Raw genomic sequence first — 144179 nt, 5'->3', positions numbered from 1 at the left:
AGATATAGGATCTTAATTTGATCACCCTGTTGCAGGAGAATGCAGATTTCAGGAAATGTAAAATGTATTTTATATGTAAAAAAGTGTATTTGAGGTTTAAAATGGCTTCTGAAGTTTGTAATTTCCACCTTATGAAAAATGTATCAACCCATACAAAAACACATTTCCTGTTGCTGCAGGATTTACCTGGTGTAGCAAACTGGCTCAAATGAATATCCTACATTAAGAGTCCCCATCTGTATCCACACACAACCACACCACACGAACCGGTTGACCCCACATCAATGTCACATAGTCTATTCTGGGAGTGCTGTGGAAAGGGAAGGAGTACTGGGAGAGGGTGAAAGGGGAAAGAGGGTGAAATGAAGGCCTATATACAATTATTTTAATTCATTTAAAAAACTGTCCGAAATTAAATGAACGTGTTGGAAATTAGAAAATATCGAAGGATAAACTGAATGTATTCATTATAGAACTGTATTACCAATCACAAAGGGATGAAAAATAACCTTGATGAAATATTGGATCAAAGAGTATTTTGTAATTCTAGCTTTTTTTCTAATCAAAGGGAGATTAATGCTAATGAAGAGGCAGGGTTTATTTATTTCTCAATACTGTAAACCGATTACTAAAAATCTTACAAACATCACATGGATCATCATCACCGTGCTGCAGAACGTTCACTTCACTGCAGGCTCTACTCATGGGGGGGTTTCTTTCTGATGTGACCATTCACTTCACTGCTGGCTCTACTCATGGGGGGGTTTCTTTCTGATGTGGCCATTCACTTCACTGCAGGCTCTACTCATGGGGGGGTTTCTTTCTGATGTGGCCATTCACTTCACTGCAGGCTCTACTCATGGGGGGGTTTCTTTCTGATGTGGCCATTCACTTCACTGCAGGCTCTACTCATGGGGGGGTTTCTTTCTGATGTGGCCATTCACTTCACTGCAGGCTCTACTCATGGGGGGGTTTCTTTCTGATGTGGCCATTCACTTCACTGCTGGCTCTACTCATGGGGGGGTTTCTTTCTGATGTGGCCATTCACTTCACTGCAGGCTCTACTCATGGGGGGGTTTCTTTCTGATGTGGCCATTCACTTCACTGCAGGCTCTACTCATGGGGGGGTTTCTTTCTGATGTGGCCATTCACTTCACTGCAGGCTCTACTCATGGGGGGGTTTCTTTCTGATGTGGCCATTCACTTCACTGCAGGCTCTACTCATGGGGGGGTTTCTTTCTGATGTGGCCATTCACTTCACTGCAGGCTCTACTCATGGGGGGTTTCTTTCTGATGTGGCCATTCACTTCACTGCAGGCTCTACTCATGGGGGGGTTTCTTTCTGATGTGGCCATTCACTTCACTGCAGGCTCTACTCATGGGGGGGTTTCTTTCTGATGTGGCCATTCACTTCACTGCAGGCTCTACTCATGGGGGGGTTTCTTTCTGATGTGGCCATTCACTTCACTGCTGGCTCTACTCATGGGGGGGTTTCTTTCTGATGTGGCCATTCACTTCACTGCAGGCTCTACTCATGGGGGGGTTTCTTTCTGATGTGGCCATTCACTTCACTGCAGGCTCTACTCATGGGGGGGTTTCTTTCTGATGTGGCCATTCACTTCACTGCAGGCTCTACTCATGGGGGGGTTTCTTTCTGATGTGGCCATTGTCCTTATGAATTAACATCTCAATTGATGGCCGACACATCACAGGTGGAACATAAATGAATAACAAGGCTTGACACCAAAACAAAGCATAAATATTAATTTGTTGAAGTTTCAAGTTTCACGTTTTTAATGTCACATGCACAAGTACAGTGAAATGTCTTTCTTGTAAACTCAAAACCCAACAATGCAATAATCCGGTTTATGTAAATTAACACACCAAGGAGAGTGAGAGTGAAACACATGCGTGTTGTTGACGACGCCAGACGTTTGGTGTTAGGAGTTGTTGTTACTGTTTGACTCATAAACGTTGCTAGACTAAGAGCAGACGTCTCACAAGTTTCTCTTTCTATGGCATATGACCTACTATTCATCATGAGTCATGACATGTGGCTGTGGTCGCCTTTCAAACAATAATGATTTGATGCGTTTGACATTTTTATGTTAAGGGAAGAGAAAGTGACGTTTTCCTATACTCCCTCTCCAAGGTGCATTAATTGAGGAGAAAACTGAAGTAAAGAGGAGATTGATCAACTCTTGGAGGAAAGTGGAAGTTGATGTTCAGAGGAAGCAGACAGGTGTGGATATCATGGTTGATGTGCAGTGTCCTTTGTTGATTTTGGCGGTAAGGCGCGTTGCAAACTCCTGTGGTTTAGGAAGAGAAGTAGCCTAGGCTAAATCCATGACTTTGTGTGCTAATGGTAGCACCCGAGACAGTATTTATTGGAGCCGTGAGATGGAGAACTTATCACAGGAAACAGTAAATCTCTCTCAAGACAGAAAAGGTTATACGGGATTCACAGATGTCTCAAATATTTACAAAAGGTGCGTTCTGACGTTCAATCTCCCTTCGCTTTCTCTCTCGCGCTTTTTCTTTCCCCTGTAAAATAGTCTACATCCTTCCTCTATTGGAAAACACTTGGGAAACATTAGAAACACTTTTAATAGATATATCAGAGGAAGCCAAATATTTATGCGAGGGAAGGGCGAGAGTAGGCTAAGTCTCCTGTATGGGGAGAGATAGAGCCCCGACCCAAACCCAAAAAAGAAACGCTTTCCTGTCATGAAACTCTTTTTCACAATGGTTCGCTGTCTCTCTCCCTGCATCTCTGTCATACTCTTTCTCTGTAGCCCTACAAACAGAGGCAGGCAGGGAATGGGGTGGCAGGGTAGCCTAGTGGTTAGAGTGTTGGACTAGTAACCAAAAGGTTGCAAGTTCAAATCCCTGAGCCAACAAGGTAAAAAATCTGTCATTCTGCCCCTGAACAGGCAGTTAACCCACTGTTCCTAGGCCATCATTAAGAATTTGTTCTTAACTGACTTGCCTCGCTAAATAAAGGTTTTTAAAAAATGGCGGTAGGCCTATCCTAGATGGGAGACACCATCGGGACACTGCTGACTCTTAACCAAACCCTTAAAGGGAAAATCCTTTAACTCTGACCCTAACCTTAACCTAATTTGAACCAATTCAGAAATAAAATATCAGAATATTGGTCCATCCATATCTTCACAAGTGGAGAAATGGAAAAAAGATAAAACACATCAATAGGAAAACTATCATCAGCAGCAGTAGGCCCTAAGTAAGCAAAGGTTTCCAAGAATGCTGTCGTTTCCTCGATCACACAGCTGCTATGTGCTGATCGTCTCCTGTTTCCTCTCTTTTAACCTCATTAAAGTTTCCATACTACAAAACTGTAAGCAGTGTGAATGACCATTCTACACAATAGGCCCTTACTTTTAGACATAATAAGATGGTAAAGTGGTCTAATGGCTGCACTATCATCTGCTGCACCTCTGTAATAATTAGATTTACATGGTGAATTACTCCTCTGTGGACCTTTCATATTATTTATTCATCAGGTAATTTATTGTCACTTAACACTTACAACCTTTCCTTCGATCGGCTCAGAAGCACACTGAGGAATGATTTGGATCAGGGATACCGGCGTTAAGGTCAGGCTGTGTTGTGTGTTGGCTGGCTGGCTGACTGGTGTTTGGTGTTGCCCATGCCGTGTCTGCACCCCTGCTGGTGTGTATTGATATGGGCAGGGTGGATGGAGGTGGTCTGGTGATAGGCAGGGTGGCTGGAGGTGGTCTGGTGATGGGCGGGGAGGGGTTGGTTTGGCCTGCCTGTGATCTCCACACATTGACCACCGTGACCTTGTGTCTGAGGGCCTTGAAAAGGAAAATCCATCACTCCAGCAGAAATAGCTGCTGACTTCATGTTTGGTTGCAAGGGAGAGAGCATACAGGCACGCACACACACACACACACACACACACACACACACACACACACAGTCTTGCTGCATAAACACACAAACACGAAACAATCTATTTTGTCTTTGATAGCTCTCTCTGTAAAAGATAAAACTTACAGTATATGCATTATTATTTTATAACAGACCTAATCAGAGAAAATTATAATGCAGAGAAAAGTGTTCCTAAGGGATTGATAGATCTGTGCTCATTCTCTATATCTTAACATCTGTCTGTATTTCTTCCCTCAGGGCCTCTAGGTTTTTATCTGTGTGGTGTGTTGGGCTATTATCTATGCTTTTATCAACCCCTGTCATTCTCTGTATCTGCTCTACTGTTGCAGCGGAGGAGTCTTTGGGTGCAGTGGCCTAGAGTAACATTCCTTTTTTACTCCTTCATTGGCCAGTCTGAGGCAGCTAATGACATCATCACCAGGGATATTGTGACCCGGTTTCACTGCAGACTATAACTATAGTACCGGAAACCAGCCACTAGTTTTCACATACTCTGCATAAATAAGTTATTCTATGTTTTCCATGCAGCGGCGCTATAGTGTGTGTGTGTGTGTGTGTGTGTGTGTGTGTGTGTGTGTGTGTGTGTGTGTGTGTGTGTGTGTGTGTGTGTGTGTGTGTGTGTGTGTGTGTGTGTGTGTGTGTGTGTGTGTGTGTGTGTGTGTGTGTGTGTGTGTGTGTGATCACTGAGTCTTTCAACAGCCTGAATGAGTCTCATTCAGCCAACTGTTTTGTTCCTTGGAAAACTATACTTGCATTCTGTATGAAACCCAAGACTCATGTCACCCCTACTCTCTCTCTCCTCCTGATTCCTGCATTCTTCCCTCTTTCTCCGTGTCTAAGGCTTTGATCTCGCTTCCCGCCCTGTATTGTTGATCTTTTTTATCCCCAAAGCCCACTCTGTCTCTTCCAGTAGACTAATATTTGTCTTTCCCCCTCCTCCTTCTCGCCCGTGAACATCTGGATTGGAGCTTTTTAGAAACATAAACTACCCATGATGCTGTGGGTCGATGGAGTATGAATAGTTAAAGATCCTAAACACAACCCCAAATTGTTTACTTGACTGTAAATATTTATATATGAGTACCATCATCAATGTTGCTTAGTGGAGTAGTTATTATTGCCTTCATTCATATTTGTTATGTTGGAAAGCACAAGACCAGTCATATCATTTGCACTAATGGACACACAACATCACCACCTAGATATAGTTTCTTTCATCAGACTACTGGTCGTTAGGCCCTGTGTAATCCCAGGCAGTAATCTGGTTGGTAGAGGGATAAGGAAATAGTCAAAATGAAAATAGATGGTGAAAGAGGCTTCACTTTGTCAAATCCTTCTTTTATGTCTATTTATGGTAGTCAGTGTGAGAGTGCGTGTCCAGTGTGTGTGTGTGTGAGAGAGAGAGAGAGAGAGAGAGAGAGAGAGAGAGAGAGAGAGAGAGAGAGAGGGAGAGAGAGAGAGAGAGAGAGAGAGAGAGAGAGAGAGAGAGAGAGAGAGAGAGAGAGAGAGAGAGAGAGAGAGAGAGAGAGAGAGAGAGAGAGAGAGAGAGAGAGAGAGAGAGAGAGAGAGACTGTGGGTATATGTGTGTATCCCTTTGTAACTACGGGTAATGAGTGTGTCACTGAGTGTCTCAGGGACTGAAGTTGAGTCCAATTTTGCTGGTATGATGGAAGTCATTATAGTTGTGGAGAACCTGTCTGATTGAAGTCTGTTTGTAACAATGGGCCCCTGTAAGGCCCAGCGGTGTGTGAATGAGTCAGGTTTGAGTTAACCGGATGGGTAATCAGGTGGGATTGAGACTAGAGGATCCGTGCAGGGTGTGTTCAATCAGCAGGTCGCAACACTATGCATTTAATGAGCAGCTCACACCACGGATAGGTACCTATCCCTTTTGAAAGCTTGTGGCTTATGTTGTATTCTCTCTCCTTCTCTCTCTCTCTCTCACTTTAGCTCCCTATTTCTCTCTCTCTCGTTTTATCTCCCTATTTCTCTCTCTCTCCCTTTATCTTTCTCTGTCTCTCTTTCTCTCTTTTTCTTTCTCTTTCTCTCTCCCTTTATCTTCCTCTTTCTCTCGCTTTCTCTCTCTCCCCCTCCATCCATCACACTCACATACTCAGAGAGAAAATGACTATGCTGTGACACTGGAGGAAATTGCACTAGAGCTCTGTAAATAGCAGTGTAGCACAAAAATCTGCCACAGTATACAGTCAGGCACCCTTGATAAAGACGAGCAAAAAAAGACTGTATAAAATAAAGAATTCAAATACCGAGCTATATCAATATATTATTTTATCCTAATACAATTGCTTAAAGCAAAAGATAAGTGTCAAAGTTATTGGTACCCCTAAAGATTCTTATGAATAAAACCAAAAATAATAAAATCTGCCTTAACATTCTACTTTTTTAAGTGAATCTCAGCATAAGGAACTGTATTGTGGCCTTCTATGGCTTCCTGATTCAATGGGGTATACAAATGAGGTAAAGCATGTCAAGGCCCATTAACCTCCATAACCATTAGAAAATTCAAGGAGCTCACAAACGAAAAGAGATAAATGGTTGTTGACCATTAATCAGGCAATGGGTAAAAACAATTGCTAAAAAATATAATGTATCACTTACCATTATTAGGGCAATATTAGCCTGGTTTCTCTTGTCCCACACACAGTGAGGATGAAGGTTAAGGAGGGAAAAAAATATTTTGATCGCATCTTCTGGTCATGAAGTCTCCAAATTTACAACTGGATGCCACCTCCAAGCAAATTTGTCACTTGCGCAGAATACAAAGTGACTATACATGTATGATAAACAGGGAGTAGCAGTAGCGTAAAAGAGGGGTCGGGGGGGGCACACAATGCAAATAGTCCGGGTAGCCATATGATTACTTGTTCAGGAGTCTTATGGCTTGGGGGTAAAAACTGTTGAGAAGCCTTTTTGTCCTAGACTTGGCACTCTGGTACCGCTTGCCATGTGGTAGTGGAGCGAACAGTCTATGACTGGGGTGGCTGGGGTCTTTGACAATTTTTAGGGCCTTCCTCTGGCAGGCAGCTTAGCCTCAGTGATGTACTGGGCCGTATGCACTACCCTCTGTAGTGCATTGCGGTCGGAGGCAGAGCAATTACCGTACCAGGCAGTGATGCAACCAGTCAGTCATACTCTCGATGTTGCAGCTGTAGAACCTTTTGAGGATCTGAGGACCAATGCCAAATCTTTTTAGTTTCCTGAGGGCTTTGTCATCCCCTCTTCATGACTGTCTTGGTGTGTTTGGACCATTCTAGTTGGTTGGTGATGTAGACACCAAGGAACTTGAAGCTCTCAACCTGCTCCACTAAAGTCCCGTCGATGAGAATGGGGGCGTGCTTGATTCTCCTTTTCCTATAGTCCACAATCATCTCCTTAGTCTTGGTTACGTTGAGGGATAGGTTGTTATTCTGGCACCACCCGGCCACGTCTCTGACCTCCTCCCTGTAGGCTGTCTCGTCGTTGTTGGTGATCAGGCCTACCACTGTTGTGTCGTCTGCACATTTAATGATGGTGTTGGACTCGTGCCTGGCCATGCAGTCGTGGGTGAACAGGGAGTACAGGAGGGGACTGAGCATGCACCCCTGAGGGACTCCAGTGTTGAGGATCAGCGTGGCAGATGTGTTGTTACCTACCCTCACCACATGGGGGCGGCCCGTCAGGTAGTCCAGGATCGCGTTGCAGAGGGAGGTGTTTAGTCCCAGGGTCCTTAGCTTAGTGATGAGCTTTGAGGGCACTATGGTGTTTAACGCTGAGCTGTAGTCAATGAATAGCATTCTCACGTAGGTGTTCCTTTTGTCCAGGTGGGAAAGGGCAGTGTGGAGTGCAATAGAGATTGCATCATCTGTGGATCTGTTTGGGAGGAATGCAAATTGGAGTGGGTCTAGGGTTTAGGGGATAATGGTGTTGATGTGAGCCATTTCCAGCCTTTCATAGCGGACATGAGTGCTACAGGTCTGTAGTCATTTAGGCAGGTTGCCTTTGTGTTCTTGGGCACAGGGACTATGGCACAGGGACTATGGTGGTCTGCGTGAAACATGTTTACACTCAATCAGGGACATGTTGAAAATGTCAGTGAAACCTGCCAGTTGGTCAGCACATACCCGGAGCACAAGCCCTGGTAATCCATCTGGCCCCGCAGCCTTGTGTATGTTGGCCTGTTTAAAGGTCTTACTCACATCGGCTATGGAGAGCGTGATCACACAGTCGTCCGGAACAGATGATGCTCTCATGCATGCCTCAGTGTTGCTTGCCTCGAAGCGAGCATAGAAGTGATTTAGCTCATCTGGTAGGCTCGTGTCACTGGGCAGCTCGCGGCTGTGCTTCCCTTTGTAGTCTGTAATAGTGCAAACCCTGCCACATAAGATGAGCGTCGGAGCCGGTGTAGTACGATTCAATCTTAGCCCTGTATTGACGCTTGCCTGTTTGATGGTTCTTCAGAGGGCATAGCAGGATTTCTTATAAGCTTCCAGGTTAGAGTCCTGCACCTTGAAAGCGGCAGCTCTACCCTTTAGCTCAGTGCGAATGTTGTCTGTAATCCATGACTTCTGGTTGGGGAATGTACATACAGTCACTGTGGGGACGACGTCCTTGATGCACTTATTGATAAAGCCAGTGACTGATGTGGTGTACTCCTCAATGCCATCGGAAGAATCCCGGAACATATTCCAGTCTGTGATAGCAAAACAGTCCTGTCGTTTAGCATCTGCTTCATCTAACCACTTTTTTATAGTCTGAGTCACTGGTGCTTCCTGCTTTAAGGGGGCGAGCTTGTACGCTTCTCTGTGTGTAGTACAGATGACCTAGAATTTATTTCCCTCTGGTTGCACATTTAACATGTTGATAGAAGAACTGATTTAAGTTTCCTTGCATTAAAGTCTCCGGCCACTAGGAGCGCCGCCTCTGGGTGAGCGGTTTCCTGTTTGCTTATTTCCTTATTCGGCTGACTGAGTTCGGTCTTCGTGCCAGCATCCATCTGTGGTGGTAAATAAACAGCCACGAAAGTATAGCTGAAAACTCTCTAGGCAAATAGTGTGGTCTGCATTTTATCCCACGACTTCTACTTCAGGCGAGCAAAATCTAGAGACTTCCTTAGATTTTGTGTACCAGCTGTTGTTTACAAATATGCACAGACCGCCCCGCCTTACCGGAATGTGCTGTTCTATCTTGCCGGTGCAGCGTATATCCCGCTAGCTGAATATCCATGTCATAATTCAGCCACGATTCTGTGAAACACAAGATATTATAGTTTTTGATGTCCCTTTGGTAGGATATTCGTGATCGTACCTCGTCTAATTTATTGCACGTTGGCGAGTCATATTGACGGTAACAGCTGCTTTCCCACTCGCCTTCTGCGGATCCTTATGAGGCACCCCACTCTGTGTCCTCTGTATCTGCCTCTCTTCTTCTTGCCAATAACTGGGATGTTGGCCTTGTCAGGTGTTTGGAGAATGTCCTGTGCATCCTGCTTGTTGAAGAAAAATCTTTGTCTAATCCGAGGTGAGTGATCGCTGTCCTGATATCCAGAAGCTCTTTTTTTACAGTAAGATACGGTGGCAGAAACATTATGTACAAAATAAGTTACAAATAACGCAAAAAAAACACATAATAGCACAATTGGTTGGGCGCCCGTAAAACTGCTGCCATTTCTTCCAGCGCCATTTTACTCAAAAAATGTTGTAAACGCCTGGAGTTTGCTAAACGACATTGACGCATGGATTGGAACCAATGCAATGGTCAGATGACATGAAAATAGAGCTCTTTGGCCATGCACACCAGTGTTGAGATTAGCGTCGAAAGATGGATGCAGAAAAGAACCTCATACTCATTGTCAAATATAGTGGTAGATCATTGATGTTATGAGGCGGCTTTGCTTCCACTGGTTCTAGGGCCCTTTTAAAGGTCAACAGCATCATGAACTGTAGCCTCAGTGATGTAAGTGCCAGGATATTTTAGCCAAAAACCTGGTTGCCTCTGCCAGGAAGCTGAAACTTCCAGCAAGACAATAACCACAAGGACACATCAAAATCCACAAAGAAATGGTTAACTGACCACAAAATCAACTTTTTGCAATGGCCGTCTCATTCTCCAGACTTGTAGTTTGAATGAAAGAGGGCCGTCCATAAGAGCAGACCGATGGATATTAAGGATCTGGAAAGAGTCTGTATAGACATAGAGGAATAGTCTAAGATCCCTCCCAATGTGTTCTCCAATTTCATAAAGCATTTTTGAAAAAGGCTGGGTGCCATTATCCTTGCTAGGGGAGGGTGCTGGAGTATTGAAAACATCGTTCTGAGATGTTTTTTAATACTTGTTACTTGTTTCCCCTTTTTTTGTATACAATATTTAGCTCATTTCTTTTTATCAAGGGTGCCAATCATTTTGGACCTGACTGTATGTGTGTGGAAATGTGTCTTTGTAAATACTAACGGCTGACAAGCAAGATAAATCCGTTTAGGGGAGGCATGCCATGCATTCCTAAAATAACTGTGTTTTAGCTTACAATTTAGTCTCTCTTGACGTCAACATAAACATACAAATACACACACACACGTTCATCATCTGATTAGGTTTATATATCCCCCCATGTAAATCAAACTAAATAACCAGCCTAAAGCGATTAAACGATTAAATGTTTTATGATAATGTGCGTGTGTTTGTGCATGCATGTGTGTGTGTGAGTTGGTTTGCGAGTGCGTTCATGTGGTGTGTGTGTGTATGTGAGTCTCTGATGAGGGGTGATGGAAACTGCAGATTCCTACTCATCCGCTCCATGTGCTGTCTGGGAGAACAGGCCAGCTCTGTCAGCCAGAATAAACTAAAGTCCTGAATTCATTTTCATTCATGTACATTTCTAAATGGCTTCTGCTGTGTTCCTCAAACAGAGACATCACTGTGAGGAGCTGCATGTTCCTGAGTGAGCTGGGAATAGAGGGAGATACAGGGAGGAAGATGAATGCAAATAGCATGAAGTATCTATGGAAAGGGGTAGAAATTCTAAGAGGGATATTGATGGACACAAGAAAGAGGGACAGCAAGGATAAAAGGAGAAGGGAAGAGCGAGAGAGGAAAACAGATAAGATACTGATATAGAGAGAAGAAGGTGGGTTTAAAGAGAGGACGAAGGGAGAGATAAAGTCAGAGTGAGAGGGGAAAAAGAGGGAGGGCTCTGTGTTAGTCTTGGGAGACGGATGTGACACAGCGATTAGTCATGTCCCCTGTGGGGTCCGGGGGCCAGCGGCCCCTCTCTCTCACTCTCTGGGTCTGCCGGGCGCACCGCTCCACTCTCCTCCCCTCTCCTTTCTCTCCTCCACATCTGGAGTCTGTTAAACGTCACCAGAGCCAGAGCCCACGCCATGACACCTCCCCCCAAAAATGCACAGGATCTGAGCTTTTAGAGAAAAAGTATAAACAGTCAGCATCGAATGTTCATCTCTGACAGCATCTTCATATCTCTGGAAGGAGAAAGGAGAGTGTGTGTCTGTGTGTGTTAGTCTGTGCAAGGCTTGCATATAGGCACATGTATTTCTTTCTTTTTGCATTTTGTGTAGTGAATGAGATAGGTAGATAAAATAGATAGGGTTTAGAATTGCCTGTTTTCTCTGCTTTAGAGTTTGTGCTACAGTACACACATCTCTGACTAGGTAACCATGGCCACATCACCACAGGGCAACCACTTCGAATTGGACAAGCTGAGATGTTCAACTGAATATTTATCCAAAGCTGGTTGCATAACCATCCAAATAACCATCTGAAATTCCAGGAAAAATGAATGTATATGACAGGAGGAAAATGTATTAGGCTGCCTATACAGTATGCACTTATATGTGCAGTATATGTTTATAATGTGCATGTGGCTTTACATAAATTGTTTGTTTCTGTGTGTGTGTGTTCATGTGTGTGTGTTCATGTGTGTGTCTCTGTGTCATCGGTGTCCCGGGGGATTAAGGGTTTGCAGACACCTCTGTGAAAGTGGTTAACCTCAGGAGGCGCTGATGACAGATTTACGCACTGGTCATTCACCGGCGGAGATAAACACGGCATTAATCTTGTGTTGTCAGGGAGATGACCCCAGTATCCACCCAGAGACTGTTCCCTAACGGCCCCACATTGCAATGAACCCCCACCAGGCAGGCTGCTAACCGGCTACAGGTTACAAGATCCAATACTTTGAGATGATCAGACAAAGTAGTGCATCAGCCATGGGGGACTGGGGAGATAAATGATGGGTTCTGGAGTTGTAGGTGCTGATCACTGTAAAATTGAGGCTTGTGTCGATGTGGGGCCATACTGTAAGTGTGTGCAGGGAGTGTCTGATACAATATGCATTGGGTGGGGATGTGTTTTGTATTATAATTTGTAATGGCTAGAATTTTAATGTGTGTGTGCTTTAACTTTGTCTATGTGTGTATGTGCCATGAAAGTGTCTGTGTGTGTGTGTGTGCGCGTGTATGCTTATCGCGTACGTGCATGCATGTGTGTATTGGACTCTGAGATATGTCTGTGGGGGGTCACAGGGGAGGGCGGGAGTTCCTCGGCACCAAGCCTTTAACAGTAAAACATATCAGAGGCTCTCCGTCAGAAACCTAATGACTTCAGCAGACTGAGCCTGGATTTTGGCTTTTCCTCACTGCTGACACCAACACCCATAAAACGCTGCATGTTTGGAATGCAGAACATGATTCTGTGGAAAAGAACAGCAACAGACAGATCACAGAGAAGCCTTGAACACTGACTAAAGCAGTTATATGATGATTGGGTTAGACTCTATTTCAGAACCAGATCCAGAGTAGGTTACAGTGCTGTGGTTCTGGCTTGGCTGGAGACTGAGCCCCATGTAGACTCAGAGACAAAGACAGTGAAGTGGTGATGAATTAGGGCCCTGTTTTTGTGTTTGACAGGAGGCCTAGTGGTTGGTGGGTGTCCCAGGCCCGGTGGGGCCTGGACAGGAGGCTGGATGATACATGGGACGATTACTGTCAGGGTGTTTACACCATGTCAGCACACCGAACCAGTCCCCCTGACCTATAATCCTTGACCTCCAGGTCGAAGTTAGGGTCGGTTTACCAGGCTCAGAAAAAGAGGAGAACCCAAAGCCCAAACAGCCTATCAGTGATGTCCCACAGGCCTGAAACAAGTCTGAGAAGGAGGGAAAGAGAGAGAGTGACTGAGGGACTGAGTTAGTGAGAGACTCAAGTAAAAGTGAAAGTCATCCAGTAAAATACTACATGAGTAAAAGTATTTGGTTTTAAATATACTTATCAAAAATAAAAGTATAAATAATTTTAAATGCCTTATATTAACCAAAGCAGACGTCACACTTTTCATGTTTTTTATTTTATTTAAGAACAGTCAGGGGCACACTCCAACACTCAGACATAATTTACAAACTTGGCATTGTGTTTAGTGAGTCTACCAGATCAGAGGCAGTAGAGATGACCAGGGATATTCTCTTGATAAGTGTGTGAATTGGACCATTTTCCTGTCCAGCTAAGCATTCAAAATGCAAAAATCAAATCAAATCAAATCAAATTTATTTATATAGCCCTTCGTACATCAGCTGATATCTCAAAGTGCTGTACAGAAACCCAGCCTAAAACCCCAAACAGCAAGCAATGCAGGTGGAGAAGCACCTGGCAAAAAGTACTTTTGGGTGGCAGAGAAAATGTATGGAGTAAAAAGTACATTATTTTCTTTAAGCATGTAGTGAAGTAAAAGTAAAAGTTGTCAAAAATATAAATAGTAAAGTACAGATACCCCAAAAAATGACTTAAGTAATACTTTAAAGTATTTCTGCTTAAGTACTTCGCACCACTGCAAATACGTCAAGAAAGATGCCCCAGCATTGGTACATGGATGTACACCTCCAGTTCATTAAATAGATGGGAGGGGTGGGGTTTCTTATACCTCCCACTTGGTCCCTGCAGAGGTGTGGGATTTGGCTCAGGAAGGCACTGTTTTCAGAGCCACCAGTGTCATTTCAGCCCATAGCTCATTATTAGGATCCTGTAGCAGGGGGCCTTGAGGCCCAATAACACCTGGCAAATAACACATCATTACTTCTGTCTCTATTTAGACAAGCAGCAGAGCCACAATCATGGCTATCATCATCATCCTTAGTTGTGGTATCCAGACAGCACCCTCCAAATCTTCACTCAGAAAGTTGACTAGCAGATAGACCTTGGTAATTATCCTGGCCATACCTTTAATAGGGCCATTTGATGAGATCCTGTACAGTAGGGATGATGTTAATCTCAGTAGCACCTGGCTCTGGAAGAGGAAGTTGGCAGGCTGACGGGAGGGAGGGGTGATTCAAATCAAATCACATTTTATTGGTCACATAAACATGGTTAGAAGATGTTATTGTGAGTGTAGCGAAATGCTTGTGCTCCTAGTTCTGACAGTGCAGCAATATCAACAAGTAATCTAACAATTCCACAACAACTACCTAATACACACAAATCTAAGTAAAGGGATGGAATAAGAATATGTACATATAAATATACGGATGAGTAATGACTGAGGGGCATAGGCAAGACGCAATAGATGGAATAAAATACAGTATATACTGTACATATGGTATGAGTAATGTAAAATATGTAAACATCATTATTAAAGTGGCATTAATAAAGTGACTAGTGATCCATTTGTTAGAGTGGCCAATGATTTCAAGTCTGTATGTAGGCAGCAGCCTCTCTGTGTTAGTGATGGCTGTTTAACAGTTTGATGGCCTTGAGATAGAAGCAATTTTTCAGTCTCTTGGTCCCAGCTGGGATGCACCTGTACTGACCTCGCCACTGACTGACAGAGAGGTCATTTCAAGCGGTTCCCCATCACACTCCTCGGTTCTGGGATGGGTCACCTCCTCAGGAGTCACCACAGACACCCCCTGTCTGCAGCCTGGATCCCAGATGCCGGCCCATCTCCCACCATCACCATGATATTATTGGTCTGACGTTGGTTCCTACTGTCAGCTTGTCACATGGGATGTGACTTTTGGCATGATTGAAGTTAAGACTTTTGATAATGATTCATGTCTCGTGGACAGAGTCTCGAGGACAGATGAAACGGCGAGAATCGTTCAAGGCTCACGTAGAATTATGGTGCAGTAATTTTCAAGCCTGTGTGTGGATGATAAACAGTTTCTACTAAAATCCACAGGCACAAAGTAAAAATTGGTTATATTGGAAAAATGTCCTTTTTGACCATGATAAACACAGGTGAAATTAGCGGAAGGGAGGGGTTTGGTGTAGAGCGGGTATTCCCAAACTGGGGTACACTGCAGTCAGGGGTACGCACAATAACAATGTGATTCACATTTAACCCTCCTGTCATGTTACGGGTCAATTTCACCCATTTCCACTTTTGAATTGTCTAAAATACTAGTTAACCTCTCATTTTCTCCATGAAATTAAATGACTTTTCCTCATTTAGGGTCATGAACCTAACACCAAAATGTGGACACACTGATGTGTTACGGGTCATTTTGACCCGGAGGCTTTCATGTGTATAGATATTTGCACAGGTCCAAAATAAACGTTGATTTATTTTGTTTTGACTGGTTGTGGATGCACTTTTATAATTCTGTTTGGGTGAAAAGGATCTTTCCCAAGCTTCTCTTTCTCAGAGAGAAAGCAGCAGATCTCTGACACAGACATTCAAAATGAGAACCAAACAGAAAATGCTTGTTTGTGAGAAAGGAAATATGTTTAGCAAATAGTTCTTAAATATAGAGTTTTTGGAATCATATGTTCTTGTATTTTTTTCTTTCTGAAAGGTCTGACAAGACAACATCAAGTTTAAGCTGTTTTTACTTGATTCTTTGACTGTCTAGAGTGTGTTTAAACTGCGCGGGTTAATCTGACCCATACCACAATGGATATCATTTTTTTTCAGCAAAGCACAACCCTATGCAATGAATGTAATGCATTTTAAAAGCATGTCATGCTTTTACAACATACAGAAGTGCGCTGGTTATCAAGGGGCAAAGTATTGACACATAATTTTTTTAAATTGAGAGACAAACTTAAAGTTTTCTTTACTGACCATAATTTTCACTTGTCTGACCGCTTGCATGATGATGAGTTTTTCACACGACTGGCATATCTTGGTGATGTTTTTTCTTGCCTGATTGATCTGAATCTAGGATTACAGGGACTCTCCGCAACTATATTCAATGTACGGGACAAAATTGAGGCCATGATTAAGAAGTTGGAGCTCTTCTCTGTCTGCATTAACAAGGACAACACACAGGTCGTTCTATCACTGTATGATTGTTTGTGTGCAAATGAACTCAAGCTTACGGACAATGTCAAATGTGATGTAGCGAAGCACCTGAATGAGTTGGGTGCGCAATTACGCAGGTACTTTTCCGAAAAGGATGACACAAACAACTGGATTCGTTAATCCTTTCATGCCCTGCCTCCAGTCCACTTACTGATATCTGAACAAGAGAGCCTCGTCGAAATTGCAACAAGCGGTTCTGTGATAATTGAATTTAATCAGAAGCCACTGCCAGATTTCTGGATTTGGCTGCGCTCAGAGTATCCTGCCTTGGCAAATTGCACTGTTAAGACACTGATGCCCTTTGCAACCACGTACCTATGTGAGAGTGGATTCTCGGCCCTCAGTTGCATGAAAACTAAATACAGGTACAGACTGTGTGTGGAAAATGATTTAAGACTGAGACTCTCTCCAATACAACCCAACATTGCAGAGTTATGTGCATCCTTTCAAGCACACCCTTCTCATTAACCTGTGGTGAGTTATTCACCATCATTAACCTGTGGTGAGTTATTCACCATCATTAACCTGTGGTGAGTTATTCACCATCATTAACCTGTGGTGAGTTATTCACCATCATTAACCTGTGGTGAGTTATTCACCATCATTAACCTGTGGTGAGTTATTCACCATCATTAACCTGTGGTGAGTTATTCACCATCATTAACCTGTGGTGAGTTATTCACCATCATTAACCTGTGGTGAGTTATTCACCATCATTAACCTGTGGTGAGTTATTCACCATCATTAACCTGTGGTGAGTTATTCACCATCATTAACCTGTGGTGAGTTATTCACCATCATTAACCTGTGGCGAGTTATTCACCATCATTAACCTGTGGTGAGTTATTCACCATCATTAACCTGTGGCGAGTTATTCACCATCATTAACCTGTGGAGAGTTATTCACCATCATTAACCTGTGGCGAGTTATTCACCATCATTAACCTGTGGTGAGTTATTCACCATCAATAACCTGTGGTGAGTTATTCACCATCATTAACCTGTGGTGAGTTATTCACCATCATTAACCTGTGGTGAGTTATTCACCATCATTAACCTGTGGTGAGTTATTCACCATCATTAACCTGTGGTGAGTTATTCACCATCATTAACCTGTGGTGAGTTATTCACCATCATTAACCTGTGGTGAGTTATTCACCATCATTAACCTGTGGTGAGTTATTCACCATCATTAACCTGTGGTGAGTTATTCACCATCATTAACCTGTGGTGAGTTATTCACCATCATTAACCTGTGGTGAGTTATTCACCATCATTAACCTGTGGTGAGTTATTCACCATCATTAACCTGTGGTGAGTTATTCACCATCATTAACCTGTGGTGAGTTATTCACCATCATTAACCTGTGGTGAGTTATTCACCATCATTAACCTGTGGTGAGTTATTCACCATCATTAACCTGTGGTGAGTTATTCACCATCATTAACCTGTGGTGAGTTATTCACCATCATTAACCTGTGGTGAGTTATTCACCATCATTAACCTGTGGCGAGTTATTCACCATCATTAACCTGTGGGAGTTATTCACCATCATTAACCTGTGGCGAGTTATTCACCATCATTAACCTGTGGAGAGTTATTCACCATCATTAACCTGTGGTGAGTTATTCACCATCATTAACCTGTGGTGAGTTATTCACCATCATTAACCTGTGGTGAGTTATTCACCATCATTAACCTGTGGTGAGTTATTCACCATCATTAACCTGTGGTGAGTTATTCACCATCATTAACCTGTGGTGAGTTATTCACCATCATTAACCTGTGGTGAGTTATTCACCATCATTAACCTGTGGTGAGTTATTCACCATCATTAACCTGTGGTGAGTTATTCACCATCATTAACCTGTGGTGAGTTATTCACCATCATTAACCTGTGGTGAGTTATTCACCATCATTAACCTGTGGTGAGTTATTCACCATCATTAACCTGTGGTGAGTTATTCACCATCATTAACCTGTGGTGAGTTAAGTTATTCACCATCATTAACCTGTGGTGAGTTATTCACCATCATTAACCTGTGGTGAGTTATTCACCATCATTACCCTGTGGTGAGTTATTCACCATCATTAACCTGTGGTGAGTTATTCACCATCATTAACCTGTGGTGAGTTATTCACCATCATTAACCTGTGGTGAGTTATTCACCATCATTAACCTGTGGTGAGTTATTCACCATCATTAACCTGTGGTGAGTTATTCACCATCATTAACCTGTGGTGAGTTATTCACCATCATTAACCTGTGGTGAGTTATTCACCATCAATAACCTGTGGTGAGTTATTCACCATCATTAACCTGTGGTGAGTTATTCACCATCATTAACCTGTGGTGAGTTATTCACCATCATTAACCTGTGGTGAGTTATTCACCATCATTAACCTGTGGTGAGTTATTCACCATCATTAACCTGTGGTGAGTTATTCACCATCATTAACCTGTGGTGAGTTATTCACAATTTTCGATTAACAAAAAAAGTTTTATATGTAAGATGATTAAATAAAGAGCAAAATATTTGATTATTATTATATTCTTATTTGTGTCCTGGTCCTATAAGAGCTCTTTGTCACTTCCCACGAGCCGGATTGTGACAAAAACTCACACTCATTCTTATGTTTCATAAATGTATTGTATAGTGTGTGTATGGCAGGCTTACAATAATGGCAAAAAACAACATTTGAGAGTGTTCTGACCCTGGTGCTAGAGGGGGTACGCAGCTGGAGGTTGAATGTTTGAAGGGGTACGGTCCTATAAAAAGGTTGTGAACCACTGGTCTAGAGTTTCCGTTTGCGAGGGAGAAGACTTCTCGTCATTCCTTTGCACAAATGTAATCACAATTGTTAACGGCATTTGCCCGCAGCAGTTAAACAGGAAATGACTTTCGCTGGAGAATTTTCCTTCTTGGTAACCGAGATTAGATTATGACAGATTTTTAGTTAACACACATACATTGACCATGATTGACCAAGATATACTGAAGTAGCTTACATCAATGACACTTTAATAATAACCGTTTTACACATCAATTCCACAAATCTGCATAGAGAAAGTAACTCAGTCCTTTGAGTCAAGTTATTTTGGTCCTAAAACAATACTCCCTGGCACCCTAATATCATCCCCCAACATATCGGACTGTTGTATATTGTTTAAGTTAACAAAGCAGTATTGTCTCTGCATTTATAATCAGCGGCAAATTTCCATATTTCCGCTCCACTGCGATCCTTAAATCCATTGGGGTTACAAGGGGACAAATGCTGAATAATCATTTTATCTTTGAAGACTGCTTGGCTGTTTAAATTCTATATTAATCTGTGCCTAAAATGTATTTAAACGTGTCAGTAATCGAGTGAATCAGCAAGATTATAAAATCAAACAAACCAAAAACTGTTGCGGCACTAAACTTTTGAAGAGGAAGTATGCTATATATTGAAATTGTATTAAAGAGTGTTTTGCTGACCATTGGATTAAATCTGGTTGCATCACAGGAACAAGCCCCCAGGTATCCTCTCTCACGCATTAAAGAGGCCTCATTGTCGGGTTTTTGTTGGGTTAAAGAGACATCATTGTCACGCCACAGGTAATTACTTTTCAATGGCTCTCTCTAGGAAACAATTTAACATTCCACTGAAGCACAGCAGCATAAGGCAAAAAAATCTACTCAAAACAAAACAGTGCACAACCCAGGAAAATATCCCACAAACCCGTCATAATTAGTCGTTAACAGCTAGGTGTGTCGTTTGTAGGTCAACTTTTAATGACCTACAAAGTAATGATTTATCACTGTCTGTGGTTAAAGGTTAAAATATTGTCAATGAACAAAAGCTTAGCTAGTGAAGGCTACAGAGTTGTTTACCTTCATGCTCAGATCCTGTCTCACAGAATAACGATAGAGGGCAGTGTTTCCTTTTCCAATCCAGCTTTGACTGTGGTGGTCTAAAGTCAGGTATTTTTTAACCAAATGTTTTTGCATATTATATTTTTTACTTTATAACTTGAGTGTCATAATATAATATTTGTGAAAGTGTTTATTATTTTGTTCTAACTAATAGGTCTTTATATTTCATTTGTGTGAGCCATTATAATCAGGTCCAAAGGATGTTGCAATAGATAGATTGAAACACACCAGGCTGCTTACATATAACATATTTATTACAGACGTCATTGTTTGCTTTATTTCCAATGCAATGTTTACTGGCTTGACAGGTTCACAAGGTCACACAAACAGAGCTGTCCATGTCCATGTGCTCCTCTGTGTGTGGTTACCCAGTCATTTGATTATATGTGCTCAGCCAACATGAAAAATAGCGAATGACATGTAGATGCAGATACTATATAGCACAGTTAGCAACATGCTTGACAATAAAACAATCCACTAATAATGCTCAGTGGAAGCAGATATTTTCCGATAGTGAATGAATCAAATCAGTTTGAGTTTGAGTACATCATAACACCGTAACTCTAATGGGTCTTAACCTTGTTCAGACAAGCTTGTCCCTCACTGAATGTGTATCGATCATGGCTTTTCTTTATAGCGACCCCGGACAGTCTGGTTGACAGGTATAATCAGGAGGTTGACACCAGATTGTGTTCTTACTAGGATGAGGACGTCACGACTGTCCATCTTATTTTGAAGATGGATTCTTGATATCCCCCACTCTTTTCCCCTCTTCGCATTCTGCTCATTATGACTCACTGCTTCCATCTGTGCACTGCCTCTCTGAAACAACATCATTAACTCACTATTACCTCAGTCAGAACTACTGCTTGGTGTGTTAAACACTGCCCGGAAACATAGCTGTCAACAGTACCACTTGAAAGTGAAAAATGTTAAGACTTTTATCTTCATGGTCAAGGACAAAACATGTTCCTTCTCATACAAGTGTGTGTGTGCTGCTCCTACCCCGACTGGTGGAGTTAATGAACTACTCTAACTGATTTAGTACCCTAATGGGTTTAAACCTTTCTCCTGAACTGAGGATGAGAACAATTGTTCTTTAGAACCTTATTCCAGCTGCAGGTCCTTCATATGATCCATTTTTTTATTTGATGTTTCAGTCTCTCGCTCGCTCTTCAGGGTGTGTTTTTGTCTTGAGTGTGTCTGTCTCTCTTAAGGAACTTGCTAAGAGTGCTGCAGTCTTTGTAAGCTGCCTCATTTACCAAGAGTGCCTCTGTCCCCTCCTGGCCCTCACAGCCATGAAAGACACAGTGCAGCCTGGGATTGATACAGTTATGGAACTAGAATTGTTATGAAAACAAAAAATATACCAGAAATCTGATCAAGAATCATGACTGTAATTGCTCAAACATGTCTCACACTGTTGACATTCTCTTTCAAAAGATCTTTGACAGGCCGTGATACGGCTTTGATTATGTAAAAATTGCATTATCAGACAAATGTGTATACTATACTAGCCCTCCAAAAGGGGACACAGTCAGCACATTGGATGTAGAACTTGGTCCTATCGCCTTGAAGGTAAATCAGTTATCATCTCTTCTCAACCATATTTTCAACATCTCTAATGTCTCCCATTTATGAGATGGATGGTTGTGTCAAAATATTTTACTGTAAAAGTGGTTAAATTGATAGATATTGTGACACCCCCTAAACTCAAATAGTGCAGAATAATGCCTGGCTGAAGGTGGGATAGGCCACATAAACTCATGTAACTGTCATGCCCTGGCCTTAGTTATCTTTGTTTTCTTTATTATTTTGGTTAGGCCAGGGTGTGACATGGGTGATTTATGTGTTTTTTCTTGTCTAGGGTTTTTTGTAGATTTATGGGGTTGTGTTCAGTTTAGGTGTCTAGGTAAGTCTATGGTTGCCTAGATTGGTTCTCAATCAGAGGCTGGTGTTTATCGTTGTCTCTGATTGGGAGCCATATTTAGGCAGCCATATTCTTTGGGTATTTTGTGGGTGATTGTTTCCTGTCATTGTGTTTTATGCACCAGTTAGGACTGTTACGGTTTTCACGTTTATTGTTTTGTAGTTTGTTCATGTTGAGTTTTCTTATTAAAAAACATGAACTATAACCACGCTGCGTTTTGGTCCGCCTCTCCTTCCCAGGAAGAAAGCCGTGACAGTAACACAATATTTCAAGTTCTGATATTGCTCAAATTTGTTAAACAAGTAGTCAGTTGTCTGCCCTACATACAGTACACAAACAAACATCATTAGGATATCTTTAATCATTTTGGAAATATAGACCTGTAAACACAGAGATAGTAATATCAACTAATAATATAAATATCAACTCATAACTATTGATGAACGTAAGCTTTAACAATGTGCTGACTGTGTCCCCTTTTGGTAGCTGATTAATAGACAACTTTCCATGTCTGCCTGCCAAAAATACATACAGCTACACATGTATTTTTAATGTTTTTGTTATTGTAATCGGCTCTAAGGATAACAAGTGGGCTCAGACGTCGAAATAAAAATGTTTGTTACTTTAGTTTATACTCTTGCAATTTAGTCAGGGGGGCACCACAGATTATCTTTGGTGCCTCAAATCCAATATGGCGTTCAAAATCGAATAGGGCTGCCATAATACCATTTGATGGAGGTCAAATCACATGTAAATATGAATTTTGTAGATGAGAGACATTTTTTAAGAATTGTGTACAACACTAATGCCTGTAAAGACTGTTTTGGTGTAAATAAATGTTATTCTGAATCCAATATGGCCAACATAATCACACTCAAACAACTTCTCCTGCATATAAATTGCCCTAGTTTCTTTTATATAGTGCTATTCTGTCTTTAAAAGGGTTTCATAAGGCTCTTGGTATAACTAGGGGCTCAGTTCGATCCGCATCGCAGAAGTTCAGCTTTACAACGTTTGAAATTTAAAGGCAAAGTTCCCACTTTAGCGGAGACTGCGTTCATGGTAAATGCTGCATACGTCAGCTCAATCAGAAATGACCTTAACATTCATATCGCAGAATCTGTTCCAGATTTAATAGAGCCCTGGGACTAGAGTGGCACTACCATGCCTCTGTTGTGTTTGAATAGCTGAAGCCAACTTGCTATTCAATGTGTGTTCAAATGTTTCACGACACAAGCACACATTAGTGTAACCAAGCTCCAGGAAAGCAATCTGTAGTACAACAGTCTGCTATTCTAGTAGCGTATATGTACAGCTCTATTTCCCCTCGTTTCTCCACTGAAACTAAGTCTTTGAGATGACAAGGACATGAGTGTGTCCTGACAGCGTGAGGAGACAACGTAGCCAGTAGTGGTTGTAGATCTTGGATAAAATAAAAAATAAAATACAAAGGTCAACTCAGATAGTCCGTGTAGCGATTCTGTTAGCTATTTAGCAGCCTTATGGCTTGGGGATAGAAGCTGTTACAGAGCCTGTTGTTGTCGGACTTGATGCACCGGTACAGCTTGCCGTGCGGAAGCAGAGAGAACAGTCTATGGCTTGGATGGTTGGAGACTTTAACGATTTTCCAGGCCTTCCTTTCACACCGCTTGATATAGAGGTCCTGGATGGCAGGGAGCTCAGCCCTGATGATGTACTGGGCTGTCTTCACCACCCGCTGTAGGACCATGCGATCAAGGGTGGTGCTGTTGCCATACCAAGCAGTGATGCCACCAGTCAAGATGCTGTCAATGGTGCAGTTGTAGAGGGCCCATGCCAAACCTTTAGGGGCCTCTTGTTTGCCGTAGATGGAATTATGTCCTTATAGGGATGTTGGGATTACCGAACAGTTTCCCAGACTAATACATGACCCACCACAGCATAAGAGCTGATTCTTCACACGCGAGTCACGTTCAGGTGTCACATGGGCTGGCCAGACTTGGGTGGAAGCAAAATAGATACATATGAGGGCAATGCATGCCAGCACATTCCAGATGTAACTTTGTCTGTTGAATGGCCTCCTTGCATGTGGCAGTCCAGTTCCATGGTGTCTCTATTAACTGCCAGAGGGGGGACTGATGGTGGAGTGGACCTATCAAGGACAGTTCTGGGCTATTCAGAATGGCATTGACAATGGAGAGGCATGTTGGTTCAATGTGGTGAACACCTGCCTTATAAGCTTGTCATCTATGTGGTCACCAAGTCAACATGTTCGGTAACTCCAGCACAGACTGGAAGATTCAAGATTTGATTGACATTGGATAGGCACAATTCCGATGATATGTGAAGGCCCACTAAGTTGATGGCATTCTCTTTCCTTTTGTTGGAGCCTCCAAGTTGCCTCATTGGTCCTCAAAGAGGTTTGTAACTTGGAATACTTTGTGTTGCCATGCAACACAGTCTGCTGCCTTTTCCATATCTAGACAATGGTGTTTGAGTGTCTTTATGGCAGGCCTATTGGATTTCCAACATACATTCTTAGAAAAAACCCTCCACACATGGAACCCAAAAGAGTTCTACCTGTAACCAAAAGGGGTTCTCCTATGGGGAGAGCCGAAGAACCATTTTGGAACCCTTTTTTCTAAGAGTCTAGTTGAATTACACAAACATTTTATTGAGTAGAGGTCATAAGTACAGTACACATATATGAAAGATATCTCTCATTTAAAACATGTATAGGTAATTGAACCACCATTTAACGGTATTCTGGCAGCCATATTTGATTTTGGACACCATAATGGATTGGGGGGGGGGTAAAGCAATTGCAAGAGGTTGAAAATATAAAATCAACAGGAACCTTTGAAAAGAAATGGCAGTTTTCACTGTCTCAGCCCACTTGTTTCCTTAGAGATGATTAGATTACAAAAGCCACAACATCAAAAAACATCTGTAACTGCATGTATTTTTGTCAGGCAGGACCATACAGCACTGAGTGACAGCAAATTTGACTTGAAAAGTTGTCTATTAACAAGCTACCTAAAGGTAAAGCTTACATTCATCAATAGTTAATTGTTTATATTTCCACCTATTGTATCTCTGTGTTTACAGGTTTATACAGTGCAAAGTATTCCGGCCCGTTGACTTTTTTCCACATTTTGTTACGTTACAGCCTTATTCTAAAATTGATTCAATAGTTTTTTTCCCTCATCAATCTACACACAGTACCTCATAATGACAAAACCAAAACTGAAATTTGACATTTACAGAAGTATTCAGACCCTTTACTCAATACTTTGTTGAAGCACCTTTGGCAGTGATTACAGTCTCGAGTCTTCTTGGGTATGACGCTACAAGCTTGGCACACCTGTATTTAGGGATTTTCTCCCATTCACCTCCCTGACCAAGGCCCTTCTCCCCCAATTGCCCAGTTTGGCTAGGCAGCCAGCTCTTGGAAGAGTCTTGGTGGTTACAAACTTCTTCCATTTAAGAAGGATGAAGGCCACTGAGTTCTTGGGGACTTTCAATACTGCAGACATTTTTGGTACCCTTCCCCAGATCTGTGCCTCGACACAAATCTGTCTCGGAGCTCTAAGGACAATTTCTTCTACCTCATGGCTTAGTTTTTGCTCTGACATGCACTGTCAACTTTATATAGACAGGTGGGTGCCTTTCCAAATCATGTCAAATCAATTGAATTTACCACAGGTGGACTCCAATCAAGTTGTAGAAACATCTTAAGGATGACCAATGGAAACAGGATGCACCTGAGCTTAATTTCGAGTCTCATAGCAAAAGGTCTGAATTACTTACGTAAATAAGGTATTTCAGTCTTTTTTTTTTTTTGCTCAAATTTCTAAAAACCTGTTTTCGCATTGTCATATGGGGTATTGTGTGTAGATTGATGGAGAACATATTTTATTTAATCCATTTTAGAATAAGGCTGTAACATAACAAAATGAGGAAAAAGTCAAGGGGTCTGAATACTTTCCGAAAGCACTATATTTCCAAGAGCGTTAAGATATCCCAATGCTGTTTGTTTGTGTATGCATGATAGACAACTACTTGTATTACACATTTTTGCAATATAAGAGCAATATTGTGTTACATGAGCTTATGTGGCTCACCCCCCCCCCCCCCCCCCCCCCCCCCCACCCTCCAGCCAGGCATTATTCTGCACCTTTTGAGTTTAAGGGGTGTCACAATATCTATACATTTAACTACTTTTGCAGTGAAATACTTTTCATAACCATCCATTTAATAAATGGGAGACATTAGATTAAAAACTTGGTTGTGTTTTGTTCTACCTGGGGTAGGGGTATCTAAAACAAAAAATGGAGGATTGGCCGCTAGCCTAATTCTCGTGTTTCTTGAACTCACATCGTAGTTTTGTGTGTTATTTATTTTTTATTCTGTATTTTATTACTATGTATATTATCTATATTATTATTATCACTGCATTGTTGGGAAAGAGCTCTCAAGGTAAGAATTTCATTGTAATGTTTTACACTTGTTGTATCCTGTGCATGTGGTGAATAAACATTACAACTTAAAACTAACATGATGATGACATCACTGCACAACGCTAAGCTTGCTTTGAAAAGTTTCCATCCGCTGGACCCATCGAGGCCCACATCATCATTATAGTCCGGTATCCAGTATGAGGGGGAGGTCACAGGGTAAAAGGTCAGTTCAGGATAAGGTCAGCCAACAAGGAATGGGTTTCACCTAGCCGCGACCTTTACAGGCAACCAGGAGAAACAGCATCACTCCAAGAGATTAGGAGGCAAATCCCTCTCCTCTTGGTAACTTGCCTCTCCCTCTGACTCTGACAAGACAAATGTGTGACTGTGACAGCTTGTACCTTAACAGGGTTGCTTCTCTGGTGTGTTTAGTATCAGTGTCCCCGTGCGTGTGTGTATGCTGTTTTCTTACTCTGCCTCACTTCAACATCCAGAGGAGCAGACAGGACAGACAGAAAGGACAGGATGGATGACAGGACCCAGGTTGGGGCCGTGCTCTCAGGATAGCCCCAGTCCAGACTAAACAACAAACAGACTCCTCACCAGACAGGGACAGTGTTTACACAACTGCGCAAGGCAGAGACAGACATATACAGTACAAGAAAAATATTCACGTACATATGCCTTGCACATAAACACCAACACGTCACGCTAATACATAAACAAACCTACATGCATTCATATTTGTAGGCCTACACACAAACACATACATATAGGTAGAGCAATGTTTCCTTTGCATAATCGGCATAATTGCTTCACCATTTGAAGAGTTTTCATCTGTGACTATGTGTTTCAGTCTTTGAGAGTATGTGAATTCATCTGAGTGAGCATGTCTTTGTTGCCTAGTTGGTCTATCTGCGGGGTCTGTCTGTGTAGTCTATGTGCGTGGTCTATCTGTGTCGTCTGTCTATGTGGTCTATCTGCGTGGTCTGTCTGCTTGGTCTATCTGCGTGGTGTATCTGCGTGGTCTGTCTATGTGGTCTATCTGCGTGGTCTGTCTATGTGGTCTATCTGCGTGGTCTGTCTATGTGGTCTATCTGCGTGGTCTGTCTGTGTAGTCTATGTGCGTGGTCTATCTGTGTCGTCTGTCTATGTGGTCTATCTGCGTGGTCTGTCTGCTTGGTCTATCTGCGTGGTGTATCTGCGTGGTCTGTCTGTGTGGTCTATCTGCGTGGTCTGTCTATGTAACTCTCTGTGGCTGTCTGGTGTCTGATGTACTAAAGGAGTCTCACTGTCATGGTAACTGCTCTGTGTCCTTGCACTCTGCCAGTAATCCAAAATCTTTGCTGTTGGTTTAGCCGTTGATCCCTGGAAGTGGTGCGGGAGGATCAGCGGTGCATTTGGAGGTACATAAATCAATGGATATGGTCATTTTTATTGTGGTTGCATTTTTCCTCTACCTCTGGAGTGGGTTTAGAGTGGTCCAGACTACTATTGTCTGCTGCTCTATAAATGCATTTCTGTATTTCCCCATGCTAAAAAAGGCCTCTTCTGAAAATCCTCTGTGTTTACAGCCTCTATCAACAGACCACACCACTAGCTCAAACCTCTATTTGCCATATATAAGAGATTTAGCCACAGACACACAGAAAAGCAGTGAAACTCTTTGCTTTGTCTAATGACAGCCAAGGTGTAAAAATAATAGTGGTTTGTGTGGAGAACATGTTTTAACACATGGAGAATTGAGCTACATTACTTCGTTTTTGGTGCTACCCAAGGATTCATTTATCTGTATTTTATTACTCATCATGGGTAATAAACTTTCTCTTTAGGGACAGTTACATTTTACACACAAACCCTCCTTTAACTGTGGTTTTGCTACGTTCCTGTGACTGTGGCTGCAGTGCATGCACTTTTCTAAAGCTACTGTATCTCTCTGAAAATTGGAGTTGCAGAAAAAGGCAGAAAAAATATAGCTGTTTGAAGTAAAGACCATTTACCTGATTAAGTTTCAGTTTAAAAACACCCTGAAACAACGCTGTTGGCAGCGTTCACACAGAACAGACAGAACAGAGATCTTGTTCCGCCACATCAGTACCAGCATGTGTCTTTGCCTGCAGCGCTGTCACTCTGTGTGGGGGCGTCCAATATACCCCAGATACACCCCTCCACCCCATCCTATCCCGACCCGCCTGTAATAAAAAGCGTTATGAATGTATGTGTCTTAATTCTGTTCTACTCATGTCTGTGGGTGGCAGAATTAGGCAGGGGGGTAGAGAGGGGCCATTTAAATAGAAAACCGTGTCCAGTTTAATCGAGCTGCTCTAAGCCGATTTTTTAGGGTCACATTGGCACCAATGGGGGATTAGTTTTGTTCAGATCAATGTCTGATTGAGATCTTTCTCTCCCATTGCCTCCCTCTGTCCTTGGAGAATGCTTCCAAAGTCGTGCGATTTGTACTTGGGCAAGAAGAAAGGCTCTCCCCTCCTACGGAGGACAAAGACACATTAACTCAGTTTTGCTGATTTTCTCTCCTCCAGCAGTAAAGCTCCCGGCCTAAAGGATCAAACGTATGAAGATATGACGAATGATGGCACCCCCACGCCTCCCTGTCCTGACTGGAGATCAGCTGTTAGTTCCACAGCTACTGTTGCAGAAGTGCAAAACAGGTGGCTGCAACAAGTGTGTCGGTCTCCAAGTATGCCTGTGAGTATTTTGTCTGGTGAAGGATGTGTGTAAGTATATGGTGTAAGTATATGTGTGATATGCCATTATATGTTTACATGACAGTCTGTCGACCATGTGGTGTCACATTGAGGGAAAGTTTGGCATTACTTCCCACGGGGTCGTCAGACAACTTGAAACCATACCTCTGCTGTCTAGTAATGGCAAGTAGGCACAGTCCATGACATAAACAGAACTCCATACACTGGAGGGAGCAGAATGAGATCAAAAGCCCATAGTTCATATTGTTCAATATCTAAGGTATAGGTGGCAGTATAGGCTACATCCACTGGTATGTACTGTATGTTGCCATAGTTAAAGCACCAGGGTGTGTTCATCCATACTGTATCTCAAAGCTCAACCTGTCATCATCCATAGTCAGATACAAACAAATAAACAAACTAATGTAAACTAAAGTAAACCTTAATTAACGGTGGCATTGTTGGTTTTCTGAACGACACTAATACGTTTTTCCTTCCATCTGTCCTCCGACCAAACGCTCTCTCATTACCAAAATAAAAGACTAAATCCTAAATGTGTCAGATGGATCGTCCACTCTCAGCATTGTATACACAAACACACAAGCTCCGCTCAGCAAGGATGAGATGGAAGGCATGAAAAAAATCGTTTACTCTGAAAGTTTCCCAGCAACGCAAACATCAGCAAGCTGGAATATTTGAATAAAAATGTACCGATTGTTAATCTCAGTAAATATTAAGCTGACGGGAAGATATGTTGTATAGTTTCAAAAAAATGATGACTTAGTAAATGTAAAAATATCAATTTAGTTTATATTTACGGTTGAATATAAATAGTATTTCACACTATTTCTTGTAAAATTATTTGAGCTTTAGCTCACAATGTTCAAAGCAGAGCATAGACTTAATTAAATTAAGTCACACATTTCAAAAGCTGCAGCTGTTTGGCCATTTCTGTCCTTTGACTAACATTGTTTGGTGACACTCCCAATTAACATTTGTGTCTGGAGTATCTTAATATATACTTGTGTCTTAAACTAGTAACTCAATCAATCCTTTTGAGAAAAGAGTTTGAGAAACCGAAAGCCATTGCATGTTGAGGTGAGGTGTTCGTATTTTCCAGTTAATAGCCAGTTACAGCATTTGGAAATCTGGAAATGGTTGACCACTGGCGTACTGATAGATCAGGGTCAAATGTTAGAGGTTAAATCAGGCCGGGTCTGGAGGAGATTTGGAAAACACCCCCAGGCAATCACCTGTAACCCCAAAGTCAGGCAGCGAAACAGACCTCCTGACTAACTAGAGAGCAGAAAAACAAAGACACACCCATTCTAAAGTACAGGAAAAACCTACAGGAAAGGGGTAAAAACATGGCTTCAGGTGCAAGGAACATGTACTCAAAATATATGGGGTCAAAACAAGACAAACTAAGGTGCCTCACAGGAAAACCACAACCTCAGAAAGGAACAGGAGCTAAACAACATCTCTAGAATTAGGCAACCCTTAATTAAGAGCAAGCATGGATAAATTGGCCCAAGAGGTCCTTATGGGTGCGGGGGTCATTTGCAATCTGCTCACAGCTGCAGGGTTGGGTAGAAGCCAACCCTGCGTGTGTGTGTGTGTGTGTGTGTGTGTGTGTGTGTGTGTGTGTGTGTGTGTGTGTGTGTGTGTGTGTGTGTGTGTGTGTGAAGGAGATGAGGTGGCATTCAAAGACTGAAGAGAGGACACCCTTTCTGTAATTATAGTGACACCACACCATAACTACTAAAATGTAATAAGTATTGGTATGTAACTCAGAGTCAGCAGGTTCCAGTTTACACAGAGTTCAGAGTATACACAGAAATTAGATCCTATAAAAAAGCTAGTCCAACATCCATACATGATCTCATTCACTTCAAAACTTCCCTTCCACTCACTTCAAATGTATATTATACAGTATATATACAAAAGTATGTGGACACCCCTTCAAATTAGTGGATTCTGCTATTTTAGCCACACCCATTGCTGACAGGTGCATAAAATCGAGCACACAGCCATGCAATCTCCATACACCAACATCAGCAGTAGAATGGCCTTAGTGAAGAGCTCAGTGACTCTCAATGTGGCACCATCATAGGATGTCAACTTTCCAACAAGTTTGTTTGTTAAATTTCTGCTCTGCTAGAGCTGCCCCGGTCAACTGTAAGTGCTGTTATTGAGAAGTGGAAAAGTCTAGGAGCAACAAATCAAATCAAATGTATTTATAAAACCCTTCTTACATCAGCTGATATCTCAAAGTGCTGTACAGAAACCCAGCCTAAAACCCCAAACAGTAAGCAATGCAGGTGTAGAAGCATGGTGGCTAGGAAAAACTCCCTAGAAAGGCCAGGTATTCCTGGCCTGCACAGAGCCCTGACCTCAACCCCATTGAACACCTTTGGGATGAATTGGAACGCTAACAGTGTGCCAGGTCTAGTTGTCCAACATCACTGCCCAACCTCACTAATACTCTTGTGGCTAAGTGGAGGCAAGTCCCCGCAGAAATGTTCCATCATCAAGTGAAAAGCCTTCCCAGAATACTGGAGGCTGTTATAGAAGCAAAACGGGGACCAACTCCATATTAATGCCCATGATTTTGGAATGAGAAGTTTGACGAGCAGGTGTCCACATACTTTTGGCCATGTAGTGTATTACTGTGTATAGTAGAGCCACTTATAGCATAACCACACACATCTATCTGATGGGGCAGCAAATCAGCATTTGTTTTGACTTATCTAGAGCTGGTTTTCAGTGAGAGAGAGGGGAGATGGACAGTGCACCTGTGAGCTGTCAGTGGACCAGACTCTAAGGAGAAGTGAGGAGAGAAGGGGGATGGAGTAAAGACGACTGAGGGAAGAGAGATTGGGGAGGGAGGAGAGAGGGAGGGGGAAAGAAGCAGGGAGGGAAGAGAGAAGGGGGAGGAAAGGGGAGGGAGGGAGGGAGGAGAGAGGGAGGGGGAAAGAAGCAGGGAGGGAAGAGAGAAGGGGGGAGGAAAGGGGAGGGAGGGAGGGAGGGAGGGAGGGAGGGAGGGAGGGAGGGAGGGAGGGAGGGAGGGAGGGAGGGAGGGAGGGAGGGAGGGAGGGAGGGAGGGAGGGAGGGAGGGAGGGAGGGAGGGAGGGAGGAGGAGAGAAGGGGTGCAGTGAAGGAGGCGGATGTCTAAGGGGTTCCTGGGCTCTGCAAACCACTTCATTTCTCACTTGAGTGCCTCTCTTTGGGCATTAACCCCCCCCCCCCCCCCACCTAACCGCTTCAGATTGAAATTCCTCCACTCAGCAAGACCCTGTGCCCCCCTCGTCCCCCCGCGCTCGGCACACACCAAGGGGCATTCAAAACGCATTAACACCAAATCAATGGGAAACAGTGAAAAAAGCAAAAAATCTCCTTAGCAACATAATCTAGATGGTCTGACAAGAAGAGAAATGAAAAGACAGGAATAAGAGGGGGAGGCAGTGGCGTTTAGGAAGGGAAGAAGAATTGGACACAAAAGCTGGGCACACAGACAGCAACAAAATAGAAAATTAACACAGAAGAAACTGTTCCTTTTTCACAGGAGCACAATCAATGCTATTAAATCCCAGCCCCCCTTAAACAGCCATTAGACGGAGAAGGGAACAGGAGGGGAGGAGAGGGGTGCTGGACTCTATACAGAGCTCTATAGGGAATGTAAAGTAACTGATCCCTGGAATAAACACATTTAGCTATGTGTTATGCATGCAAAGTAAATATATCAAACTAAAAACAACTACATTCATTCAGGCTTGAAAATGTTTGATAGACAAATATTTTATTTTTATAAATGTATCAATTATTTATCAATAACTTTTGGGAAATTGGAAGTGATTTAGTGAATGTATAAATTTGGTCTTGACCAAAGAGTTAATTAATTTAAATGTTTATTTATACCATTATACAATTGCCCAGCTGGAACTTAGACATAAACCATGGGAGCTTCATGGGGTGGTTCCCCGAACATGAAATCATGCAATAAAATCCCCAATTATCTTATTAACCACACACAAATGGAACATACACCTGTAAATACTTCAACTACATTAGTGAGATCCTGGAACATATCCAGTATTTATACAAACACTTTCCTCAAGTTGAAGTGCTCATTGTCTCTGGCTCTTGTCTAGCCTTTATCCAAACACACTGCCTTACTTTATGAGCTCATGGTCTGTCTCCTACAGCACAATGCACTGGTCTGAAGCATCTCTAAGGACCTAGTCTGTCTGGGAAAGATAGAGAGGGGAGAGTAGGGGAATGGAGGAGAGATGCACCTGGGATCAGAGATGGCAGAATGGAACATCCCTAGAACTGGTTCTGACACACCAAGTTTGGGCTAGTTTCGGCTGAAGAGAGGAAGAGAGACAGATGGAGCGGGAGATGGAAGGAGAAGGGGAGGGAATATTGTAGACTAAATTAATTGTGGGTTAGAACAGACCTATCTCATAATCGCGTGGGTGTGTGAATGTGTTGTTGTTATAATATGCGTTTGAATCTTGGTGTATTTCAGAGTTGTGGTTTATGCATTGGGGTTTGTGTTTCTATGTGCTTCTGCTCTCTCGTCTATCTGACAGAGTAGAGGTGGATCTACTATGCTGCTGTGCATCTAACAGGGTAATTAGCATGGAGCTGGAACACTGGCCACCAGAAGCCCTGTAAATGACCCTTGACCTCCAGACATGATCAGGCCATTAAGAGGAGGGGCAGGGCTGCTTTAATTAGGAGGTCATTAAAGAGACGCCCCAGCCCCACATGGGAGCATATAAAGCCATCTCAGCACATAGACTGAATGACACATATACATACACTCACACTCAGAGGCACTTTTGGAGCTATTTATTTACACACATTTGCACTCATACATTCAACCAGTAGGGACAAAACCACTCACCTGGACACAGATACAAAATTTGACCTCACTACACAGACTGTCTGCAATAAAAGGCCTGATTGCTTGTGAATAGCAAGTAGTGAAGGTAAATTATCATTATTTCTATGACTTTTATCCCGAGAAGGTCAAACCAAAGTGACTGTCTTCTCAGAGAGAGAATAACAAAAGAACTGTTGGACATAAGTCAGCTGTAAGAAGCCGTAGACTGCCAATACTCCCAGGAACCGCCAGTGTGGGGGGGAAGAGTAGCAAAAAGAGTGCAGAAGGGTGAAAAGGGGAGGGAGAGAGGGAGGAGAGGAACAGAGAGCAGGATAGAGGGTAGAGAGAGGTGAAACAACAATGTCAAATAAAGTATAAAGGTGGGGAAAAAATTGGTGACAAGGCGAACGAGGGAGCGAGAGAAAGAGAGAGTCCAGGGCCCTCTTTGTTCAAGTCTCTGATTTCACACTTGCACAAAGAGCTTTGGGGACGTTTCATCCTTTTCACGTTTCTTCTGCGTTTATTCAGCGTTATTCTGGAGCACAGGCAGTGTCTCTCCTGTATGAGAGAGGGTGCTGCCTGGAGAGGAGTCAGCTCCATTCACAGCTTTATAAATCACCTCAGCATGCACGGACCGTGGCCAATCGGCCAATTACACCCCCCTGACACACCGGGGCCGATAAAGAAGGCCCAGGACAATGGGATCACAGGCCAGATAAACGACCCTTTAATGAAGGCGGCCACAAAACAGGCCAAAACCGCGCGCCCCACTTACGTATTCCATCATGCTGTTGCCCTCACATTTCCTCTTGCTCAGCCGCCGCGGCAGACACAGCTGGGTGGAAGGAGAGGGAGAGAAAGAGAGGGAGAGAGAGAGAAAAAGGAGAGAAAAATGACTCTGCGCACTGACACTGCTAAGCCCCCCACCCATGGCCCCTTTCAGACTTTTGGCTGAACAAAAGCATCTGTTGCCATACTGCCCCGCTCAGACCCCCCCGTACACACACACCCGGGTCGGCCAGAGAGCTAGCGGACGGGGAAAAAGGCAGCATTGGGCCTTATGCAGCTGCGGCTGCTCACCTTGTGGCACAGGCCATTGTTCTACCATTTCCAGGAGCTTCTCCATCCATCTTCGTGTCTGGGGGACAAATGAGAGAGAAAGTGTGTGAGAGAAAGAGTTAGAGAGAGAGAGGGGCACAGAACTGCAGCTGCCGAATGAATAGAAGAGGGGATGATGAGGGGATGAGAGAGGTGGGGATGAGAGAGGTGGGATTGAGAGACGGGAGAAGAGAAGGGGGGCAGCTGCAGGGTGGTCCTGCCCTCTGCTCCCCCACCTCCAGAGTCCCAGCCCACTAACCAGGACACAAACAGCCAGGCCTCTCCTCCTCTCTCCTCTTCCAAGCTGACTGACCCACTCTGGGCATAGAACAGACACCACCTTATGACACATAAGGAGACAGAGGAGAGATGGAGGGGGAGCTATAGAGAGGGGGTGGAGTTGTGGATGCATGGAATAGTGAAAGATAGAGAAAGGAGATGAAGGGAATAAGACTATGTGTAAATAGAGAGAGAAGGAGAAGAGCGGTCTCACACATACTGTATGTACACAAACAAAGGTTCCGCTATAATAAGTTGAGCACAAAAAGTAAATTACTAGATGTTAATTACTGAGTTGTCTTAACTCTTATCTGTGTCAAAGCCAGATCTCACTAAGGCTTAAATAGTATTCTAGCCTGCTTGTCCCCAGACTCAACGATTATATTTAATGTGAGGCACAGACGAACAAACAACCTACTAATAATCGACTGAACATTTTCAAAGGAAAAACTCAAAGAGAAAAACTAGGAGTAGGAGATGGATTCAAGTGGTTATGAAGTCTCTGAAATCTCAGTTGGTTATAGTTGTAGTTATGGATATGAATATGACTTCACTGGGATAAAGGCGCTGTTCTGGAGAAACAGCAGCCCAACACAGTGCTGTCCTAATCAACCAATTTGATTGGCTGCAAATAGTTCCTTAAAAAAAATGTATTTTATGTTTTCAAGCAGTTTAACTGTTAAGATTTACTATGAAGTAAAAAGCTGGTATTTGCCTGGTATTTACAAAGAATATACGGTATGTGAAAACAATAAGTACTTATAAATTCATGTCAATTGTAACTAATTAGCACCAAATGGAATGTACTGGTACTTATATAATAAGTCTCACAGAATGTAAAAATGTATTAGGCAATTATCATATTTATTTATAGGCTGAGGCTGCGGATCCGTAGGTGACTCCGCCTGTCCCGTCCCCATCCCGCCCCCCTGGATCCCTTTTCCCCAGAGCTGAAGATCCAAATCACGTTCTTTACCTCTACTTTACACACACATTTTTGTGGTCACCCCCCTTCACATTTCTCACAATTGTGAATAATAATTCTTCAAGCTGTACAGGTGAAACGTCCATGCAGCAGCATCGGCATTCCAACCATTTGATCTCAGTCGGTTTCATGGAGATATACATTTAGATCTTCTTAGATATACAGTGTTGTTTCAAAGTAGCCTACAGTATTGTTTTGAATGATGTACAGTGAGAGAATTGTAGAGCAGATGCTGTTAGCCTACCGGTGTTTAGTTTAAATCAAAGCACATATTTTTCTTAGTGGCGCGAGTTGTGGAATTTTGGCCACATGAGCAGAATCATCATAAAATCTCATAAGAAATTAGGTGGTGTATTTGTCTTACAGTAATCTTATACTATGCTATTATATACAGTTCTGTTATGTAGAATACTGTCACGCACCTGACCATAGAGAGCTGTTTATTCTCTATGTTGGTTGGGGAGTGACAGTGACTAGGGTGGGTTACCTAGGTGATTAATTATCTATGTTGGCCTGGTATGGTTCCTAATCAGAGGCAGCTGTTTATCGTTGTCTCTGATTGGGGATCATATTTAGGCAGCCATTTCCCCATTGTGCTTTGTGGGATCTTGTCTAGGTATAGTTGCCTGCGAGCACTTCATTGAGCTTCACGTTTCGTTTCAGGCTTTATTGTTTATTCTTTGAGTTTCTTTTCCTAATAAAGAGGATGGAAAGATACCACGCTGCATCTTGGTCCACTCCTTATAACGATCAGGACAAATCATAATGTGACTATCATAATGTGATATTGCAGACATTGATTCAGCTTTGATCTAACTTTATTAAGCTGCACATGCGCAGAAGATTCAGGACCTTCAGCTGTCGGGAGGAGGGGGCCAAAAAAGTCTGATCCGAAGCCACTCCATTACTTATATTCCAGGAAAATACACTGCTCAAAAAAATAAAGGGAACACTAAAATAACACATCCTAGATCTGAATGAATGAAATATTCTTATTAAATAGTTTTTTCTTTACATAGTTGAATGTGCTGACAACAAAATCACACAAAAATTATCAATGGAAATGAAATGTATCAATCCATGGAGGTCTGGATTTGGAGTCACACTCAAAATTAAAGTGGAAAACCACACTACAGGCTGATCCAACTTTGATGTAATGTCCTTAAAACAAGTCAAAATGAGGCTCAGTAGTGTGTGTGGCCTCCACGTGCCTGTATGACCTCCCTACAACTCCTGGGCATGCTCCTGATGAGGTGGCGAATGGTCTCCTGAGGGATCTCCTCCCAGACCTGGACTAAAGCATCCGCCAACTTCCATCCTGGACAATCTGTGGTGGATGGAGCGAGACATGATGTGCTCAATTGGATTCAGGTCTGGGGAACGAGTGGGCCAGTCCATAGCATCAATGCCTTCCTCTTGCAGGAACTGCTGACATACTCCAGCCACATGAGGTCTAGCATTGTCTTGCATTAGGAGGAATCCAGGGCCAACCGCACCAGCATATGGTCTCACAAGGGGTCTGAGGATGTCATCTCGGTACCTAATGACAGTCAGGCTACCTCTGGCGAGCACATGGAGGGCTGTGCGGCCCCCCAAAGAAATGCCACCCCACACCATGACTGACCCAGCGCCAAACCAGTCATGCTGGAGGATGTTGCAGGCAGCAGAACGTTCTCCACGGCGTCTCCAGACTCTGTCACGTCTGTCACATGTGCTCAGTGTGAACCTGCTTTCATCTGTGAAGAGCACAGGGCGCCAGTGGCGAATTTGTTCTCTGGCAAATGCCAAACGTCCTGCACGGTGTTGGGCTGTAAGCACAACCCCCACCTGTGGACGTCGGGCCTCATACCACCCTCATGGAGTCTGTTTCTGACCATTTGAGCAGACACATGCACATTTGTGGCCTGCTGGAGGTCATTTTGCAGGGCTCTGGCAATGCTCCTCCTGCTCCTCCTTGCACAAAGGCGGAGGTAGCGGTCCTGCTGCTGGGTTGTTGCCCTCCTACTGCCTCCTGCACATCTCCTGATGTACTGGCCTGTCTCCTGGTAGCGCCTCCATGCTCTGGACACTACGCTGACAGACACAGCAAACCTTCTTGCCACAGCTCGCATTGATGTCCTATCCTGGATGAGCTGCACTACCTGAGCCACTTGTGTGGGTTGTAGACTCCATCTCATGCTACCACTAGAGTGAAAGCACCGGCAGCATTCAAAAGTGACCAAAACATCAGCCAGGAAGCATAAGAACTGAGAAGTGGTCTGTGGTCACCACCTGCAGAACCACTCCTTTATTGGGGGTGTCTTGCTAATTGCCTATAATTTCTACCTGTTGTTTATTCCATTTGCACAACAGCATGTGAAATGTATTGTCAATCAGTGTTGCTTCCTAAGTGGACAGTTTGATTTCACAGAAGTGTGATTGACTTGGAGTTACATTGTGTTGTTTAAGTGTTCCCTTTATTTTTTGAGCAGTGTATATATCATATCTAAGTAGAAATGCTAATAACTATGTTTACAACAAAAAAGTATCTGCAAAAGAGAGAGTGATGACAGTCCGATCAAAGGCTGAGGGAGGTGATGGTAGGATCCATACACTGCAGGTGCAGAGATGTTGTCACCAAGTTTAGCCCCCCAACCCCCTCTTATACCCCCCCCCCCCCCCCCCCCGTTAATACCCCCTCTAGAGTGGGCTAGCAGTGTGTCACCCACTCCAAGTGCATGATAACCCACATTCACCACAATAATACTAAGCGCTCCATACCATCATCTCCATACCACTTAATCTAAACTCCACAGACTACACTAATTTAACAGTGTACCTCGATGGAACTCCAGCATAGACAGCCAAAGCCACTTGTATACCCAAATGTCCTACTGAACAAAAGGCGTCATCCATTACACAAAATACTTTCGTCACTAGATGCTAGTCTTTGATAAAGTACTCTTTAACATACCCTCACTGGCTCTGAAGAAGTCCTTAAATCCCTCCCTTTGTAAATGTAAGAGTTAAAGCCCTTTTAAAAGCGCTCCACCACTGGGGTTTATTGTTTTTCTAATTACTATGCAGATAAGATCTAAGCCAAAGATCCCTATATCATAATTGTAGATGTATCTATTCTAGATGTACAGTAGGCCTAGATACATTTATCATATTCTGAAAACATTTCCTCTCCTGTGTATTGTTGGGCTTAAAAGAGAAGACTTTAAGAGTCTGTTTAACATTCCGGTTCGTTCACTCCTTCCCTCGTCTCGCCCCAAAGGTCTTTGTTTGGCCCGCTCCTCTAAAAGACCTGGAGTGTCAGGAGGGGCGGGGGGATCGATTTGATTATAATCGGACCATGAAAAGAACATGATCTAACTGCTTTCAGTCCGGAGTAAATTTAGGCCCACTCCTATCCCCCCCTCCCCCCTCTTATTTCAAACACAATGAAGCTGGCCAATTTAAAAAGCTTTGAATGTCTCGTCAATGACTTTGTGAATACATAGGAGAGAGATTTGGAGAGGGAGAGAGAGAGAGAAATAACGAGGGAGGGAGAGGAAAAAGGGGAAAAAGGGCCAGGGAGCAGAGATAAAAATTCCAAGAGTTGTTTAAGCGTGGGTGGGTTCATTTGCATGACAGCGATGTCTGAATGGGCCTGACCTCTCGGACCGCCCCAGCGCTAGGCCGAGCTGCAGCCTGACGCGCAGGCTTTGACCCAGCTCATCGACTCTGAATGGATACTCTGTCAAAGGGAAGAACCTAGCAGCTCTCAACCGGACCGACGGGACGGCATCTGCCTGACACCCAGCTACCTCACACACAGGTCTAACTCTGTACACTTCACAAATACACACAAGTCTACCTGTATACGAATATACAGGTCTACCTGAAACATACACATGCAACATATCTCCATCTCACTCAAACTTACAGCCTCAATCTCTCTCACACATTCATTCACTCACGCTTGCAAGCACACACACACACACACACACACACAAACGCGCACACACACACACACACACAAAGACAAGAATAAAAGAAACATAAATATCCATTGCAACAGCTCAACAAAATACATACATTTAACTCTCACACACATATACATACACACTGACAGGTGCAGAAAAGCGCTTGCACGTGCAGACACATTAACACGCTTCACTTGACAGCTCTATGATTCACAGCAACAGGCAGGTGAGAGGACATAGAGCGGGTGTAGGGATGCGGGGGGTATAGGCACTGTATGCAGTCTGCATACAAATGTCATCCCCCCAAACCTCCTTCATGGACACAAACACTTGGAGTTTTGACACTCTGTGCAAACACAAAGCTCAGGCGGCTTAGAAAACCCTCTCCATTTATCAGCCTGGCACAGAGCAGGGAGATGATGCAGCCTCCTGTCCCTGACCTCAGCTCTGTGCCCCTGTCTACTGAAACTAACCCCACAATAGGAGCACTCAATACTGGCACCGACTGGATACAGCTAGTGGTGAACACTATTTTTTTGTTACTTTCAAAAAAAAAAAGTTTTTGTTACTGATAAACTGGGGGAAACCTTACTAAATAAAGAATTAAAAGCAATTCAATTCAAGCAAAGTATGCTACAATATTTCCACATATCTTTAGTGTATTAGACTACTAAAATTGTATCATAGAGTGTGAGATCATTTCAGCGTGTCTGCCCTACATTCACCCTATTACTACGATAGATAATGGGTTAAAACACTAAAGAATAACTGTCCTTGCCCTCAGATGAGTGTAGACCTACTGTCCTCACTCACAGCCAGGAAAGTGGCTGAGACGGGCCCTCTAGTCGGAACCAGCTAGCCCACTAAAGGAGAGCAGCTCTTCCCCCCGGAGAATTACACCTCCCAAATGGAACGCTCCAGAGCACACAGAGCTGGAAGTGTGATGCAGCTGTGCAAAAGAAACCCAGCCAGTTCATGTGATGTACCAATCTACCTACCGCACAAATAAGCGCCTGTTGTATAATAGGCTCTGCTGGGTTTGAAACACTGTATGACTTTGTATGCCATCAACCTTGATGTACTCAATCCAACTAGCTTCTACAATACCTTCCCCTACTGTAATATTATTCTCAGGGAATGGAGGTGGGGGGAAAACATCAGGGCCTTACGACTTGTTAGTTTCAATTATAATCTGGACCGCAGTATGCTTCTTATCATTGGACATAATCTTTATGTATTAAGCATATCCTGTTGAAACACTCTAATCCACTAAATTTCCAATGAGTTCACACATTATCCTATACCACTCTGTTTACTCAAAGACTACTTAACAGAACTCAAATAAGATTCAAAGGGGAGCCTGGGAACACACAAAGAGCATGTATTAGCTGAAATTCATGTAAACATATAAAACCTCAGATGACTTTAGGAACAATAAGACCTGATGACGTACACACTAAGCCCCCCCCCCCCCCCCCCCCCCCCCCACACACACACAAGCTTCTTTAATCCACCAACTAAGGAATTAGCTTTACTGCAAGTAAATTAACTATATTATTCACATTAACTGATGATAGACAAAATAAATGTAATGTATTTTTAGGTCTGAAAACAAAATACAGTCCAAACCTCTAATAAAAAGTTGATACAGATGTAGGATCTTAATTTGATCCTACACGGCAGGAAATGCAAACTTGTAGTGTATTCAAGGTTTAAAAAGGCTTCTAAAGTTTGCAATTCCCACTTTAAAACGTCAGACTTGATTTGCCCTAACGAAAAATGTATCAACTCCTACAAAAAAATGCCTATTAATTATAATCCACATAATAATTTACATGTCTTGTTGCTGTAGCAAACTAGCTCAAATTAAGATCCTACATCTGTAGCAATTTGATTCTAATAACTGTTTGCTTAATTCGTATAAGCAAAGTATTATGACTTAGGAAGGATTCTAATCAAGCTGTTTTTTGGCAACTATCAGCAGTTAAATCTCACTTTATCTTAAAAGCAGAGAGTACTGTATCTTTTAGACCTCACATTGGGCCATAAAATTACACATTTTAAATATGCAAACAGATGTAAATGAATCATTGGAGCTGAGCTTGGCTGATAGTCATCTCTTACAAATAGAGAGAGAATAATTTCCCTCTAAGTTCTACATGGCGAAAAAGCAATTTCTAGATGTAACAGAAGAACTGAGCTTTGTTTTATAAAACAAAGACCATTTCAATTATGTCTGATTGTGCTAGCAGCTCTGTGAAATGAATACAAACAAGCAGTGAAGTGGCAACAGCTTTAAGAAAGATACAGACAAAAAAACAAATTGATGCACTCAATTGTTTAAATGAGTACAGTATGGCATAGGCCCAGTGTGGGGCTGGATCTTGACCGCTAACCCCCCTCTCTTCCTCCTATTCTGCTCAGCACATCTTGCTAAGTGTCGCATTAGAATAACACAGTGGATAATAGGTGGAAAAATGCAGACACAATCTCAATTAAGAGATGTGTGACTTTGCCCATCCAGATGGGTGAAGGGTCGTTAGGAGACTAGGGATGTATGGCCTCTCCTCTCATTTGCCTCAGATATAGTTGTGTTGCCTGCCTGTGTGAAGGCCTGGGATGTGGTTGAAGGGACATGGTAGCGGACACTAACTGGCAATGATGAACATCAGCATAACGACAAACACTTCTCTGGATGAGGCTGACATGTTATCCAATCAATAGTTCGTCTGAGGATGGGAAACTGCACTGAAAGAAAAATAAATCAGAAAGATAAATTATTTATTTAGAAAGAAATAAAACTTCCTCCTCATCAAAGCCTATTGTGTCAATTTGCTAAACATCACAAGAGCCTGAATCACCAGAGCATTCGCCTGCCCTTTAAAACATCCTCTAAATCCCAGTAATGGGCGTTCTATTCACTACGATATGCGATGAAAATCTGTGCACGGGCCACACATTGAAATATCTATAAGATTTGACATATTATCATCAATCATTTTGTGCTAATCCTTTGTCTTTTTATTTGTACAATCCCCCAGCATTAACAACTGACTGATAATTAAGGAAACCTTTGTATATGACAGGACTAAATGATTGACAGGTGTAGGATGCTATAAAAGGTGTAAGAGTGAAGGCTTCCATCAGCCGGCTATAGGCTTTTCCTGAGCCCACAGGAGCAGATTGTACCCCATGCCTATTCAGCCGAGGCCTGGTGACAAAAGACATGGCCTGGCCACACATTCCAGACTGCTTCCGCTCCAGCACACAAGCTCAATCCTAGGGATTTCCCCTTTCAGAAGCAGAAAACGGTTACAATATCACCTCTTTTATGTTCTGGGAGAGATGGGTGGGGTAACTAGATGGATAGGAGAGCCTTCACTCACTCTGGGATACATTTCCTGGTTCAAAGCCAAGCAGGAAGTCAGAATCATCCTCTTGTTGTGGGGCAGGTGCTTGACAAGAGGGTGAATGGCTGAGAACCTGTAAGGATGAAATTCAGACATGCATCTATGTTGAACTTGTGAACAACCCACTGTAGAATACTCCGAGCATGCCGAGCATCAATAATACCATCCCACTGTAGAATACTCCGAGCATGCCGAGCATCAATAATACCATCCCACTGTAGAATACTCCGAGCATGCCGAGCATCAATAATACCATCCCACTGTAGAATACTCCGAGCATGCCGAGCATCAATAATACCATCCCACTGTAGAATACTCCGAGCATGCCGAGCATCAATAATACCATCCCACTGTAGAATACTCCGAGCATGCCGAGCATCAATAATACCATCCCACTGTAGAATACTCCGAGCATGCCGAGCATCAATAATACCATCCCACTGTAGAATACTCCGAGCATGCCGAGCATCAATAATACCATCCCACTGTATAGGCCAAGAAATTGTCATGACTATAAATAATAGAGAAAATTTAACTGATCATCACTGCTATAAATTAATACACTAATTGTTCCACTATTATTTTTGCTCTCCATGGATGGAAAGACAAAGGTTGTCTCTATTACACAAATTGTGCATATTCTGTGATTGTGTGTTTTGGTGGCGGGAAATAGGGGAAACCACGATTTAAAATGAAATGTTTGGTGTATGGTGTACAGCGGCAGGCTTCAACAATGTAGCTGTTATGGGAAAAGACCACCCATTAAAAAACAGGGTCTTGATGTCCAGAGTGACCAGTAAGAGAGTGCATGTCCCCAATAATAAGTTCCCAAAGGCAAACAACAATAACCATTAACAGCAACAGTGATGACAGAACAGAGAAGCATCACAGGGCAACGTCTGAAATATCTTCTGATCAAAATGAGGATGAATATTCAGGTCTTTTCTTTAGCAACTCAAGCAAGAGGAGATTGCTATAAGGGCTATTTTATTTTCTGTAGTTCGTTTTGGCTCAGTAATGACTATTTGCTTAGTCTTTTAGAAGGAAGAGACGAGGCAGAGAGGGGGACTGGGCCCTAATAAGGGGAAGAGAGGAGGCAACCATCGGTTGGTATTTATCTCGTTTTCTAGACTCTCCTTAATTGAGCATGGTATTGAAACGCAGACATATTTCTGTGTTTGTTTGTGTGGACGTCCAGACACTTCTTGCCTGACGGACACACTTCAGTCTCGAGTGTCTCGGCTAAGCAGCTCGGTGAGAGCTAGAAACGTTGCTTTAATTAGTGGGAGCCAAGCGCATCTCTTCGGTCGACAATGAGGGCCTGTAAGTGGCTTGGTTCACAAGGCTCACCCAGTGTTGTGGGTGTCACTGTCCTGAGGAGGATTGCCTGGAATGGTGTTTTCTATTTAAACGTAGGGTAAAACAGTGAATAAAGCCAGATATCGCCTATTAGAATTGGTTTGCCAGAGTTGGCCTACTAAGTTCCAGGTTTAACAATTCTGAATGAGGAGCAAAACCCTTATTTTGTTATTCAATCAAATGTATTTATAAAGTGCTTTTTACATCAGCCTATGTCACTAAGTGCTATACAGAAACACAGAAACAGCAAGCAATGCAGATGTCAAATTGTTATTCAGGGTTTAGTTCCACATTTAACATTTATCTGATGTTCTGTGCACAGAAATATCCCAAATTCTCTCTCATAGCATGAACTGATGGATGGTTTGATGCACTTAAAGAAAACATTTTTATTTCTAACTCATTTTTGTATAGAGATCAAATTATTAATTGAGATATAAATTAGATTCCACACTGAGTGGGACCATGACTCCTGCAGAATCCTATTCAACTTCTCCTACTGGCTCTTTCTCTCACTCTCTCTTTTCACTGAAACCCATGAGATGGAGAGTAGCCACTGCAGCTGCTATTCACATGAACGAGATAATTGTAAATGAAAAGTCACTGCGTGGCATTATGTTGTCTGCAGGATCATTGTTCATTTTTCCATCACCATTGAAAACTATATTGAGAACGCGAGTGTTTCTATTCAGTTTTGGTATTCAGGATCTGTTGCCTGGTTACTAATAAAGGAGGAAATCACCCACTGTATTGGCCAAGATGGGCCGCAAGCCGGCCCTGTGCAACAATGCAACTTTTGTAAAAAGGCGTTGATACAACAAGTTAATGACGCTTGTTCAACAAAACATTAATGGACTTCTTCACGGTATAATATGGACTGTGAATGAGAGGGGGCTGCCTCAGCAAAGCACATTAACACGTTTGTGTGTTTTTGTTTCTGAGAAACTCAAAGCAGTGTGTCCACTCCCCCCCCCCTCCCACCCCACCCCACTATAAGATAAGAACATTATTGTCAGAATAGAAACCCGTGGCATATGGTTCTTATGGTATCCCTAATAACTAACAGCCTAACAGTTTGTTGATCACAAACAAGCAAAGGCCTGGTTTATCTTCCCACTAACAAGGAAAATATCAACAGCTAATATGTGGAGGACTAAGCAGTGTGCATTAATTCCTAAAGTGTGATTTATTACTAATTTGATCTTCATTATAATTAATGGGCACATGATTAATTGCCACATCAACATGACTTGAATAGGGCTGAATGGAGTAACTGCTGAATGATTATATCGTTTGCACACAACATGGGAGAGGGAACTCATTGCAGTGGGGCCCTCTGAGCTTTATGGATTTCTGACATTCTTTCAAACTCAGACGTTTCGTTTTTAAGGGGGTAATTTGGTAACGGTCCCATTTGCTGCAGCCGCTTTTTAACTGAAGCGGACAAAGCTGTAGTCCTGTCACCCCAAGCAGAATAAAAATAATCAAAGGATTTTTACCTTAAATGGACTAATTTTCTTCTTGAATTATGAAAGTAATGGCTAGGTAACAGCCTGTGCTCTGTACCCGACGGCTTAATGCCTGCTAAACCCTTCCACGTGGCTCGACTGGTCGTGGCAATTAGAGCTCATTATAGCCTCATAAAGGATCTCATTTGTGGGATTACTTAATAGACAATGAAATTTTATCGTGCAGAATTATGGAAAAATAATATTGGAGCTAGGATAGTGTGATGAGGGCGCGCGCCACACATCATTCCGCCTGGTTTGTCCTCTCTCTCTCTCTCTCTCTCTCTCTCTGGAAACTGTTCACTGTTCTCCGTACCGTAACAACCCATTGCGCTTCTCATGTCATACACCGTGTTCACTTTATTATAGCAATTACAGTCTGCGTGACAGACGTGTTTGTTTTCTGTAATGTATACCTGTATTAAGTCATATTGTAAGTCGTTTAAAGATGCCAATTAAAATCGTATGAGCACTGGTCACCCACTGGTTGCTTCCCCAAATTAAGCAGAAAAAAACAGACAATGAATTGACCATGTTCCCCTCCCTTATACGGCTAATTTACACGTAGAGCAAACAGTTGTAAACTCCACAAAAATATAATTGTATGATCTTGGATATATGGGCCTAGTTTCATTGGAAAATGTATAGACAACGTAGTGCGGTTTATAGTCCAGTTTTACCTCAATATTGCAATCCTTAAACTGAACTCTTGTATGCATACTTGTCCTTTGCTCAAGAGACTGAATGGATGTTTACGCTTGTAATGTTTACACAATTAAACTTCGGAAACCGCGCACGCCGCTCGCTTCCATGCGCTCTGTCTGGAGGTTCGAGGCGTTAGTCCGCAGATGAAAGTAGAAGGTAAACCCACTGGTGACCCGCCTGGAGATCAAACTCGCTAATTATTGTCACAAGATAAGGGATTAATGCATTTCTGAAATAGCTGCCTGTTTACCCGGCAGAAACCCAGCGTAATGAACACTTTCTAATTTAATTCTAATCGCTATCAAATAGTCACAACCCAGACAGAGGCATTCATAATTCTTTAATTGCTGGACCTGAAATCTTTACCAAAGGAACGCATCCAGGGTATGATTATACTGCAATTATATTTAGTCCAGGTAGTCACGAGATTTACAATTCAAATCGCATTTCCACAAATAAACTCTCACACAGAAAAGTAGATTGACTCTCATTGTCACAATATACAAGGCTTGGGCCATACAATTATGTCAATTATAAAGTAATTATCTAAGCATAGTTTTCTAATTAATTGGGTTTTAAAACAAAACGAATAACCAACTGGAGGCATTACGCTGATTTGAATCCCTGCTAATAGAGAGCTCATTGTTTAGGCCAACAGTGTTATGGGCGATCAAGTCTGGTAACAAACAGTACAGGAATCATCACCCATAGGCTACCCAAGGCAACTGCTCACATTGTATGTGCATGTGTTTTGTATGTGAGTTTGCTGAGAGCTACAGTATATTCAGAGGCTGGAGATGAATTGATATGATATTAGAGGTTGGTATGGGGCATGGGGCTTTTCAACTCCAATAGGCTATTGCAGATGTTTGTGATCAATTTTAGCTATAGAGGCCTACTGTTATATGAATATATGTAGCCCATCGGTCAAAGTTCACATTTGAATCGATCATGAACAGGTGTACAGACAAATTTTGGGACACATCAATGTTACGTCTGAATTGACCATATACACTGACTGTACAAAACATTAAGGACACCTGCTCTTTCCACGACTGACCAGGTGAATCCAGGTGAAAGCTATATGATCCCTTATTGGTGTCACTTGTTAAATCCATTTCAATCAATGTAGATGAAGGAGAGTAGACCGGTTAAAGAAGGATTTTTAAGCCTTGAGACAATTGAGACACGGATTGTGTATGTGTGACATTCAGAAGATGAATGGGCAAGATAAAGGGTTTAAGTGTCTTTTAAGGAAGTATGGTAGTAGGTGCCAGGCGCACTGGTTTGTGTCAAGAACGGCAATGCTGCTGAATTTTTCACTCTTAACAGTTTTCCATGTGTATCAACAATGGTCCACCACCCAAAGGACATCCAGCCAACTTGACACAACTGTGGGAAGCATCGGAGTCAACATGGGCCAGAATCCCTATCGAACACTTCGATACCTTGGAGACTCCATCGCCCGACGAATTTAGGCTGTTTGTTCTGTTGCTATTCCTTAATCAATGAAACCGTTTAAATTAATTTAAAATCGGATTGTTGTTTAGATAAAATATGGATTTTTATATTTGAAATATAGTTTTCTTCATCAAATTACATTACGGCACAGAAACAATATATTGCTTGAGATGTGGGCACTATTGTCTCAGGCAGCTGATGATGCTATAGATAAACTTTGTTAACTACTCATATTATGTTTTTTTGAGTGACTTGTTATTAACACGTCGTTTCACTATATTGGGGGTAAAACGAGCGAATGTGGAGATTTTGATTGGAAGTTCTCTGAGAAATCACGTGGTTTGAGCCAGTTGCAGTATACTGAAGCCCTTGGAGCCGGCTGCGCACGTGGGTGACGCTAGGGCCAGCCCTCTCCGGGGTCCCTTTTGTTTAACCATCAAACATAAGGACCTTCCGAGATCCTGAGGGCTTCAGATGAGAAACAGTCAACATCTTGTGCAAGCACCAATACTGACTGACCGCTTATCGTTCTGCAGCCATGTCTAGATCCTTTTATGTCGACTCTTTGATTATTAAGGACACCGTGCGACCCGCACCTCTAAACGAGCATCCTGGACAAGACTTCTTCATCCCCATCAGCATGCATTCGCCCACCATGATGACGGTCAACGCGCCGGTGTGCCCATCCAGGAAGACTGGCACTTTCTGCGTCTGCCCGGTTTGCGTCACGTCCCATCTCCACTCTCCCCGCGGCGGCATTTCGATGCTGAAGAGTCAGTTCCCGGGAGCGGAGCCCCAATATTGTCAGAGGATATCACACCACCAACAGTCTCCGGCGCTGGGACACGCACCTGTCTGCACGCCTACGTACAGCGTCACTGACCCCAGGAGGTACCACTGTCTCTCCATAGGTAAGAATATGTTGTGCGTATCTGCATATCTGCAATTCAACGCAATGTAACAACCTGTCAATTCAACCTTTGAAATTAGAGCAACATATCTTAATTGCACCACATATATTATGCGTAATTGAATAGACTAGTACGAAATAACAAATACGAAATAACAAACATTAGAATGTTTGTTATTTCGTATTAGTCTATCCAATTACGCGCAATTACACACAGTACAACCAATGCCATTTATTGCATAAAGTATGTTAGAACTGTGAATAGAACAATGATGTGGCTAAATCGTTGTGCTGTCTCCATCAGCCGCCTCTGAGAGCAATCACATCCAGAATGGCAAAAGGATGCGTACGGCTTTCACCAGCACGCAACTATTGGAACTGGAGAGAGAGTTCTCCTCCAACATGTATCTATCCCGTCTCAGAAGAATCGAAATTGCGACGTATCTGAACCTCTCGGAGAAGCAGGTGAAAATCTGGTTCCAGAACCGGAGGGTGAAACACAAGAAGGAGGGCAAGGGCACACAGAGGAGCGCGCACAGCGGTTGCAAGTGCGCAAGTGGTCACACGGACTACCCGAGGTCTGAGGACGAGGAATCTTTATCCCCTGCATCAGCGTCAGAGGAGAAAGAGATCTCCCCAATCTGAGGCCATCTCACACTATACATACTTCCATTACACTACTGGCATAGTCTACCCTTGTTCAACACGGATTCAGCAATACCAGACGACCTCATGGCCATGATATGCTACTCCCAGTCTGAGAAGAACTATTGGGAATATCTTTGGTTCCCTCTGGTTAAATCGTGTAGGCCTATTTGTCATTCGTTTTATGTTAACTGTCCAATATGAACAAATTGTGAATACATGTTTTATTTGTTAAAACATTTAGAAACATAAATGTAATGTTAAATCATTCAGGGTTCAACCAACGTCAAAGTTGTACATCCTCAGTAGTTGTCATACAATGCTTGGTATCTTTCCTCTTCCATGTGATTAGATAAATATCATATTTATCCGATGTGGCTATGACAGCCGTTGATCTACTCTGTTTCACATCTGATTTATCCACGTGAATGTGTATGTGCTTAGTAGACTATTATGTAAATAATATGTATATTTGTATTTATTTTAATAAAACTTTGGTGAGTTGTATCTCAGACAAAAATGGATGTGCTATGTTTTTTGACCGGTTGGCAGGTGTATCTTTGATTCGGCCCTTAAAGGCTATTGTTTGAGCTTTTGTGTTTGAATGATATAATTGTCAAGAAATCAACGTTGAGTCTGTATTTTGAGTAAATAGTCAATTTAATATAATAATTGCACGGATTTTCTCATGAGACCATTTCAAGATGACACATTAATGTCATCATATGCAGGTGATCAGAGACACTAATATAAACAGTTAGATTTACATCCACGTTCACCGTCATTTACAGCCAAATGCATGCACTGTACTATTTTTAAGATGATCAAGAATAGATTGATAGTTTTATAAATCTTGACATTTTCTGTCTGTTCTTAGAACTGTTTTTGGCAGTGCCCTGCTCGGGTTAACAATGTTACATGTTATATTGAGTCCCTCTCTGATTAGCTAACAGGTTGATAAAAGATGTCATCAAGGAGTGCATTACCTGTTAATGAACTATACTGGCACTTAATTAAAGAGTTAAGTTGATGTTGTCTATACTTAACAACTCTCTGACTCTCTCTCTCTCTCTCTCACACACACACACACACACACACACACACACACACACACACACACACACACACACACACACACACACACACACACACACACACACACACACACACACACACACCCATCCCGCCAATCATAAGCAGAAAAGAAAAACAGTCCGAATATAAAAGCTGTGGCCTATGGTTCCTATGGTATCCCTAATGACTAAAAGCATAACTTTAGAGGTCAGTTTTCGATTATTATATTAGATCTGAGTTTCAGTTGAATTATTGCCAATTTATTCTCTGGTGCATTTAAAAAACAGTATTTACAGTATTTACATGTTAGTATATTCATATAGCCTGACAATAGCCAAAATGGGTAATTATTCAAAGTTATAACACATTATAGCATTAGAGAAAAACGAACATGTAGCCTAACCTATACTGACCATATTTAAACTCAGACTCGAATAAAAGACTCGAATAAAAAAAATGGTGTTCTGAAATGAAATAGAGCCTAATCATTTTTTATATTTCCATTTGTTTTAAGTAGCCTTCATTAGTTATTATAATGAGGATGCTATTATTATTATTAGTAGTAGTATTGTTATTTTTTATTAACACCCTCATTATTATGACGTTATTATTGATACCCGGACTTTATTTAGAGGCTATATGAAGTACTAGGCCCATAATGTATCCTGCCCACAAAGCCCTATCGGATTAAGCCCAGGGCTAAACCGGGGTAATAGCCTCGATCATCCATGTTATGTTCGCTTTTGAAGAGATTTTGCTTGTCCAAAATGAGTTTAATTGCAGTTTCAGTCCCACGTTGGCTGATTATGCTGCAATTCCTTCGAAACCACAGAACAAGGATATATAGAACTGGGCAAAGGCTTTGACAGGTTAGATTGTCCTGTCTTGGGACTCGCATTTAGCAGTGGACCCCCGACGGCTGCAGGCTCTGCGGCCTTTGAAGAGACAGCTACAGGGTTCCTCTGAGCGCGAGAGAACGATTTAGTCACTGTTTCATTAAGCACTAGTTGAACCTTTCAACTTATGGTAAATTGAGGGGGCATGCTGAAATAGAAGGACTGCGTAAGAAGGGCGATAGGAAATTAGCTAACGGTTAATTTAACTCGTTTCAGTCGGAGTTTGGGATACATTCCTAATTGAGAGGGGAAGCAGGTGAAGTTTTGGTCCCACGCAGGCCCATTCAGACCGGGAATAAATGGTCTCTTTTCACATCCCGCTGGTGATCATATATTATTGAGCGAAAGCCACCTAATGAATATATATTGAAGTTCCTATTAATCGAATTAGATTTTACCCCTTGCAGGTGTGAAAGTGAAAGACCACCGGCCCATTAAAACCGATTGACAATGAAGCTAACTGCAGTTTTGGGAAAGTCTCCCCCTTTTCAGACCGATGGGCCCTGACCTCGAACTGTCAGTCCGCTATAATAGCCTGAAGCTCATGTGTATTATACCTTCAGGCCATGGCAAGACTAGCGGGAGAGACAAAGTAAACTCTCAAAAACACTATCATAGTAGGCGTGTAGGACAAGTCGCGTTTTTGGCTAAAATCAGAAGAAAAGCAATAGCATGAAGCAGATGCCCCAATTCGTGTGGCATGACTTTCATACTTTTAATTTGCATGGTCGATGTATAAAATGTCTTAATAGAAAAGTAATGCAATTATAGGTCTAAAGTCTAAACCGTCACTCAGCCCAAAATATTGTGGAATGTAAAATTGAGACATTGTTACTTTGGATGAGGTATGAGGCCTGTTCAAATACAATAGCCACCAAAACCAGCACTCCAAAGACGATATAATTACTATTGAAAATGTGGCAATTACGCATTACAAAAGACAATTAATACGACTGCTTTTCACCAGTGTGCAGCTGCTGTCTCGTGTGGAGATATAAGAGCAAACTCAAGTGTCAATGAGAAAAGGAGAGAAAAAGTTTTGTCTTTGCCTGCGGAGACCTCTGCTTTGGTCATGAATCTGCAAGTACAATTTTGGCCCTCGATAAATGTGACAACCCTCTCTTCTGAGTCCAAGTGCTTCGAGTGGCGATGAATCATCCCGCCCTGGTAAAGGCAGGGGTCCAGGAGTGTCCAGTGAGTTGCTTGTTTCAAATGATGATGAAACTGTGAATTCTGGACACGTGCCCCATCAATGCCGTCTTTGGTGACTTAATCTAGTGGGAGCCCGGTCACCACACAATATGTGCCATGAGCTTTTGTCATGCTCTTCAGAATAGGCCTTTTCTAAAATGTCAACCACTTTAAAATCCATTATTTTGTTGGGTTAGAGCGTGCCTCTTAAATCATCAACTGCATTTAGTCGCTGAATTAATGAATATGGCTCTCCGAAACAGAGGACAACGTACTGAATATGACGATATATATCCTTGAAATATACATACATTTCACAAAGCCCAAATTGGACACCCATGCAAAATAATAATAATTATCTTAAAGACATTTTTTTATGGAGAGTAATGTAGGCTTAGCCCAAGTGACTTATGAATAACTATACCACCGCAGTATAGAGATGTTATAGGCCAATTATTCGATTCAGTTGTGTCACTATCATAATGGCACGTGTGTGCATGTGTGTGTGTGTGTGGGGGTGTGTGTGCGTGTGTGTGTGTGTTTGAGTGTGTGTTTGAGTGTCTGTGTGTGTGTGTTTGTGTGTGTGTTTGAGTGTCTGTGTGTGTGTGTTTGTGTGTGTAACAGCATTACTAATCACTGCGCTACTTACATATGTTTCAAGTAGTTCCATAAAAGCAGCCAGTGTTATTTTATCAGCTAAGCCAGAATGACAGCTTTACATATTTACAAAGGAAATAAATTATACACCCATTTGATTACGAAAGGTGGCCGAAGTACAGGCCATGCCACAAGTCATATTGAACTCAAGCATTTGAATATGCTTCTGTGTAATTCCACCTGACACAAAAGAAGCGTTGTGTGCCTCCAAGAATCTGTCCTTGTCGAAATAATATTTATGTAAATATAAATATTATTGAATTCAGTAAATATGGAACATGGTAGGTTTAAGTAACCATAAGCGATTGTAGTGCTCCAAAGTGTGCACCTGTTACCTAAGAAATAGGTTAAAAGATCGAACGTTTTCATGTTTCAGGTTAAAGATGAGGATAAAATATGTTTCATGTTCTCTTTTGTTTGTGATTCAGTCCCCTCTGGAAATAACAGGTTCAACTTTGCACCAGTGCAAACTTTGGTCAATCTGGCCCATAGCCAGTTATGAGTTGTGTCAGTCACGTGACTAGGGATAGGTATTCACTCATAGGTGCACTCCAAGTTGTGGCCTCACTTGAAGGATATATTGCAGGGACGTACATGGACATCCTGTAAAAATTATCGCTGGGAAAATCTGCTCAATAATGGATACCTCGGATATTTACTATAACGGTGAGCGCTTCCAACTGCAGTCACCGGAAGAGTATGACTATAACCCGCCCTCCTGCCGCTACAGCGGTGACACCGAGCAGGTACGGATCCCCATGCCCCCTTCTGCCTCTGTCGAGCACCGGAGCAAAGGAACTTTACTGCCCTACGATCTACCTCCCTGTCAGTACTCGAGGCCTGTTCAGACCCAGGAACAGGAATACCTGACAGGTCAGGTTCGTGTACCGAACGACTACCATCCAGGAGACAGCCTAGTGGTGGAGGTAGAGTCCCAGGCACAAGTGCCATTCCCCTGGATGAGGAGCTCCAGAGTTCACTCATACCAATCACTCCCAGGTGAGCAGAATACTTTATAGGTGCAATTTTATAACATACATAGTTGTGACGCGATTTTGTCTGACAGGTAAAATGATTAGATGGGAGAAAAGGTTTCACAAGGCCTCATAACTTGGCCTAACCTGAAATAAACAAGGTTATAGCATTAGCGTAAAAATGCAAACACAGTCTAGATAGATTAACTGAACAACGACACACGTTTTATATGTATGTATCTTTTCATTTAAGGTGGTTATTCCCAGAACGGGGACGAATACAAGCGGAGCCGCACCGCGTATAGCCGGGCTCAGTTATTGGAGCTGGAGAAGGAGTTCCTCTTTAACAAGTATATATCCAGGCCCCGCAGATATGAACTAGCCACCACACTTAAACTGACAGAGAGACACATCAAAATCTGGTTCCAGAACCGGCGGATGAAGTGGAAAAAAGAAGAAACGAAAAAACGAAGCCCCTCTGACCACCATGAACCGGAGTCTTCCAATAAGGATTGATAAAACGTTAGGATAGCAGCATATGACCCTGGGTTTGACATCCAGATTATTTGTTGCACTTGTCTATAAAATGATAGGCCTATATGTGCTTAAACTTTATAGCCTACGTTAGGCCTATGATGTGGCTAGAGGGACATTTTACAATTTGAATTTGAATTTGAGAGCTATTCAATTCTTTGTCTTGTGCGTATATATAATGTTGCTAAATTTGCGTGTAATTCATTTATTTGTCATGTGCATAAGCTAACATTTTGTTAAAAATTGCTCCATTTTAAATGACTGACAATATCTGGAATTTTAATTAAAATGGATAAGAGTATCCATTTACTTCAGAATGTATTGTCTAATTTATTTTAGATACACAATAGTTGCCATTGTTAACAGCCCACTGGAAATGATTGACCTGTTCTCTGCGTTTTAAACGCATGTTAGGATAACAGAGCATACATTAATTAATTGGAGGCCTACATGCAGACTATGTATCAATGAATGACCGTGTCGAATGACTGAAAATATACCAATACGCTAGAACTAGCCAATAATACGTGTCTTACCTTTAGCCTACTTAATATGCAGATTAATTAACAATGCTTATAATTTTCCTCCTTGTTCCACATATAGTCTGTGTGATCGGCTATAACTAACACAAGAGGCATTTTGCCAGCAGAATGGTTGGTCTCATAAGTCTAAAAGGCACCTGCAAAGGGTTTATCTTATGGGCGTCACGACCCGTAATTTGTGGACAAATGATTTATGAGTGGTTAAGATATGATTTCGCTTTACAATTGCAGGCCAACGTTTACAAAACTTAAAGATAACAAAATACCTTTTGAAAATGAGGAACAATGCATATGGCAACATGTTCTCTTTCAGTTGGTTACCTAACTCAGAGAAAGTAAAAATAAGAAAAAGGGATGATGGCAAATACCCAGAACTAGAATGACTTTTGCCCCCCAGGTTTGAGCAAACAATTAAGTCACTGTGTCATTTCCGCTGGTCGTGCAAATGCAGGTCGCCCGCCCAGCAACACTCATCAACAGACATCAACACAACTGAGCCAGGTGAAGTTAGACCTATAGGCCTCGGATAAATAGCCTACATGGTACTTTTAGCAAAGTCTGTGTTGTTTGTGAAACATCAATGTTGGCTGATATGAACAAGTCATTTGTTGATGTATTGAGGTCCATTAAAGTATATATTTTTAGAATAGACTGGGGGTTGTAACTACAAGCCCAAGTTTCCTTGTAAATTAATATCAGTTATTCAGATCTCTACAGGTTGTGTTCTCTGTCATCTGGGCGAAACTTTTAAGCCAAAGAAGGATGTATACACGATATATTTTCATGTTGTTAGAATACTAAGATAAGGACATTTGTGTTTGCATGGGCTGCAGCTTTTGCGCACTGCGAAACAAATATATACTTAATTTCAACGTCTAGTTTTGATTTACATTTGGTTGAGTTGTCAACTAAGGTCAATTCAACATGAAAAAAAAATGTCCTCACGTCATTTGGAGTTATATTAAAAGTTGGATGAAAAAAATACAAAATTCCCTTATGTTGATGATGTTTTGCAAATCCAATTAGTTTTCCACGTTGAATCAACGTTATAACATTGATTTCTGTTGTTGAAATGACGTGGCAACAACAACTTCGATTCAATCAGTTTTTGCCAAGTTGGGAGACCACGTTTCAGAACGCTGGACAGGCTAGAGGGGACAGATAGCCCTATAACATGCATTGACCACTGGGTAGAGCAGGGATAGGCAAATGGCAGCCTGCGGCTGCATGCGGACCCCGGCCCTCCTTTTGAAGGCACTCAGATATCGTTTTAAAAACGGTAAACATTTCTCTCCACCCTATGGCAAAAATGTGTTTTATAGAGTTGCAGGAAATTAGCCTTTAAAACTGCAAATTTTCCTCTCAGTCCCATGGAAAAATTGGTAGAATTGTATGAAATTTGCAAAATTGCAATATGCACATGTGGGTAGACAGACTCGCAAGCAACTGCGGCACCTCATGATGAGTTCAGATTTTTTGTGGCCCCCACCTTGACCAGAGCTGCCCATCCCTATAAAACCTTACGTAAAAGCCAAAAGTATGTGGACACCTACTCATTGAACATCTCATTACAAAATCATGGGCATTAATATGGAGTTGGTCCCCCATTTGGTGCTATAACAGCCTTCACTCTTCTGGGAAGGCTTTCCACTAGATGTTGGAACACTGCTACACTTGCTTCCATTCAGCCACAAGAGCATTAGTGAGGTCAGGCACTGATGTTGGGCGATTAGGCCTAGCTCGCAGTCGGCGTTCCAATTCATCCCAAAGGTGTTCGAGGGAGTTGAGGTCAGGGCATTGTGCAGGGCAGTCAAGTTCTTCCACACATATCTCAACAAAAGATTTCTGTATGGACTTTGCTTTGTGCACTGGGGCATTGTCATGCTGAAACAATAAAGAGCCTTCCCCAAACGGGTGCCACAAAGTTGGAAGCACGGTATTGTCTAGAATTTCATTGTATGCTGTAGCGTTAATAATGTGTGGCCTACCACTTGTTGCTCCTAGATGTTTCCACTTCACAATAACAGCACTTACAGTTGACAGGGGCAGCTCTAGCAGGGCAGAAATTTGACGAACTGACTTGTTGGAAAGGTGGCATCCTATAGGGTGCCACATTGAAAGTCACTGAGCTCTTCAGTACAGGCCATTCTGCTGCCAATGTTTGTCTATTGAGATTGCATGGTTGTGTGCTCGATTTTATACACCTGTCAGCAAAGGGGGTGGATTAAATAGCTGAATCCACTCATTTGAAGGGGTGTCCACATACTTTTGTGTATAAAACAATGTTTTTTTCTTCGTATAGCCTATCATGCTGACCAAACCGTGCGCCTGCGTGCTCCATCACGCGCATGTTGATTTTGAACCCCCACACCAGACACAATCAGGACACGCAGGTTGAAATATCAAAACAAACTCTGAACCAATTCTATTCATTTGAGGACAGGTCGAAAATAATTGAACATTTATGGCAATTTAGCTAGCTAGCTTGCTGTTGCTAGCTAATTTGTCCTGGGATATAAACATTGGGTTGTTATTTACCTGAAATTTACCTGAAAAGGTCCTCTACTCTGACAATTAATCCACAGATAAAACGGGAAAACCGAATTCCTTTCTCATCATCTCTCCTCCTTCCTCAGGCTTCTTTTTTACTTCTTTGGACTTTATATGGTGGTTGGCAACCAACTTTACAGTGCATTACTACAACCGACTGGAATGTGGACGTCAGTTCATCTTTCAATCACCCACGTGGGTATATGCTCCTAAACACCAATGAGTAGATGGCACGTGGGTATATGCTCCTAAAAACCAATGAGGAGATGGGAGAGGCCAAACTTGCAGCGCGTTGAGTGTCACAAATAGAACCTATTTCTATTTTAGTGCCTGGCCATGCAGACGCTTGCTGAGACAAGTGAGCAGTGTGGGTGCAATGATTGAATAACATGTATGTGTACATTTATTTTGCAACGCTCGCGCACGCGACGCGAGAGGTGTGGTCAGCATGTCAGTAATGCAGTCTGTTTGGAACATGGAGAGCTCTCCTAAACTGCTGTTTAGAAGGCTCACCATGGTGCATTTCTATAGGTTGGTTAATTTATGGTGTTTTACCCAAAAGGCTCAGACATTTCTGTTTCCATCTACACAGGCTGGCACCCGAGTCTTACGCCTCTATCACATCGATAGCGTCATTGCGTTATGGTACACCAAAGGTACATACATTTTCAATGGAACGCTGCTATTGAATGTATGCATCAAATTGTATGCATAGAAGGATTGACAGAAATGGTAGCAGAAGGTGAATATTGAACTTTCGTTGCACACATATCCAGATGATTCTACTTACCATTTTGTGCAATGACGCTGTAGGTGTGATCGAGGATTTACGCTATCATTTCTGTTACCATTTCTGTCAAGCATTCTCCGCATACAATTTGATACCCTCCAACAAGCAAAAACTAAAGCAGGAAGTACCAGTGACTCGCTCAATACGCAAGTTGTCAGATGACGCAGATGCTAAGCTACCAGACTTTTTTGCTAGCACAGACTGGAAAATGTTCCAGGATTCATCTGGTCAGTCACCGGCTTCATCAACAAGTGCATCGATGACGTCGTCCCCACAGTGACTGTACGTACAAACCCCAAACAGAAGCCATGGATTACAGGCAACATCAGCACTGAGCTTAAGGGTAGAGCTGCCGCTTTCAAGGAGCGTTTATAAGAAATCCCGCTATGCTCTTCGACGAACCATCAAACAGGCAAAGCATTAACACAGGACTAAGATTTAATCTTACTACACCGGCTCTGACACTCGTCAGATGTGGCAGGGCTTGCAAACTATTACAGACTACAAAGGAATCCCCAGACACGAGCTGCCCAGTGACAAGCCTTTCAGATGAGCTAAATTACTTCTATGCGCGCTTCGAGGCAAGCAACACTGAAGCATGAATGAGAGCACCAGCTGTTCTGGATGAATATGTGATCACTCTCTAGATAGTCGATGTGAGTAAGACCTTTAAGCAGGTAAAAATTGACAAGGCCGCAGGGCCAGATGGATTACCAGGATGTGTATTTGGAGCATGCGCTGACCAACTGGCAAGTGTATTCCCTGACATTTTTAACCTGTCCCTGACCGAGTCTGTAATACCAACATGTTTCAAGCAGACCACCATAGTCTCTGTGCCCAAGAATACCAAAGTAACCTGCCTAAATGACTACTGACCCGTAGCCCTCACGTCTGTAGCCAGGAAGGTCTTTGGATGGCTGGTCATGGCTCACATCAACACCATTATCCCAGAAACCCTAGACCCAGTCAAGCTTGCCCCAACAGATCACACAATCTCTATTGCACTCCACACTGCCCTTTCCCACCTGAACAAAAGGAAAACCTATGTGAGAATGCTGTTAATTAATTATAGCTCAGTGTTCAACACCATAGTGCCCTCGAAGCTCATCACTAAGCTAAGGACCCTGGGACTAAACACCTCCCTCTGCAACTGGATCCTAGACTTCCTGACAGGCCGCCCCCAGGTAGTAAGGGCAGGCAACAACACATCTGCCATGCTGATCCTTAACACAGGGGCCCCTCAATGATGCGTGCTTAGTCCCCTCCTGTTCTCCCTGTTCACTCACGACTGCGTGGCCAAGTACGACTCCAACACCATCGTTAAGTTTGCCGATGACACAACGGTGGTAGGCCTGATCACCGACAACAATGAGACAGCCTATAGGGAGGAGGTCAGAGACCTGGCAGTGTGGTGCCAGGACAACAACCTCTCCCTCAATGTAATCAAGACAAAGAAGATGATCATGGACTACAGTTATATGGCTGCACTATCGAGAGCATCCTGGTTGCATCACAGCTTGGTATGGCAACTGCTCGGGCATCCAAGCCGCTACAGAGAGTAATGTGTATGGCCCAGTACATCACTGGGGCAAAGCTTCCTGCCATCCCAAATCTCTATACCAGGTGGAGTCAGAGGAAAGTCCTAAAAATGGCCAAAGACTCCAGCCACCTTAGTCATAGACGGTTTTCTCTGCTACTGCACAGGAAGCAGTACCAGAGCTCCAGGTCTAGGTCCAAAAGGCTCCTTAACAGCTTCTACCCACAAGCCATAAAAGCCATATTTGCATTGACCCCCCCCCCCCTCCCCACTTTATTAACGCTGCTCATACTCGCTGTTTAAAAAAAAAAATATCTATGCATACCTACATGTGTCACGGCCTGACCGTAGAGAGCTTTTTATGTCTCTATTTTGGTTTGGTCAGGGTGTGATTTGGGTGGGCATTCTATGTCCTTTTTCTATGTTTTGTATTTCTTTGTTTTGGCCGGGTATGGTTCTCAATCAGGGACAGCTGTCTATCGTTGTTTCTGATTGGGAACCATACTTAGGTAGCTTTTTCCCACATGGGTTTTGTGGGTAGTTATTTTCTGTTTAGTGTTTGCACCTTACGGGACTGTTTCGGTTTCTTTATTCGCTTGTTATTTTGTATTAGTGTTCAGTTCAATAAACAAACATGAGCGCTTACCACGCTGCTCTTTGGTCTGACTACTCTTCCTCATCCGATGACGAAAGCTCTTACAACATGTGCATATTACCTCAATTACCTCGACTAACCTGTACTCGGTACCGGTACCCCCTTTATATATAGCCCTGTTATTGTTAGTTTATTGTGTTACTTTAAAAAAAAGTTTGTTTATTTAGTAAACATTTTCTTAACTCTTATTTTCCTTACAACCCAACAATGCAGTTGTAAGTAAGGATTTCACTGTAAGGTCTACACCTGTAGTATTCGGCGCACGTGACAAATCAGTTTGATTTGATTTATTCAATGTATGCACCATACAGAACGCACAACTACTGCCTCTGCAATGCTATTCTGCAAGGCAATTGCAGTTCCATTGGAAATGAATGTACTTCTGGTGTACCATTACGCAATGACTTTGTAGGTGTGATCTAGGCGTTGTCGGGCCATGCTTGGATCTGCTCTCATGGGGCCAAAGCCAGGTCACTGGTACTTTTCAGCACTCATTTACATAACAATGACTGTCTGTGAACTTTAACACCTTCTCACAAAGCAACTTTGTTGATTATGCAGAGTTTGTTGATTTTTCTCTTCACAAGTCCTCATTGTCAGCCTTATAGCTATGGAAACACAATTTCCCTAGTATAACACATGGGCGCACTAGTGTAACAATGTTACAGTAGAAAAGCAGGAACAGTGGCATAACCATAGATAGCCTATTCTAATTCATTTCTATGGGCTTATTATAGGCTACTGAAACTACTTCATTTTGAATGCTGAGTTCAAACAATAAACCGGTCTGGGAAAAAACACTGTTTAGGCTCATATATCAAAATTCCTCCAGTTGAAACCATAAACATTTGAATGCCCCCTTGTGGATGTTTGCTTCTAAGTAGAAGTATGTAATTTCCACAGGTCATCTTTTCTTATTGGCAGTCAATAAATGTGGCCATCCTGATCAACAGTTCGTAACTGGGCTACACAATTCATGAATTATATTTCTGGATTGTTGCTGTAGACTGTAATAGGCCTAATGATGTATTAAGTAATGCTAGGAAATGTGTGTGTGTGTGTGTGTGTGTGTGTGTGTGTGTGTGTGTGTGTGTGTGTGTGTGTGTGTGTGTGTGTGTGTGTGTGTGTTTGTTTGTGCACGCGTACATGTGTGCTATATGCATAGTCTATAGTCACTTTCTATACATAGTCACTTTACCCCTACCTACATGTACAAATTACCTCGACTAACCTCTATCCCCGCAAATTGACCCTGTATATAGCCTCGTTGTTGTTATGTAATTTTCTTGTGTCACTTTTAAATAAAAAATAAAAACTTTAGTTTATTTTGTAAATATGTTCATAACTCTATTTCTTGAACTGCATTGTTGGTTAAGGGTATGTACGTAAGCATTTCACTGTAAGGTCTACTACACCTGTTGTATTCGATGCACGTGACAAATATAATTTGCTTTGATTTGATTTATACTCAACAGTCACTCTTGGTTGCGCATTTTTTGCCATAGATTACATTCCACTCTGTTTAAAGATGTGGAATGCTGAATTAACGTCCAAATGTAATCATATCACATCCACAAAACGCCATTGTACTTGTTTTACAAGCGCGCAATGCGATAGAAATTAGTTAACACGAGAAACATGGAAAGTGACTTAGATGAGCCAGTTATCACAAACAACGTTCTCAAAATCCAGCTTGCATGACCTTTTACAGAGTTGGAAAATGTCTGAAAGAAATTGGCTACACACTAACCTTAATAGGTATACAACTGATTTTGCACCAATGCATTGGAACAGTTTTTTTTATAGCCCACTGTATGTCGAGGCTTACTACAAATCACAATTCCCCAAAAAACTATTAACTTTAAGTAAATAAGCGTACTATTTTAATGGACTGGAGTTATGAATGTGTTGTTGTAGAGGGTAAAATAAGAGGAGAGCCTTCAGTAAGGAACTCTACCAGTTTGAGGCACTAAAATGCGATTTTTTTTTGTTTGGAGAACAAGGAATACTGTTCTTTTGCGCGCTTCGGCTGAGGGAACATGTGGAAGTCATCGCGCTGAGCCGCTGGAGATATGTGTTTCTCTGCAAGGGGAGCGCTGCGGGACGGGCCGAGCACCGCTGGAAGTGCCGCTGAGAGAGGGGTTGGGGGTGGTCAGCCCCGGGGCTCCACTCCATGAAAAACGGCCTGGTCGGCTGACTTGGCTCCACAACCCTGCGTGCAGTGAGATAGGTAATTCATAATGACCCTTTATCCCAGCTATTAGGCCAGCCTCAGGGCCGGGGGAGAGGGGGGGCTGGGGTCACAAAACACCTTCACAGAGTCGGCAAACAACAGAGGAAACAGTGTGCCAAACGGGCAACAAACAAAAAACACAACGAACATTTCTCTGTTTTTTTCATAAGAAATTGCCCAAAAAATAAGAATAACTGGAAATACCTCCCTCTTGGGGAATATAATGAAGTCAATATGTGGTTGACTTGAGAGAGGAAGAGAGAGTTGAGTTGTGTGTGTAGTGCCTGGTGTTGGAGCGCCCCCTGTGGGCAATGGAGGCTTGGACGTTCATGTTAGCAAGTTTCAGGTTTTGAAAAGTGCTAATGAACTGAGCACTAATGTTCGAACAAAACTCCATTCAGGTATTGTTACCATATAATTATATGTGTATACGAACAATAGCCTGTTTATAAGAAGGCAAATACATTATATCTTAATAACTCATGAAACAACATGTTTTTTGTACATTTTAATGTTACCTTTGCGTATTTGCGGAATGGTGACATTTATTTATCTATTTGAAAACATCCGTCAATGTCGCTTGATAAGTAATATCGTTTGCTTTTCTTCGAAAATAAGCTCGACACCGGATTTTTGTGCATATTTATTTCTCGTCCCTCTTCCCTACATCATTGCCCAGCAGAGTCCAGCTCCAGTCTCACGGAGAAAACAGGACTCTTATTTTGAAAGGAATCCCAGAGCTGGAGCCTCCTGTAGGGGAGGAGAGGGGGGTCATTTCCTGAGAGTTATTTACTTTGAGCCAGATGATTAGTTTTTTGGGGAAGGACGGGCTGTAACATTGAATCAATTACTGGTCGCTGTAGCTCAAGCACATTGTGAGCGCGGCAGTGGACGCAGACGGAGGGGCGCACATATGCTAGCTCTCACAGTGAAGGATCGTGGCCATAGGATTACTAAACGACCGGAGCGCTTTTATGCTCCTGATTTCATTCTATTGGGATTTAAAATCAAGACACATAATCCAAGGGAATTTAAGAGGTTTGTATTTAAAAGAAATGAGCAAATATTTTTTGTTTTTGCTAAATGTTATTTTCTCAACAAGGCTATCAATTGAGAGAATTTCAAATCTGCTAAAATAAAAAGGTTATCCAACTGGACACTTTTAGACTAGTTCAATTTGTCCTCCTTAGTGAATATTCACGAAATAGCCTAGCTTCTTATTAGGATAGTACCATATTGTGAAAACTTTACCAAGAAGAAATTCTTAATCTGACCTGATCCATCCATCACACATTGGGGGCTTTCATTAGCCTAATTTCGCTACGAGGAAACGTTCCAGTAAACTTCTTGAAACTTTGAAGATGCATTCGTTTGCAGGCTATGCGTTATGCATAATGAATTATGCTTTGAACGGGATTCAGTTTTCCATGAAACATATGGTCTCACCTCCGGATGCCAAGCGGAGAGATGTCGCTGACTCCGCTGGATAAAAGCGCTCAATTTCGGCCTCACAGCTGGAGGTGTCACCTCTAGGACTGAGGGTCCATTGTGGGATGCTGCTGCCTGCCTTGACATCTAATGGAAAACACATTGGAAATTGGATTTCAAGTTGTTTTCGTTATTGCGCTTGGAATGTGTGGAATTAAATTGAATATTGTACCTTGCCATTTGCTTTCTGAGATTGGACGCAAGCTGTAGCCGAACGGAATTCAAAAGTAGATAGAAAGTTATTTTTTTAACCCACTAAAAAAAGTATAGTAGCCTATAGAGTGGAACCAATTCCTGGTTGGATGTAATTTCAGTGCACCAGACAACATGCAAATAGCCTACATTTGCCCCCAAGATAATTCTTCATAATTAGCCTATAATTTAATGATGGCCAATATAACATGCAGAAAATATGTATGCATATTTTTTAAGATTGCAATAGAATAGTTGCGCGCTGCACGACTGTAACAGTCAAGTTAGATACAAATCTTTAAGTTTTCCATCAGTGAAACTCACTGCCTTGGACATTTTTGAGTGTAGGCTATTGCTTGTCCCAATGCCCTCTTCATTTCAAAATGCTATATTTAGACATCTCTCTGCTATATTCCCATGGAAATCAATTCTGCACATGGGGGTTTGAATTTAACAGTTTAAGTGTCTGTGGAGGACAGAGAGCTGATCAACCATCTCTCAGCTGTTGCTCCAAAGTGTCAAGCGCAGCAGAAGGGGGTTTTGGCAGGCTGCACATTTGCTGAGACTGTAGTGTTTTGTTCGGGCGAGAAAAGGAGAAGACTGACAAGCCCTACATTTGCACATTCGGCTGAAATAGAAAATATGCGCAAACGTGTCAAAGTGTATAAATCAGGATTCCCACGCGAATATTTGTCATACAGACTTCTCTTCAAGAGGGGGGTCTCTTAATTATATCCCCTCTCTAACCCTGGGTTTGGTTTGCCAGGGATAATTAGCCAGTCCCGGGTGAGATAGAGCTGACTACCTCAAATTAATCACTTAGCCCTACACTGTTAAAAGTAGCAGCAAACGTTTTGAGACAAAGGGGATTTTGATTATGGATTAAAATAATGTATTTTAATCGAGCCAATGGGAGATACCAATTAGAAGAAAATGTTAAATAATTATCCTATAGTCACAAATTAGGTTTAAACTAAGTGTTTCTATTGAATAGATTAGAGTAAAACTGGTAGGTATGTAAACGTTTCAGAGTTAAGCGCGCCAGTGTTTGGAGTTGCGTCTCTCTCAGCTCGTGCGTTGATGGAATCCAGGGTCCCGCGCACCAGACAGCGAGATAACGCTCGTACCAGGGGAATGTCTGTTGACCACAGACCCATGACAGCAAGCACGATTAAACCTGGATGGACGAGTTCTTTAACGGCCTAAAAGTTTGTTGGGTCGAGTTACTTGGTTTACAAGCCTATGGTAGCCATGTCTAGATTTTATGTTGCAGTGAATAAGTCAAGATGCAAACATATTTGTTAACTGAAACATCAGAATCAATCCTGAAATTCTGTTTCGACTTTTGTAGTACTTACAATTTGTGTTAATTGATGCTGTTAGACCGCACAATTCCTATAGCTCTATAGGCTTATACAGTAGCCTAATACAGTTGGCATGTTTGTAGTCTAGGCCTATACCTGGCCATTGCCACAGAAATAGGCTATTCCATTTCCGGCGAAATGACAAACAATAATGTAACTTTCCTGCTGGAGAAAGAAGTTACAGCCCACAGATGACTGCTTGATGCAGGCGAAACGTGAACTATGTCGCCCCCTAGCGACTTCAGAGCCTGAATTGAATTCCAGCTCTTCTTGGCAAAAAATAGACGTTGGCGCCACTTTGCTGATTCAACCATGTCCAACGTTTTTATAAACATCTTCTGAGACCAAACCAGTGTAATCATCACCCCGACTCAACAAGATTACTCAGTGTGCGCTTTACAAGACCTGGTGTGCCACAGTAGGCTATAGTTGTTTTACTGCTGTACTGGAGCAGTAAAAGTCCCTCTATTGATTTTAATTGATTAAATTGCAATGTTTTCCAAAAGGCTTAGGTAGTGGAGACAGGGGTATCTTCTCCCATAAATCAACACATTTTCTCTAAGCTTACACAGATACTAGTGTTGTTTTTGCAACATCTGGTGGAACCATGTCTGACGTGCAAGTATTTAAACTCTTCCAGCAGAATTAACCATCCGTGACCATGGATGAAATGAAGACATGTCTCATCATTGGGGTTTTCTTGTTTGGGTTGTTATCAGGTAAGAAACTAATTTAAGTAAGTCAAAATGTTTCTTGGTTCTTATAACCTGAAAATATTCTGCCAGCGCACCCAACTTGCCTTTTCCTTTCGACATGTGTTCTTATCACTGTTAAATAAACAAACCTGTCCAATATTTTGTATTGAAGACATTCAGTGAACTTGTGTTTTCCATTAGTTACCCGCGGGCTGGCCACACCGATCATTGTATCAACTGAAGATGAGTTTGTTCTCGAGCCGCTCTCGGTGTTCAACATCAGCTGCACTGGTAAAAGGAACGTTGCTTGGGTCGAGCCCCTACCGGACGACACATTTGTTTTGCCTGGATATTACACCTCCACGCTCTTCATCTACAACGCTTCTGTGACACACACCGGATATTACTCCTGCAAATACCAAGACAAAGAGGGCAATGAAGAGGTGGATGGCGTAGCCAATGATGCGTTCATATACGTTTTCGTCCCAGGTAAATATAGTGAAATTGTTTGTCATATCCATGCTCTGTGATTCTCTTCTATTATATGAATTCCCATATTGATAGCTTTTTGACCAAACAACCATGTTCTTGCCTTGTTCCTCAGATCCTGAGATTCCATTTGTGCCTGAGGAGCCAGATCGCATGCTAGTCCCAGTCTATCCCAATAGAACCATCATCCCATGCAGGGTGTCAGACCCTCAATCCCAGGTGGTCCTAAAGAGCGCTCCCAGTGGAGTAGAAGTGGACGCAGTTTATAAGAACAAGATCGGCTTCATTGGCAACCTGGACGCTGGATTGTACATCTGTGAGACCACCGTGAACAGCATGACAATTACGAGTGACACTTACACCGTGGAGGCCAACAAACGTAAGGAGTCCAGATGTGCATGATTTGTTTGATGACAAATGCTGCTTAGTTTTAATATCACATTGGTCATCTTTTTTTCGTGCCTTAGAGCAGAGACATGGTTGAATAAGCATTAGGCCCAGAAAGGGGGAGGATATTGAGGCCAGCTATTAACACCCTGGACTTGTTTACTACTGAGAGAGAGAGAGAGAGAGAGAGGGTGTGAGAGAGTGAGAGAGAGAGTGTGTGTGAGAGAGAGAGAGTGAGAGAGAGAGTGGGTGAGAGAGAGAGTTTGTGAGAGAGAGTTTGTGAGAGAGAGAGTGAGAGAGAGAGTGTGTGTGTGTGAGAGAGAGTGTGTGTGTGTGTGATAGAGAGAGATGAGATGACATCATGTCATTAGTACTGGGGAGATGACTTCACAAAGTTGTAGTCAGACAGAGAGAATGTGATGCCATCAGCCTGCAGTGAACTCAGAGAGGGGGATACCATGCAGAGGCCTGTAGATTACCATATTGTCTCTGTTGACCGTATTGCTCCTCCCTCCCCTGGTGGTCTGTACAGAGATAGAGAACGTCCATGTGGAGGTGAAGGCCAGCGAAGAGGCAGTGAGACTGGGGGAACCCTTCAACATCACCTGTGTGGCACCTCCAGGACTGCCCAACCAGCAGCATTGGCTCCACCCCAGGAAACAGGCAAGGCCTCACCCCCATAGCCGTGCGAAGTAGTGGTGCTGCAGCAACCCCTGTAAAATCAGAATAAAAACGTCTAGTGCAGGCAAAAACATTTGTCCACCCCCCCCTCTTTTCCAACAGCCTCAATTAGAGAAAATGCAATAACTCAAAATGCAATAACTCAAAACGAGAAAATGCAAAAAAAATAAAATAATTAGAAAGATGTTTTGTGCAAAATTTCCAAATTAAATAAAAGAAGCTGTGAAAATGACCCAACATGTTTCTGATAAGTGTTCAGTTCGGCTTGGATGAATATTTGATGTGGTTGTCATACTATGATGCTGATAAAGAAAGCACCTCTACAGACGGTATCTAACTGCATATTCACATTCTCTCAAGATGCTGAAATAAATAAATCATATTTCTCCACTCCTGTTCCCAAGTAAAAATGTTGCTTACATTTACTGTATCATTTTACAGCAAGAAATGCTTAATTCTGCAGGGGTTAATATTAAGTCTATGTGAGAGGTTATAGACTTACAGTCAGTGTTCAGAATTCAGTTTCCATTTACCCATCTGAACAATAGGCTACATTTCCCTTGACGTGCCATAGGCCTATTTGAAGATCCGTTTTGTGACTGTCGAATTTGTATAGCACCGCTATCATCCTCTTTAAACACTTCCCCAAATCTTTCCCAAACATGACTTTTCTGGCCCTCCCTTCTCTTTATTTTCAACTCTCCATTTCACAGCTTTTCTCTTCTTGAATAAACCTCAGACATTATCCTATTTGCCTCCTTAGATTGACATGAACCTTTTCTGCCCATTCCCAAAAGCATTTGGCGATTGGCATGTAGGCTATTTGGCATGAATACTTCATCCACACAATATTTAATGACCCTAAACCTGCCCTTCATCCACACAATATTTAATGACCCTAAACCTGCCCTTCATTCACACAATATTTAATGACCCTAAACCTGCCCTTCATCCACACAATATTTAATGACCCTAAACGTTCCCTTCATCCACACAATATTTAATGACCCTAAACCTGCCCGCCCGCAGATATAACCGATAAAATATAAATGTAGTTCATTTAAGTTTGTGTGCCAGTGTAGATGGTAGTGTAGATAGTGGATTGTCTGAAGTGATAGTCTTGGTGTGCGTGTGCACCTCTGTCTTTGTGTGCTCTGTTCAGTAATCCCTGCAGCACGTTGTGACAGAGCGTCTGTTTTAGCGGTGGGATTCCTAAGCCCTTTTCCAGAGACAGTTAGGGTAAGAAGAGCACCGGACTCCTGATTCCTGGCTTTGGTCTCAGCTGCAATTACAGCCATTTAAAGGCCCTGGGGTCCTGATTTATCTCCTGTGGACCAGCACATGTTTTCCCCATCAGCTCACAGACCGATAGAGAGACATACTGCTCTGACATACAGAATTCATCTCTAAACCTGTAAAAAGGTGGAGAAGAGCATAGAGACAAGATTTTTTATTCCCGAGAGATGGTTATAGACGGTGTATGTGTGTGTGAGTGTGTCTATAGTGTATTTCATCTTCCTTCCTTTTGTTCCTCTATCTAGGCTGTGGATGCAGTCCAGATGAAACAGACTCTGCCTGATAGAGTGGTCTACACCCTCAGTATCCCAGCAGCCACCTCTCAGGACAGTGGGGTGTATGAGTGCTCCATCACCAACAACTTCAGTGGAGAGATCAGAGCCAACAGGGTGGCTGTCACTGTCTTTGGTACACTCTCACCTCCTTATGGCCAATCAAAAACTCATTTTGAAAACATATGCACAATGTCTATCACTAGTCAATTTCACTCAAGACATTGCTTATCCTTCAACATTATTACTCTTTACTACCAATACCACTTAGCTGTAGATGCATTAAACAGAAACGACTTGGGGTCCATCATACTTCTTGGAATAAGTCTTTAAAAGTAGTCCCCTTGAATTCACATAAAAGCATAGAGTTAATTCATCCTGCCTATCAGTGTCAGTTTGACGTGCTAGAGGGAAGGGATGCTTTATGGGATGGCTTCAACAGCCCCAATGCTTTATGGGATGGCTTCAACAGCCCCAATGCTTTATGGGATGGCTTCAACATATGTGTGCCAGAATTTCATTTATCTTTTTCTGTTTCTCATCCTTCCTTCTGTGTCCCCTCTCTATCACTCTCTCTTTCTTTTTTCTCTCACTCTCACTTTACCCCACTCTTCATCACTACCTCTCCCTCTGCTCCCCTCTCTTTTCCACCCCTTCTCTCTGTAGAAGACAACACCTTTGTGATGTTGGACCACAGTGGGATTGGAGTGGTGGAGTTTGTCAGTATGATGGAGGAGACAGAGTTCACCATCAGTATTGAAGCCTTCCCTGCTCCTAAAGTCACCTGGCTGAAAGATGGCATCACCATCACTGAGAACAGCTACTTCCTCACCAAGACCAGCCGTCTGGAGGGGAACAAGTAAGATCACAACAGCTGTTTATAGCAAAGCTGTTTTTTTGTGTGTCTGTGGACCTTTGTGTGGTGTGTGCTGGACTGAGCTAAGTGGTTCTCTGCCCATCTCTCAGGCATCAGAGCACTCTGACTCTTCGGCAGCCACTAGAGGAGGACAGTGGTAACTACACCATCATGGTCCTCAGCATCCCTCACACTGCCCAGTTCTCCTTCACCCTCAAAGTGAAAGGTGAGAATAACTTCAAGCCAAGTGAAAATGCACTTTTACATGCGTGTGAACATGCATTTATGTGTTCAAATGTGTTAGGAATTGTGAATGTGTCAGTGTGCGTGTATTGTCTCAGAATAATCCTAAATCTGACCATATGTCTGCCTGTGTGTGTGCCTTCCAGCCTCAGCCCCAGTGCTGTTCCAGCCAGCCTCAGCTCCGGTGCTGATCCCCCAGAGAGAGGAGATGGTTGTTCCCCTCCACACCCCCTTCACTCTGACTTGCAGGGGCGAGGCCGAGCTGGCCTGGGACACACCCGTCTACCTATCAGAGCAGACAGAGGAGGACAACAGCGGCCTGTTCATCACCACGGTTACCGTAGAGAACGCCACTGCGGCAAACACTGGTTTCTACACCTGCTTTTACAACGGAGGGAACTCCACTGAGGAGGGAGAGGACAGCAGCATCTACATATATGTGCCAGGTATAGGGAAGACATCACTGTGGTGTTGGAGTTAAATCTATGTAAGACGTTTGAATGATTAGAAACTTACCAGGCCCTCTTCTCACCCCCTCAGATCCAGAGGTGCCCTTTGTCCCCTCTCTGGTGCCCTTTGGCAACCACGTCCTGAATGGTCATGATGAGATGGAGATCCAGTGTCGCGTGTCAGACCCCAGTGCCAATGTGACCCTGGTCAACACTGATACCCAGCAGGCCGTGCCCATGACTGTCTACGACAGCAAGAGGGGCGCCGTGGGCTTCTTCAGTGCAGGAACCTATGTCTGCAAGGCCCTCGTCAATGGAGAGGAGCACCTCAGTGAGGAGTACATCGTCCACGGCTGGGCAGGGGGGTCGGAGCTGCGTGTGGAGCTGAAGGCCCAGAAGACTGCTCTCTTGGTGGGAGACACCATCACTGTCACCTGTGTGGCCCGGGGGTCTGAGATACTGGAAGACCACTGGAAGTACCCTGGAAAACTGGTAAACAACAGCACATACTGTACATAGTTATTACTCTCTTCTTGGAGAGCATATTCATTGATTCATTTGAAAATACATTTGTTTGTTTGATTATAAATGGGTCTAACTTGTGTGTGTCCCCTGTGTGTGTGTCAGGTGAACCGTGGCTTGAAGTCGGTGAGTGAGAATAAGAGGGACCAGGAGATCCAGTACATCATGACTGTCCCCCAGGCCTCAGCCAAAGACAGCGGCATCTACGCCTGCTCCATTACTGACATCATCAGCAATGAGAGCCAGACCAAGGAGCTGGCCATCACTGTCTATGGTACGTTTTTGTCACTGTTTATTAATCTAGTAACAAGGCAATAATCTTGGTCTATCATCTTGCTTGAACTGGTAGATTGTTTTAACTAGCTGTGACCTGTACATATTTAATTAAAGGTTCTCTCTCCATTTTCTGTCCTGACAGAGAGCCCATTTGTGTCGCTGCGCCCTGTGTTCAGTTCTCAGGAGTCAGCAGACCTGGATGAGAGCAGAGAGTTCCGGGCCGACATCGACTCATTCCCCAGCGCCCAGGTCACATGGCTCAAAGATGGCCTCCCCCTCAACTATGTGGCGGCTGAGATAACCAACAGCCTCCAGCAGCTCAGCGAGACCAGGTGAAACTTCCTCTAACATGACTCAACACTGACTGAAGAGATATGATAAACCACTGTCCTGCACACTAAACTCTGGCTAATAACAGGTTCCCCAGTTCACCTAGGATGTTCAGATGTCTATTATTAAGGTGTGTTGTGGTGAGATGTTAGATTGGAACTAGTCTCTCATGACAGACTTAACAGCGATCACATGAGATTAGAGTGTAACCATACATGGTGTTTTGTCTCTGTAGGTACCTGAGTGTTCTGACCCTGATCCGGGCCAAGGAGGAGGACAGTGGGAACTACACCATCAGAGTGCAAAACGGGAACCAGACCCACAGCCACAGCTTCAGTCTGCAGGTCAAAGGTGAGGCAGAGGAATGCTCCAACCTTTATCTCACTGACACCTGTGGTCCCATACTCCCATAACTTCCTAACCATCTCTCTTTGATCCCCTTTCTCTATTTCTCTTTTTTTCCCTCTCTTCCTCGCTTCTTCTGTCACTGTCTGTATTGTGGTCTGACCCCCTGTTCTTTCTCTGTCTGTGTCCAGTACCTGCAGTCATTGTGGACCTGATGGACCTCCACCATGGCTCAGCCTCAGGCCAGTCTGTAGTGTGTATTGCTGGAGGCATGCCCACTCCTGAGGTGGAGTGGTTCATCTGCAAGAACATAAAACAGTAAGATTACCCTCTCACAACCCCACGTTCTTCCTCTTTCCCCCTGTTCTCTCACTTTCACTCCAACTATAGCCCGTTTTTTTCCTTAAAATTAAAATACACCTACTGTACATTGTTTACCTCCCTGGCCACTTCATATGCGACTATGCCCAATGTGATAATGTCATGCTATCAGGTCTCGTGTCTTTACTCTTCCTTCCTCCCCTGTCCAGCTGCGCCAATGACTCATCTCAGTGGGTGCCCCTGCCAACCAACGACACAGATATCACTGTAGAAGCGCATTTTGATCAGGACAACCAGTTGGAGAGCCAGGTGATCTTCGTGCGTCTTGAGAACACTCTGGCCGTCCGATGCTTGGCCAGGAACGAGATGGCCGCCGTCAGCAGGGAGGTGAAGCTGGTGTCACAAGGTGGGACATACACTCACAAAGTCACACTTACACACCTCCTATCTCAATTACAGGGCCTATAGAAAGTTTACACACCTCCTCTCTCAGTTACAGGGCCTATAGAAAGTTTACACACCTCCTCTCTCAGTTACAGGGCCTATAGAAAGTTTACACACCTCCCCTCTCAGTTACAGGGCCTATAGAGAGTTTACACACCTCCTCTCTCAGTTACAGGGCCTATAGAAAGTTTACACACCTCCTCTCTCAGTTACAGGGCCTATAGAAATTTTACACACCTCCTCTCTCAGTTACAGGGCCTATAGAAAGTTTACACACCTCCTCTCTCAGTTACAGGGCCTATAGAAAGTTTACACACCTCCTCTCTCAGTTACAGGGCCTATAGAAAGTTTACACACCTCCTCTCTCAGTTACAGGGCCTATAGAAAGTTTACACACCTCCTCTCTCAGTTACAGGGCCTATAGACATTTTACACACCTCCTCTCTCAGTTACAGGGCCTATAGAAAGTTTACACACCTCCTCTCTCAGTTACAGGGCCTATAGAAAGTTTACACACCTCCTCTCTCAGTTACAGGGCCTATAGAAAGTTTACACACCTCCCCTCTCAGTTACAGGGCCTATAGAGAGTTTACACACCTCCTCTCTCAGTTACAGGGCCTATAGAAATTTTACACACCTCCTCTCTCAGTTACAGGGCCTATGGAAAGTTTACACACCATTCACTTTTTTTCAAATTGTTGAGCATTACAAACTGGGATTGAAATGGATTTCATTGTAAAAATATATATATATGTTATCTACACAAAATAATCCATAATGTCAAAATGAAAAGAAAATTAAATAGTTGTTGCATAAGTAGTCATCACCACCTTTGTTTAGGCAAGCCTAAATTAGTTCAGAAGTCAAATCTGGCTTGACAAATCACATAATAAGTTATATGGGCTCACTCTGTGTGAAAAAATAGGGGTTGACTTGATTTGGTAATGACTACACCATCCTCTGCCTTCCATACATATAACAGCTGTCAAGTATTGAATTTCAAGCACAGATTCAACTATAGGGAGATTTTTGAAAGTCTCATAAAGAAGAGCAGTGATCGGTAGATGGGTAAAAATATCACACCAGACATTGAATATATCTTTAAGCATGGTCTGGTTAATAATTATGTTATAATAAACACGTCAAAGATGCAGTCGTCCTTCTGAACTGAGCTGCAGGACAGGAAGAAAACTGCTTAGGGATGTCACCATGAGGACATTGGTCATTTTAAAACAGCTATAGATTTCAATGGCTGTAATGAATGGAGGATGTATCAACAACATGGCGGTGACAATAATGATCTATATGACAGTGAAAAGAAGAATACAAATATACAGAATAAAAATATTCCAAAACATGCAACAGGGAACTGAAGTAATACTGCAAAAAACACTGCAAAGAAATACACTTTTTGACCTAAATGCAAAGCTTTATGTTTGGGGCAAGTCCAACACAACACATCACTGAGTAACTGCCTCCTTGTTTTCAAGCATGGTGTTGGGTGCATCATGGTATGGGTATGCTTGACATCCACAAAGACTGGGGAGTTTTTCAGGATAAAAAGTGACCGGATGGAGCTAAGCACAGGCAAAATCATACAGTAAACCTGGTTCAGTCTGCTTTCCACCAGACACAGAGAGGAATTCGCTTTTCAGCAGAACAATAGCATACAACACAAAGCCAAATCTACACTGGAGTTGCTTACCAAGTTATCAGTTTTGACTTAAATCTGCTTGAAAGTCTATGGCAAGACTTGAAAATGATCCCCAACATCTTGACAGAGCTTGAAGAATTTTGCAAAGAATAATGGACAATCCAGGTGTGCAAAGCGCTCATGAGACTTACCCAAGAAGACTCGCAGCTGTAATCGCTGCCAACTGTGTTTGTAACATGTATTAACTCAGGGGGGGGGGTGAATACTTATATAATCAAGGTATATTATTGTTTTATTTTTCATTCATCTTTAAAAAAATGTTAGACATTTCTTTCCACTTTCACATTACAGAGTATTTTCTGTTGATCGTTGACAAAAAATGACAATTAAATCCATTTTAATCCTGCTTTGTAATAAAATGTGGAGAAATCCAAGGAGATGTAGACTTTCTACAGGCCCTGTACAACATACATGGTTGGTATAGTGTGGTGACTAGATTCACAGTATCTTAGTTTGCCTGCTGCCGTATATTTTCTTCCTGCCATAGTCTCCTCTTTTAATAGCTAGTTTCTTCCTGTAGTTGCGCCCCTTTGTGACACTTGATGTGTGATAGGCATTGAAGAGACTGGGCTGGGCTGTCAGTGTTGAGGTAGCTGTCTGGTAAATTGTCTGTGGTAGGGCAGCTGATCACAGACTTTTATTGTGTAGATGTGTGTTAGCCTGGGATACTTTTACTGTGAAAAGTAAAGCCCAGGTAGCTTAGTACATTTGGCCCCTCAAGCTGTGCCCCCCTACCCCGCACCTCTCCCTAAACCCTTCAGCAGACCTTTTGGTCCTGATAATCTGGAGACCCCACTGGCTTGGTTTATTGGGTGTGAGTCACCATGCGGAACTATGCCATTTAAATAGGGTATTTGGATTGCCATGTTGAAGTTCTTTATATTTTACCTCATGTTGGGTTCTTCAAATAATTCATCAAACTAACATTCCCATATTGATTTACATTGACTTCTCCATGTTGTTTTCTCTCTGTGGCATTCTCCATGTGGTTTTCTCTCTGTGGCATTCTCCATGTTGTTTTCTCTCTGTGGCATTCTTCATGTTGTTTTCTCTCAGTGGCATTCTCCATGTTGTTTTCTCTCGGTGGCATTCTCCATGTTGTTTTCTCTCTGTGGCATTCTTCATGTTGTTTTCTCTCGGTGGCATTCTCCATGTTGTTTTCTCTCTATGGCATTCTCCATGTTGTTTTCTCTCTGTGGCATTCTCCATGTTTTGCTCTCCATCTCATGTGTGTGTGGTGGTTCTCCTCCTGAACAGGCCCCCACTCTGAGCTGCCTGTAACTGCTGCTGTTTTGGTGCTGCTGGTCATTGTCATCATCTCACTCATTGTCCTGGTCATTATCTGGAAACAGGTACAACAGATCACCACCGCCCCTCACACACGCACAATCTCGCTCACTCACTCACTGACTCATTCTCTCAATGACTCATTAAATCAGTCACCTACAATTTGTCTTAGAGCAGTGTTTCCCAACTCTGCTCCTCCAGTACCACCAACAGTACACATTTTAATTGTAGCCCCGGACAAGCACATCTGATTCAACTTGTCAACTAATCATCAAGCCCTCGATGAGTTCAGTCAGGTATGTTTGCCCTGGGATACAACCAAAATGTGTACTCTTGGGGGACTAGAGGACCGGAATTGGGAAACGCTGCTCTAGAGCCAATGCATGGATTTGTTTATCTATGTCCTCTATCTTACAGAAGCCTCGCTATGAGATCCGCTGGAGGGTGATAGAGTCAGTGAGCCCTGATGGCCATGAGTACATCTACGTTGACCCCATGCAACTGCCCTATGACTCCAGATGGGAGTTCTCTCGCGATGGGCTCGTACTGGGTAAGAGCCGACTGCACTGCTTCCTTTCTCTGTGGTCTTACTGTGGTCATGTTCCGGTCAGAGTGTCACATCATCATGGTTGGGTGGTCGTGTTCTAGTCAGGCTTTGGTCTGGATGTCTCCCTCTGGTCTTTGAAGTGAGGATGTGATAAGGCCATCTGGCCTGGCAGAAAGGGGAGGTTGGGGCGTGCTGCCTGGGTATGGGTTGTGACTCACTGACCAAAGGGAATCTCACTCACTGGGTAACTGGGGAAGTCACAGATGACTTTTCGTCACATGGTTCGTAAACAACAGATGTAGACTAACAGTGAAATGCTTACTTATGGATCCTTTTCCAACAATACAGAGTAAAAGATAAAGATACAAAATATAAAATAGAAATAGTGACACAAGGAATAAATACACAGTGAATAACAATAACAAGTAAACATGGCTATATACAGGGAGTACCAGTACTGAGATAATGTGCAGGGTTACGAGGTAATTGAGGTAACTGTGTACTGTAGATATAGATAGGAGTAAGGTGACTAGGCAACAGGATAGATAGACAGTAGCAGCAGAGTATGTGGTGAGTGTGAAAGTGTGTGTGTGGCGTCAGTATGCATGTGTGCGCATGTTATGTGTTTGTGTGGGCATATGTACTGTGTGTAGGTATCTGTGTGAGAGTCCAGTGTGTGCATAGAGTCAGTGCTTGAGAGTGTGTGTGTGTGTGTGTTTGCCTGTCTGTCTATGTTTGTGTATTTGTTTACCCTCCATGTTAACTGATCGTGTGCCATGTCTGGTGTGTCTACAGGTCGTGTTCTGGGCTCTGGGGCATTTGGGAAGGTGGTGGAGGGAACTGCATATGGACTCAGCCGCTCCCAGCCCGTCATGAAGGTGGCTGTGAAGATGCTGAAACGTGAGTTGACCACAGACAGCTATAAAGTTGACCACATACAGCTATAGTTGACCACATACAGCTATAAAGTTGACCACATACAGCTATAGTTGACCACATACAGCTATAGTTGACCACATACAGCTATAAAGTTGACCACATACAGCTATAGTTGACCACATACAGCTATAGTTGACCACATACAGCTATGGAGTTGACCACATACAGCTATAGTTGACCACATACAGCTATAGTTGACCACATACAGCAATAAAGTTGACCACATACAGCTATAGTTGACCACATACAGCTATAGTTGACCACATTCAGCTATGGAGTTGACCACATACAGCTATAGTTGACCACATACAGCTATAGTTGACCACAGATGGCTATAGAGTTGACCACAGACAGCTATAGTTGACCACAGACATCTACAGGTGACCATAGACATTTTTAGGTGACCACAGACAGCTATAGAGTTGACCACAGAGAGCTATAGAGTTAACCATAGACATCTATAGAGTTGACCACAGACAGCTATAGAGTTGACCATAGACAGCTATACAGACAGCTATAGAGTTGACCACAGACAGCTATAGAGTTGACCATAGACAGCTATAGAGTTGACCACAGACATCTATAGAGTAGACCACAAACAGCTATAGAGTTGACAATAGACAGCTATACAGACAGCGATAGAGTTAACCACAGACAGCTATAGAGTTGACCATAGACAGCTATACAGACAACTATAGAGTTGACCACAGACAGCTATACAGACAGCTATAGAGTTGACCACAGACAACTATAGAGTTGACCATAGACAGCTATAGAGTTGACCACAGACAGCTATAGAGTTGACCACAGACAGCTATAGAGTTGACCATAGACAGCTATACAGACAGCTATAGAGTTGACAACAGACAGCTATAGAGTTGACCATAGACAGCTATAGAGTTGAGCATAGACAGCTATACAGACAGCTATAGAGTTGACCACAGACAGCTATAGAGTTGACCACAGACAGCTATAGAGTTGACCATAGACAGCTATACAGACAACTATAGAGTTGACCACAGACAACTATAGAGTTGACCATAGACAGCTATAGAGTTGACCACAGACAGCTATAGAGTTGACCACAGACAGCTATAGAGTTGACCATAGACAGCTATAGAGTTGACCATAGACAGCTATACAGACAGCTATAGAGTTGACCACAGACAGCTATAGAGTTGACCACAGACAGCTAAAGAGTTGGCCACAGACAGCTATAAAGCTGACCACAGACAGCGATCGAGTTGACCACAGGCAGCTATAGAGTTGACCACAAACATCTATACAGACAGCTATAGAGTTAACCACAGACAGCTATAGAGTTGACCATAGACAGCTATACAGACAACTATAGAGTTGACCACATACAGCTATAGAGTTGACCACAGACAGCTATAGAGTTGACCATAGAGAGCTATAGAGTTGACCATAGACAGCTATAGAGTTGACCATAGACAGCTATAGAGTTGACCACAGACAGCTATAGAGTTGACCACAGACAGCTATATAGTTGACCATAGACAGCTATACAGACAGCTATAGAGTTGACCACAGACAGCTATAGAGTTGACCACAGACAGCTATATAGTTGACCATAGACAGCTATACAGACAGCTATAGAGTTGACCACAGACAGCTATAGAGTTGACCACAGACAGCTATAGAGTTGACCATAGACAGCTATACAGACAGCTATAGAGTTGACCACAGACAGCTGTAGAGTTGACAATAGACAGCTATAGAGTTGACCACAGACAGCTATAGAGTTGACCACAGACAGCTATAGAGTTGACCATAGACAGCTATACAGACAGCTATAGAGTTGACCACAGACAGCTATAGAGTTAACCACAGACAGCTATAGAGTTGACCATAGACAGCTATAGAGTTGACCATAGACAGCTATAGAGTTGACCATAGACAGCTATAGAGTTGACCATAGACAGCTATACAGACAGCTATAGAGTTGACCACAGACAGCTATAGAGTTGACCATAGACAGCTATAGAGTTGACCACAGACAGCTATAGAGTTGACCATAGACAGCTATACAGACAGCTATAGAGTTGACCACAGACAGCTATAGAGTTGACCATAGACAGCTATAGAGTTGACCACAGACAGCTATAGAGTTGACCATAGACAGCTATACAGACAGCTATAGAGTGGACCATAGACAGCTATAGAGTTGACCACAGACAGCTATAGAGTTAACCATAGACAGCTATACAGACAGCTATAGAGTTGACCACAGACAGCTGTAGAGTTGACAATAGACAGCTATAGAGTTGACCACAGACAGCTATAGAGTTGACCATAGACAGCTATACAGACAGCTATAGAGTTGACCACAGACAGCTATAGAGTTGACCATAGACAGCTATAGAGTTGACCACAGACAGCTATAGAGTTGACCATAGACAGCTATACAGACAGCTATAGAGTGGACCATAGACAGCTATAGAGTTGACCACAGACAGCTATAGAGTTAACCATAGACAGCTATACAGACAGCTATAGAGTTGACCACAGACAGCTGTAGAGTTGACAATAGACAGCTATAGAGTTGACCACAGACAGCTATAGAGTTGACCATAGACAGCTATACAGACAGCTATAGAGTTGACCACAGACAGCTATATAGTTGACCATAGACAGCTATAGAGTTGATCATAGACAGCTATAGAGTTGACCATAGACAGCTATACAGTCAGCTATAGAGTTGACCACAGACAACTATACAGACAGCTATAGAGTTGACCATAGACAGCTATACAGACAACTGTAGAGTTGACCACATACAACTATAGAGTTGACCACAGACAGCGATAGAGTTGACCATAGACAGCTATAGAGATAACCATAGACAGCTATACAGACAGCTATAGAGTTGACCACAGACAGCTATAGAGTTGACCATAGACAGCTATACAGACAGCTATAGAGTTGACCACAGACAGCTATAGAGTTGACCATAGACAGCTATACAGACAACTATAGAGTTGACCACAGACAGCTATACAGACAGCTATAGAGTTGACCACAGACAACTATAGAGTTGACCACAGACAGCTATAGAGTTGACCATAGACAGCTATAGAGTTGACCATAGACAGCTATAGAGTTGACCACAGACAGCTATACAGACAACTATAGGGTTGACCACAGACAACTATAGAGTTGACCATAGACAGCTATAGAGTTGACCACAGACAGCTATAGAGTTGACCACAGACAGCTATAGAGTTGACCATAGACAGCTATAGAGTTGACCATAGACAGCTATACAGACAGCTATAGAGTTGACCACAGACAGCTATAGAGTTGACCACAGACAGCTATAGAGTTGACCATAGACAGCTATACAGACAACTATAGAGTTGACCACAGACAACTATAGAGTTGACCATAGACAGCTATAGAGTTGACCACAGACAGCTATAGAGTTGACCACAGACAGCTATAGAGTTGACCATAGACAGCTATACAGACAGCTATAGAGTTGACCACAGACAGCTATAGAGTTGACCATAGACAGCTATAGAGTTGACCATAGACAGCTATACAGACAGCTATAGAGTTGACCACAGACAGCTATAGAGTTGACCACAGACAGCTAAAGAGTTGGCCACAGACAGCTATAAAGCTGACCACAGACAGCGATCGAGTTGACCACAGGCAGCTATAGAGTTGACCACAAACAGCTATACAGACAGCTATAGAGTTAACCACAGACAGCTATAGAGTTGACCATAGACAGCTATACAGACAACTATAGAGTTGACCACATACAGCTATAGAGTTGACCACAGACAGCTATAGAGTTGACCATAGAGAGCTATAGAGTTGACCATAGACAGCTATAGAGTTGACCATAGACAGCTATAGAGTTGACCACAGACAGCTATAGAGTTGACCACAGACAGCTATATAGTTGACCATAGACAGCTATACAGACAGCTATAGAGTTGACCACAGACAGCTATAGAGTTGACCACAGACAGCTATAGAGTTGACCATAGACAGCTATACAGACAGCTGTAGAGTTGACAATAGACAGCTATAGAGTTGACCACAGACAGCTATAGAGTTGACCACAGACAGCTATAGAGTTGACCATAGACAGCTCTAGAGTTGACCATAGACAGCTATACAGACAGCTATAGAGTTGACCACAGACAGCTATAGAGTTAACTACAGACAGCTATAGAGTTGACCATAGACAGCTATAGAGTTGACCATAGACAGCTATAGAGTTGACCATAGACAGCTATAGAGTTGACCACAGACAGCTATAGAGTTGACCATAGACAGCTATACAGACAGCTATAGAGTTGACCATAGACATCTATACAGACAGCTATAGAGTTGACCACAGACTGCAATAGAGTTGACCATAGACAGCTATAGAGTTGACCACAGACTTCTATAGAGTTGACCACAGACAGCTATAGAGTTGACAATAGACAGCTATACAGACAGCGATAGAGTTAACCACAGACAGCTATAGAGTTGACCATAGACAGCTATAGAGTTGACCACAGACAGCTATAGAGTTGACCATAGACAGCTATACAGACAGCTATAGAGTTGACCATAGACAGCTATAGAGATGACCATAGAAAGCTATAGAGTTGACCACAGACAGCTATAGAGTTGACCACAGACAGCTATAGAGTTGACCATAGACAGCTATACAGACAGCTATAGAGTTGACCACAGACAGCTATAGAGTTGACCATAGACAGCTATAGAGTTGACCACAGACAGCTATAGAGTTGACCATAGACAGCTATACAGACAGCTATAGAGTTGACCACAGACAGCTATAGAGTTGACCATAGACAGCTATAGAGTTGACCACAGACAGCTATAGAGTTGACCATAGACAGCTATACAGACAGCTATAGAGTGGACCATAGACAGCTATAGAGTTGACCACAGACAGCTATAGAGTTAACCATAGACAGCTATACAGACAGCTATAGAGTTGACCAAAGACAGCTGTAGAGTTTACAATAGACAGCTATAGAGTTGACCACAGACAGCTATAGAGTTGACCATAGACAGCTATACAGACAGCTATAGAGTTGACCACAGGCAGCTATATAGTTGACCATAGACAGCTATAGAGTTGATCATAGACAGCTATAGAGTTGACCATAGACAGCTATACAGTCAGCTATAGAGTTGACCACAGACAACTATACAGACAGCTATAGAGTTGACCATAGACAGCTATACAGACAACTGTAGAGTTGACCACATACAACTATAGAGTTGACCACAGACAGCGATAGAGTTGACCATAGACAGCTATAGAGATAACCATAGACAGCTATAGATTTGACCATAGACAGCTATAGAGTTGACCACAGACAGCTATAGAGTTGACCATAGACAGCTATACAGACAGCTATAGAGTTGACCACAGACAGCTATAAAGTTGACCATAGACAGCTATACAGACAGCTATAGAGTTGACCATAGACATCTATACAGACAGCTATAGAGTTGACCACAGACAACTATAGAGTTGACCACAGACAGCTATAGAGTTGACCATAGACAGCTATAGAGTTGACCATAGACAGCTATAGAGTTGACCATAGACAGCTATAGAGTTGACCACAGACAGCTATAGAGTTGACCAGAGACAGCTATACAGACAGCTATAGAGTTGACCACAGACAGCTATAGAGTTGACCATAGACAGCTATAGAGTTGACCACAGACATCTATAGAGTAGACCACAAACAGCTATAGAGTTGACAATAGACAGCTATACAGACAGCGATAGAGTTAACCACAGACAGCTATAGAGTTGACCATAGACAGCTATACAGACAACTATAGAGTTGACCACAGACAGCTATACAGACAGCTATAGAGTTGACCATAGACAGCTATACAGACAACTATAGAGTTGACCACAGACAACTATAGAGTTGACCATAGACAGCTATAGAGTTGACCACAGACAGCTATAGAGTTGACCACAGACAGCTATAGAGTTGACCATAGACAGCTATACAGACAGCTATAGAGTTGACCACAGACAGCTATAGAGTTGACCATAGACAGCTATAGAGTTGACCATAGACAGCTATACAGACAGCTATAGAGTTGACCACAGACAGCTATAGAGTTGACCACAGACAGCTAAAGAGTTGGCCACAGACAGCTATAAAGCTGACCACAGACAGCGATCGAGTTGACCACAGGCAGCTATAGAGTTGACCACAAACAGCTATACAGACAGCTATAGAGTTAACCACAGACAGCTATAGAGTTGACCATAGACAGCTATACAGACAACTATAGAGTTGACCACATACAGCTATAGAGTTGACCACAGACAGCTATAGAGTTGACCATAGAGAGCTATAGAGTTGACCATAGACAGCTATAGAGTTGACCATAGACAGCTATAGAGTTGACCACAGACAGCTATAGAGTTGACCACAGACAGCTATATAGTTGACCATAGACAGCTATACAGACAGCTGTAGAGTTGACCACAGACAGCTATAGAGTTGACCACAGACAGCTATAGAGTTGACCATAGACAGCTATACAGACAGCTATAGAGTTGACCACAGACAGCTGTAGAGTTGACAATAGACAGCTATAGAGTTGACCACAGACAGCTATAGAGTTGACCACAGACAGCTATAGAGTTGACCATAGACAGCTATAGAGTTGACCATAGACAGCTATACAGACAGCTATAGAGTTGACCACAGACAGCTATAGAGTTAACCACAGACAGCTATAGAGTTGACCATAGACAGCTATAGAGTTGACCATAGACAGCTATAGAGTTGACCATAGACAGCTATAGAGTTGACCACAGACAGCTATAGAGTTGACCATAGACAGCTATACAGACAGCTATAGAGTTGACCATAGACAGCTATACAGACAGCTATAGAGTTGACCACAGACTGCTATAGAGTTGACCATAGACAGCTATAGAGTTGACCACAGACTTCTATAGAGTTGACCACAGACAGCTATAGAGTTGACAATAGACAGCTATACAGACAGCGATAGAGTTAACCACAGACAGCTATAGAGTTGACAATAGACAGCTATACAGACAGCTATAGAGTGGACCATAGACAGCTATAGAGTTGACCACAGACAGCTATAGAGTTAACAATAGACAGCTATAGAGTTGACCACAGACAGCTATAGAGTTGACCATAGACAGCTATACAGACAGCTATATAGTTGACCACAGACAGCTATATAGTTGACCATAGACAGCTATAGAGTTGATCATAGACAGCTATAGAGTTGACCATAGACAGCTATACAGACAGCTATAGAGTTGACCACAGACAGCTATACAGACAGCTATAGAGTTGACCATAGACAGCTATACAGAAAACTGTAGAGTTGACCACATACAACTATAGAGTTGACCACAAACAGCTATAGAGTTGACCATAGACAGCTATATAGATGACCATAGACAGCTATAGAGTTGACCATAGACAGCTATAGAGTTGACCACAGACAGCTATAGAGTTGACCATAGAAAGCTATACAGACAGCTATAGAGTTGACCATAGACAGCTATACAGACAACTATAGAGTTGACCACAGACAGCTATACAGACAGCTATAGAGTTGACCACAGACAACTATAGAGTTGACCACAGACAGTTATAGAGTTGTCCATAGACAGCTATAGAGTTCACCATAGACAGCTATAGAGTTGACCATAGACAGCTATAGAGTTGACCACAGATATCTATAGAGTTGACCAGAGACAGCTATACAGACAGCTATAGAGTTGACCACAGACAGCTATAGAGTTGACCATAGACAGCTATAGAGTTGACCACAGACATCTATAGAGTTGACCACAGACAGCTATAGAGTTGACAATAGACAGCTATACAGACAGCGATAGAGTTAACCACAGACAGCTATAGAGTTGACCATAGACAGCTATAGAGTTGACCACAGATATCTATAGAGTTGACCAGAGACAGCTATACAGACAGCTATAGAGTTGACCACATACAACTATAGAGTTGACCACAGACAGCGATAGAGTTGACCATAGACAGCTATAGAGATAACCATAGACAGCTATAGATTTGACCATAGACAGCTATAGAGTTGACCACAGACAGCTATAGAGTTGACCATAGACAGCTATACAGACAGCTATAGAGTTGACCACAGACAGCTATAAAGTTGACCATAGACAGCTATACAGACAGCTATAGAGTTGACCATAGACATCTATACAGACAGCTATAGAGTTGACCACAGACAACTATAGAGTTGACCACAGACAGCTATAGAGTTGACCATAGACAGCTATAGAGTTGACCATAGACAGCTATAGAGTTGACCATAGACAGCTATAGAGTTGACCACAGACAGCTATAGAGTTGACCAGAGACAGCTATACAGACAGCTATAGAGTTGACCACAGACAGCTATAGAGTTGACCATAGACAGCTATAGAGTTGACCACAGACATCTATAGAGTAGACCACAAACAGCTATAGAGTTGACAATAGACAGCTATACAGACAGCGATAGAGTTAACCACAGACAGCTATAGAGTTGACCATAGACAGCTATACAGACAACTATAGAGTTGACCACAGACAGCTATACAGACAGCTATAGAGTTGACCATAGACAGCTATACAGACAACTATAGAGTTGACCACAGACAACTATAGAGTTGACCATAGACAGCTATAGAGTTGACCACAGACAGCTATAGAGTTGACCACAGACAGCTATAGAGTTGACCATAGACAGCTATACAGACAGCTATAGAGTTGACCACAGACAGCTATAGAGTTGACCATAGACAGCTATAGAGTTGACCATAGACAGCTATACAGACAGCTATAGAGTTGACCACAGACAGCTATAGAGTTGACCACAGACAGCTAAAGAGTTGGCCACAGACAGCTATAAAGCTGACCACAGACAGCGATCGAGTTGACCACAGGCAGCTATAGAGTTGACCACAAACAGCTATACAGACAGCTATAGAGTTAACCACAGACAGCTATAGAGTTGACCATAGACAGCTATACAGACAACTATAGAGTTGACCACATACAGCTATAGAGTTGACCACAGACAGCTATAGAGTTGACCATAGAGAGCTATAGAGTTGACCATAGACAGCTATAGAGTTGACCATAGACAGCTATAGAGTTGACCACAGACAGCTATAGAGTTGACCACAGACAGCTATATAGTTGACCATAGACAGCTATACAGACAGCTGTAGAGTTGACCACAGACAGCTATAGAGTTGACCACAGACAGCTATAGAGTTGACCATAGACAGCTATACAGACAGCTATAGAGTTGACCACAGACAGCTGTAGAGTTGACAATAGACAGCTATAGAGTTGACCACAGACAGCTATAGAGTTGACCACAGACAGCTATAGAGTTGACCATAGACAGCTATAGAGTTGACCATAGACAGCTATACAGACAGCTATAGAGTTGACCACAGACAGCTATAGAGTTAACCACAGACAGCTATAGAGTTGACCATAGACAGCTATAGTGTTGACCATAGACAGCTATAGAGTTGACCATAGACAGCTATAGAGTTGACCACAGACAGCTATAGAGTTGACCATAGACAGCTATACAGACAGCTATAGAGTTGACCATAGACAGCTATACAGACAGCTATAGAGTTGACCACAGACTGCTATAGAGTTGACCATAGACAGCTATAGAGTTGACCACAGACTTCTATAGAGTTGACCACAGACAGCTATAGAGTTGACAATAGACAGCTATACAGACAGCGATAGAGTTAACCACAGACAGCTATAGAGTTGACAATAGACAGCTATACAGACAGCTATAGAGTGGACCATAGACAGCTATAGAGTTGACCACAGACAGCTATAGAGTTAACAATAGACAGCTATAGAGTTGACCACAGACAGCTATAGAGTTGACCATAGACAGCTATACAGACAGCTATATAGTTGACCACAGACAGCTATATAGTTGACCATAGACAGCTATAGAGTTGATCATAGACAGCTATAGAGTTGACCATAGACAGCTATACAGACAGCTATAGAGTTGACCACAGACAGCTATACAGACAGCTATAGAGTTGACCATAGACAGCTATACAGAAAACTGTAGAGTTGACCACATACAACTATAGAGTTGACCACAAACAGCTATAGAGTTGACCATAGACAGCTATATAGATGACCATAGACAGCTATAGAGTTGACCATAGACAGCTATAGAGTTGACCACAGACAGCTATAGAGTTGACCATAGAAAGCTATACAGACAGCTATAGAGTTGACCATAGACAGCTATACAGACAACTATAGAGTTGACCACAGACAGCTATACAGACAGCTATAGAGTTGACCACAGACAACTATAGAGTTGACCACAGACAGTTATAGAGTTGTCCATAGACAGCTATAGAGTTCACCATAGACAGCTATAGAGTTGACCATAGACAGCTATAGAGTTGACCACAGATATCTATAGAGTTGACCAGAGACAGCTATACAGACAGCTATAGAGTTGACCACAGACAGCTATAGAGTTGACCATAGACAGCTATAGAGTTGACCACAGACATCTATAGAGTTGACCACAGACAGCTATAGAGTTGACAATAGACAGCTATACAGACAGCGATAGAGTTAACCACAGACAGCTATAGAGTTGACCATAGACAGCTATACAGACAACTATAGAGTTGACCACAGACAGCTATACAGACAGCTATAGAGTTGACCATAGACAGCTATACAGACAACTATAGAGTTGACCACAGACAGCTATAGAGTTGACCATAGACAGCTATACAGACAACTATAGAGTTGACCACAGACAGCTATACAGACAGCTATAGAGTTGACCATAGACAGCTATACAGACAACTATAGAGTTAGCCACAGACAGCTAAAGAGTTGGCCACAGACAGCTATAAAGCTGACCACAGACAGCGATCAAATTGACCACAGGCAGCTATAGAGTTGACCACAAACAGCTATACAGACAGCTATAGAGTTAACCACAGACAGCTATAGAGTTGACCATAGACAGCTATACAGACAACTATAGAGTTGACCACATACAGCTATAGAGTTGACCACAGACAGCTATAGAGTTGACCATAGACAGCTATAGAGCTGACCATAGACAGCTATAGAGTTGACCACAGACAGCTATAGAGTTGAACACAGACAGCTACAGAGTTGACCATAGACAGCTATACAGACAGCTATAGAGTTGACCACAGACAGCTATAGAGTTGACCATAGACAGCTATACAGACAGCTATAGAGTTGACCATAGACAGATATACAGACAACTATAGAGTTGACCACAGACAGCTATACAGACAGCTATAGAGTTGACCACAGACAACTATAGAGTTGACCACAGACAGTTATAGAGTTGTCCATAGACAGCTATAGAGTTGACCATAGACAGCTATAGAGTTGACCATAGACAGCTATAGAGTTGACCACAGACAGCTATAGAGTTGACCAGAGACAGCTATACAGACAGCTATAGAGTTGACCACAGACAGCTATAGAGTTGACCATAGACAGCTATAGAGTTGACCACAGACATCTATAGAGTTGACCACAGACAGCTATAGAGTTGACAATAGACAGCTATACAGACAGCGATAGAGTTAACCACAGACAGCTATAGAGTTGACCATAGACAGCTATACAGACAACTATAGAGTTGACCACAGACAGCTATAGAGTTGACAATAGACAGCTATACAGACAGCGATAGAGTTAACCACAGACAGCTATAGAGTTGACAATAGACAGCTATACAGACAGCTATAGAGTTGACCATAGACAGCTATAGAGATGACCATAGAAAGCTATAGAGTTGACCACAGACAGCTATAGAGTTGACCACAGACAGCTATAGAGTTGACAATAGACAGCTATACAGACAGCGATAGAGTTAACCACAGACAGCTATAGAGTTGACAATAGACAGCTATACAGACAGCTATAGAGTGGACCATAGACAGCTATAGAGTTGACCACAGACAGCTATAGAGTTAACAATAGACAGCTATAGAGTTGACCACAGACAGCTATAGAGTTGACCATAGACAGCTATACAGACAGCTATATAGTTGACCACAGACAGCTATATAGTTGACCATAGACAGCTATAGAGTTGATCATAGACAGCTATAGAGTTGACCATAGACAGCTATACAGACAGCTATAGAGTTGACCACAGACAGCTATACAGACAGCTATAGAGTTGACCATAGACAGCTATACAGAAAACTGTAGAGTTGACCACATACAACTATAGAGTTGACCACAAACAGCTATAGAGTTGACCATAGACAGCTATATAGATGACCATAGACAGCTATAGAGTTGACCATAGACAGCTATAGAGTTGACCACAGACAGCTATAGAGTTGACCATAGAAAGCTATACAGACAGCTATAGAGTTGACCATAGACAGCTATACAGACAACTATAGAGTTGACCACAGACAGCTATACAGACAGCTATAGAGTTGACCACAGACAACTATAGAGTTGACCACAGACAGTTATAGAGTTGTCCATAGACAGCTATAGAGTTCACCATAGACAGCTATAGAGTTGACCATAGACAGCTATAGAGTTGACCACAGATATCTATAGAGTTGACCAGAGACAGCTATACAGACAGCTATAGAGTTGACCACAGACAGCTATAGAGTTGACCATAGACAGCTATAGAGTTGACCACAGACATCTATAGAGTTGACCACAGACAGCTATAGAGTTGACAATAGACAGCTATACAGACAGCGATAGAGTTAACCACAGACAGCTATAGAGTTGACCATAGACAGCTATACAGACAACTATAGAGTTGACCACAGACAGCTATACAGACAGCTATAGAGTTGACCATAGACAGCTATACAGACAACTATAGAGTTGACCACAGACAGCTATAGAGTTGACCATAGACAGCTATACAGACAACTATAGAGTTGACCACAGACAGCTATACAGACAGCTATAGAGTTGACCATAGACAGCTATACAGACAACTATAGAGTTAGCCACAGACAGCTAAAGAGTTGGCCACAGACAGCTATAAAGCTGACCACAGACAGCGATCAAATTGACCACAGGCAGCTATAGAGTTGACCACAAACAGCTATACAGACAGCTATAGAGTTAACCACAGACAGCTATAGAGTTGACCATAGACAGCTATACAGACAACTATAGAGTTGACCACATACAGCTATAGAGTTGACCACAGACAGCTATAGAGTTGACCATAGACAGCTATAGAGCTGACCATAGACAGCTATAGAGTTGACCACAGACAGCTATAGAGTTGAACACAGACAGCTACAGAGTTGACCATAGACAGCTATACAGACAGCTATAGAGTTGACCACAGACAGCTATAGAGTTGACCATAGACAGCTATACAGACAGCTATAGAGTTGACCATAGACAGATATACAGACAACTATAGAGTTGACCACAGACAGCTATACAGACAGCTATAGAGTTGACCACAGACAACTATAGAGTTGACCACAGACAGTTATAGAGTTGTCCATAGACAGCTATAGAGTTGACCATAGACAGCTATAGAGTTGACCATAGACAGCTATAGAGTTGACCACAGACAGCTATAGAGTTGACCAGAGACAGCTATACAGACAGCTATAGAGTTGACCACAGACAGCTATAGAGTTGACCATAGACAGCTATAGAGTTGACCACAGACATCTATAGAGTTGACCACAGACAGCTATAGAGTTGACAATAGACAGCTATACAGACAGCGATAGAGTTAACCACAGACAGCTATAGAGTTGACCATAGACAGCTATACAGACAACTATAGAGTTGACCACAGACAGCTATAGAGTTGACAATAGACAGCTATACAGACAGCGATAGAGTTAACCACAGACAGCTATAGAGTTGACAATAGACAGCTATACAGACAGCTATAGAGTTGACCATAGACAGCTATAGAGATGACCATAGAAAGCTATAGAGTTGACCACAGACAGCTATAGAGTTGACCACAGACAGCTATAGAGTTGACCATAGACAGCTATACAGACAGCTATAGAGTTGACCACAGACAGCTATAGAGTTGACCATAGACAGCTATAGAGTTGACCACAGACAGCTATAGAGTTGACCATAGACAGCTATACAGACAGCTATAGAGTTGACCACAGACAGCTATAGAGTTGACCATAGACAGCTATAGAGTTGACCACAGACAGCTATAGAGTTGACCATAGACAGCTATACAGACAGCTATAGAGTGGACCATAGACAGCTATAGAGTTGACCACAGACAGCTATAGAGTTAACCATAGACAGCTATACAGACAGCTATAGAGTTGACCAAAGACAGCTGTAGAGTTTACAATAGACAGCTATAGAGTTGACCACAGACAGCTATAGAGTTGACCATAGACAGCTATACAGACAGCTATAGAGTTGACCACAGACAGCTATATAGTTGACCATAGACAGCTATAGAGTTGATCATAGACAGCTATAGAGTTGACCATAGACAGCTATACAGTCAGCTATAGAGTTGACCACAGACAACTATACAGACAGCTATAGAGTTGACCATAGACAGCTATACAGACAACTGTAGAGTTGACCACATACAACTATAGAGTTGACCACAGACAGCGATAGAGTTGACCATAGACAGCTATAGAGATAACCATAGACAGCTATAGATTTGACCATAGACAGCTATAGAGTTGACCACAGACAGCTATAGAGTTGACCATAGACAGCTATACAGACAGCTATAGAGTTGACCACAGACAGCTATAAAGTTGACCATAGACAGCTATACAGACAGCTATAGAGTTGACCATAGACATCTATACAGACAGCTATAGAGTTGACCACAGACAACTATAGAGTTGACCACAGACAGCTATAGAGTTGACCATAGACAGCTATAGAGTTGACCATAGACAGCTATAGAGTTGACCATAGACAGCTATAGAGTTGACCACAGACAGCTATAGAGTTGACCAGAGACAGCTATACAGACAGCTATAGAGTTGACCACAGACAGCTATAGAGTTGACCATAGACAGCTATAGAGTTGACCACAGACATCTATAGAGTAGACCACAAACAGCTATAGAGTTGACAATAGACAGCTATACAGACAGCGATAGAGTTAACCACAGACAGCTATAGAGTTGACCATAGACAGCTATACAGACAACTATAGAGTTGACCACAGACAGCTATACAGACAGCTATAGAGTTGACCATAGACAGCTATACAGACAACTATAGAGTTGACCACAGACAACTATAGAGTTGACCATAGACAGCTATAGAGTTGACCACAGACAGCTATAGAGTTGACCACAGACAGCTATAGAGTTGACCATAGACAGCTATACAGACAGCTATAGAGTTGACCACAGACAGCTATAGAGTTGACCATAGACAGCTATAGAGTTGACCATAGACAGCTATACAGACAGCTATAGAGTTGACCACAGACAGCTATAGAGTTGACCACAGACAGCTAAAGAGTTGGCCACAGACAGCTATAAAGCTGACCACAGACAGCGATCGAGTTGACCACAGGCAGCTATAGAGTTGACCACAAACAGCTATACAGACAGCTATAGAGTTAACCACAGACAGCTATAGAGTTGACCATAGACAGCTATACAGACAACTATAGAGTTGACCACATACAGCTATAGAGTTGACCACAGACAGCTATAGAGTTGACCATAGAGAGCTATAGAGTTGACCATAGACAGCTATAGAGTTGACCATAGACAGCTATAGAGTTGACCACAGACAGCTATAGAGTTGACCACAGACAGCTATATAGTTGACCATAGACAGCTATACAGACAGCTGTAGAGTTGACCACAGACAGCTATAGAGTTGACCACAGACAGCTATAGAGTTGACCATAGACAGCTATACAGACAGCTATAGAGTTGACCACAGACAGCTGTAGAGTTGACAATAGACAGCTATAGAGTTGACCACAGACAGCTATAGAGTTGACCACAGACAGCTATAGAGTTGACCATAGACAGCTATAGAGTTGACCATAGACAGCTATACAGACAGCTATAGAGTTGACCACAGACAGCTATAGAGTTAACCACAGACAGCTATAGAGTTGACCATAGACAGCTATAGAGTTGACCATAGACAGCTATAGAGTTGACCATAGACAGCTATAGAGTTGACCACAGACAGCTATAGAGTTGACCATAGACAGCTATACAGACAGCTATAGAGTTGACCATAGACAGCTATACAGACAGCTATAGAGTTGACCACAGACTGCTATAGAGTTGACCATAGACAGCTATAGAGTTGACCACAGACTTCTATAGAGTTGACCACAGACAGCTATAGATTTGACAATAGACAGCTATACAGACAGCGATAGAGTTAACCACAGACAGCTATAGAGTTGACAATAGACAGCTATACAGACAGCTATAGAGTGGACCATAGACAGCTATAGAGTTGACCACAGACAGCTATAGAGTTAACAATAGACAGCTATAGAGTTGACCACAGACAGCTATAGAGTTGACCATAGACAGCTATACAGACAGCTATATAGTTGACCACAGACAGCTATATAGTTGACCATAGACAGCTATAGAGTTGATCATAGACAGCTATAGAGTTGACCATAGACAGCTATACAGACAGCTATAGAGTTGACCACAGACAGCTATACAGACAGCTATAGAGTTGACCATAGACAGCTATACAGAAAACTGTAGAGTTGACCACATACAACTATAGAGTTGACCACAAACAGCTATAGAGTTGACCATAGACAGCTATATAGATGACCATAGACAGCTATAGAGTTGACCATAGACAGCTATAGAGTTGACCACAGACAGCTATAGAGTTGACCATAGAAAGCTATACAGACAGCTATAGAGTTGACCATAGACAGCTATACAGACAACTATAGAGTTGACCACAGACAGCTATACAGACAGCTATAGAGTTGACCACAGACAACTATAGAGTTGACCACAGACAGTTATAGAGTTGTCCATAGACAGCTATAGAGTTCACCATAGACAGCTATAGAGTTGACCATAGACAGCTATAGAGTTGACCACAGACAGCTATAGAGTTGACCAGAGACAGCTATACAGACAGCTATAGAGTTGACCACAGACAGCTATAGAGTTGACCATAGACAGCTATAGAGTTGACCACAGACATCTATAGAGTTGACCACAGACAGCTATAGAGTTGACAATAGACAGCTATACAGACAGCGATAGAGTTAACCACAGACAGCTATAGAGTTGACCATAGACAGCTATACAGACAACTATAGAGTTGACCACAGACAGCTATACAGACAGCTATAGAGTTGACCATAGACAGCTATACAGACAACTATAGAGTTGACCACAGACAGCTATAGAGTTGACCATAGACAGCTATACAGACAACTATAGAGTTGACCACAGACAGCTATACAGACAGCTATAGAGTTGACCATAGACAGCTATACAGACAACTATAGAGTTAGCCACAGACAGCTAAAGAGTTGGCCACAGACAGCTATAAAGCTGACCACAGACAGCGATCAAATTGACCACAGGCAGCTATAGAGTTGACCACAAACAGCTATACAGACAGCTATAGAGTTAACCACAGACAGCTATAGAGTTGACCATAGACAGCTATACAGACAACTATAGAGTTGACCACATACAGCTATAGAGTTGACCACAGACAGCTATAGAGTTGACCATAGACAGCTATAGAGTTGACCATAGACAGCTATAGAGTTGACCACAGACAGCTATAGAGTTGAACACAGACAGCTACAGAGTTGACCATAGACAGCTATACAGACAGCTATAGAGTTGACCACAGACAGCTATAGAGTTGACCATAGACAGCTATACAGACAGCTATAGAGTTGACCATAGACAGCTATACAGACAACTATAGAGTTGACCACAGACAGCTATACAGACAGCTATAGAGTTGACCACAGACAACTATAGAGTTGACCACAGACAGTTATAGAGTTGTCCATAGACAGCTATAGAGTTGACCATAGACAGCTATAGAGTTGACCATAGACAGCTATAGAGTTGACCACAGACAGCTATAGAGTTGACCAGAGACAGCTATACAGACAGCTATAGAGTTGACCACAGACAGCTATAGAGTTGACCATAGACAGCTATAGAGTTGACCACAGACATCTATAGAGTTGACCACAGACAGCTATAGAGTTGACAATAGACAGCTATACAGACAGCGATAGAGTTAACCACAGACAGCTATAGAGTTGACCATAGACAGCTATACAGACAACTATAGAGTTGACCACAGACAGCTATAGAGTTGACCATAGACAGCTATACAGACAGCTATAGAGTTGACCATAGACAGCTATAGAGATGACCATAGAAAGCTATAGAGTTGACCACAGACAGCTATAGAGTTGACCACAGACAGCTATAGAGTTGACCATAGACAGCTATACAGACAGCTATAGAGTTGACCACAGACAGCTATAGAGTTGACCATAGACAGCTATAGAGTTGACCACAGACAGCTATAGAGTTGACCATAGACAGCTATACAGACAGCTATAGAGTTGACCACAGACAGCTATAGAGTTGACCATAGACAGCTATAGAGTTGACCACAGACAGCTATAGAGTTGACCATAGACAGCTATACAGACAGCTATAGAGTGGACCATAGACAGCTATAGAGTTGACCACAGACAGCTATAGAGTTAACCATAGACAGCTATACAGACAGCTATAGAGTTGACCAAAGACAGCTGTAGAGTTTACAATAGACAGCTATAGAGTTGACCACAGACAGCTATAGAGTTGACCATAGACAGCTATACAGACAGCTATAGAGTTGACCACAGACAGCTATATAGTTGACCATAGACAGCTATAGAGTTGATCATAGACAGCTATAGAGTTGACCATAGACAGCTATACAGTCAGCTATAGAGTTGACCACAGACAACTATACAGACAGCTATAGAGTTGACCATAGACAGCTATACAGACAACTGTAGAGTTGACCACATACAACTATAGAGTTGACCACAGACAGCGATAGAGTTGACCATAGACAGCTATAGAGATAACCATAGACAGCTATAGATTTGACCATAGACAGCTATAGAGTTGACCACAGACAGCTATAGAGTTGACCATAGACAGCTATACAGACAGCTATAGAGTTGACCACAGACAGCTATAAAGTTGACCATAGACAGCTATACAGACAGCTATAGAGTTGACCATAGACATCTATACAGACAGCTATAGAGTTGACCACAGACAACTATAGAGTTGACCACAGACAGCTATAGAGTTGACCATAGACAGCTATAGAGTTGACCATAGACAGCTATAGAGTTGACCATAGACAGCTATAGAGTTGACCACAGACAGCTATAGAGTTGACCAGAGACAGCTATACAGACAGCTATAGAGTTGACCACAGACAGCTATAGAGTTGACCATAGACAGCTATAGAGTTGACCACAGACATCTATAGAGTAGACCACAAACAGCTATAGAGTTGACAATAGACAGCTATACAGACAGCGATAGAGTTAACCACAGACAGCTATAGAGTTGACCATAGACAGCTATACAGACAACTATAGAGTTGACCACAGACAGCTATACAGACAGCTATAGAGTTGACCATAGACAGCTATACAGACAACTATAGAGTTGACCATAGACAGCTATAGAGTTGACCACAGACAGCTATAGAGTTGACCACAGACAGCTATAGAGTTGACCATAGACAGCTATACAGACAGCTATAGAGTTGACCACAGACAGCTATAGAGTTGACCATAGACAGCTATAGAGTTGACCATAGACAGCTATACAGACAGCTATAGAGTTGACCACAGACAGCTATAGAGTTGACCACAGACAGCTAAAGAGTTGGCCACAGACAGCTATAAAGCTGACCACAGACAGCGATCGAGTTGACCACAGGCAGCTATAGAGTTGACCACAAACAGCTATACAGACAGCTATAGAGTTAACCACAGACAGCTATAGAGTTGACCATAGACAGCTATACAGACAACTATAGAGTTGACCACAGACAGCTATAGAGTTGACCATAGACAGCTATAGAGTTGACCACAGACAGCTATAGAGTTGACCATAGACAGCTATACAGACAGCTATAGAGTTGACCACAGACAGCTATAGAGTTGACCATAGACAGCTATAGAGTTGACCACAGACAGCTATAGAGTTGACCATAGACAGCTATACAGACAGCTATAGAGTGGACCATAGACAGCTATAGAGTTGACCACAGACAGCTATAGAGTTAACCATAGACAGCTATACAGACAGCTATAGAGTTGACCAAAGACAGCTGTAGAGTTTACAATAGACAGCTATAGAGTTGACCACAGACAGCTATAGAGTTGACCATAGACAGCTATACAGACAGCTATAGAGTTGACCACAGACAGCTATATAGTTGACCATAGACAGCTATAGAGTTGATCATAGACAGCTATAGAGTTGACCATAGACAGCTATACAGTCAGCTATAGAGTTGACCACAGACAACTATACAGACAGCTATAGAGTTGACCATAGACAGCTATACAGACAACTGTAGAGTTGACCACATACAACTATAGAGTTGACCACAGACAGCGATAGAGTTGACCATAGACAGCTATAGAGATAACCATAGACAGCTATAGATTTGACCATAGACAGCTATAGAGTTGACCACAGACAGCTATAGAGTTGACAATAGACAGCTATACAGACAGCGATAGAGTTAACCACAGACAGCTATAGAGTTGACCATAGACAGCTATACAGACAACTATAGAGTTGACCACAGACAGCTATAGAGTTGACCATAGACAGCTATACAGACAGCTATAGAGTTGACCATAGACAGCTATAGAGATGACCATAGAAAGCTATAGAGTTGACCACAGACAGCTATAGAGTTGACCACAGACAGCTATAGAGTTGACCATAGACAGCTATACAGACAGCTATAGAGTTGACCACAGACAGCTATAGAGTTGACCATAGACAGCTATAGAGTTGACCACAGACAGCTATAGAGTTGACCATAGACAGCTATACAGACAGCTATAGAGTTGACCATAGACAGCTATACAGACAGCTATAGAGTTGACCACAGACAGCTATAGAGTTGACCATAGACAGCTATAGAGTTGACCACAGACAGCTATAGAGTTGACCATAGACAGCTATACAGACAGCTATAGAGTGGACCATAGACAGCTATAGAGTTGACCACAGACAGCTATAGAGTTAACCATAGACAGCTATACAGACAGCTATAGAGTTGACCAAAGACAGCTGTAGAGTTTACAATAGACAGCTATAGAGTTGACCACAGACAGCTATAGAGTTGACCATAGACAGCTATACAGACAGCTATAGAGTTGACCACAGACAGCTATATAGTTGACCATAGACAGCTATAGAGTTGATCATAGACAGCTATAGAGTTGACCATAGACAGCTATACAGTCAGCTATAGAGTTGACCACAGACAACTATACAGACAGCTATAGAGTTGACCATAGACAGCTATACAGACAACTGTAGAGTTGACCACATACAACTATAGAGTTGACCACAGACAGCGATAGAGTTGACCATAGACAGCTATAGAGATAACCATAGACAGCTATAGATTTGACCATAGACAGCTATAGAGTTGACCACAGACAGCTATAGAGTTGACCATAGACAGCTATACAGACAGCTATAGAGTTGACCACAGACAGCTATAAAGTTGACCATAGACAGCTATACAGACAGCTATAGAGTTGACCATAGACATCTATACAGACAGCTATAGAGTTGACCACAGACAACTATAGAGTTGACCACAGACAGCTATAGAGTTGACCATAGACAGCTATAGAGTTGACCATAGACAGCTATAGAGTTGACCATAGACAGCTATAGAGTTGACCACAGACAGCTATAGAGTTGACCAGAGACAGCTATACAGACAGCTATAGAGTTGACCACAGACAGCTATAGAGTTGACCATAGACAGCTATAGAGTTGACCACAGACATCTATAGAGTAGACCACAAACAGCTATAGAGTTGACAATAGACAGCTATACAGACAGCGATAGAGTTAACCACAGACAGCTATAGAGTTGACCATAGACAGCTATACAGACAACTATAGAGTTGACCACAGACAGCTATACAGACAGCTATAGAGTTGACCATAGACAGCTATACAGACAACTATAGAGTTGACCACAGACAACTATAGAGTTGACCATAGACAGCTATAGAGTTGACCACAGACAGCTATAGAGTTGACCACAGACAGCTATAGAGTTGACCATAGACAGCTATACAGACAGCTATAGAGTTGACCACAGACAGCTATAGAGTTGACCATAGACAGCTATAGAGTTGACCATAGACAGCTATACAGACAGCTATAGAGTTGACCACAGACAGCTATAGAGTTGACCACAGACAGCTAAAGAGTTGGCCACAGACAGCTATAAAGCTGACCACAGACAGCGATCGAGTTGACCACAGGCAGCTATAGAGTTGACCACAAACAGCTATACAGACAGCTATAGAGTTAACCACAGACAGCTATAGAGTTGACCATAGACAGCTATACAGACAACTATAGAGTTGACCACAGACAGCTATAGAGTTGACCATAGACAGCTATAGAGTTGACCACAGACAGCTATAGAGTTGACCATAGACAGCTATACAGACAGCTATAGAGTTGACCACAGACAGCTATAGAGTTGACCATAGACAGCTATAGAGTTGACCACAGACAGCTATAGAGTTGACCATAGACAGCTATACAGACAGCTATAGAGTGGACCATAGACAGCTATAGAGTTGACCACAGACAGCTATAGAGTTAACCATAGACAGCTATACAGACAGCTATAGAGTTGACCAAAGACAGCTGTAGAGTTTACAATAGACAGCTATAGAGTTGACCACAGACAGCTATAGAGTTGACCATAGACAGCTATACAGACAGCTATAGAGTTGACCATAGACAGCTATAGAGTTGATCATAGACAGCTATAGAGTTGACCATAGACAGCTATACAGTCAGCTATAGAGTTGACCACAGACAACTATACAGACAGCTATAGAGTTGACCATAGACAGCTATACAGACAACTGTAGAGTTGACCACATACAACTATAGAGTTGACCACAGACAGCGATAGAGTTGACCATAGACAGCTATAGAGATAACCATAGACAGCTATAGATTTGACCATAGACAGCTATAGAGTTGACCACAGACAGCTATAGAGTTGACCATAGACAGCTATACAGACAGCTATAGAGTTGACCACAGACAGCTATAAAGTTGACCATAGACAGCTATACAGACAGCTATAGAGTTGACCATAGACATCTATACAGACAGCTATAGAGTTGACCACAGACAGCTATAGAGTTGACCATAGACAGCTATAGAGTTGACCATAGACAGCTATAGAGTTGACCATAGACAGCTATAGAGTTGACCACAGACAGCTATAGAGTTGACCAGAGACAGCTATACAGACAGCTATAGAGTTGACCACAGACAGCTATAGAGTTGACCATAGACAGCTATAGAGTTGACCACAGACATCTATAGAGTAGACCACAAACAGCTATAGAGTTGACAATAGACAGCTATACAGACAGCGATAGAGTTAACCACAGACAGCTATAGAGTTGACCATAGACAGCTATACAGACAACTATAGAGTTGACCACAGACAGCTATACAGACAGCTATAGAGTTGACCATAGACAGCTATACAGACAACTATAGAGTTGACCACAGACAACTATAGAGTTGACCATAGACAGCTATAGAGTTGACCACAGACAGCTATAGAGTTGACCACAGACAGCTATAGAGTTGACCATAGACAGCTATACAGACAGCTATAGAGTTGACCACAGACAGCTATAGAGTTGACCATAGACAGCTATAGAGTTGACCATAGACAGCTATACAGACAGCTATAGAGTTGACCACAGACAGCTATAGAGTTGACCACAGACAGCTAAAGAGTTGGCCACAGACAGCTATAAAGCTGACCACAGACAGCGATCGAGTTGACCACAGGCAGCTATAGAGTTGACCACAAACAGCTATACAGACAGCTATAGAGTTAACCACAGACAGCTATAGAGTTGACCATAGACAGCTATACAGACAACTATAGAGTTGACCACATACAGCTATAGAGTTGACCACAGACAGCTATAGAGTTGACCATAGAGAGCTATAGAGTTGACCATAGACAGCTATAGAGTTGACCATAGACAGCTATAGAGTTGACCACAGACAGCTATAGAGTTGACCACAGACAGCTATATAGTTGACCATAGACAGCTATACAGACAGCTGTAGAGTTGACCACAGACAGCTATAGAGTTGACCACAGACAGCTATAGAGTTGACCATAGACAGCTATACAGACAGCTATAGAGTTGACCACAGACAGCTGTAGAGTTGACAATAGACAGCTATAGAGTTGACCACAGACAGCTATAGAGTTGACCACAGACAGCTATAGAGTTGACCATAGACAGCTATAGAGTTGACCATAGACAGCTATACAGACAGCTATAGAGTTGACCACAGACAGCTATAGAGTTAACCACAGACAGCTATAGAGTTGACCATAGACAGCTATAGAGTTGACCATAGACAGCTATAGAGTTGACCATAGACAGCTATAGAGTTGACCACAGACAGCTATAGAGTTGACCATAGACAGCTATACAGACAGCTATAGAGTTGACCATAGACAGCTATACAGACAGCTATAGAGTTGACCACAGACTGCTATAGAGTTGACCATAGACAGCTATAGAGTTGACCACAGACTTCTATAGAGTTGACCACAGACAGCTATAGAGTTGACAATAGACAGCTATACAGACAGCGATAGAGTTAACCACAGACAGCTATAGAGTTGACAATAGACAGCTATACAGACAGCTATAGAGTGGACCATAGACAGCTATAGAGTTGACCACAGACAGCTATAGAGTTAACAATAGACAGCTATAGAGTTGACCACAGACAGCTATAGAGTTGACCATAGACATCTATACAGACAGCTATATAGTTGACCACAGACAGCTATATAGTTGACCATAGACAGCTATAGAGTTGACCATAGACAGCTATAGAGTTGATCATAGACAGCTATAGAGTTGACCATAGACAGCTATACAGACAGCTATAGAGTTGACCACAGACAGCTATACAGACAGCTATAGAGTTGACCATAGACAGCTATACAGAAAACTGTAGAGTTGACCACATACAACTATAGAGTTGACCACAAACAGCTATAGAGTTGACCATAGACAGCTATATAGATGACCATAGACAGCTATAGAGTTGACCATAGACAGCTATAGAGTTGACCACAGACAGCTATAGAGTTGACCATAGAAAGCTATACAGACAGCTATAGAGTTGACCATAGACAGCTATACAGACAACTATAGAGTTGACCACAGACAGCTATACAGACAGCTATAGAGTTGACCACAGACAACTATAGAGTTGACCACAGACAGTTATAGAGTTGTCCATAGACAGCTATAGAGTTCACCATAGACAGCTATAGAGTTGACCATAGACAGCTATAGAGTTGACCACAGACAGCTATAGAGTTGACCAGAGACAGCTATACAGACAGCTATAGAGTTGACCACAGACAGCTATAGAGTTGACCATAGACAGCTATAGAGTTGACCACAGACATCTATAGAGTTGACCACAGACAGCTATAGAGTTGACAATAGACAGCTATACAGACAGCGATAGAGTTAACCACAGACAGCTATAGAGTTGACCATAGACAGCTATACAGACAACTATAGAGTTGACCACAGACAGCTATACAGACAGCTATAGAGTTGACCATAGACAGCTATACAGACAACTATAGAGTTGACCACAGACAGCTATAGAGTTGACCATAGACAGCTATACAGACAACTATAGAGTTGACCACAGACAGCTATACAGACAGCTATAGAGTTGACCATAGACAGCTATACAGACAACTATAGAGTTAGCCACAGACAGCTAAAGAGTTGGCCACAGACAGCTATAAAGCTGACCACAGACAGCGATCAAATTGACCACAGGCAGCTATAGAGTTGACCACAAACAGCTATACAGACAGCTATAGAGTTAACCACAGACAGCTATAGAGTTGACCATAGACAGCTATACAGACAACTATAGAGTTGACCACATACAGCTATAGAGTTGACCACAGACAGCTATAGAGTTGACCATAGACAGCTATAGAGTTGACCATAGACAGCTATAGAGTTGACCACAGACAGCTATAGAGTTGAACACAGACAGCTACAGAGTTGACCATAGACAGCTATACAGACAGCTATAGAGTTGACCACAGACAGCTATAGAGTTGACCATAGACAGCTATACAGACAGCTATAGAGTTGACCATAGACAGCTATACAGACAACTATAGAGTTGACCACAGACAGCTATACAGACAGCTATAGAGTTGACCACAGACAACTATAGAGTTGACCACAGACAGTTATAGAGTTGTCCATAGACAGCTATAGAGTTGACCATAGACAGCTATAGAGTTGACCATAGACAGCTATAGAGTTGACCACAGACAGCTATAGAGTTGACCAGAGACAGCTATACAGACAGCTATAGAGTTGACCACAGACAGCTATAGAGTTGACCATAGACAGCTATAGAGTTGACCACAGACATCTATAGAGTTGACCACAGACAGCTATAGAGTTGACAATAGACAGCTATACAGACAGCGATAGAGTTAACCACAGACAGCTATAGAGTTGACCATAGACAGCTATACAGACAACTATAGAGTTGACCACAGACAGCTATAGAGTTGACCATAGACAGCTATACAGACAACTATAGAGTTGACCACAGACAGCTATACAGACAGCTATAGAGTTGACCATAGACAGCTATACAGACAACTATAGAGTTAGCCACAGACAGCTAAAGAGTTGGCCACAGACAGCTATAAAGCTGACCACAGACAGCGATCAAATTGACCACAGGCAGCTATAGAGTTGACCACAAACAGCTATACAGACAGCTATAGAGTTAACCACAGACAGCTATAGAGTTGACCATAGACAGCTATACAGACAACTATAGAGTTGACCACAGACAGCTATACAGACAGCTATAGAGTTGACCACAGACAACTATAGAGTTGACCACAGACAGTTATAGAGTTGTCCATAGACAGCTATAGAGTTCACCATAGACAGCTATAGAGTTGACCATAGACAGCTATAGAGTTGACCACAGACAGCTATAGAGTTGACCAGAGACAGCTATACAGACAGCTATAGAGTTGACCACAGACAGCTATAGAGTTGACCATAGACAGCTATAGAGTTGACCACAGACATCTATAGAGTTGACCACAGACAGCTATAGAGTTGACAATAGACAGCTATACAGACAGCGATAGAGTTAACCACAGACAGCTATAGAGTTGACCATAGACAGCTATACAGACAACTATAGAGTTGACCACAGACAGCTATACAGACAGCTATAGAGTTGACCATAGACAGCTATACAGACAACTATAGAGTTGACCACAGACAGCTATAGAGTTGACCATAGACAGCTATACAGACAGCTATAGAGTTGACCATAGACAGCTATACAGACAACTATAGAGTTAGCCACAGACAGCTAAAGAGTTGGCCACAGACAGCTATAAAGCTGACCACAGACAGCGATCAAATTGACCACAGGCAGCTATAGAGTTGACCACAAACAGCTATACAGACAGCTATAGAGTTAACCACAGACAGCTATAGAGTTGACCATAGACAGCTATACAGACAACTATAGAGTTGACCACATACAGCTATAGAGTTGACCACAGACAGCTATAGAGTTGACCATAGACAGCTATAGAGTTGACCATAGACAGCTATAGAGTTGACCACAGACAGCTATAGAGTTGAACACAGACAGCTACAGAGTTGACCATAGACAGCTATACAGACAGCTATAGAGTTGACCACAGACAGCTATAGAGTTGACCATAGACAGCTATACAGACAGCTATAGAGTTGACCATAGACAGCTATACAGACAACTATAGAGTTGACCACAGACAGCTATACAGACAGCTATAGTTGACCACAGACAACTATAGAGTTGACCACAGACAGTTATAGAGTTGTCCATAGACAGCTATAGAGTTGACCATAGACAGCTATAGAGTTGACCATAGACAGCTATAGAGTTGACCACAGACAGCTATAGAGTTGACCAGAGACAGCTATACAGACAGCTATAGAGTTGACCACAGACAGCTATAGAGTTGACCATAGACAGCTATAGAGTTGACCACAGACATCTATAGAGTTGACCACAGACAGCTATAGAGTTGACAATAGACAGCTATACAGACAGCGATAGAGTTAACCACAGACAGCTATAGAGTTGACCATAGACAGCTATACAGACAACTATAGAGTTGACCACAGACAGCTATAGAGTTGACCATAGACAGCTATACAGACAACTATAGAGTTGACCACAGACAGCTATACAGACAGCTATAGAGTTGACCATAGACAGCTATACAGACAACTATAGAGTTAGCCACAGACAGCTAAAGAGTTGGCCACAGACAGCTATAAAGCTGACCACAGACAGCGATCAAATTGACCACAGGCAGCTATAGAGTTGACCACAAACAGCTATACAGACAGCTATAGAGTTAACCACAGACAGCTATAGAGTTGACCATAGACAGCTATACAGACAACTATAGAGTTGACCACATACAGCTATAGAGTTGACCACAGACAGCTATAGAGTTGACCATAGACAGCTATAGAGTTGACCATAGACAGCTATAGAGTTGACCACAGACAGCTATAGAGTTGACCACAGACAGCTATAGAGTTGACCATAGACAGCTATACAGACAGCTATAGAGTTGACCACAGACAGCTATAGAGTTGACCACAGACAGCTATAGAGTTGACCATAGACAGCTATACAGACAGCTATAGAGTTGACCACAGACAGCTGTAGAGTTGACAATAGACAGCTATAGAGTTGACCACAGACAGCTATAGAGTTGACCACAGACAGCTATAGAGTTGACCATAGACAGCTATAGAGTTGACCATAGACAGCTATACAGACAGCTATAGAGTTGACCTCAGACAGCTATAGAGTTAACCACAGACAGCTATAGAGTTGACCATAGACAGCTATAGAGTTGACCATAGACAGCTATAGAGTTGACCATAGACATCTATAGAGTTGACCACAGACAGCTATAGAGTTGACCATAGACAGCTATACAGACAGCTATAGAGTTGACCACAGACAGCTATATAGTTGACCATAGACAGCTATATAGTTGACCACAGACATCTATAGAGTTGGCCATAGACAGCTATGCAGACAGCTATAGAGATGACCACAGACAGCTAAAGAGTTGGCCACAGACAGCTATAGAGCTGACCACAGACAGCGATCGAGTTTACCATAAACTATAAAGTTGACCATAGACAGCTATACAGACAACTATAGAGTTGACCACAGATAGCTATACAGACAGCTATAAAGTTGACCATAGACAGCTATACAGACAACTATAGAGTTGACCACAGACAACTATAGAGTTGACCATAGACAGCTATTGAGTTGACCACAGACAGCTATAGAGTTGACCATAGACAGCTATACAGACAGCTATAGAGTTGACCACAGACAGCTATAGAGTTGACCATAGACATCTATAGAGTTGACCATAGACAGCTATACAGACAGCTATAGAGTTGACCACAGACAGCTAAAGAGTTGGCCACAGACAGCTATAGAGCTGACCACAGACAGCGATCAAGTTTACCACAGGCAGCTATAGAGTTGACCATAGACAGCTATAGAGTTGACCATGGACAGCTATAGAGTTGGCCACAAACAGCTATACAGACAGCTATAGAGTTAACCACAGACAGCTATAGAGTTGACCATAGACAGCTATAGAGTTGACCATAGACAGCTATAGAGTTGACCACAGACAGCTATAGAGTTGACCATAGACAGCTATAGAGTTGACCATAAACAGCTATAGAGTTGACCACAAACAGCTATTTAGTTGACCATAGACAGCTATAGAGTTGACCACAAACAGCTATAGAGTTGACCACAGACAGCTATAGAGTTGACCAGAGACAGCTATAGAGTTGACCACAGACAGCTATAGAGTTGACCACAGATAGCTATAGAGTTGACCACAGACAGCTATTGAGTTGACCACAGACAGCTAGAGTTGACCACAGACAGCTATAGAGTTGACCATATACTTCTATACAGACAACTATAGAGTTGACCACAGACAGCTAAAGAGTTTACCACAGACAACTATACAGACAGCTATAGAGTTGACCACAGACAGCTATAGAGTTGACCACAGACATCTATACAGACAGCTATAGAGTTGACCACAGACAGCTATAGAGTTGACCACAGACAGCTATACAGACAACTATAGAGTTGACCACAGACTGCTATAGAGTTGACCACAGACAGCTATACAGACAGCTATAGAGTTGACCACAGACAGCTATTGAGTTGACCATAGACAGCTATACAGACAACTATAGAGTTGACCACAGACATCTATACAGACAGCTATAGAGTTGACCATAGACAGCTATACAGACTGCTATAGAGTTGACCACAGACAACTATAGAGTTGACCATAGACAGCTATAGAGTTGACCACAGACAGCTATAGAGTTGATCACAGACAGCTATAGAGTTGACCATAGACAGCTATACAGACAGCTATAGAGTTGATCAAAGACAGCTATAGAGTTGACCATAGACAGCTATAGAGTTGACCATAGACAGCTATACAGACAGCTATAGAGTTGACCACAGACAGCTAAAGAGTTGGCCACAGACAGCTATAGAGCTGACCACAGACAGCGATCGAGTTTACCATAAACTATAAAGTTGACCATAGACAGCTATACAGACAACTATAGAGTTGACCACAGATAGCTATACAGACAGCTATAAAGTTGACCATAGACAGCTATACAGACAACTATAGAGTTGACCACAGACAACTATAGAGTTGACCATAGACAGCTATTGAGTTGACCACAGACAGCTATAGAGTTGACCACAGACAGCTATAGAGTTGACCATAGACAGCTATACAGACAGCTATAGAGTTGACCACAGACAGCTATAGAGTTGAACATAGACATCTATAGAGTTGACCATAGACAGCTATACAGACAGCTATAGAGTTGACCACAGACAGCTAAAGAGTTGGCCACAGACAGCTATAGAGCTGACCACAGACAGCGATCAAGTTTACCACAGGCAGCTATAGAGTTGACCATAGACAGCTATAGAGTTGACCATGGACAGCTATAGAGTTGACCACAAACAGCTATACAGACAGCTATAGAGTTAACCACAGACAGCTATAGAGTTGACCATAGACAGCTATAGAGTTGACCATAGACAGCTATAGAGTTGACCACAGACAGCTATAGAGTTGACCATAGACAGCTATAGAGTTGACCATAAACAGCTATAGAGTTGACCACAAACAGCTATAGAGTTGACCATAGACAGCTATAGAGTTGACCACAAACAGCTATAGAGTTGACCATAGACAGCTATAGAGTTGACCACAGACAGCTATAGAGTTGACCAGAGACAGCTATAGAGTTGACCACAGACAGCTATAGAGTTGACCACAGATAGCTATAGAGTTGACCACAGACAGCTATTGAGTTGACCACAGACAGCTAGAGTTGACCACAGACAGCTATAGAGTTGACCATATACTTCTATACAGACAACTATAGAGTTGACCACAGACAGCTAAAGAGTTTACCACAGACAACTATACAGACAGCTATAGAGTTGACCACAGACAGCTATAGAGTTGACCACAGACATCTATACAGACAGCTATAGAGTTGACCACAGACAGCTATAGAGTTGACCACAGACAGCTATACAGACAACTATAGAGTTGACCACAGACTGCTATAGAGTTGACCACAGACAGCTATACAGACAGCTATAGAGTTGACCACAGACAGCTATTGAGTTGACCATAGACAGCTATACAGACAACTATAGAGTTGACCACAGACATCTATACAGACAGCTATAGAGTTGACCATAGACAGCTATACAGACTGCTATAGAGTTGACCACAGACAACTATAGAGTTGACCATAGACAGCTATAGAGTTGACCACAGACAGCTATAGAGTTGATCACAGACAGCTATAGAGTTGACCATAGACAGCTATACAGACAGCTATAGAGTTGATCAAAGACAGCTATAGAGTTGACCATAGACAGCTATAGAGTTGACCATAGACAGCTATACAGACAGCTATAGAGTTGACCACAGACAGCTATAGAGTTGACCACAGACAGCTATAGAGTTGACCATAGACAGCTATAGAGTTGACCAGAGACAGCTATAGAGTTGACCACAGACAGCCATAGAGTTGACCACAGACAGCTATAGAGTTGACCACAGACAGCTATTGAGTTGACCACAGACAGCTAGAGTTGACCACAGACAGCTATAGAGTTGACCATAGACTGCTATACAGACAACTATAGAGTTGACCACAGACAGCTATAGAGTTGACCATAGACAGCTATACAGACAACTATAGAGTTAGCCACAGACAGCTAAAGAGTTGGCCACAGACAGCTATAAAGCTGACCACAGACAGCGATCAAATTGACCACAGGCAGCTATAGAGTTGACCACAAACAGCTATACAGACAGCTATAGAGTTAACCACAGACAGCTATAGAGTTGACCATAGACAGCTATACAGACAACTATAGAGTTGACCACATACAGCTATAGAGTTGACCACAGACAGCTATAGAGTTGACCATAGACAGCTATAGAGTTGACCATAGACAGCTATAGAGTTGACCACAGACAGCTATAGAGTTGACCACAGACAGCTATAGAGTTGACCATAGACAGCTATACAGACAGCTATAGAGTTGACCACAGACAGCTATAGAGTTGACCACAGACAGCTATAGAGTTGACCATAGACAGCTATACAGACAGCTATAGAGTTGACCACAGACAGCTGTAGAGTTGACAATAGACAGCTATAGAGTTGACCACAGACAGCTATAGAGTTGACCACAGACAGCTATAGAGTTGACCATAGACAGCTATAGAGTTGACCATAGACAGCTATACAGACAGCTATAGAGTTGACCTCAGACAGCTATAGAGTTAACCACAGACAGCTATAGAGTTGACCATAGACAGCTATAGAGTTGACCATAGACAGCTATAGAGTTGACCATAGACATCTATAGAGTTGACCACAGACAGCTATAGAGTTGACCATAGACAGCTATACAGACAGCTATAGAGTTGACCACAGACAGCTATATAGTTGACCATAGACAGCTATATAGTTGACCACAGACATCTATAGAGTTGGCCATAGACAGCTATGCAGACAGCTATAGAGATGACCACAGACAGCTAAAGAGTTGGCCACAGACAGCTATAGAGCTGACCACAGACAGCGATCGAGTTTACCATAAACTATAAAGTTGACCATAGACAGCTATACAGACAACTATAGAGTTGACCACAGATAGCTATACAGACAGCTATAAAGTTGACCATAGACAGCTATACAGACAACTATAGAGTTGACCACAGACAACTATAGAGTTGACCATAGACAGCTATTGAGTTGACCACAGACAGCTATAGAGTTGACCACAGACAGCTATAGAGTTGACCATAGACAGCTATACAGACAGCTATAGAGTTGACCACAGGCAGCTATAGAGTTGACCATAGACATCTATAGAGTTGACCATAGACAGCTATACAGACAGCTATAGAGTTGACCACAGACAGCTAAAGAGTTGGCCACAGACAGCTATAGAGCTGACCACAGACAGCGATCAAGTTTACCACAGGCAGCTATAGAGTTGACCATAGACAGCTATAGAGTTGACCATGGACAGCTATAGAGTTGACCACAAACAGCTATACAGACAGCTATAGAGTTAACCACAGACAGCTATAGAGTTGACCATAGACAGCTATAGAGTTGACCATAGACAGCTATAGAGTTGACCACAGACAGCTATAGAGTTGACCATAGACAGCTATAGAGTTGACCATAAACAGCTATAGAGTTGACCACAAACAGCTATTTAGTTGACCATAGACAGCTATAGAGTTGACCACAAACAGCTATAGAGTTGACCATAGACAGCTATAGAGTTGACCACAGACAGCTATAGAGTTGACCAGAGACAGCTATAGAGTTGACCACAGACAGCTATAGAGTTGACCACAGATAGCTATAGAGTTGACCACAGACAGCTATTGAGTTGACCACAGACAGCTATAGAGTTGACCACAGACAGCTATAGAGTTGACCACAGACATCTATACAGACAGCTATAGAGTTGACCACAGACAGCTATAGAGTTGACCACAGACAGCTATACAGACAACTATAGAGTTGACCACAGACTGCTATAGAGTTGACCACAGACAGCTATACAGACAGCTATAGAGTTGACCACAGACAGCTATTGAGTTGACCATAGACAGCTATACAGACAACTATAGAGTTGACCACAGACATCTATACAGACAGCTATAGAGTTGACCATAGACAGCTATACAGACTGCTATAGAGTTGACCACAGACAACTATAGAGTTGACCATAGACAGCTATAGAGTTGACCACAGACAGCTATAGAGTTGATCACAGACAGCTATAGAGTTGACCATAGACAGCTATACAGACAGCTATAGAGTTGATCAAAGACAGCTATAGAGTTGACCATAGACAGCTATAGAGTTGACCATAGACAGCTATACAGACAGCTATAGAGTTGACCACAGACAGCTAAAGAGTTGGCCACAGACAGCTATAGAGCTGACCACAGACAGCGATCGAGTTTACCATAAACTATAAAGTTGACCATAGACAGCTATACAGACAACTATAGAGTTGACCACAGATAGCTATACAGACAGCTATAAAGTTGACCATAGACAGCTATACAGACAACTATAGAGTTGACCACAGACAACTATAGAGTTGACCATAGACAGCTATTGAGTTGACCACAGACAGCTATAGAGTTGACCACAGACAGCTATAGAGTTGACCATAGACAGCTATACAGACAGCTATAGAGTTGACCACAGACAGCTATAGAGTTGACCATAGACATCTATAGAGTTGACCATAGACAGCTATACAGACAGCTATAGAGTTGACCACAGACAGCTAAAGAGTTGGCCACAGACAGCTATAGAGCTGACCACAGACAGCGATCAAGTTTACCACAGGCAGCTATAGAGTTGACCATAGACAGCTATAGAGTTGACCATGGACAGCTATAGAGTTGACCACAAACAGCTATAGAGTTGACCATAGACAGCTATAGAGTTGACCACAGACAGCTATAGAGTTGACCATAGACAGCAATAGAGTTGACCACAGACAGCTATAGAGTTGACCAGAGACAGCTATAGAGTTGACCACAGACAGCTATAGAGTTGACCACAGATAGCTATAGAGTTGACCACAGACAGCTATTGAGTTGACCACAGACAGCTAGAGTTGACCACAGACAGCTATAGAGTTGACCATATACTTCTATACAGACAACTATAGAGTTGACCACAGACATCTAAAGAGTTTACCACAGACAACTATACAGACAGCTATAGAGTTGACCACAGACAGCTATAGAGTTGACCACAGACATCTATACAGACAGCTATAGAGTTGACCACAGACAGCTATAGAGTTGACCACAGACAGCTATACAGACAACTATAGAGTTGACCACAGACTGCTATAGAGTTGACCACAGACAGCTATACAGACAGCTATAGAGTTGACCACAGACAGCTATTGAGTTGACCATAGACAGCTATACAGACAACTATAGAGTTGACCACAGACATCTATACAGACAGCTATAGAGTTGACCATAGACAGCTATACAGACTGCTATAGAGTTGACCACAGACAACTATAGAGTTGACCATAGACAGCTATAGAGTTGACCACAGACAGCTATAGAGTTGACCACAGACAGCTATAGAGTTGACCATAGACAGCTATACAGACAGCTATAGAGTTGACCAAAGACAGCTATAGAGTTGACCATAGACAGCTATAGAGTTGACCATAGACAGCTATACAGACAGCTATAGAGTTGACCACAGACAGCTATAGAGTTGACCACAGACAGCTATAGAGTTGACCATAGACAGCTATAGAGTTGACCAGAGACAGCTATAGAGTTGACCACAGACAGCCATAGAGTTGACCACAGACAGCTATAGAGTTGACCACAGACAGCTATTGAGTTGACCACAGACAGCTATAGAGTTGACCATAGACTGCTATACAGACAACTATAGAGTTGACCACAGACAGCTAAAGAGTTTACCACAGACAACTATACAGACAGCTATAGAGTTGACCACAGACAGCTATAGAGTTGACCACAGACAGCTATACAGACAGCTATAGAGTTGACCACAGACAGCTATAGAGTTGACCACAGACAGCTATACAGACAACTATAGAGTTGACCACAGACTGCTATAGAGTTGACCACAGACAGCTATACAGACAGCTATAGAGTTGACCACAGACAGCTATTGAGTTGACCACAGACAGCTATAGAGTTGACCACAGACAGCTATACAGACAGCTATAGAGTTGACCACAGACAGCTACTGAGTTGACCACAGACAGCTAGAGTTGACCACAGACAGCTATAGAGTTGACCATAGACCACTATACAGACAACTATAGAGTTGACCACAGACAGCTAAAGAGTTTACCACAGACAACTATACAGACAGCTATAGAGTTGACCACAGACAGCTATAGAGTTGACCACAGACAGCTATAGAGTTGACCACAGACTGCTATAGAGTTGACCACAGACAGCTATACAGACAGCTATAGATTTGAACACAGACAGCTATAGAGTTGACCACAGACTGCTATAGAGTTGACCATAGACAGCTATGCAGACTGCTATAGAGTTGACCACAGACAGCTATACAGACAGCTATAGAGTTGACCACAGACAGCTATACAGACTGCTATAGAGTTGACCACAGACAGCTATATTCACTGCTATAGAGTTGACCACAGACAGCTATACAGACTGCTATAGAGTTGACCACAGACAGCTATACAGACAGCTATAGAGTTGACCACAGACAGCTATACAGACTGCTATAGAGTTGACCACAGACAGGTATACAGACTGCTATAGAGTTGACCATACATAGACAGCTATACAGACAGGTATAGAGTTAATCACAGACTGCTATAGAGTTGACCACAGACAGCTTACTTTGTGATTGATGAAACAATGGCAGTCATTGATGGATCTTGTTGATGATGAATTGATTGTGTGTAATTGACCGATAGGTGCTGTGTGATTGATTGAAGGTTGATTTATTGTTTGTCTGTTTGGCGTTGCAGCCACGGCCCGCTCCAGTGAGAAACAGGCCCTGATGTCAGAGCTGAAGATCATGACTCACCTGGGCCCTCACCTCAACATCGTCAACCTGCTGGGGGCCTGCACCAAGTCAGGTGACTACACACACATGCACACACACACACTTACAGATGCAGTGGTGTAAAGTACCTAAGTGAAAACACTTTCAGTAAGTACTGCTTAAGTCATTTTTTGGGGTACTTTACTATTTATATTTTTGACTACTATTACTTTTACTAAGTACTCTTTACATTTGGAATGCTTAGCTGGACTGCGAAATGGTCCAATGCCTACATCCCTGGTCATCCCTACTGACTCTGGCAGACTCACTAAACACAAATGCTTTGTTTGTAAATTATGTCTGAGTGTTGGAGTGTGCTATCAGTCATTTTAATTTATTTAAATGGTGCCATTTGGTTTGCTTAATGTAAGGGGTTTGAAATGATTTATACTTTTACTTTTAATACTTAAGTATATTTTAGAAATTACTTTTATTTTACTGGGTGACTTTCACTTTTACTTGAGTCATTTTCTATTAAGGTATCTTTACTTTTACTCAAGTGTAACCATTGGGTACTTTTTCTGCCGCTGCAGATATGCTCACACACATACATATGGTTTTGACAGTCAAGAAAGGCAGTTGCCATTACTCTCTGGGCCGTTGGTGGGTGTGGTATTTTAATAGTGTTTTTATGAGTGTAAAGGCTTGCCCTCTTGGCGTAGCTTTTAGCCTTCATGAGCCTCTGATAAGTTAAGCCAGCAGACTGACACTTGTGTCTCTTTCTCTCTCCTCTCTTCCCATGCAGGCCCCACCTACATCATCACTGAGTACTGCTTCTATGGAGACCTGGTCAACTACCTGCACAAGAACAGAGAGAACTTCCTCAGCTTGCACTCAGAGAAGACCAAGAAAGACCTGGACATCTTTGGCATAAACCCTGCAGACGAGAGCAGCAGGAGGTAAAGAGACATAGAATCAGCTGCAGAAACACACACGGACGCACACAGGCATGGACGCACACAGGCACGGACGCACACAGGCACAGGCGCTCACAGGCATGGACGCACACAGGCACGGACGCACACAGGCATGGACGCACACAGGCATGGACGCACACAGGCATGGACGCACACAGGCATGGACGCACACAGGCACGGACGCACACAGGCACAGGCGCGCACACTCACATGCACTAGCACGCACACACACCCCCTATGTCGTGTGTCCCCCTCCTCAGTTCCTGCTCCAACTCTCCCCACTCAGTCATTCTGTCTCATTGACAGCACTCTACTGCAGGCTCTCAGTAACATAACGTAGCCCTACCCCAGTCTTCCACATGGCTGAGGAGGTCATCTGGTGTCTTCCACTAATCAAATCTGTGTCTGAAGTGGTGCTCGGCTTTCAGCCTAATCATGACTGTTGTTTGGTACCTGTTAATGGTCTCTGTCCAGGCGAGCATGGGGGAAACAGTGTGAGAGGCCTGCCTGTTCCTGTCTGCTCTGCTGATCTGTGTTGACAGATTACTTACAATGACCACATCTCAAAATGACCACACCATCAACTGCACTCTTTGTAGCGGGAACCTCAGTATATACATTGGGTGTTCTTTGAGAATGGTGATTCTACCATGGTTGTTGTCTTTCTACCAACCTTCTCTCTCCCTCTTTCCCTGCAGCTATGTGATCCTGTCCTTTGAAAGTGGTAAAGGGGACTACATGGAAATGAAGCAGGCAGACACCACGCAGTATGTGCCCATGCTGGAGATGAGTGATGCCTCCAAGTACTCCGACATCCAGAGGTCTGAATATGACCACCCACCATCACAGAAGGGTGGTGAGTACATAGTCTGACAGTCTCTCTCTCTCTCTCTCTCTCTCTCTCTCTCTCTCGGCGCAGCGTTTTAGTCAGCGCTGGTTGGGTTGGTTGAGGGGTCCAGCCTGTAATTATATAGAGAGGGTAATTGTAGCAGTTGTATTTCTCCCTCCCATTAGGAAAAGCCAGGTTACAGCAGCCAGTTCTATATTTACATGCACCTAAACATATAAACACACACTTTATTCACTCACTCATAGACCGACTGAAGCTAAATGTCTGTATATGTGTGTTTTTCTGATCCAGATAATGAGATGGACAGCCTGCTGTCAGAAGACGGCAACGAGGGCCTCAGCACCACAGATCTGCTCAGCTTTACCTACCAGGTGGCCAGAGGCATGGAGTTCCTGTCCTCTAAGAACGTGAGTGGGACCAAGGGCTGGGAATGACTGGAGATCAGTGGGACATGATGTTAGGTCAGTGCAGTGGGCTGAGGATAACAGGCCAATGTCATACAATATAATAGCTATACTGAGACCAAGGTCTCTTTTACAGATGAGCCCTGAATTACAGAAATTACACACATCAAAATGTAAGCAGAAAGAAAAACACAGTCATAAAAAACAAAATGCATTCATCAGTAATAAGGTCCTCAATCAGCTTTGTGAATTGCCCAGAGGCACCATTTCATCTTGATGTTCTGGTGCAGATCGGGCAATTTCAAGTATTGATTGGGGACTTATTTGTGGAGGAATGTAACTTTTTTCTTTGTCATTTGTGATGTTTTATTTGTGCTTCCCAAGACTGTGTTTTTGTATTTTAATGTATATATGTAGGTTGGGTATAATGTGTATATTTATGTTGTGTATATAAAGGGCGTATGTGTAAAAGAGAGCTAGGTCTCAATATGTCTTCCCTATTAAAATATAGGTAAAAAGAAACAAAACAAACATCCACTTTAACAACATTTATTAGATTTTTACACAAATAAGGTGCAATAAAACTAAAAGCTGATTTACCTAACTCAGGAGAGACCTAGGGAATTTCCAGAATATATCAACAAGAGATACAGAAGTGAGCCTAGGATGCCATAGCCATCTTTTATTGGCCTGACTTTGCAACGAAGGAAGGAAGTGATGGTCACATGATTCCTTTGGCTTAGCAGAAGCTAGTGTCACTGGCAAGCTTGTTCTGACCTCTCTGTTGGTACACAACAGGGAGTGGGTCGGTTGCCACGTCAACCCTGCCGTCTGTATGTTCCAGTGGTAACCACGGTAATGATGGCAGGCAGGTTGTGGGCTGCTGTTGTGCTTGATGACAGCTGTGAAAGCCAAGAGGTTGGCTAAATCAGGGGTTGTGTGATAAGCGGCCCTGTGAAGGCTGAGCTCACTGCTCAGGAGACAGGCCAGGTCTTTATATAGAACACCCAGTAGGCTGGAATTACACTGGGTACAAAGAAGCTATAAGCTCCTCATACAGCCTCCTAGTTATTATCCCTGAATATCCCCTGGCCAGGAGTGGTCAGTCAAGGCTGTCTCTTAGGCTGGCCTGTTGATATAAAGCCACCCTGTAAAACATGAGGAGGAAAGAATGAATAAATGGAAAGGGAGAACATACAAATAGTTTCTTTGAATTGAGATTAAATTAATTCTCTTTGTGTCTGTTTTGCTGTACAGTGTGTGCATCGGGACCTGGCTGCTAGGAACGTCCTGCTCTCTCAGGGGAAGATAGTGAAGATCTGTGACTTTGGCCTGGCCAGAGACATCATGCATGACAACAACTATGTCTCCAAAGGCAGCGTTAGTATTTCTCTATGACCATACTGGCTGTTTGTGTCCCCTGAGCATAGACATGTATCCTGCTTGTTCATGTTAGCACTCCATTATGTTCCACTATTGTAGTGTCCGTTATATGAGTGCTGTGTGTTTGATCCATCTGCTGTGTGTGTTGACCATAGACCTTCCTGCCAGTGAAGTGGATGGCTCCTGAGAGTATCTTTGACAACATGTACACCACCCTCAGTGATGTCTGGTCCTACGGCATCCTCCTCTGGGAGATTTTCTCTCTAGGTGAGGCTAAGCTGACCCCAAATCTGTGACAAAGACACATCTTGAGAAGCATGTTAAGGAGACATCTGACTCCAGATCTGTGTGTAGATACAGTGTTGACAGTGTTACTGCTGTTTGCTGTTGTACTGATGGCAGTGTGTTTGTGTTAAAGGTGGCACCCCATACCCAGGGATGGTAGTGGACTCCAGCTTCTACAACAAGATCAAGAGTGGCTACAGGATGGCCAAACCTGAGCACGCCCCCGCTGATGTGTATGTACATATATTTTTTTATATAATTCTACATTGTGTTGTGTACATTATGTTGAAACACTTTTTATGCCAAAACAATTTTTAAAACACTGGATCAGATAACATTGTCCCATATGTCATGCAAATACTATGGAACGCTACTACTGCTGTGAATACACAGTACTAAACTGTGATATACAATACAATTATATGACTGTTATACCATGGCATTTCACTCCTGTATTGTCTGTCCCGTTCTCTCTGTTTAACTAGGGTGTTTTCCTCCCTCCAGGTATGAGATGATGATAAAGTGTTGGAACAGTGAGCCTGAGAAGAGGCCTTCCTTCCTCAGCCTGAGTGAGAGTGTGGCTTCACTGCTGCCCTCCGGCTACAAGAGGGTGAGCGTCTCTTCAGTATGAGCTCTGACCTTACAATCTCTCCCAGGGTTCCTCACCCCTGCTTTCTAATGTCTCTCTCTCTTTAATTCCTGACCCTGACCTCCAACGTTTGGACCTACTCCTCCCTCTGAATGTTTCTTGTCCTTTCTAATCAGTTTCATCCCCCTTTTACCTTACCTGACCTATCCTATTTTTACACAGAAAGGGAGTAAGTGCTTCAACCATAATCTTTCTCCGTACCTTTCTCACACTTTTCCTAGCCAGTGCGCTCCCCCTAGCCTTGGGGCTTGTTATAGTTCTACAGTACTAACAAAGTGAAGTTCATCTAAAACCAGGCTCACAAACTCCAACCACTTCCCCCAACGCTGCCAGTGTAGTGTGTTTCTGTGGGCTCTGCCAGTTGAGGCTGTTTATGTGGGCGCTGAGTACTGTGCATTTCCGTTGTATTAAAGCCCAGCTCTGGCGATGATTAGAGTGCTAATGCTCCAGCTGGCGGTCAGTGACCAGCCCCAACCACAGTACTGACGCAGTCAGCAGCAGCAGCCCCAGGTCTCCCCTCCACCTCCCCTTCACTGGCTAGGCTAACTATAATGAGCCTATTAAACAGAACGACACACATGGCACATCAAACCTCCTCCTCCCTCACTATTCTGCTTTGCTGGTCCAGGAGAGTGGAGGAGTTAGCTCCTGTTTTAGCACCTCAGGCTGGGGTTGGGTTGACTGGGCTAGGGTGGGGTGGGACGGGAGATCACCACCAGGCTGACTGATTGAGAACACACACCACTGACAGCTGGTTTAACTGGTTCAACTGATAAATCTGTTTTAGGATTGATTTATGAGTTGAAGTGATTTATGTTTTGTGATTATGAAAGGGATGCTACTGTTTTGGAGGTACTGTATGGGAGGTACCAGAGCAGTAAATAACTATTGAGTACTCCAGGCCAAACAGGTTTTATTTACATGCACATCACTCTTGTTTTTTTAAACGGTTAGACATATAGCTAAGTTTTCTGCATGGTACTGTAGACATGATTCAATGCTCCTCGATACTGTAGGTTAATGTTCATTGGGCTTTCTCTCTGTTGTGCAGTGCTTCGAGAGGGCAAGCCATGAGTTCCTGAAGAGCGACCATCCAGCAGTGACCAGGGTCCAGGTGGAGAGTGATGACACCTACATTGGGATCACCTATAAGAGTCAGGACAAGTTGAAGGACAGGGAGAGTGGCTTCGACGAGCAGCGCCTCAGCTCTGACAGCGGTTACATTATCCCCCTCCCCGACCTGGACCCTCTGTCTGATGATGAGTACGTCAAGAGGAACCGCCACAGGTAGACTACCACCTTAATCTCAGACATGTGTATCTTCAATCTCAGATTCTTATATGTGGTATAGGTTGATAACACCGTTTTACAACCTAACGTGCTAGTTCTGTTTACCAAATGCAAACATCCGGCAAACAAGATAGATATCCTTTATATTTATTTAATGGTCTCCTCCTGTTTACTATACCCTATCACTCACTTAACTGTTTAGTAATACTGACCTGTTCCTCTCTGTCCTGTGAAGCTCTCAGACATCTGAAGAGAGTGCCATAGAGACAGGCTCCAGCTTCACACTGGCCAAGAGAGAAGGAGAGACCCTGGAGGACATCAGCTTGTTGGATGAGATGTGTTTGGACTCAGAGCTGGTGGAAGACAGTTTCCTGTGAAAGGCCTGGAGAAGCCAAAAGCCTGCTAAAGAGAGGGAGAGAGGGGGGAGAAACACACCTGAACACAGACTCTCAGACCACCCAAAGACCCCTCCTCACAACCCCCTATCTCGAACCCTCCTCATCCTCCGCCCATACACCTCCATTCCTCTCAGGAGGACAGAGCAAAACCACTTCACTGCTTGGACGAGTCTGTGGCCAGATCATGGTACGCCTGCCGTTTTCCTCATCAGACTGACAGCACCCCTTGTGGGGCTGGAGGGACGAGCAGCATGGATGGATGCTACACTAATGACTCATCACTACCATGTGGTTACAGAGTCTCTATGGAACGGTAGTGTTGGATGGGAATAAGAGCACATGAGGAGAACATGGAGGAAGATTTTTATATAAACGTATAAAACCTTATTGTAATGGGCATTCCGAACAGCATCATAAGCAAGGATGGATGGAGGGATCAGAATGCATCAGGCGTGAAAGTCAAAGACCCAGAATGGCGGGCAGTTTATCTCAGCCATGCAGAACCACTACAGACAGACCCACTATTTAAACCACATCACACCAGTGCCAGCAAACAGACCAGTATGAGGCCAGCTACACAACAGACGGCTTTACTTCACAACCCACCTACCTGCAGAATATGTACTACAGTATATCTGATGCTGGCACAATCAGTAGCAATACACTGATTAAAAAACATGTTTTTGCACTTGCCCATATGGCATATGTTGTCAATAGCAGTATAGCAGTACATTTTTTTTGTTGCCTGGTTGAATAACCAGGCAAGTCAGCTATATATATATATATATATATATATATATATAACTAACTTGCCTGGTCAGTTAAAAATAACAAATTCTTATTTACAATGATGGCCTAATCCGCCCAAACCCGGACGATGCTGGGCCAATTGTGTGCCGCCCTATGGGACTCCCAATCACGGCCGAATGTGATTCAGCCTGGATTCAAACCAGGGACTGTAGGGACGCCTCTTGTACTGAGATGCAGTGCCTTAGACTGCTGCTCCACTTGGGAGCCTAAGTGTGTGTGCGTGTATATATATATACATACACTGGGGTAAAAAAATTTCACTGAATTACAGTTCATATAAGAAAATCTGTCAATTTCAATGAGTTGATTAGGCTCTAATCTATGGATTTCACATGGGTGGGCCTTGGAGGGCATAGGCCCACCCACTTGGCAGCTTGGCCCACCCACTGGGGAGCCAGGCCCAATCAATCAGAACATTTTCCCCACAAAAGGGCTTTACAGACATAAATACTCCCCCCCCCCCTCTCTCAGACTATCCTGCAGGTGGAGAAGCCAGATGTGGAGGTCCTGAGCTGGCGTGGCTACACATGTTCTGCGGTTGTGAGGCCGGTTGAACATACTGCCAAATTCTCTAAAAAACGTTGGAGGCAGTTTATGGTAGAGAAATTAACATTAAATTCTCTGGCAACAGCGCTGGTGGACATTCCTGCTCTCTTAAAACTTGAGACATCTGTGGCATTGTGTTGTGACAAAACTGCGCATTTTAAAGTGTCCTTTTATTGGCCCCAGCACAAGGTGCACCTGTGTAATGGTCATGCTGTTTAATCAGCTTCTTGATATGCCACACCTTTCAGGTGGATGGATTATCTTGGCAAAGAAGAAATGCTCACTAACAGTGATGTAAACAAATTTGTACACAAAAATTTGAAAAAAATAACATTTCTGGGATTTTTTATTTCCGCTCATGAAACATGGGACCAACACTTTACATGTTGCATTTATATTTTTGTACACACTATATATACAAAAGTATGTGGACAGCCCTTCAAATTAGTGGATTCGGCTATTTCGGCCACACCAGTTGCTGATAGGTATCAAATATAGTACACAGCCATGTAATCTCCATAGACAAACATTGGCAGTAGAGTGGCCTTACTGAAGAGCTCAGTGACTTTCAACGTGGCACCGTTATAGCTGTCCCGGAAACTGTAAGTGCTGCTATTGTGAAGTGGAAATGTGTAGGAGCAACAATGGCTCAGCCGCGAAGTGGTAAGCTACACAAGCTTACAGAAGGGGACTGCACAGTTCTGAAGCGCATAGCACGTAAAATCGTCTGTCCTCGGTTGCCACATTCACTACTGAGTTCCAAAATGCCTCTGGAAGCAACGTCAGCACAAGAACTGTTCGTCGGGAGCTTCATGAAATGGGTTTCCATGGCCAAACAGCCGCACAAAAGCCTAAGATCACCATGCGCAATGCCAAGTATCGGCTGGAGTGGTGTAAAGCTCGTTGCCATTGGACTCTGGAGCAGTGGAAACACGTTCTCTGGAATGATGAATCACGCTTCACCATCTGGCAGTCCAACGGGTGAATCTGGGTTTGGTGGATGCCTGGAGAATGCTACCTGCCCCAATGTGTAGTGCCAACTATAAAGTTGGATGAGGAATAATGATCTGGGGCTGTTTTTCATGGTTCGGGCTAAGCTCTTAGTTCCAGTGAAGGGAACTCTTAACGCTACAGCATACAATGACATTCTAGACAATTCTGTGCTTCCAACTTTGTGGCAAAGGTTTGGGGAAGGTCCTTTCCTGTTTCAGCATGACAACACCCCATGCACAAAGCGAGGTCCATACAGAAATGGTTTGTTGAGATCGGTGTGGAAATACTTGAGTGGCCTGCACAGAGCCCTGACCTCAATCCAATCGAACAGGTTTCGGATGAATTGGAACACAGACTGAGAGCCAAGCCTAATCGCCCAAAATCAGTGCCCGACCTCACTAATACTCTTGTGGCTGGATGGAAGCAAGTCCCCGCAGCAATGCTCCAACATCTAGTGGAAAGCCTTCCCAGAAGAGTAGAGGCTGTTATAGCAGGAAAGGGGGGACCAACTCCATATTAATGCCCATTATTTTGTAATGAGATATTCACATACTTTTGTAGTGTAGTGTGTGTATTTATATATCAAATTTGATTTGTCACGTGCCCGAATACAACAGGTAGACCTTACAGACCTTACAGTGAAATGCTTACTTACAAGCCCTAAACCAACAATGCAGTTAAAAAATTAAAGTAACAAATAATTAAAGTGCAGCAGTAAAATAACAATAGCGAGGCCATATATAGGGGGTACCGGTTAGTCGATGTAATTGAGGTAATATGTAAACTCAGCAGAAAAAGAAACGTCCTCTCACTGTCAACTGCGTTTATTTTCAGCAAACCTGACGTTTATTTTCAGCAAATGTGTAAAATATTTGTATGAACATAATATTCAACAACTGAGACATAAACTGAACAAGTTCCACAGACTAACAGAAATGGAATAATGGGTCCCTGAACAAAGGGAGGGTCAAAATCAAAAGTAACAGTCAGTATCTGGTGTGGCCACCTGCTGCATTAAGTACTGCAGTGCATCTCCTCATGGACTGCACCAGATTTGCCAGTTCTTGCTGTGAGATGTTACCCCACTCTTCCACCAAGGCACCTACAAGTTCCCAGACATTTCTGGGGGGAATGGCCCTAGCCCTCACCCTCTGATCCAACATGTCCCAGACATGCGCAATTGGATTGAGATCCGGGCTCTTTGCTGGCCATGGCAGAACACTGACATTCCTGTCTTGCAGGAAATCACGCTCAGAACAAACAGTATGGCTGGTGGCATTGTCATGCCGGAGGGTCATGTCAGAATGAGCCTGCAAGAAGGGTACCACATGAGGGAGGAGGATTTCTTCCCTGTAACTCACAGCGTTGAGATTGCCTGGAATGACAACAAGCTCAGTCCGATGATGCTGTGACACACCGCCCCAGACCATGACAGACCCTCCACCTCCAAATCGATCCCACTCCATAGTACAGGCCTTGGTGTAACGCTCATTCCTTTGACAATAAACGCGAATCCGACCATCACCCCTGGTGAGACAAAACCAAGACTCGTCAGTGAAGAGCACTTTTTGCCAGTCCTGTCTGGTCCAGCGATGGTGGGTTTGTGCCCATAGGCAACGTTGTTGCCAGTATTGTCTGGTGAGGACCTGCCTACCTCTATCAGTCCAGCCTCTATCAGCCTATTGCGGACAGACTGAGCACTGATGGAGGGATTGTGCGTTCCTTGTGTAACTCAGGCAGTTGTTGTTGCCATCATGTACCTGTCCCACAGGTGTGATGTTTGGATGTACCGATCCTGTGCAGGTGTTGTTACACGTGGTCTACAACTGCGAGGATGATCAGCGGTCCATCCTGTCTCCCTGTAACTCTTTCTTAGGTGACTCACAGTACGGACATTGCAATTTATTGCCCTGGCCACATCTGCAGTCCTCATGCCTCCTTGCAGCATGCCCAAGGCACGTTCACGCAGATGAGAAGGGACCCTGGGCATCTTTTTTTTGTGCTTTTCAGAGTCAGTGGAAAGGCCTCTTTAGTGTCCTAAGTTTTCATAACTGTGACCTTAATTGCCTACCGTCTGTAAGCTGTTAGTGTCTTAACGACCGTTCCACAGGTGCATGTTCATTAATTGTTTATGGTTCATTGAACAAGCATGGGAAACAGTGTTTAAACTGTTTACATTGGATTTGACAAATTATCTTTGAAAGACAGGGTCCTGAAAAAGGGATGTTTCTTTTTTTGCTGAGTTTACATATAGGTATAATTATTAAAGTGACTATGCATAGATAATAACAGAGTAGCAGCAGCATAAAAGAGGGGTGGCAATGCAAATAGTCTGGGTAGCCATTTGAGTAGATGTTCAGGAGTCTAATGGCTTCGGGGTAGAAGCTGTTTAGAAGCGTCTTGGACCTAGACTTGGCGCTCCGGTACCTCTTGCCGTGCGGTAGCAGAGGACAGTCTATGACTTGGGAGCGAGGAAGTCTTTGACAATTTTTAGGGCCTTCCTCTGAGACCTGGTATAGAGGTCCTGGATGGCAGGAAGCTTGGTCCCAGTGATGTACTGGGCCGTACACACTAGCTCTCAACCTACTCCACTACAGCCCCGACGATTAGAATGGGGGAGTGCTCGGTCCTCGTTTTCCTTTAGTCCACAATCATCTCCTTTGTCTTGCTCACATTGAAGGGGTTGTTGTCCTGGCACCACTGGCAGGTCTTTGACCTCCTCGCTATAGGCTGTCTCATTAATATTGGTGATCAGGCCTACCACTGTTGTGTCATCGCAAACTTATTGATAGTGTTGAAGTCGTGTCGTGTGTGTGTGTGTGTGTGTGTGTGTGTGTGCGCGCGCAAACTTATTGATAGTGTTGAAGTCGTGTCGTGTGTGTGTGTGTGTGTGTGTGTGTGTGTGTGTGTGTGTGTGTGTGTGCGCGCGCGCGCGCGTGCGTGTATTTGTGAATAATGGGTTGAGGAAGGTGATGATATAGGTTTTAATTGAAGAATACAGCTATCTTCACCTGGCTTGTAACTTTACCACTCTCCAAAAGACAACATTTGTACACCAACATATAAACCATTGTCTCTCTTTCACATGCAGAGGTATGTTTAGGAAAGGCCCCAGTTGGATTGTAATATAAATAGTGGTAGAGTGTTTTTATATTTGAGAGAAGAACTGGAGGTAACATGCCAGTATTATATGCAACTTTATGTGAAGCTCCATTTGAACATGTGAAACCCATCTTTCAACACACTCGACTCTTTTCTGTAACCATTAGGATATTACAAAAATAATAATAATAATATCTGTTACATCTTGGAATCTGTCATTTATGTACATTTTGAAATGGGAATATGTTTTATTCAAATTGTAAAATGAACTCAAGCTAAGTATGAGTGACATTGAACCTGGGCGAAAATACATGTATGTGTATTAGTACAGCATGCAAGAACATTTTTTTTCAAGCTTTGAGATTATGCCAATGTAATAATAATAATGCATTTATGTTAATAATAAACAAGAGCATTATTCGCTGCAGATAATGGAAGAGAACCAGAGAGAAAAACCACATAGTCATCTGATTTGGTTGTTTGACAGCTCCTGTGCTTCTCAAAGCCAAGAAGCTGGAAGAAGTACATCATCTTCCAAATCAGAGGGGACATTATGTATGTGTTGTTGTGATTTAGCTAATGTTATATCTTCAGCCATGTTGCCGTCCTGTAAAGAGACAACAGTAGGGTGTTCTATCCATGTAAAATACACTAGTTGAGATATATAACGTGATATCATACATCGTTATGTGTATGTTTAATCTTGCAGTATCTTCTACTAGCGGTCCTCACTGCCTCTCTGTCTGTCTTTATGGTTGACTGTGCAACCTGGACTCAGGGGTAGACGTAACATAGTAAATGCTATTACAAAACACTTGATTAGTATGATATGTTATGTTTCGCATGGTATGTGGTAATTTGTGAATGTCCATTATCCAATTCATATGACATGTTATTAAGAATTACAATTCGTATTCGTACGATTTGTTACGAATATGCAGTTTGTACGTATTACGAATTCCAATTTGTTGTGGTTAATTTTAGCTAGGTGGCTAACATTAACTAGGTGGCTAACATTAGCTAGGCAAGGGGTTAGGAGTTAGGTTAAAGGGTTAAGGTTAGCTAACATGCTATTTATTTGCAACGCCCGACCATCCAACCTGATCAACCGACCTACTTTCATACGTAAACTTCTGTCATATGTAACCATACCAAACTTAACATATCATACTAATTTGGGTATCCCGGATTTACATCTACTATGTTACGTCTACTCTATGAGACCAGGCTGGACTTAGAAGTTCTCTGCCATCACCTTAAAACTGTTGCACTTTTTCTATTGTCCTTGTATTTGATGTGAGAGGAAGGGCTTGTTTTGGCTCTTGAACTATAATCCATGGTACAGTAAATATAGTTAGTTAGCCCTAATACTCAGAAGTTATCCTCATGTTTCAATATGCATTATGTACAGTCAGATGATTTATATTTCAATAAATGATTTAATAGTGTCTCTTGTCTGGAAATCTGTTTTCCTTTCTTTCCTTTAGTATCTGTTTGTCACACACACACACACACACACACACACACACACACACACACACACACACACACACACACACACACACACACACACACACACACACACACACACACACACACACACACACACACACACACACACACTTCATCAAAGCCAATTCCTCCTTTGGTCGTCTTTCCTTCCAGCTCTCTGCTGCCCATGACTGGAACGAATTGCAAAAATCTCTGAAGCTGGAGACTCACATCTCCCTCACTAGCTTTAAGCACCAGCTGTCAGATCACTGCACCTGTACATAGCACATCTGTAAACAGCCCATCTATCTACCTACCTCATCCCCATACTGGTATTTATTTATTTAGCTCCTTTGCACCCCAGTATCTCTACCTGCACATTCACCTTCTGCCGATCTACCATTCCAGTGTTTAATTGCTATATTGTAATTACTTCGCCACCATGGCCTATTTATTTCCTTAACTTTCCTAATTTGCACTCAACGTATATATACTTTTTGTTTTATTTTGTTCTACTGTATTATTGACTGTATGTTTTGTTTATTCCATGTGTAACTCTGTGTTGTTGTATGTTTCGAATTGCTACGCTTTATCTTGGCCAGGTCGCAGTTGCAAATGAGAACTTGTTCTCAACTAGCCTACCTGGTTAAATAAAGGTGAAATAAATGTAAAAAATAAATAAATTCCATGGTAAAAACAGTGGTTAAACTAAACATTTTAATAGAGAGATTGGTATTATAGTTTGGTAGGTGAGAGAAGGGGTCAGAGGTTAGTTTCCCTGGAAGACATCACTTCTAATTTTCGAAGGCTTTGACCAGGGTTAGTGCTATCCGGGATTCTTGGGACGTCCCTACTCTTCACAGTACGTGTACACCCACGACCACAAGCAAATGGTTCGCTTGTTGGTGTGCTCGCAGTATATAGCAACAAGTTCAGTTGTGCATCAAGAATTCAGCATAGCAAGTGTGTATGTAGGTCTGGTTATTAAATGGGTAAATAGTTTAACACATTCTCCATTACATGAATTTATTCACAGGCAAATAGGTATATGCTCTAAACCACTCTGGTGACAAACAAATATTGTTGCCCTGTCTACAATCGTCCACATGCCTGGGAATACCCATTCAACTAAGTAAAAACATTTTGAAAATGTTAAAAAAACAATGTATTATTAGCTAGCTAGCTAGTGCAGGCTAACTCAAATGAGCTGCTAAGGTAGCTACAGTTGAAGTCGGAAGTTTACATACACCTTAGCCAAATACATTTAAACTCAGTTTTTCACAATTCCTGACATTTAATCCAATTAAAATTCCCTGTTTTAGGTCAGTTAGGATCACCACTTCATTTTAAGAATGTGAAATGTAAGAAAAATAGGAAAGAAAATGATTTATTTACGCTTTTATTTCTTGCATCACATTCCCAGTAGGTCAGAAGTTTACATTCACTCAATTAGTATTTGGTATCATTGCCTTTAAATTGTTTAACTTGGGTCAAACGTTACAGTTAGCCTTCCATAAGCTTCCCACAGTAAGTTGGGTGAATTTTGGCTAATTCCTCATGACAGAGCAGGTGTAACTGAGTCAGGTGTGTAGGCCTCCTTGCTCGGACACGCTTTTTCAGTTCTGCCCACAAATGTTCTATGGGATTGAGGTCAGGGCTTTGCGATGGCTACTCCAATACCTTGACTTGGTTGTCCTTAAGCCATTTTGCCACAACTTTGGAAGTGTGCTTGGGGTCATTGTCAGTTTGGAATACCCGTTTGCGACCAAGCTTTAACTTCCTGACTGATACCTTGAGAAGTTGCTTCAATATATCCACATAGTTTTTCTACTTCATGTGAAGTGCACCAGTCCCTCCTGCAGCGAAGCACCCCCACAACATGATGTTGCCACCCCCATGCTTCATGGTTGGGATGGTGTTCTTCGGCTTGCAAGCCTCACCCTTTTTCCTCCAAAGATAAAGATGGTCATTATGGCCAAACAGTTCTGTTTTTGTTTCATCAGACCAGAGGACATTTCTCCAAAAAGGTTGATCTTTGTCGTAATGTGCAGTTGCAAACAGTAGTCTGGCTTTTTTTATTACTGTTTTGGAACAGTGTCTTCTTCCTTGCTGAGCGGCCTTTCAGGTCATGTCGATATGGGACTCGATTTTATTGTGGATATAGATACTTTTGTACCTGTTTCCTCCAGCATCTTCACAAGGTCCTTTGCTGTTGATCTGGGATTGATTTACACTTTTCTCACCAAAGTATGTTCATCTCTAGGAGACAGAATGCACTTCCTTCCTGAGCGGTATGATGGCTGCGTGGTCCCAAGGTGTTTATACGTGCGTACTATTGTTAGTACATATGAACGTGGTACCTTCAGGCGTTTGGAAATTGCTCCCAAGAATGAACCAGACTTGTGGAGGTCTTCAATTATTTTCTGAGGTCTTGACTGATTTCTTTTGATTTTTCCATGATGTCAAGCAAAGAGGCACTGAGTTTGAAGGTTGGCCTTGAAACACATCCACAGGTACACCTCCAATTGACTCAAATGATGTCAATTAGCCTATCAGAAGCTTCTAAAGCCATGACATCATTTTCTGGAATTTTCCAAGCTGTTTAAAGGCACAGTCAACTTAGTGTATGTAAACGTCTGACCCACTGGAATTGTGATACAGTGAATTATAAGTGAAATAATCTGTCTGTAAACAATTGTTGTAAAAATCAGTTGTGTCATGCACAAAGTAGATGTCCTAACTGACTTGCCAAAACTATAGTTTTTAACAATAAATGTGTGGAGTAGTTGAAAAACAAGTTTTAATGACTCCAACCTAAGTGTATGTAAACTTCCGACTTCAACTGTAGCTAGCTATCTAGCCAACTTTACATACTGTATAGCTAGTTAGCTAAGTGAATTAAATACCAGCTACCTAACTAAATATTAACTAGCTAAACACAAACTCAAAATGCATGTGTAGGTAGCTAGCTAACAACCATGTAAAAGGGTGAAAGGATAGCAGCTCCAGCTGTTCAAGAAGGAAGAGAGTAGGCTATTCTGATATGGCAGGTACTTTTGTGTAGTTTGAAATCAAATTAAATCAACATAAGTGTTATATGTCGCATGACCGGATACTACAGGTGTAGACCTTTACAGTGAAATGCTTACTTACAAGCCCTTAATTAACAATGCAGTTTAAGAAAAAAAGTGTGAAAGTATTTACTAAATAGCTGAAGTAAAAAATAAATTAAATAAAAAATAAGAAAAATAGAAAATAACAAATAATTAAGGAGCAATAAATAACAATGGCTAGGCTATATACAGGTGGTACCAGTACAGAGTCAATGTGTGGGGGCACCGGTTAGTCGAGGTAATTGAGGTAATATGTACATGTAGGTCGAGGTAAAGTGACTATGCATGGTTAATAAACAGAGAGCAGCAGTAGAGTAAGAATGGGGGGTGGGGTGGGGATAATGCAAATAGTCTGGGAAACCATTTGACTAGCTGTTCAGGAGTCTTATGGCTTGGGGGTAGAAGCTGTTAAGAAGCATTTTGGATCTAGACTTGGTACTCCGGTACCACTTGCCGTGCTGTAGCAGGGAGAAAAGTCAATGACAATTTTTAGGGCCTTCCTCTGACACCGCCTAGTATAGAGGTCCTGGATGGCAGGAAAATTGGCCCCAGTGATGTACTGGGCTGTAAGCACTACGCTCTGTAGTGCCTTGCGGTCGGAGGCCGAGCAGTTGCCTTACCAGGCAGTGATGCAAGCATGCTCTCGATGGTGCAGCTGTATAATTTTTTTGAGGATCTGACGACCCATGCCAAATCTTTTCAGTCTGCTAAGGGTGACTAGGCATTGACATGACCACTTCACGACTGTCTTGGTGTGTTTGGACATGGTAGTTTGGTGGTGATGTGGACACCAAGGAACTTGAAGCTCTCAACCTGCTCGACAATAGTCTCGTCGATGAGAACGGAGGCATGCACAGTCCTCATTTTTCTGTAGTCCACAATCATCTCCTTTGTTTTGATCACGTTGAGGGAGAGGTTGTTGTCCTGGCACCCCACTGCCAGTTCTCTGACCTCCTCCCTGTAGGCTGTCTCATCATTGTCGGTGATCATGCCTACCACTGGTGTGTCGTCGGCAAACTTAATGATGGTGTTGGAGTCGTGCTTGGCCATGTAGTAATGGGTCAACAGGGAGTACAGGAGGGGACTGAGCATGCACCCCTGAGGTGCCCCTGTGTTGAGGATCAGCGTGGCAGATGTGTTGTTACCAACCCTTACCACCCGGCGGCAGCCCGTCAGGAAGACCAGGATCCAGTTGCAGAGGGAGGTGTCTAGTCCGAGGGTCCTTAGCTTAGGGATGAGCTTTGAGGGCGCTATGGTGTTGAACGCTGAGATGGAGTCAATGAATGGCATTCTCACAAAGGTGTTCCTTTTGTCTAGGTGGGAAAGGGCAGTGTGGAGTGCAATAGAGATTGCATCATCTGTGGATCTGTTGAGGCGGTATGCAAGTTTGCATCATCTGTGGATCTGTTGAGGCGGTATGCAAGTTGGAGTGGGTCTAGGGTTTCTGGGATAATGGTGTTAATGTGAGCCATGACCAGCATTTCAAGCACTTCATGGCTACAGATGTGAGTGTTAGGGGTCGGTAGTCATTTAGGCAGGTTACCTTAGTGTTCTTGGGCACAGGGACGATGGTGGTCTGCTTGAAATGTCAGTGAAGACACTTGCCAGTTGGTCAGCGCATGCTCGGAGTACATGTCCTTGTGAATGTTGACCTGTTTAAAGGTCTTACTCTCATCGGCTACGTAGAGCGTGATCACACAGTTGTCCGGTACAGCTGATGCTCTCATGCATGCTTCAGTGTTGCTTGCCTCTAAGCAAGCATACAAGTTATTTAGCTCGTATGGTAGGCCTGTGTCACTGGGCAGCTCACGACTGTGTTTCACTTTGTAGTCCTTAATAGTTTGCCAGCCCTGCCACATTTGACCAGCATCAGAGCCGGTGTACTACGATTCAATCTTAGTCCTGTATTGATGCTTTGCCTGTTTGATGGTTAGTTGGAGGGCATAGTGGGATTTCTTATAAACGTCCGGGTTAGAGTCCCGCTCTTTGAAAGCTTTAGCTCAGTGCGGATGTTGCCTGTAAATCCATGGCTTCTGGTTGGTGCATATATATGTACGGTCACTGTGGGGACGACATCATTGATGCACTTATTGATGAAGCCAGTGACTGATGTGGTGTACACCTCAATTATAATTTTTTTAAACCTTTTTTTAACTAGGCAAGTCAGTTAAGAACAAATTCTTATTTTCAATGACAGCCTAGGAACAGTGGGTTAACTGCTTGTTCAGGGGCAGAACGACAGATTTGTCCCTTGTCAGCTCGGGGGTTTGAACTTGCAACCTTCCGGTTACTAGACCAACGCTCTAACCACTAGGCTACCCTGCCGCCCCAATGCCATCGGAAGAATCCCGGAACATATTTCAGTCTGTGCTAGCAAAACAGTCCTGTAGCTTAACATCTGCATCCTCAGACCACTTTCTTATTGAGCGAATCACTGGTACTTTCTGCTTTAGTTTTTGCTTGTAGGCAGGAATAGAGTAGATATATAATAGAGTTATGGTCAATTTGACAAAGGGAGGGTCGAGGAAGAGCTTTGTACATGTCTCTGTGTGTGGAGCAAAGGTGTTCTAGAGTTTTTTTCTTCTTGTTGCACATTTAACATGCTAGTAGAAATGAGGTAAAACCAATTTAAGTTTACCTGCAATAAAGTCTGCTGCCACCAGGAGCGCGTCTGTTTGTGGTGGTGAATAGAAAGCTACGAAAAATATAGATTAAAACTCTCTTGGTAAATAGCGTGGTCTTCAGCTTATCATGAGATACTCTACCTCAGGCGAGCAAAACCTTGAGACTTCCTTAATATATGATTTCATTCACCATCTGTTATTTAACAATAGACACAGACCACCACTACTTGTCTTACCAGAGGCAGCTGTTCTATCTTGCCGATGGGCCAAAGACCCTGCCAGCTGTATGTTAGCCATGTTAGCCACATAAGACATTACAGTTTTTAATGTCCCGTTGGTAGGATAGTCTTGATTAGAGCTCATCTATTTTGTTATCCAATGATTGCATGTTTGCTAATAGGACTGATGGTAGAGGGGGATTACTCACTCGCCATCGGATCCTTACAAAGCACCACGACTTACATCCCCGATATCTCCGTCTCTTTTTCATGCGATTTGGGCATTGTCGGGTGTCTGAAGTAAATATTTTGCGTCTGACTAAAGAAAAAATCTTTGGCCAGTGTGAGGTGAGTAATCGCTGTCCTGATATTCAGAAGCTCTTTTTGGTCATAAGAGACGGTGGCAGAAACATTATGTACAAAATAAGTTACAAATAACGCGAAAACCCCCGCACAATAGCACAATTGGTTAAGAGCCCGTAAAATGGCAGCAATTTCCTCTGGTGCCATATATAGAGTATATATAGTGTTCCAGTCCCTAGAAACAAAAACTGAGGACAGAGATAATAGCAACACATTCAGTGCTGTTTAATTATAATTAAGCCTGTATCTTGTGATATTTTCTGTCCTCAAATACAGAGAGATGTGACAGCCTGTCTGCAGATGAAGAGGTCCCAATGAAGAGCAGTGGCTTCAAGTCCTGGTCATGGGGACTCCAAGGGGTGTACATTTGATTTTTTGCCTTAGCACTACACATCTGATTCAAGTGATCAGATACACATCATCAAGCTTCAGGTGGTATTCATGTATTCGTTTGTGATGCAATCCTTGCTAATGTCACAACCTACACATTCACATATGCGTGCACATGCATCTATAGTGGGGCAAAAAAGTATTTAGTCAGCCACCAATTGTGCAAGTTCTCCCACTTAAAAAGACGAGAGAGGCCTGTCATTTTCATCATAGGTACACTTCAACTATGACAGACAAAATGAGAAAAAAATCCAGAAATCACATTGTAGGATTTTTTATGAATTTATTTGCAAATTATGGTGGAAAATAAGTATTTGGTCACCTACAAACAGGCAAGATTTCTGGCTCTCACAGACCTGTAACTTCTTCTTTAAGAGGCTCCTCTGTCTTCCACTCGTTACCTGTATTAATGGCACCTGTTTGAACTTGCTATCAGTATAAAAGACACCTGTCCACAACCTCAAACAGTCACACTCCAAACTCGACAGAAGATGATAGCCTTTTCTCAGGAGTCCCAAAACATTAAACAACACAAATTACAATTTCCTACTCATGTTTAAACACCCATTAAGCTAGCTAATGTTAGCTAGTCAGCTAGCTTTCTAAATAGCGCTTTTCATAAATTTAAATGTATGTATAATCGTTTGTCTCTACATTAACTAACATATTCCTCTCAACTTGACAGTTTTTTGCATAATTCGTTATGACATTACAATTACTTACATATGTTACCATCCTAGTATTTTTCTCAGCCATCTTTGCTGACGAAAGTCTCCCTTGTTGGGTCGCATAGCGTCAAATTCGTCATAGGATCCACTCGATATGATTGGTCATTGCCCAGCGTTCGGCGCTGGTGATTTGCATAAAGTTTGGAAATGCTGAACTTTTTCAGAGCCTCCCACGCCACGTTCGCACTGCCCAACGGTCCCTGCCCACTCCGCTTCTCACTGCTTTCCTTCTATTGAAAATGAAAGGTGTCCCCTGCTAATGTACACTAAAATGGGAAGTGATGTTTCACATTGCGATGCTGCCCCTAGTGTGCACGGGTCAAAACGTATCACCGTTTCACATTTCTACTTCAATGGGATGACATCCCAAGGATCCCACATAGACTTTTCAATTTACCAGCTACTTATTCTTTGTTTTCTAACTCAACTTTGAATTTTATTTCGTTTTTATCAGGAAACGCCTCGCTTCATCTACTGTCAGTTTGTAAACTTGCATTGTCGCGTTTAGCCTACAAAAAGTACACTACAGTGCATTTGGAAAGTGTTCACATCCCTTCCCTTTTTCCACATTTTATTTTGTTACAGCTTTATTCTAAAACGGATTAAACAAATAAAAATCCTCATGAATCTACACACACTACCACGTAATGACAAAGTGAAAACATGTTTTTAGAAATCTTTTCAAGTGTATTAAAACTGTAAAACAGAAATATCTGATTTACATAGGTATTCAGACCCTTTGCGATAAGACTCGAAATTGAGCTCAGGTGCATGCTGTTTCCATTGATCATCCTTGAGCTGTTTCTACAACTTGATTGGAGTCCACCTGTGGTAAATTCAATTGACTGGACATGATTTGGAAAGGCACACACCTGTCTATATAAGGTCCCACAGTTGACAGTGCATGTCAGAGCAAAAACAAAGCCATGAGGTTGAAGGAAATTGTCCGTAGAGCTCTGAGACAGGATTGTGTTGAGGCACAGATCTTGGGAAGGGTACCAAAAAATGTCTGATTATGGAACCACCAAGACTCTTCCTAGAGCTGATCGCCCAGCCAAACTGAGCAATCAGGGGAGAAGAGCCTTGGTCAGGTAAGTGCTGTTATTGTGAAGTGGAAAATCTAGGAGAAACAATGTCTCAGCCTGCTAAGTGGTAGTCCACACAACCTCACAGAACAGGAGAGCAGAGTGCTGTAGAGCATAAACATTTTTCTTGCAACACTCACTACTGTGTTCCAAACTGTCTCTGGGAGAAATGTCAGCACAATAACTGTTCTTCAGCAAAATAATTGTTCACTGGGATTTTCATTAAATGGGTTTTAATGGCCGAGCAGCCGCACACAAGCCGCTGGAGTGGTGTAAAGCTTTCTGCCATTGGACTCTGGAGTGATGAATCACGCTTCACCATCTAGCAGTCCGATGGATGAATGCGGGTTTGGTGGATGCCAGGAGAAGCTACTTTCCCAAATGCATAGTACCAACTGTAAAGTTTGGTGGAAGAGGATTAATGGTCTGGGGTTGTTTTTCATGGTTCGGGCTAGGCCCTTTAGTTCCACTGAAGGGAAATCTTAATGCTAAAGCATACAATGACGTTCTAGACAATTTTGTATTTCCAACTCTATGGCAACAGTTTGGGGAAGGCCCTTTCTTGTTTCAGCATGAAATGCATGAAATTTCAGCAACAATGCCCCCGTGCACAAAGTGAGGTCCATAAAGAAATTGTTTGTCAAGATCGGTGTGGAAGAACTTGACTGGCCTGCACAGAGCCCTGACCTCAACGCCATCGAACACCTACAGGATGAATTGGAACACCGACTGTGAGCCAGGCCTACTCGTCCAACATCAGAGCCCAACCTCACTAATGCTAGTCCCTGCAGAAATGTTCCAACATCTTGTGGAAAGCCTTCCCAGAAGAGTGGAGGCTGTTAGAAAAACAAACAAAGGGGGGACCAACTCCATATTAATGCCCATGATTTCGGATGGGATGTTCGATGAGCAGGTGTCCACATACTCTTACATATAGTGTAAGATCTTACCACTCGAGGAGATTGGATCATTAGAACATGGACATTGGATGGAACCATTTTCCTGCAGCGGTAATTAGGCCTACAGCTGCCTGTATGGAATTCTTGCTATGTTTTAATCTTTGCTGCTAATAAGCGTTTACACGCATTTATGAACATTTGCAATCCCAACTGTGCTAGGATGGCTATCAGAAACTTTTGACTAGGTTAGCCACATTGAGGTATATGGTTAGCGACTACAAATGTAAGAACTGTATGCGTTCCAATAGAGAATGATAGATGTCTCTAGTGGCCTAAAGTCTGTTTTAGCATGGGCAACACCATTTTAAAGTAGTAAAAGTAGTCGCCTGGGTGGGGATTCCTATGGGTTGAAGCCTCAATGACGCTGCCCATGCTGTCACAGATGCTATAATGGCACAGATATAAAGATGAGTCCTCTATCTATCTCTATGATGCTCTCCATACCTGTGCATGCTACTTCCTGGTCACCTCACCTGTCTGGAGGCGAAAGAAACACACACATGTTTAGGCGAGGTGCTGGCTAGCTGAGTAGAACACTTGAAAAAGAAGGAGAGCCGCACATTCTTGGAGCTCAGAGGTAATTATTGAATAACCTAATAACCAACGTTTCGACAGACAAGCTGTCTTCATCAGGATATAATGACAAACACTGCTATGTTTAGACCGAAGGCAGCAAGGGTCTTTAAATTCGAGATCCAGGCAGCCTCTCATTTTAACAATACATTGTCAAGGTCACCCCCTCGATGCTGATATAACAAAGGGACGAAATAGAGTGGTTCGCTTCCACCTCACCTGTCTGCCTTGTACAAATGACCAGTGACTCATGACCCAACAGTGCCCTATAGTTTACAAATTCAGTGGACTACAAAAACAAAAACTACAGACCAGCTTACACAACATGACGACCAACCAAACCATACTACGACCTACCAAACCATACTACATGAACCTTGCCGCAAAACATCAAAATAAAAAATACCCCTATTCACTTTGTACAACCAAGTCTCAAATATTCAAACATAATGCTGGTGTATCTGACATTGGTTATTGATGTAGTGTTGTCACTCCACTTCATATAACCGCCATGACACAATTTCATAAACAGAATACACTGAATACAGTCTCAGATAAGGCCTCTAGGGAGCATGATAGTTTCCCCATATAAGGATAACATCCAGTAGGTAAGTTCATTCAGATGATGTATCTGTCATTATAAATTTACATTTTAAATTTTCATTATTGTTTAGCTGTCAAAATTATATTTTCAACAATGGGCATGAATTGTTTTTTTTTTTTTAGAATGTGTGAATAAGTAAATCCACCAGAGGGCGGTATTACATAAGTCATTCTTAGATACAAAAAGCACTTCCAGTTTTATGCTTGAGAAACGGGGATCATTTATATATTTGCTCAGTTTTTAAACCTACAATTCATAAAATGACTTTAAGTCTGAAATATACTTTGCCCAAATGTACTTTACTCCATAATGTTTACATGTTGTGAAGTCTCAGGTGCTAAAGCTTTGGAGCAATAGTTGTGAGCATGGCTGGAATTATCTGTGGGAGTTAGGGGTCTGGCCCACCCTAGCGTACCACCTTGCCCGTCCAAATAAAATATTGAAATATTGATCATTTGTTTGACCGAGACGTGATAGAAAGACAGAAAGACGCATCAATCTCAGATAAAGTATCAGAGCGAGGAAAACAGTGCCCCTCTGTCTCCGTATGGGTAGACAGACAATGTATCTGATCTGTCTGGACAAAAATAGTGTGTCATGTCATACTATTTCTGTCCAGACAGCATCAGATACATGGGTTACATATAGTAAGACAGAGGGGCGCTGTTTTCCTTGCTCTGATGCTTTATCAAATCAAACCGAAGTTTATTTCTCACGTGCACTGAATACAACAGATGTAGACCTTACAGTGAAATGCTTACTTACAGGCTCAAACCAATAGTGACCAAAAATTAGGTGGAAACTGAGCTGCACTTCCTAACCTCCTGCCAAATGTATGACCATATTAGAGACGCATATTTCCATCAGATTACACAGATCCACAAAGAATTCGAAAACAAACCCAATATTGATGAACTCCCATATCTACTGGGTGAAATACCAGTGTGCCATAACAGCAGCACGATTTGAACTGTTGCCACAAGAAAAGGGCAACCAGGGAAGAACTAACACCATTGTAAATTCAACCCATATTTATGTTTATTTATTTTCTCTTTTGTATTTTAACTACTATCACATTGTTAAAACCCTCTATATAGACATAATATGACATTTGAAATGTCTTTATTCTTTTGGAACTTCTGTGAGTGTAATATTTACTGTTCATTTTTATTGTTTATTTCACTTTTGTTTATTATCTACTTTATTTGCTTTGGCAGTGTTAACATATGTTTCCCATGTCAATAAAGCCCTTGAATTGAATTGAATAGCTTCAGAAGAGAGGAAGAGGCGAATTGGGAGGGATCATTCTCACCAAAAGATGCAGACCTAAACTTGTCGCTTGCCTTCCCGCATTTGGGACAACAACTCCCATTGTTAGGGCGGATACATGAACATCTCGTCATTATATACAGATCTCTGGTTTCAGTGCACATGCGAATTGTAAAAAAAAATCTTGACTTGTGCACAGTGCACTGTTCTGATGCTGGCTTCCCCTAAAGTAAATTGATGTTTTGCCAAAATTATATAATTGCCCCTGTCTAAATCAAATAAATCTAAATACTTCACCACAGAACATGACTTAGCCGCAGAGGAAAATATTTGTGGATTGCTTAAAATTACAAGTGTGTAGGCCTATGCCTATTTCATTGGGAAGCCCACAATTTGGGCAGCATGCGTGGCAATAGGCCTAGCTGATTATTGAGTTGTGGCTGTCACTGAAAAGCTTAAAAAATATGTAGAAAGATAATGTGTCTTGAGTATAACTCCAGAATGCGCTCAGCATTCTTACGCATTTGTTATTTCATTGTGTGAATTGCTGCCCGTTGTTTATTTTGATCAGTTCCCCATTTCATAGTATGTCACCACTTTTTAAGTTACATAAATTTATTTTAATGCATGTATTAATTACAGTAATTTAGCATTCTCATTCACGGAGTGGAAACATTGTTTGCAGAGTTAACAACCTGCTACACTTGTTAGAAATAAGTCATAACTCTGATTTACAAGTTTTGTACATGTTTTAACTGCCTTTTGTTTGGAGTGCTCAATGCGAGCAATGAGCATGTCTGGTTTCTCTGTCCTGAAAATACAATTTTTTTATTTAACCTTTAACTAGGCAAGTGTAACGGCCGTTGGTGGAAGAAGGTGAGGACCAAGGTGCAGAGTGGTACGTGTTCATCTTTTTATTTGGAACTGAACACTGAATACAAAAAACAACAAATGGAACAATCAAAACAGTTCTGTCTGGTGCAGACACACAAAAACAGAAAACAACTACCCACAAACACAGGTGGGAACAGGCTACTTAAGTACAGTTTACAGAGGAGTATAGAGTGCAGTGATGTGTCCTATAAGGAGCATCAGTGGCAAATCTGATGGCCGAATGGTAAAGACCATCTGGCCGCTCGAGAGCACCCTTACCTGCCGATCTATAGATTATGTCTCCGTAATTTAGCATGGGTAGGATGGTCATCTGAATCAGGGTTAGTTTGGCAGCTGTGGTGACAGAGGAGCGATTACGATAGAGGAAACCATGTCTAGATTTAACCTTAGCCTGCAGCTTTGATATGTGCTGAGAGAAGGACAGTGTACCGTCTAGCCATACTCCAAAGTACTTGTATGAGGTGACTACCTCAAGCTCTAAACCCTCAGAGGTAGTAATCACACCGGTGGGGAGAGGGGCATTCTTCTTACCAAACCACAACCTTTGTTTTGGAGGTGTTCAGAACAAGGTTAAGGGCAGAGAAAGCTTGTTGGACACTAAGAAAGCTTTGTTGTAGAGTGTTTCAGGGAGGGGCCAGCTGTGTATAAGGCTGTATCATCTGCATATACATAGATGAGAGATTCCTACTGCTTGAGCTATGTTATTGATGTAAATTGAGAAGAGACACCAATACTCCTCAGCCGGCCTATAAGAATGGAATGGTCTACCGTATCAAAAGCTTTGGCCAAGTCAATAAAAATAGCAGCACAATATTGCTTTGAATCAACGGCAATGATGACATCATGTAGGAGCTTTAAGGTTGAGGTGACACATCCATAACCTGAGCGGAAACCAGTTGATTATTGACACGTTTTTCCAACACTTTTGATAAACAGGGCAAAATAGCAATTGTCCTACAACAGTTAGGATCAGCTTGATCTCCCCCTTGAAATAAAGAACTCACCATGGCTACCTTCCAAGCAATGAAAACCTCCACAGAGAGGAGAGACAGGTTAAAAAGGTCAGAGATAAGCTTGGTGATGATAGGGGCAGCAACCTTAAAGAAGAAAGCGTCTAAACCATCTGAACCAGATGCTTTTTTGGGGTCAAGTTTAAGGAGCTCCTTTAGCACCTCGGACTCATTGACCACCTGCAGGGAG

At 42.6% G+C, this 144179-nt stretch overlaps 3 protein-coding genes across 3 annotated transcripts; all 3 read left to right on the top strand.

Moving 5' to 3' along the window:
• Positions 1–49367: 49367 nt before the first annotated feature.
• LOC109901591 (GS homeobox 2) lies at positions 49368–51065 on the top strand. The gene is made up of 2 exons (XM_020497589.2): positions 49368–49788; positions 50092–51065. The coding sequence occupies exons 1-2, from the start codon at positions 49416–49418 to the stop codon at positions 50430–50432; spliced, it is 714 nt and encodes a 237-aa protein (XP_020353178.1). The 5' UTR covers positions 49368–49415; the 3' UTR covers positions 50433–51065.
• A 3754-nt stretch (positions 51066–54819) lies between these two features.
• On the top strand, positions 54820–56020 carry LOC109901635 (pancreas/duodenum homeobox protein 1-like). Its single transcript, XM_020497635.2, has 2 exons — positions 54820–55249; positions 55478–56020. The coding sequence occupies exons 1-2, from the start codon at positions 54889–54891 to the stop codon at positions 55738–55740; spliced, it is 624 nt and encodes a 207-aa protein (XP_020353224.1). The 5' UTR covers positions 54820–54888; the 3' UTR covers positions 55741–56020.
• An 8878-nt stretch (positions 56021–64898) lies between these two features.
• On the top strand, positions 64899–123990 carry LOC109902718 (platelet-derived growth factor receptor alpha-like). Its single transcript, XM_031785818.1, has 28 exons — positions 64899–65103; positions 67750–67828; positions 68006–68293; positions 68409–68672; positions 69213–69343; positions 70903–71065; positions 71596–71788; positions 71896–72011; positions 72175–72474; positions 72569–72969; positions 73105–73273; positions 73418–73607; positions 73841–73956; positions 74142–74268; positions 74481–74677; positions 77687–77781; positions 78134–78266; positions 79059–79163; positions 116965–117075; positions 117787–117940; positions 118657–118814; positions 119100–119215; positions 120470–120592; positions 120751–120862; positions 121014–121113; positions 121385–121490; positions 122581–122816; positions 123055–123990. Exons 2-28 carry the CDS (start codon positions 67771–67773, stop codon positions 123194–123196), a joined length of 4404 nt encoding a protein of 1467 aa, XP_031641678.1. The 5' UTR covers positions 64899–65103; positions 67750–67770; the 3' UTR covers positions 123197–123990.
• The last annotated feature ends 20189 nt before the right edge of the window (positions 123991–144179 follow it).

Source organism: Oncorhynchus kisutch, linkage group LG13, assembly GCF_002021735.2.
Source record: "Oncorhynchus kisutch isolate 150728-3 linkage group LG13, Okis_V2, whole genome shotgun sequence".
Lineage (NCBI taxonomy): Eukaryota > Metazoa > Chordata > Actinopteri > Salmoniformes > Salmonidae > Oncorhynchus > Oncorhynchus kisutch.
Note: the sequence above shows the minus strand (reverse complement) of the source record. Positions and strands in the feature narration are given on the sequence as shown.

What these genes read in the sequence shown, in the direction of transcription:
- LOC109901591 (XM_020497589.2), top strand. Translation starts at nt 49,416, where the DNA reads ATGTCTAGATCCTTTTATGTCGACTCTTTGATTATTAAGGACACCGTG. An exon ending in GTACCACTGTCTCTCCATAG is followed by an intron (nt 49,789 to 50,091) that starts GTAAGAATATGT and finishes TGTCTCCATCAG; the next exon opens with CCGCCTCTGAGAGCAATCAC.
- LOC109902718 (XM_031785818.1), top strand. Translation starts at nt 67,771, where the DNA reads ATGGATGAAATGAAGACATGTCTCATCATTGGGGTTTTCTTGTTTGGG. An exon ending in GGTGAAGCTGGTGTCACAAG is followed by an intron (nt 74,678 to 77,686) that starts GTGGGACATACA and finishes CCTCCTGAACAG; the next exon opens with GCCCCCACTCTGAGCTGCCT. An exon ending in ACTATGTCTCCAAAGGCAGC is followed by an intron (nt 120,593 to 120,750) that starts GTTAGTATTTCT and finishes TGTTGACCATAG; the next exon opens with ACCTTCCTGCCAGTGAAGTG.
- LOC109901635 (XM_020497635.2), top strand. Translation starts at nt 54,889, where the DNA reads ATGGATACCTCGGATATTTACTATAACGGTGAGCGCTTCCAACTGCAG. An exon ending in CTCATACCAATCACTCCCAG is followed by an intron (nt 55,250 to 55,477) that starts GTGAGCAGAATA and finishes TTTTCATTTAAG; the next exon opens with GTGGTTATTCCCAGAACGGG.